At 46.1% G+C, this 140,695-nt stretch overlaps 5 protein-coding genes and 1 long non-coding RNA gene across 36 annotated transcripts; 2 read left to right on the top strand and 4 right to left on the bottom strand.

The window, feature by feature from the left end:
• Window positions 1-3,615: 3,615 nt before the first annotated feature.
• On the top strand, window positions 3,616-14,070 carry CAMK1 (calcium/calmodulin dependent protein kinase I). 4 transcript variants are annotated; one of them, XM_077116635.1, is made up of 12 exons: window positions 3,799-3,932; window positions 5,848-5,962; window positions 7,833-7,964; window positions 9,124-9,198; window positions 9,323-9,461; window positions 10,273-10,399; window positions 10,494-10,569; window positions 11,255-11,367; window positions 11,932-12,010; window positions 12,110-12,197; window positions 13,525-13,642; window positions 13,752-13,962. In XM_077116635.1, exons 1-12 carry the CDS (start codon window positions 3,872-3,874, stop codon window positions 13,832-13,834), a joined length of 1,206 nt encoding a protein of 401 aa, XP_076972750.1. In that variant the 5' UTR covers window positions 3,799-3,871; the 3' UTR covers window positions 13,835-13,962. The 4 variants fall into 4 exon arrangements, with proteins under 4 accessions (XP_076972748.1, XP_076972747.1, XP_076972750.1 ...); XM_077116633.1 differs by lacking the exon at window positions 3,799-3,932 and adding an exon at window positions 3,616-3,741 and having other exon boundaries at window positions 13,525-14,069; XM_077116632.1 differs by having other exon boundaries at window positions 3,795-3,932; window positions 13,525-14,070.
• On the bottom strand, window positions 5,692-19,201 carry OGG1 (8-oxoguanine DNA glycosylase). 10 transcript variants are annotated; one of them, XM_077116638.1, is made up of 8 exons: window positions 18,690-19,048; window positions 18,089-18,336; window positions 17,298-17,477; window positions 15,705-15,886; window positions 14,769-14,919; window positions 14,570-14,619; window positions 14,204-14,293; window positions 5,692-6,237 (listed from the first exon to the last, which is right to left on the bottom strand). In XM_077116638.1, exons 1-7 carry the CDS (start codon window positions 18,980-18,982, stop codon window positions 14,204-14,206), a joined length of 1,194 nt encoding a protein of 397 aa, XP_076972753.1. In that variant the 5' UTR covers window positions 18,983-19,048; the 3' UTR covers window positions 5,692-6,237. The 10 variants fall into 10 exon arrangements, 8 of the variants coding, with proteins under 8 accessions (XP_076972753.1, XP_076972754.1, XP_076972752.1 ...); XM_077116639.1 differs by having other exon boundaries at window positions 5,692-6,240; XM_077116637.1 differs by lacking the exon at window positions 5,692-6,237 and adding an exon at window positions 6,299-12,487.
• On the top strand, window positions 19,154-33,289 carry LOC143647034 (uncharacterized). The gene is made up of 3 exons (XR_013157792.1): window positions 19,154-20,285; window positions 23,862-24,135; window positions 25,949-33,289. It is a non-coding gene; the product is annotated as an uncharacterized LOC143647034 (long non-coding RNA).
• BRPF1 (bromodomain and PHD finger containing 1) lies at window positions 20,908-35,790 on the bottom strand. 13 transcript variants are annotated; one of them, XM_077116622.1, is made up of 14 exons: window positions 35,678-35,789; window positions 33,072-33,680; window positions 28,957-29,916; window positions 28,050-28,212; window positions 27,513-27,644; window positions 26,962-27,090; window positions 25,862-26,171; window positions 25,204-25,527; window positions 24,598-24,882; window positions 23,994-24,141; window positions 23,216-23,352; window positions 22,995-23,113; window positions 22,479-22,633; window positions 20,908-21,759 (listed from the first exon to the last, which is right to left on the bottom strand). In XM_077116622.1, the coding sequence occupies exons 2-14, from the start codon at window positions 33,668-33,670 to the stop codon at window positions 21,576-21,578; spliced, it is 3,645 nt and encodes a 1,214-aa protein (XP_076972737.1). In that variant the 5' UTR covers window positions 33,671-33,680; window positions 35,678-35,789; the 3' UTR covers window positions 20,908-21,575. The 13 variants fall into 13 exon arrangements, with proteins under 13 accessions (XP_076972737.1, XP_076972736.1, XP_076972735.1 ...); XM_077116621.1 differs by having other exon boundaries at window positions 25,204-25,524; window positions 26,944-27,090; XM_077116620.1 differs by having other exon boundaries at window positions 26,944-27,090.
• Window positions 35,791-39,237: 3,447 nt separating this feature from the next.
• Window positions 39,238-57,905, bottom strand: CPNE9 (copine family member 9). 3 transcript variants are annotated; one of them, XM_077116628.1, is made up of 20 exons: window positions 57,811-57,905; window positions 57,246-57,286; window positions 57,075-57,121; window positions 56,877-56,980; window positions 56,362-56,398; window positions 55,834-55,910; window positions 51,764-51,827; window positions 51,554-51,657; window positions 51,257-51,361; window positions 49,083-49,124; window positions 48,621-48,696; window positions 48,464-48,517; window positions 47,967-48,028; window positions 47,208-47,254; window positions 46,154-46,335; window positions 45,769-45,896; window positions 42,303-42,405; window positions 41,648-41,705; window positions 41,198-41,271; window positions 39,238-39,679 (listed from the first exon to the last, which is right to left on the bottom strand). In XM_077116628.1, the coding sequence occupies exons 1-20, from the start codon at window positions 57,876-57,878 to the stop codon at window positions 39,500-39,502; spliced, it is 1,653 nt and encodes a 550-aa protein (XP_076972743.1). In that variant the 5' UTR covers window positions 57,879-57,905; the 3' UTR covers window positions 39,238-39,499. The 3 variants fall into 3 exon arrangements, with proteins under 3 accessions (XP_076972743.1, XP_076972744.1, XP_076972745.1); XM_077116629.1 differs by lacking the exons at window positions 55,834-55,910; window positions 57,075-57,121; window positions 57,246-57,286; window positions 57,811-57,905 and having other exon boundaries at window positions 39,242-39,679; window positions 56,877-56,982; XM_077116630.1 differs by lacking the exons at window positions 55,834-55,910; window positions 56,877-56,980; window positions 57,075-57,121; window positions 57,246-57,286; window positions 57,811-57,905 and having other exon boundaries at window positions 39,242-39,679; window positions 51,554-51,688; window positions 56,362-56,378.
• Window positions 57,906-59,129: 1,224 nt separating this feature from the next.
• Window positions 59,130-106,702, bottom strand: MTMR14 (myotubularin related protein 14). Of its 5 annotated transcripts, none has more exons than XM_077116645.1 (19): window positions 106,411-106,702; window positions 104,383-104,531; window positions 97,615-97,723; window positions 93,141-93,216; window positions 92,746-92,803; window positions 91,169-91,291; window positions 90,044-90,117; window positions 85,179-85,249; window positions 84,487-84,561; window positions 79,618-79,684; window positions 77,886-77,971; window positions 77,509-77,585; window positions 77,218-77,254; window positions 73,687-73,757; window positions 72,811-72,869; window positions 72,501-72,639; window positions 71,589-71,768; window positions 63,553-63,708; window positions 59,130-59,741 (listed from the first exon to the last, which is right to left on the bottom strand). In XM_077116645.1, the coding sequence occupies exons 1-19, from the start codon at window positions 106,567-106,569 to the stop codon at window positions 59,558-59,560; spliced, it is 1,950 nt and encodes a 649-aa protein (XP_076972760.1). In that variant the 5' UTR covers window positions 106,570-106,702; the 3' UTR covers window positions 59,130-59,557. The 5 variants fall into 5 exon arrangements, with proteins under 5 accessions (XP_076972760.1, XP_076972761.1, XP_076972764.1 ...); XM_077116647.1 differs by having other exon boundaries at window positions 59,629-59,741; window positions 63,553-63,667; XM_077116646.1 differs by lacking the exon at window positions 63,553-63,708.
• Between the last annotated feature and the right edge of the window lie 33,993 nt (window positions 106,703-140,695).

A 140,695-nucleotide genomic window follows, 5' to 3' on the forward strand; every position in this document is an offset into this window, starting at 1 on the left:
AGCAACCGAAGTTAAAGAGTGTTGTTTATGCTTTGTGAATAAATCTGTCCATCTTTTCTTTTGTGATTTCTTCTATTTTCTTCAATCTTTTAAAACCACTGATTCCTCCAATGGTTCATTTTCTAGCAGGCTCATGAATCGATGGAGATGTCTGAGCTGTTTTGTCATCTTTTTAATAGCAAGGGAGAGGCGAGCGCTCTCTCTTTTTTATACATAAAACTGACTTTCTCTGACTTGCTTTCTGATTAGTACCATGTAATATGCTCTTTGGGAGGGCGGATGCAGATTATAAAGTTAGCAATAAGTACATGCATCCAAAAAGTCTAGAAGATATTAACACCGTTCTATTTATAATGGTATATTAGTTCCCTGGCTGCTAAAACAAATAGTATACAACAGGTTGGCTTAAACAACAGGAACTTTTTGGCTCGCAACTTTGAGGCTAGGAGAAATCTAACTTGAGGAGTCAGCAAGGCTATGCTCCCTGAAGACTGTGGCATTCTGGGGCCAGCCACCCTCCATCCTTGGTCCTTCGCTTTTCTGTCACATGGCAATGCACATAGCGATGTCTTCTTCTTTCTCCTCCAGGTTCCACTGACTTCCAGCTTCTCCTGTGGTTTCTCCCTGTGGCCTCCTCTTCTGTGTCCAATTTCCTTTGCTTATAAGGACTTCAGCCATATTGGACTGAGGACCACACTCAATCAGTTTGGGAACACCTTAACTAATAACATCTTGGAAGTTTCTATTTACAAATGGGTTCACACCCACAGGACTAGAAATTGGGACCTGGACATGCCTCTTGTGGGGAACATGATTCAATCCCCAACAAGTGGTTATCTCTGATCAGGGGGAGCAGGGCTAAGGTGTGATTTGAGGTGAGGATTTGTTAAATTTGCCTGTCCAGCATCCCTATTTCTATTGGGCAAGATGCCCCATCTCCTTTCCTTGTGACTCTGCTCTGGCTGCTTATCACAGTACACTTACCAAACATATTATCTCATCTCCCTGGCAACAGTTTGGGGGGCTGAGTATGTTACTCAAGCAGAGCCAATTGGAGTTCTTCCCTGAGATTGACATACAAAAGTGTATGTAGCTCTCCTTCTGCTAGATTAAGCTGGAAAGCTGGGGCTGCCTCAGGCCATGTTTCCTGCCAAGTAGAGATCACTCTGTGGAGGAAAGGAGGTCAATGCTCAAAGAGAAATGAAGACAAGGAGAGAGGAGAGAAGAAAGAGAAAGCAAATCCTGAGTACTGCATCTCCAGTTCTCATCTCCAAGAACCTGATCCATGGTGTATTTCCTTCAATCTTGTGCCAGCATCTGTGAGCCACAGACTTCTTTGGTGAAGCTGGCTTGGGTTGGAATTCTGTCACTTGACAAATGAAAGAATGTGACCAGTGGCAAGGATGGGCTTTGTGTGTTTTTAATATTTCATGTGATTATCCCGCAATGACTATATATTATTTATATAATTTTTAATAGAAACATTGAGAGAAAGAGAGAGAGAACGTGTTTGTTAAAAAAAGAAAGCATAGGTACCCTCAGACTTACTAAAAAACAAGCAAAATATAAAACAAAGTAAAAATTTGTACAAGTCCTAGGTAGGGCCAAGACCACCTTATCACCGAGGGAATATTGTCAGTGAGATAAACAGGAATTTGTGGTGAAACAATCTCCAGCTCAGCGAGTGTGCTGGGTACATGGATGGGAATAGAGTAGAGCAGAGGCTGAGCCCCAGGCCTGAGCTGTGTTTTTTTCCCCATCAGTTGGGATGCCTGAGATCCTTTGGGGAAGGGAAATTGTCTTTTAGTTCTTCCGGAAGTCAGAGATACTGAGATTTGGGGGAGGGAAATTATTCCTTGGAGTCCTGTTCCTGGACAAATCGGGCCCCTTCCCTGATCCTCAGTTTACATAAAATCTAACTCATGTTTTGTGCTCCTATATACCTGTACTTCCATATGCAGGGCATGGAATACCTGTACTTCCAAGTATCTCACATACCTTATCAATATTACCACTGTTAAAAGAAATGAAACAAAATAGAATTTTTTATGGCTAGGAGATTTCAAATGGAGTAGGGATGTGATTCTGGAGGTTACTCTTATGCAGGTCTCAGCCAGATACTATAAACTGCCACAGTATGCAAAGCCTCAAGCCCAATGTTCCTCAACCTTAAGGACATCTGGATGTAGTAAACAAACCACAAGATAAAGAAGTCAGTCAACCATCTAAACCCAAGTACAACTGGTGTACTCCAAATATCCACCAGCTACAAAAGTAATCTTAAAAAACGCAAGTCATCTTCTTCCCTTCCTTTAAAAACATTTGCCTGAAAATGCCAAGGGGGGACACTATGTGGGTTGTTACTTGAATCTGTGCTCTGGGAACCCCAATTCTATGACCCTAAATAAATACTTTCATTACTTTGCAGCTTAGTTTGCCATTTCTTGGTTGACACCATATTCCAGATAAAGAAACTGAGGCTCAGGGAGGTGAAAGGTGATTCAGGTCAGTCAGACTCCAAAGCCTTTCTAGGATCTCAGCCATCTTCCTCTCTCATCTATAAAATGGGTATAATAATTTGACCACCCTTTGCCAAAGTCCCAGTGGTAAGGGAGGGAAAAGCGAGCTGGAAATCAGTTGGCATAAGCATTATCTTCTCTCCATCTCCAGCTGGAAAATGCAAGGATTCGGGACTGGGGAATGGTAATGGGACGTCATGGAGGTGGGGTAGGGGTGGGACACAAAGGGGACCTCTTCCCGCGGTTCCTGCAAGCCTTACTTACACTCACTCCCTTCCCAACCCGAGCTGAACTTACTCCCATGGAAGGAAGGCCTGGCGCAGACAGAACTCGGTCAGGCCCCCTGGCCTCCTTCCAGCGGCCCCACGAGCAGGCTTGGACCACTCCCTCCCCAACCTGGCCTCTAGCCATCGATCCCTGGCGCTCACGCAATCACGTGGCACTTCGGTTCTCTTTCGCCTGCATTCTCCCGGATCCTGATTTAACCCCCATCCCTCTGCCCTTTGCTCCCTGCGCCTGTCCCTCTGGGCACCACATCCGCTCCGAAGGACAGGTGTCCGGGTTCGGTTTTCTCACCCGTCAAGCGATGCTTGGGCGGAGCTCCCACCCTACCACTGCCTCTACTCGCCCCTCTTCATTGTCAGCTCCTGCCCGCCTTTTCCCTATTATTTTGCTCCCCTCCCCAAGAAAGTCTCCTGGGCCCTTCCGAGGGCCTCGTTCCCTTCTGGGTACTGGAGGAAAGGGAGACAGAGCCCGGAAGAGTCTTAAGGGAGATACTAAAACTAGTCTGGAAGAGGCGACAGGGTGAAACTGGCCAGCCTCCGGCGTCATAAACAGCTTGGTTCTGCGGGGCCGTCCAACTCTGATTTTGAACCCTTCGTTTCTCTGGGCCTCAGTTGTCCCTTCTGTGAAACGGGGGCACTGCGGGAAACGAAGGGCGGGGCGCGTCCGGCGCGGGGTCTGAGTAGGGCATAGGGGTCCCTGCTCCCCTTCCCCAGCCGAGGGGCGGTGCCTAGTTTCCCAGCCGCGGTCTCCCGGCCCCAGGCTCCTCCCCCGCTGACATCAGAGCCGCGGGCGGGCGGGGGCGCGAGCGGAGGCCGAGCGCAGACCCTGCGAGAGAGCGGCCGGCGGCGCCAGGCGCACAGCGGCGGCGGACGGTGGCCGGAGCACGACGCCAGCCACCTCGGGCCTCCCAGCCAGCCCCGCGGCGGGGCAGCCGCAGGTACGGCCGACGACCCGGAGCAGTTCCGCTGGTGGCCGCTAGGCACTCAGGCGGGGCAGCGGGACCCCGGTGCAGCTGGGTGCCCTCCGTCAGGGATGCGAGGGGGTGCCCGGGGCGGACTCAACCCTGGATGGGCAGGGCCCTTCTCCTTCACCTCTGTCCCCAGGCCCAGCAGGTGCCAGGCAGCCGCGGTGGGTAGCTGGTGGGAAACAGAGGAACGTCAGGCGGAGTTCTAGCTGCGTGTGTGTGTGTGCCCCTGTACCTGGGCTTGGGCACCTGGAGGTATATATACGTGGGGGCCGTGCTGGAGTGCACTAATGTCACAGCACAGGTGTATGCATCAGACATGTGGTGGTGGTGGGGGCGTTGTGTTGGTGTGTAAACGGACCGTTATAGGTGGGGATGTCTGGGAATCTGTGTGGTTTTTGGTATAGACTTGTGTCCAGCTGCTATATGTGCTAGGGAGTAGAGTATCTGGCTCTAAGGGTAGTCATTCAGAGTTGTGTTCTGAGGATGTTTAGAGATAGGTGCATAAGGAATTGGGGTTCTGTTTGGGGTATAGGAGTTTCTAGAGTGTGGCATACAGAAGCTGGAGGGTGTAGGATGTGGGAGAAATGGGGGTGTCTGGTGTTCAGGTGTGTGCGTGTGTCCAGGTGTCTTATGGACCAGGTGTGTGTAGACATGAGAGGGTCAGGTGTTTAGGGATGTGAGAAGGTCAGGGTGGGGACACGGGTGAGGGATGTTTGGATGGACAGGCAGGTGCTCAGGTATAAGAATGCTGGGGTGGGGGCAAGGGGGAGGCTGTGTGTGTGTGTGATGTGTTCTCATGTCTGGGTGTATGTGTATGATTAGGTGACAGGCAGTTTGAGGCAGGATGCTGGGTTTGGGGGCAGGTGTTTGGGTTCAGTGGTGTGGATGGGGTTTTGTGGAGGGAGTCTGGGTGCAGGGATGTGCGTGGCATTGTAAGTGTCTTATTTTCCAGGTCTCCAGGTGGGCTTAAGACTGTCTTTAGAACCCACAATAAAGCCAATTTTCCTAGAGAAATTTCTGCCCCTGCAATAGGGGGTCAGGGCCTCCCTGGGAACAGGGTGCCACCCAAGGGATGGGATCTCACACCAGGGGTACCTTGCCCTTCATTCTCCTGCAGAGGAACAGACAGGGAAAGTGCCCTCCCTGAGAGCTCACAGCACACTGGAGTCTGCAGGCCTGGGGTAGAGTTGGGAGGCTGTGTTCTCCAAATCACTCCCAGCCAGGCTGCAAATTGGAAGGACCAGCTGAGCTTCTGTAGGCCTCTCCTGTCCTTTGTCCTCAGCAGTCTGAGCTGGGGTCCCAACTGGGTCTCATTTGGGCAACTTTGGATCCAGCCCCTACCCATTCTCCAAACTCGGTCTTCCTATTTTCCATCTGATAAATGGAGAGAAAACTTTCACACTCCTCTGCTCACTGAGACAGAGGCCTCAGCTGGTGAAGGTCCAGGCTGAATCAGGGTGAGACGGGCCTAGGAGAAGACAGGCTGAGTGGGACCATTTCTTAGGTTGCTGGGACCCAGATGGGGAGTCAAGAGGAAGAGAGGGTAGTAGGAGCTCCAGCTGTGGCTGCTGTTGCCCTGGTAACAGTGCAGAAGGAGCTATTTAAAAACGTGGCTGAGATATTGCTGGAAGCCCAGGCTGGCGGAAACCTGATTTCCGAGAGGCCAGGGTGTGGGAGAAGGGAGAGGAAGCATCCCAGCAATTCCCAGGGTGGGGCTGGGGCATCACTGGTTCTGGGAATAGGGGTCGTCCAGGGCTGAGCTCTTCCACAAGCACCTCTGGAGTCTTCTCTGTTGTCCTTCCAGAGGTCAGAGTCCCCTGGGTGTTTCCATTTGGAGAGGAAGAAACTGGGAGGTTGGCTGAATAAATGAATGAATGAGTGACTTTGTTGAGTGAAGAGTTTTGCTGCCACCAAGACTTTCCTTTAGTTATAAGGATTTACTGAATGGATGTTGTTGAATGAACAAATGACTGGGGAATGAATAAATTGCATGTTGAATGTTTGAGTGAGGCCCCCAGTAAGTTCCCAGAGAGAAGACTATCCCCATTGAGTCTCCTTCCTCATTTTCCTTCCCAGGAGCCCTGGCTGTGGCCGGGGAGCAGTGGGCCATGCCGGGGGCACTGGAAGGCCCCAGTTGGAAGCAGGCAGAGAACATTCGGGACATTTATGACTTCCGTGATGTTCTTGGCACGTGAGTGACCTCTCAAGTCTCAGGGCAGGAGAGAAGAGGGTGCTGTCCCTGAGCTGATCTGGAGGGAGGGGCTGGGGAGTTACCCAATCCTGGGTCTGGATGGCTGGGGAGGCTGGGTCCAGTGTGGTGCTTCCCTCTGGTCACTTTCACTGCTTCCTGTTTTCTATAGCCCAGGCCCTGTGGTGGTCTCATGGTGGCCCAGGCTGGCTCCAGCTTTTCACTTCTGGCTATCAGTGCAGTGGGACAGGGGATGCTCTTGCCAAAGTTCTAGGTTCCTGCTGAAGAGAAGGAAGCGAAGGAGAATGAAGGGACCAGCTTATCTGGCTTGCTGCTAAGAGCTGGGGGTCCCCAGCCTAGGCTTAGGAACTGAGGCTGGGCATGGCTCTATTCTTGGTGCTGGTAATCTAGAAATAGCTCAAATCGGGTCTCTGCCCATCAACTTGATCCAAGACATGTTGGAGAGACAGATCCAGGGAAAATAACAACAGGGTGTGTGCTGTGCTTCAGTTAAGGTCCGGACTGAGGACTTTGTAGACAACAGAGAGAGCTGCAGCTTCTGCGTGTAGGAAAACTTTCTGAAGGAGGGGGGCATTGTTGTTGGGCACTGAAGGATGGGTAGAAATGCACCTGTCTGAGAGGGAGGACGCATTCCAGGGAGAAAGACAGAGTAAGCAAAATCTTGGAGACATGAATGTGTGGAAAGAGGTAATGAGTCTGGTGGGACTTAAAATCAGAGGTTGGGGAAGGGAGGATAATGGGTCATGCATGGCCCTGAAAGGCAGGCTGTGGAGCCTGGACTTTATCCCATGGAACACAGGAAGAAATTTAGGACTTTTTGACAAATTTGCAATTCAGGACAGTCACTCTGGCCACAGCATGGAAAGTAAATTGGACAGGGATAAGACTGGAACCAGTGATTCCTATTATAGTAGGGCAGGCCATGGTGGCTCAGTGGCAGAATTCTCCCCTGCTATGCTGGAGACTCGGGTTTGATTTCCAGTGCCTGCCCACGTAAAGGGGAAAAAAAAGACTACTGTAGTCACTAGTTATTCCTGGTGATCTGAAATCTCACCATCAGAGATGCAAACAGCAACAAACAGCTGTAGAAAGAACACCCTAGTAAACCCTCCTTAAACAGTGGACTTCAGTGAAAATGGGTTTCTTTGTTCTTTTCTAAAAGCCCATTCTACAGCATTGCTTCTCAAACTTTAATGTGTATACAAAGCACCAGAGGATCTTGTTAAACTACAGAATATGATTTAGTATGTCTAGGGGATGGGGGTGCTCTGAAATTCTGCAGTTCTAAAAGGCTCCTAGGTGATGCTGATGGTTTTTCAAGGTTCTAAATCATGTTAAATAGCCAGGACTCAAATTGGCTCCAGCAGAAAAAGGAATGAATCAGTAGTGCATATAATCCAAAAACCCAGTGGTAGACTTCAGGCATGGCTGGATCCAGAGACTCACATGATGTTATTAGGAACTTGTCCTTGGCTGTTTATCAGCTCTGATGTCCTTTGTCTTGGCCTCATTCTTAAGTAGGTTCTCACAAAGTGGTAGCAAAGATAACTGCCATTAGCTCCAGGCTTATATCCTACCAGCTTAGCAGGAAAGAGTGCCTTGTTCTCAAAAATGTTGGTAACCTGGTTTGCATCATATGACCCAACTGCTGTGGCCAGGGGACAGACTACTCTTATTGGCCAGGCCTGGCTCCTGTATCCAACCTTGAAGCCTGGGAGTGGGATTGGGGGTGGGGGGCTTGGCCTACCTCCTTGGTCCAGAAGTGGTCACATAAAACCCTAGGAGATGGAGGAGAGGCTGGAGGAAAGCTAGGGTTCCAGTTCTCCACCTCGTGAATCCCCTCTCCCTGCAGGGGTGCCTTCTCTGAGGTTATCCTGGCAGAAGATAAGAGGACTCAGAAGCTGGTGGCCATCAAATGCATTGCCAAGAAGGCCCTGGAGGGGAAGGAGGGCAGCATGGAGAATGAGATTGCTGTGCTGCACAAGTACGTGGATCACAGTCTGTTCCTGCCCTGGGTTGACCCTGTTGTGAGCCTCCCACCCCTCTCCTCAAGTTGCTAATTTCTAAAATGGGGGTAATAATACCCAATTGGCATGATTGTAGGGAGTATTAGAGGTCCTTTATTTCAAGTGCCTGGCCCAATAGCTAACATGGCAGCTGTGACTGAGATATAAGTACTTATTTACAGTGGTTTAATCTGTTCAATTAGGTCTAAAGGTCAATCCTTAAACATGGCTTGAACCACATATCTCAGCTGGTATTATCTCTAGACCTATCTCATGTTCCCGCCCCCAAATTAAAGCCACTTAGTAAGTTTAAGCATGCCTGTCTGCTGACCCCGACTAAACCAGCAACCAACTGCCATAGGAAATGCTCATGCCGATGTAAAAACCTCCTGGCCCTCACTGGAAAGCTTATAATCTTTATCTCTAGTCTCCCACTTGAGCCTTCCAGCCACCCTGGGCAAAGAGGTGAGCAGGGAAGAAATGATCATTTCCATTTTCCAAGGGAGGAGATTGAGGCCCAAAGAGGGCAAGGAATTTGCCCAAGGTTGTGCCTCATCAAGATAAATCACCATCACTGACTCATTTATTGAGTGTTTACTGTATGCCAGGCATGGTGCCAAGCACCTTTACCTACATTATCTCATGGGATCTTCAACCCAACGTTTTGAGCAAAGTACTATAAAGGGTTTCAGTTTATAGGAGAGGAAACTGAGACTTAAGGAGGTTACATTCAATTTAGCAAATATTATTGAGCGCCCACTGTGCCAGGTGCTGGAGGAACAGTGGTGAGCAAGATAAAGTCCCTGGTCTAGTGGTGCTGATGTTTTGGTGGGGACGCCAACAAACTTGAAAACACGGAAAATTTAAAAAATTCACATAGTGATCAGTGCTATGAAGCAAAAAGACTTTGCTGCCAAATGGTGCATGGTAGAAGCAGGCTTTGGACCATGTTTGTCCCATGCCAGAGCCCAGTGTTTACCCCTCTGCTCTCCTGTCTTTCAATATATTATAACAAGTCACCATAAATCAGCTTTTCCTTTTGGGTTTGTTCTGCCCGGGTTTGCAGGTGGTGGGAAGTGGGGGTGGTGAGGTGGCTGAGCTGTCCTCAGCTCTGCACCACCTCATTTCTGCTTCCAGGATCAAGCACCCCAACATCGTAGCCCTGGATGACATCTATGAGAGTGGGGGCCACCTCTACCTCATCATGCAGCTGTGAGTAGCCCAGTCTCTGCCCCTTCCTCAATCCTCTCTCTCTGCTGTCCCCACCCCCTCGACTGGGGAGCTTGTTCTCTCCAACCCCACTCCTTTGACCAGACTGCCCTGTCCCCGGCTGCAGGGTATCTGGTGGGGAGCTGTTTGACCGCATTGTGGAAAAAGGCTTCTACACTGAGCGGGATGCCAGCCGCCTCATCTTCCAGGTGCTTGACGCCGTGAAGTATCTGCACGATCTGGGCATCGTACACCGAGATCTCAAGGTGGGGTATGAGGCTGTGTGGGGAGTTGGGGCACCCAGGGGTGGGGCCTCAGCACACTCACGGTGTGAACCTGGGCAATTCTTGCCCTCTCACTGAGCCTCAATCTGCAAAATGGACCTTGTAGTCTCTAAACTGCCTCCTTCCAGTTAGGACACTCAAACAGACACAAAGTGAAGTGTGCTGTTATTTTATCCAAACAGTTTGTGTCTTTTTCTGATAATGAGTTCCATTTGCTTTTTGTAAAAACTTCGATGGGACAGCAAAGCATAAAGAAGAAAGCCAGAAGTCCCTGAAATCCTACTACTCAGAGATAATGATGGGGTTCACATTTCATAGTTCATTTTATTCTGGTCCAGAAGAGTGATGAGGTCAAACAGATTTGGCTTTGAATTCTGGCCTTGCTACCTCATAACTGTGGGTTTTTGAGTAGGTTACTTTAACTCAGTTTCTGTATCTGTAAAATGGGATTATTCACACTGGCCTGGCAGGAATGTGGTAAGGATAAAATGAAAGCAAGCACCAAAATAGGGTCTGGCACAGGTACTCAAAAATTATTTAAGGCTTCAGAATATACACCTGAGGTTTATGGAAAACTCCCTCCCCTACCTCCTCAGACCTGGTCCTTTCTAGAACATTTAACCTCCTTGAGAACTTCCTTGAGTTTCTTGTGCCTCTAGCCAAGATGGCAGCTATGAAGCCACAGTGGATTTGCGGGAGCCCCTTGTATCCCAGTAAATGCTTGAGGATGCAGATGTTTTGATGGCCTCTGGCCACCTCTGACTGCCCCTTCCCCTCCCTCCTGCCCACCAAGCCTGAGAATCTACTGTACTACAGCCTGGATGAAGACTCCAAGATCATGATCTCCGACTTCGGCCTCTCCAAGATGGAGGACCCTGGCAGTGTGCTCTCCACGGCCTGTGGGACCCCGGGATACGTGGGTGCGGAGGGCCCTGGGCTGGGGCTGGGAGTGGGGCCGGAACCAGATGCTGCAGGGCAGAAGTTTGTCACCACCATGTCCTCTCCCTTTCATAGCTCCTGAGGTCTTGGCCCAGAAGCCCTACAGCAAGGCAGTGGATTGCTGGTCCATTGGGGTCATCGCCTACATCCTGTGAGTGGGGGCTTGACCACTGCTGGAAAATGGCTCCAGACTTGTCCTCTCCCTTTTTCTCTCTTCCTTCCCTCTGTCCTTTCTTCCTCCCCTCCAGATTTACATCTATTAACTACTTAGCTACTTCATTCAATAGATATTTATTGAGTACCTATGTTGCAGGAACTGAGCTAAGCAGTGGAGATTTGGTAGAGAACAAAAGAAAAGTGCCTGTCCTCAGGAAGCTGATATGTTAGTAGAGGAAACAGAGAGTAAACAATCAAATTAATCTATAATACCATATCAGGTAGAAAAAATGCTTTGAAGAAAAATAGAGCAGGGAATGGATACCACTTTAAATTGGTTCACAGAAGACCTCTCTGAGGGGATGACATTTGAATGACATCCTGAATGAAGTGAGGGAGCCAGCCATCTGAGATCTGGGGGAAGTATAGTTTAGGCAGAGGAAACAGCAAGTGCAAAGGCCCTGGGGTGAGAAAAATTGTGCCACGTTCAAAGAGCAGAAAAAGAAGGCGACTATAGCTAGTCAGGAGTGAGAAAGGCAGAGAAGGGTGGTTTCCCCTTTGTAAAAGGGGGATAGTCTTTCCTGTGGGGCCTGCCTGACCCTGGGGATTGCCTCAAAGCTCCATCCTGGAGCCAGCAGCTGCACTGAAAGTGAAATGAGAACGAGTTTCTTCCTGCCCAGGCTCTGCGGTTATCCCCCCTTCTATGACGAGAATGATGCCAAACTCTTTGAACAGATTTTGAAGGCCGAGTACGAGTTTGACTCTCCTTACTGGGACGACATCTCTGATTCTGGTATCTTGGGCTTTGCCTTCCTCCTCTGCCTTCCGGGTCTCCCTGCTGTCTTTTACCTGTCAGACTCCCCAGCCCGATTAAGAGCTGTCTTCAGGAGTGAGAGTACCGCTCCCTACCCTCTGGTGCTTCCCTCTGCCTATGTCCCAGTCTGAGAAATCTGCAGGCATTTGTTCTTTCATTATTTAAACATGTTTTTTGTTTTTTAAAATACCTATCCCTACTGACTTTTTAATGCTTAAAATGCCACCACAAAAATTTTCCCTTCTTTTATGCCCCCTATCAGGAAACAAAACTGTGCAACTGTTATCCTTTACATATAGTGTGACTACGCTGAGTAGATCCTCGTTAAAGAACTTTTTCCTACTGGAGAAAGGAGAGAGCTGGAAGGCTTGGGGGTGGGGGTGGTAGCTTAGAGAAGAGGCACAGCATGGGTGGACTGGATGGACAAGTCTGGCCTCCTGTCTTTCTTTACTGCCAGGCCAGACCCAAGGGGGTGGGTTCTGTCTTGTGGGTGCCGAGGCACTGCCACCCTGTCTCTGTCTTTACCTTGTTTTGGGGGTTTAGCCAAAGACTTCATTCGGCACTTGATGGAGAAGGATCCAGAGAAGAGGTTCACCTGTGAGCAGGCCTTGCAGCACCCATGGTAAGAGCTCCCACAAGCTGCAGGCTGGATTGGGGTCTGGGGACACCCCCACTGCCTGCCTCTGCCTCTCACAGGGACCCCCTACATACCCCATCCTAGGATTGCAGGGGATACGGCTCTAGATAAGAATATCCACCAGTCGGTGAGCGAGCAGATTAAGAAGAACTTTGCCAAGAGCAAGTGGAAGGTGAGACCACATCCCTAGTACTGGGTTCCAGCTTCCCTGGACATCCCCATCAAGGCCTCAGCTCACACATCATATAGCACCAAAATGGAGTCACAGTAACTGCTCAGCGATGCTTATTCAAGGACATCATTCATTCACTCAACAAATGCTCCCTGAAACCTACCCTATTCCAGAGAAAGTCCATGATCTCCAAGTTGAGAAGGAGAGTGGTCTTTTATTCTTAAGGAGGTATCTAATACAGCGTCACAGGTCCAGGAAGGGTCATAAAGATGGTGATGGTAAGATCTGACCTGATAATTGAACAGGAATTAGCCCAGCCAGAAGAATAAGGGCTGAGGCAGAAGAAGCTGGTATGCAAAGGGCAAGAGAGAGTCTGGTCATTTAGGGAAGTGTTGAGTGCTAAACCTAGCTGGACTGGAGGGCCTTAGCAGGATGAGGGGCAAGACCAGAGGATGAAGAGAATGGCAGGGCCAGGCTATTCAGGACCTTAACTTGCTCCCAGGGGCACTGAGAATTCCCAGGAAGATTTTAAGCAGGAATTTGCCCTTTAGAAAGGGTTCTCAGGATGCAGTGAGTGGCATGTAGGGAGGACTGGGAGACTCATCAGAAGGCAACGGCAGAGATGCAAGCAGGAGATGGTGAGGGTCAGAGCAGGAGCAATAGGGATAGAAAACAGTGGTGGTTGCAGGAGTCATTTAGGATGTCAACTCAGTAAGATGTGATGATGGAATGGATGGAGGGGAGAGATGAGATGTCAAAGCTGGACCAAGTATGTGGCTGGGAACAGGGTGGCTGTGGTACCATGACTGAGTGGAGATCCCAGGGGCAGAAACAGGTCGTGGGGGATGATTTTAGTTCTGGACATGGAGAATATGAATGGCTGTGGGACATCTAGGTGGCTATACTGAATAGAGAATGATCTATACACATGTACACATGCATACTCCTGGGTAAGTTACTTAAATTCTCTGTGCCTCAGTTTCCTTCTGTGAAACTGAAAAATCCCTAAGAGTTTTGTGAGGATTAAATGGATTATCAAAGTAGTTAGAATTGTGCCTGATACCTAATTCTATATATGTTTGCTCTTACATATAAATATGAATTATATGTAAAGTTATATACATGTACATTTATATATACAGTTCTATAAATATGTTTGTATGTGTGTGTAAATATGTAATAGGAGAACTTTGTTGAGGTTTCTGGATTTTAGGGGATCAATAAATAACACCTGAATGAAAACAGCACCACTGCAAGGAGCCCGCCACTAGCTCCTACCCCGTGCCCCACATTCCTTTTAAAGTTCCCCTCTTCTCTCTCCCCACAGCAAGCCTTCAATGCCACAGCCGTGGTGCGGCATATGAGAAAGCTGCAACTGGGCACCAGCCAGGAGGGGCATGGACAGACGGCGAGCCACGGGGAGCTGCTCGTCCCAGCAGCTGGGGGTGAGGACTGCGGCTCTGCAGGGCAGCAGGGATGGTCCACACGGAGGCTCCCAGGCCAGAATGGAGGGTCTGTCCTTTCAACTAATGCTGTCCTCTCTTCCCGTGCTAGGGCCGGCGGCTGGCTGCTGCTGTCGCGACTGCTGTGTGGAGCCAGGCTCAGACCTGCCGTCCACGTTGTCCCCCCAGCTCTAAGGCCCTGGAGCCAGCATCAGGATCCCTGGCATGGGAGGGGCTGGGAGGCAGCCTGTCCTCCCTCCCGGAACTGGGGTTACCCTGTCCTGCCCCGTCCCCAGACCCTTTCCTACCTCTCCTCCATCATATTTTCCATACAAATGTTTCTATTTTATTGTTCCTTCTTATAATAAAGGGAAGAGGATAAAACTACAGGTAGCTCTGTCTTCCCAGACAGCCCCTACCTGAACCTTGTACAAACTGACTGCTTGATTTGGGGGTGCCTGGCCACTGAGTAAACTGCAGGGAGCCCTGTTCTAATATGAGAGTTGGTGCAGAAGAGAGAAAGAAGTGGAAGATGGCAAGGAATCCTTTGTCCAGTGTCCCCACCTAGCCTTCTGGCCCTTTGGACTCCTTTCGGCGCTTTGCTGGTGGCTCCTGAGTATAATGGGACTGGCGTAGGTCAGCACTGAACAGCACCTGTGGGGAGAGTGGGCAGGAGTTTGTATGAGGAAATGACGGTGGTGTGGGAGGGTAGAGGAGTTCATGGGGAGCAGGGCTGGGGCCAACAAGAATCTCTTGGGAGGTGGGTACACAACTCCTGGGGTTTCGGGCTGGAGGAGGTTAGAAAGTCTTTCAGCATCACCTGGTATGGTGGCAGTGGTGGCGGAAGGGTCCACTGGGTCAGGGCTGGGGGAGAACTCCTACAGGGTCTGGGTTAATGGCTGGAGAATGAAGGAGCTTGGGTATACTCACCGCTTGGGCCCAGCCAGCATAAGGTCCCCACAAGGTTCGGAAAAAGTTTCCTAAACCAGATGTGATGAGGCTAAATGAATTAACTCTTGCTTCCCCACCACAGAGGACATGGGGTTTAGGCAAAGGTGACCAGGAGGGTGAGAAGTTTATACCACCTCAGCTCCACTGCCAGCCCCAGCACCCCAAGCTCTCTCCTCACCTAGTTCCTTGTTGGCCTGAGGGCTTGGACCCTTGGCCTGGGTCCTTGTGGGGTGCCAGTCATAGTCACGTTGGGCAATCTGCCACACATGGATGTCCACGGGCACGGCCTGGGGCTTGTCTAGGGCCATCAGGCAGATGCAGTCAGCCACCTTTGACAGACACAGAGTGAGCTACCGTGGTGGAATGGCAGATCCAGCCAGTATCCTGCTTCTAGCCCTAAGGCCAGCTGCTTCCTCTTCCTCTTTGAGGTAATTATTATTGTATGTTCTCAACCTCTATAAACTATCAATATTTTTTAAAATAGCTATGATGAGAGCTGCTACTGAATGAACACCTATGGAAGAGGCTATTACCAAGTCCATTTTACAGACAAGAAAACTGAGGGTCTCAAAGGCAAAGTGAATGGACCACAGCCGTACAGCTAGGTAGATGCAGAACTAAGATTTTGTTAGGCCAGTGTTCACAGCCTATTAAAAAAAATGCTTTTTTAAAAAATAAAAATTCATTGTTTAAACTACAGAGAAAAATGAAGAAGAAAATAACAAATGCCAATTTCCAAATCATCTTACTGCTAGATTTCCCTGCTGACATTAAACAAAAAGTTTTTAAAGTATATATACATTCCAAGAAATGAACAAGATGTAAAGTAGAAACACCTCCCCATTTGTCTCTCCAAAGATAACCATGATTAGGTTTCCTATGATTCCTTCCAGAACGTTCTGCATACATACAGTAGCAGACATATGTGCTGAACAGATGGTCTTTCTAAAAATGCATTCAAAGGGGAATGTCCTTTATACCCTCTCTCACTCTGCCTTTTTCTCTAAGAAAACATCAGCTTCTACCCTTCTTTCCTGATCTTCCTCGAGAAGCCAAGCCTCATCTCCTACTCAGTGTGGGCAGCAAGGGCAGTTCCCACCCCCTTAGGCCTTACCTTGGTACCCACCCCAGGCAGGGCACAGAGGGCTTTATGGGCCTCCTTATAGGGGGCCTCACGTAGTTGCTGCAGCCAGGACAGCCCACCCAGTTCTTCCAGGATGGCTCGGGCACTGGCACTCACGTATCGGGCACGGTATCCCAGACCTAGCTTCCTGAGGTGGGCCTCTACTTTGGGACCTGCAAGGGAGTGGGGAGGAGAGCAGGAGTCAGGCATCCTCATGTCATCAGGCTAGGGTGTGAGGCCTCTACCCCAACAGAAGGCCTTTTCTAAGAGCCTTCCCACCCCCACTTCCACCCCCCACCCTGGGAAACAGAAGGCACTTGTTTGTGCAAAGGAAAGGATGAAAACCTGGGGTCTGCCACTTTACAAATGTTTTCTGAGCACCTGCAGTGTGTTGGGCTCAGAGCAGGGACTGAGGAGGCCTCACTGCCCCAGAGGAGCCTCTCGGTTGAGATTCTTCCCCTTTGGAGTTTTCACATCCATGACCTAAAATAACGGCCATAATAACAGCAACTGTGTCTATGATCAAGAGCTGGGTGGCAAAGTACTTTAGGTGTTTTATCACAGTAACTTTTCTCAAGGACCCTAAGGATAGTACTGCTGTTTTTCCCATTTTACAGAGAAAAGGAGAGCTTAGAAGAGGTTAAGTAACTTGCTCCAGAAAGGACACACGGGATGGGATTTGTAAGCAGGCCTGGGATGCCAATGCCTGTGCTTTTAGCCCATTATACTACACGGCCTCACAACTGTTTGATATTCCTTCAAAACACTTCTAGATAGAAACTCTTATCGCCCATTCTACAAACAACTTGATAGACGCTTGGGAAGGTGAATGAATTCCTTGAGGTCTTATAACCACTAAGCTGGGAGCTGACTCAAGACTCAGTTTCTAGATCCCAAAACATTCTCTTTACTTGAGGCAGGGTGTCTTCTTGCCATGCAGTCCCCAAGCACTTCCCCTTGCTTGGTTCTTACATCTGTCAACTGATATACTTGCCTCTGCACAATACTTGCCTCGCAGGGCTGCTGTGAAGAACAGGTATGTTCTTGGATGCAGAACTGTTGGGTTCACTGCAGAGACAGCAGCTTGAATTTTCTGCTTATTTCTTGTGTGCCAAATACTGTGCAAGGTTCAGTATGGACATCCCTTTCATCAGCCCTCATAACAACTCTGGTAGGGAGGTGCTATTATTATCCCATTACATAGGTGAAGAAACCCAAGGTCACACAGGTGCAAGGCAAATGGCAAGGCTGGGATTCAAACCTAGGCAGTCTGTCTCTAGAGCCCCTATACTTAACACTTATACTACTGTGAACTGTATATAGATGTTGGCAGCTGTTTTTCTGGGAAGACATGGAACACACACATGGGGCAAAAAGCACAGGCTAATGAGGTGCTGACATTTCAGAGATAGATAGAGAGGATGAGGTATAATTTGGGCTGTTCAGAGCAGGCAGGGAGATTGTGTTTGATGCAGTGTTTGGAAACGCACGAAGCTTTGTGATGGGAGATGGTGACCAGGGGATAACTGAACAGAACCTGAAAGCTGTTGGGGATTTGGGGGGGCGGGGGACCCACCCACTCACCAGCTAGGGCCTGCAAGCTGGGGAAGCCATGGTAGGTGACCTCATCCAGCTGAATGAGTCGAGGTCCGAAGGCCTGGCAGAGCCGCTCTACCATGCCAGTGATGCGGGCAATGTTGTTGTTTGAGGAGCAGATGAAGGAGAAAAGGCACTCAACTGGGTCCTGTCGCAGGAGCCGCACACCTTGGGGCCAGAAAGGCAAGGGGGTAGGAGAAACACCTACTGTCAGGAGTGGCATCCTCCCACCCTCAGATCCTAGGCACCAAGGGTTCAGGGGAGCCTCAGGAGAATGAAAGACAGTATTGTTAAAGCAACACCAGGCAGATCTCTCATTCTTCATAGCATCTTGGGAGGTAGGGTTATCCTCCCATTTCACAGATGAAGAAGTCATATTGTAAGCATCATGAGGGCAGGGACTTGTGCCTGTTTTTATTCAAGGCCATATCCCCATTCACACAGCATATGTTCTGTAAGTATTCGCAGGATGGATGAGAAAACTGCCCCAGGTCACACAGCAGAATTTGGCTCTATATCCTTGTCATTCCACTATGGTGATCAGCACAATACTAACAACAGTAGTAACAGTATTATTACTATTGCTAGTAATAGTATTAATAATAGTTATTATGTGCCAGGTACTATACTAAGCATTTTACATGTATTAACTCCTTTCACCCTCATAAGACACTATGAGGTAGGTATAATTTCCATTTTATAGAAAGGGAGACCAAATTACAGAAAATTAACAACCAAAGAACAAGAATCCTAACCCTTGCCCCAAACTCTGTACTCACCTTGGAATTTTCGAGCCACCAGTTGGAAGTGGGAGTCCACGGAATCCCAATGGTGATACAGTTGAGCCAGGCTGATGTCCAGCTGGAAGTACTGGTGTAGGGCCTGCAGCTCATCTACTGTGGGCCTGCCAGTCTGGCCCTTGTCCCCTCGGTACACAGTGCAATAGAGCTCTCTCTCCGTCTGGGTCAGTGTCCATACTTGGTCTGCCAGCACGCCACTCCAGTGTGCAGGACTTTGCTCCCTCCACCTAAGTCCCCAGGTACACAGCAGCTCTTTGTACTCCATTTCCCTTCCTGCACCCTTTGGGGTCCCTCCCATCCTACATCGGCTCCGTTTACAAAACCAATTTACTCATTACAAAATAAAAGTGCTTTGTTTTACATTAGTTATGTTGCTTGATCCTCACAACAACACTGCACAGAAGGTCTATTGCCTCTACTTTATAAAGGAGGTAGCAGGCCACCTGGGCCTCAGTTTCCTCTTTGGTACCCTGAGATTTCTTCCATCACCCCCACCAGGGCATTGCACCCCAGGGAGGCAGTGCTGAGGAGCCAGGACTGAGGGTCCCAGGGCAGCGTCCTCCCAAGTGCGGTCACTCACCGGAAGGACTGTCCAGAAGCCAGAACCAGATCCAAGCGCAGTTCAGAACGTGGGCAGGGGATAGGGGCCCAGAGGGCCGGGCTGGAGGCCAGTGTACGATGCCTCATGCTACTGGGCAGAAGAAAGCAGGACATCTCCAAACAAGACCCCGCCCCCAATGGCCACGCCCACTCAGAGCTAGAGCACTTCACCGCCCAAAAATCTAGCTTGTACAAGACCACGCCCTTCAGGGCATCGCCCACCGAGACTTGGCCCCTTAATTTCAGTTTATTCAAGGCCCAGCCAAGTTTCATTTAATTTTTTCTCTGCCTGCGGGTCCTGCCCCTTGCAAGTCACCAAAGTCCCGCCTCTTCCACTCTGTCCCCACCTCCTGTCCCACGTCTCCTGCATCTCTGGCGGTGCAGGTGCCACCCCTTCTCCTCGTTTGTGCGCCACGATCCCCGGAGCTGCCGGGACTTCTGCCAGCGCGCTCAAGGGCGTCCTTCCGGTGATGGCCAACCTCACCGGAAGTGGGGCTCAAGCCCCGCCCATTTGGCCAGGGGCAACCAATCCAAGGAGGACGTACGAAGCACCAATGATTCTTCGGGTGTGGAGGTGGATAGGCGGGCTTTTCCGAGGCGCCTAAGCGGTTGGTGTGATTTGGGATAGCGGCTCGCCTTTAGCCTTTCCTCTTCAGGGATTGTCTTCATTCGGGAAGGTGGCCCTATTTCGGCGGCCCGGCGGCCTAGCGGCCTGCGAGTAGGCGGTGCGCCCTCAGCCCCGGTCCTTACTGCCGGCTCTCCTCAGAACTCTTCATTTCTTCCAGGGCCGGCCCGCCCTCAGAGAACCTTTCACGGAGTCTTCTGAGAAAAATCTCAGATTTTTGTCCTCCTTAGCCCTCTTCACCCATGAACCTCTTCACCTCGAATCGGGCCCAATCTGGGCTCTGTTCCTCCGAGCCCTGGTGAACTGTCTCCACACAGTCTGTCCCTTGAGGACTTTCCGTCCTCAGCGCTTGCGGGCCAAGTTACTTCCTTCCAAGGTCTCTTCACAGACTGTCCTTCAGAGGCCTGAGTGTCTCAGCCAAGGCCTTCAAGCTGCCACAGCTTCTCTCTTCATTCTCAAGGCATTCCTTCCACAAGACTCCCACCACTTCCCACTCCTACCAATGTGGCTGTGTAGGGGTTCCTCCGAGGCTGTGCCCAAAGGCCCAGAACAGTAGTTCATTAACTTGAGGCTTGGATTTTAAAATCCCCAAGGACAAATGTGTCGTCCTGAGGCTGCTGGCCTAGTCAAGTTGCCAGTGCCAGCCACCTGGGCCCAGAAAAGAGATATTATCTGATTTCTTACCTTCTTGAAGAACGGAAAAGGAAGGGAGACATGAACTGTATCTGGGCCTTTTTCACCTTCTAGCATAGTGACTTTTGGTTGCTGTATCTGAAGATTAGACTGCAAGATCTTTGTGTCCCACCCATAATACCTAGCATGGTGTACCAAGAGTATGCATCAACATCAAAACAAATGCAATCTGGTCTCAGTTCCACTTGTTAATAGCTGCAAGGCCTTGGGCAATTCTTCCTGAGGTTGTCTCCCCATCTCTAGACATATACCCAACAGGTATGTAGACTTAGAAGGTTTTCTTTCAATAAATATTGGTTGAATTGGTATAGGAGATGCCAAGGTTGGAAATGAAAGAAAAGCAATTCTTTGCAGTCCTGCTCTTTCTCCAGCAAAGCAGGGGAGACAGAGGAAGGTCACGGTTATAGTGAACTGTGAAGCATTTGAGCCATCCTACTGGCAAAGGAATTGAAGCATTCGAAGTCCAAGAAGGAATCGGCAATTAACTCTTCCTCCAGCACTTGGCCTCCTGGTGTTAAAGAGCCAGCTTTGCAAACAAACAGACCTGAGTTCAAATTCTAACTGCAACTTCCTAGATATGGAAACTTAGGCAAGTTACTTAATTTTGTTGTGGGGATGACTACCCTATTAATCTAGGTCATAGAGTTACTGGATTTCATGAAACAGTGTGTCTAAAGGTGCTTAGCACAGGGCCTGCCGCTCAGTAAGGCCATGGGAAATGAGAGGTAACATGTTATCTTTGCCATTGTCTCATACATGCTGCCTGCACAGCAGCCAGCAACCACTTGGGTCTAATTATTCACCATCCCCAGTAGACAGAACCTCTCTCTTAACCTCTTATCTTGGCAGAAGGCAAGGACCAAGAATTCAAAAGAGACCATTTATTTTCTAAGAATCAATATATTTTTTTCCTTCGAAATAAATACAAACCAGTTCGAAAGGTAGGGGGATCTATGGGAAGGGGAAGGAGAATAGGGACAAGCCCCAGTCTTTTTTTTTAGTACCAAATGACTCTGGCGCGACCCGGAAACGCAGTTACAAATGAGAATAATTTAAATTCTCCATTAATTACAGTATTTACAACAGCAGGGGAGGGGGTCACCTAGTGCCCCTCTTCCAGGCTGGACGACATCAATCCCACTGCTAGGCTGGGCAGATGCTTGCTCACCTCACCACCTGCAGGGGCCTCAGGCCTCTAGGCAGTTATAGATTCTCCTGGCATGAGCAGGCAGAGGTGGTGGGATGGCCTGTTTTATGCAGTGTCCTAACCTTCATCCACCACCATGCCCTACAATGCCGTGAGGTCTCTGGGGCTCTTTCTGGCCTATGGGACCACCCCTCTCCTTGCCCAAAGCTGCCATGGGCCCATGGAGTGTTCTGTACAGTCCAGCTGCACTCAGGGCGGGAGGGACCTCCCCCACCCAGCTTCCCCTGAGACTGGCCCCAAGACCAGGAATGAGTCAGTGCAGAGGCCGGTGCCACTGCAGGACAGTGAGCAGAGGGGAGAGAGGTCAAAGGGCACTGTAGCTTGGGCTGTGCTGGACAGCATCAGTCACTGTCGCTGGTCTCGCTGCTTTGCTCACCCTGCACCTTGCTGCGATGCTGCAGAGCCCTATGGTAGGCAATTTGTACTGATTTGCGGATGTTGGACTTGCGGCCCTCCAGCATCTTCTCCTTGTCTAGGTCCTGGTTCACACCCAGAGGCACCAGCTTAGTCCTGGGTAGCCACTGCCTGTAGGACAAGGTAATGATCTAATAAATGATCTCAGGGACAGCAGTAAGTAATATCTTCCTCATTCCTTCATTCAATAACACCCTCTGAGCACCCACTCTGGGTCAGGCTCCTTGGTGGGCACTGGGGTTACAAAGATCAATAGGCATAGTCCCTAACCCAAGGAACCGCTCAGTTTAGTAATGAAAAGAGTCGAATCAACAGTCATTCTAGGAACTAACCACAGGGTATTTATGCACAAAAAGAAGTAGCCTTAACTTAACCTGAAATAACTATACTGCCCCACACAGGCAGATTTCACAGACACTGAATTATCCTCAGATAATTAACAAAAAGACTACATATGTAAAATGACAGAACACGGACACAGAGCCTGAATGTTTATGCCTCCTTTATCCCCATCTTGTTACCATGGAGGCAGAGGTGAGAAAACTAAGTCTAGAAGCCATTTGAGTTTGGGTGGGGAACCACCCCTGTATTTGTTACAGTTATTGATGGCCCTTGGGTTTCTAGGTACAGCTGTTTGTCAGCTGCTGCCCACTGACTCTCTGACTCATGGTCAACACAACCCTTTTGCTCAAAGATCTAAGTCCCTCTCCCAATGGTCTGTGATAGCTGGGTCTATCTGCTGCTTTGAGTTTCCTGGCAGCCTGCCCCCATACCACACAGGGTTGCATCTGTGGCTGTGAGTCACAGCAAATGCTCCCCTCCTCCCTTACCAGGTTCTCTTGTTGTCAAAAAAAAGGACGAGGTAGAGATGCTCTCGGGCTTCCTGGGTCATCTGCTCCCCAAGTTTCAGCACCTCCAGTGGGGGCACAGGGATGGGAACTCCATGGTGGAACATACCCTCCCGGGGCATCTTTGGATCAATGATCTGAGGGTGTAATAAGAGCCTGGTTTGGTTCAGTCCACTTCTCAAAGCCTGCCTGACACAAGAGTTTGGAGACTACCTCTGAAGTGGGAATAGAAAAAGGTTATCAGGCTGCTAAGACTGCAGTGCTTCTTCCCATACTTCCTTGACTTTTTCTGAGACTGACATTATTTCAGAGCTCAAGGAAAAAGGGAAAGAGGAGATAGAGAAACTGACTGGGGGCCTCTAAGTGGGACTCAAGCTCTATCTGTCCCTAGCCTATCTGCCAAGGAACCAACCCTGTTCTTTAAGTCAGCAGAGGGTGGGAAAAGTATGCATTAAAGTGTTAGAAGGCAGGGGCATGAAAGGAGAAGTGGAAACCTACCAGAGCCGGGTATGATGGATACCCTCGGCATTTGGCCCATACGAGGTCCAGAGCGTCCAGAGGGGAGTCCTCATCCTCTGACAGCCAGCCAGTTCCCCGACCCAGACTCTTCCTCACCACTTCACAGGAATGGGAGAGAGGGGGTGGATCAGCAGCTGGGGGGCTGGCAAGGCCCTGATGCTGGGTCCCAGGCATCCCTGGCCTTGGGTGAGAATACTTACTGCTGTGGCCCACGCCGCGGCCAGTGCCCACGGAGTAGGCCTCGTTCTCAGTGCCTGAAGTATCCTCACTGCTGTCCTCAGGGAATGTGCCCCGAGAGAAGGAAGGTTTGCCTCGGCCTTGTTTTGAGGGGGTCGTGCTGTGGGCAAGACATCACAAGCTCAGTTCAAGTGAGGGGGGGTGAAGAATGGCATGGTGGTTGTCTTCTCTTTAACCCCCTGGGTCCTAGACATTTTGAAAGCAGGACTACATAAGAAGTTTCAAACTCAAATGGCCTCAGGGACCAGCTGGTGTTATGACTGATGGAAGTGGGCTGGGGGTAATGGTGGTAGAGACAAGTGTATTCCCTATCTACAGTAGCAGCTACTACTCAATTCCAACGTGTTATCATGGTGCCACTTGGCAACACTGGCTGGATATGCCGTATTTTCTGATTTTTAAAGAGAATACAGAAACTGGGAATTTTTCTTGACATTTCTAGGTTCATTTTTTCACAAACACCATGCTAGCCAAGCAAAACATGACTGCAGGCCAAATCCAGACCACAGACTAGTTTACACCCTCTGTCCTAAATTTGTTGGCTTAACCCCGGATGGCTCCCTCAGTTCCACTATGGTGACATCCTGATATTTCCCTTTTATTTTGCAGAGAACCTTGGGTTTGAGCAATCTTAATCTAGGGTGATATGGCTACTACCAATTTCCAATAACGAAACCCAGAAAGGCCTGTGAATCCTGGTAAGACATCCTAAAGGATGGCCTTGATCTGGAAGGCTGGTACCTGGTCCGATCTGAGGCAGCGCTGCTGCTGCTACTGCTGCTGGACTCAGAGTCTGAGCTGCTCCGGGGAAGGCTGCAGTCATTACGATATACTAAGAAACTCTTCTTCACGGGCTGGTTTCCACTGCTGAAGCCATTGGCTGGTAAGTCTTGGTTTGGGGGAAGAGGAGGAAGAAAGGAAAAAGCCAGGAATATGTAGATCAGAGAGGGTATGGGAGTAGTAGGGACTTAGGACTTGAGCTTCCCTTCTGTGCTGGAAAATTCCTCCCACCTTGGCTAGGGGGGCTAGATCTGGGCAGTGTCCATTAGAGTTGGCCACAGCCCTGCCCCACCCCTCACACGTCCCTTGGCAGTTACTGGCCTCAGGACACAAATGGCTTAAAGGGAAGGAGATGCTCAAGGAGGGTGAGAAGAGAAAAAGTGAAATGATACAAAGGAGGAGGTCCAGGATGGGAATTTGGGCCATTGTCTTTGGGCCTCAGGGTGGAATTAAAGGATCCTAAGGGCCCTTCTGGTTCTGACATTTTATGGGATGGCTGGGAGTTACTGGGAAGAACAGCAGCTTTGCTCACTCTCTTGGGGGGCTGGGTGATGGTGAGGCTCACCCAATGGGGGATCTTCTGTGGACTTATCACTGTCGCTGTCTGAGCTCGAACTGGGTCGGGGGCTCCTACCCCGCTTGCGCTGACGCAGGGAGCCCATGATGGGGAGCTGGGGGGGCCCCACAGGACTGCCTCCGTGGCTGGGGGTCATCTGGCTCTCCCGGTTTTTTGGGGGCCGGCCCGGCCTCTTGGGCGGTCCAGCTGTCTTCGGGTTCTTTTTGGAGAACAGAACTGAGGTTCTCCTGCCCACCTCATGTGCGGGGGTTGAGGACATGTTGGGACCCAGGCCTGGAGCAGAGAAAGAGAGAAGAAGAGTTGGTGAGGGGCCTGATGTGGGAAAGGTGCATGTCTAAGGTCATGCCCTGGGTGTATAGGACCATGACTCCAGCTAGAATAGGGTAGATGATCTCAGGGACATGGAATTAGAAACAGCGTTCTCTTAAAGATATAGCAGAGGGGCAGCTAAGAGGCCCCTGACTGGGGGGTGTGGGAGACAGTGCAACTAGCTGTGCAGGAGGGACCTCTGCCTGGGGGATGGCAGCGGCTGAGTGTGTGCTGCAGAGCCAGAGTCTGCCTTCTGTGGGGTCCAGCTGGCTGAGGGGTTCAGACCTTTGCTTGTCTCCTGGCTGCTGCTCTCCTCTGCGGCACTGTCTGTCTGCCCATCCTTGTCACAGGTGGCTGGGTGGGGTGTCAGACTGCTCCGGCTTGAGGTGCCATATCGCTCAGGTCCATCCCGGCCAGTCTCTCGCTGGTGGGCAAGCTTCCGCCGCAGTGCCGTCATCTCTTTCTTGATCATCTTTGCGCGCCGTGAGCGGCCAACGCTCTGCTTGCTGGCATTCACCTCATTCAGTCGCTCCAGCAGCAGTTTCAGCTGCTCTTCCACTGGTAGGTGCTTCTGGTTCTCTAGCAGGCAAATCCTCTCTTCTTCTGCTGCTAGGGAGGAGGGTTAGGAAGGAAAAGTTCAGACTGAGGGCAGCCCTCTGAGCCCCTCAAACTTGGGCAGGCAGCAAGAAACCAATAAATAGCCTTCCCACCTCAGCTTCTCACCAGGAATAGCTATAAAATGGTAGGACCAATATGTAGAATGGTGGGCACTGCTATTCATCCACCCATCTGGCTTCTTGTGGAGTATTCTTTGGGCTAGTTTACCACTGCTCAGTCAGCCTAGCTGCCTCCTACCTACACTGCCTGCTCCCGGGAGAGGACTTCTAGAAAGCTATCCATCCCTGGCATTGGCCTCTATGTATGTGTGTGACTTATCACCCACCATCATCGGCGTGGTGTGGGGCCTCGTCTCCCGTCAGACTGTGGGGAATATGCATGCCCGTCTCAAAGTCAATGCCCATTTTTTCAGCCTGACGCCGGGCCTGGCGGAGCACAGCACCACCCTGCTCACGGAGTCGCACTGCTGCCCGGTAGAAGATGGTGTCCTTGGCGTTGTACTTGAGGCAGTTGCTGACGATAAGGTTGAAGTCCTCCTCGAAATCATCAAAGTTCAGGTAGCGGTAAGCCTCCAAGTTTTGCTTCATGGTGAAAAAGTCCATGGGTTTTTTGATGTGATCTAGGTAGTCAGGAACCTGGGAGAGCAGGGCAGGTGTGGCTAAATGGAAATATGACCCTTGCTCCCTCTGAACCCCTGATGCTAACAATCCCCTCACCCCCAAAATGCCTCCAGCAATCTCCCCCACCACAGGCAGGCACATAGCATAGGGGAAAGGAGAGCTGGATTTTAGTTCTGACTTTACCAGTCACAAGCTGTGTGACCTTGGCAAGTCTCTTAAACAATCTGGACCTTCTTTTCTTCTCCTGGAAAATGGTGATAAAAATACCAGATCTACCTCCTAGAACCACATGAGGCTTCAGTAAGAAGATGGCTAGGAGAATCCTCTGAAAATAACACCACCTTGCATTCCAATATCTCTTTTTACTTATCATTAAGACTTAAACAGAGGCTACTGCTTTAGGCCTCTCATTTTATACCTTTTAGAGAGAAGAGTCTGCCAGTCAGGACCTAGGGCTTCAGAGCTGGTTCTTTAGGTGCTGAGCCTTCTAAAATCTCCGTTCTAGGGTTCAGCACCCCAAAAGGATCTTCCTGCCCTGGGATTATTCATTTGGCAGACTCAGTCCCTGCCTCTGGGGAAGGAGTGCAGATTGCCTCCCATTCTGGGCCCTTGGGGTGTAACAGGGATAAGACAGAGTCCAGGTGATGCGTGTGGCTCCAGTTCATCCTGCCCCAGATCCACCAACCCCTCTTCACGGTCCCCTTCTAGTCCCTGGCCCAGACCTGCAGCAGGGGTCCAAGTGGGAGAGGTACAGAAAGAAGGTGGAGTGAGGGGAAGGGATTCTTACTTCGTCCAATTCGGTTACCTCAGACAGAGGGACCGGCTCGCTGAAGATATTGCCTGTGTCCTTCTCTTGGAGCTGCTCTAAGGTTTTGCGAAGGAGGATGAGGAAAGGAGTCAGCTGCATCTCCATGGCGATCTGCTGGACCTTGATCTGACACACACAAAGGCCCTATCAGCCAGGCTCAGGCCAGTTTCCTCGCAGAGGGGTCTAAGGTAGTAGTCCCAAAGCTAGCCTGGGTCCTCACCTTCTTTCCCTAGTCCCACAGCTGGATGGATTCACTCAGGTCTACCAACTCTTCAAGGCTCCATCCTATGAAATTTTCCCCACCTACTCTGGCCTTCACCTTCTGCTTCCTGGAACTTCTGCCACAGCTACCTGTATCACCTAATCTAGGGTTCAATTCATACTCCCCTTCCCCTGTGACATTTTGCTTCCGGTAGGTCTCAGAGTACACAAGAGTATCAGTGTGACTCCAGCATCAGCTCTGTTGCTTCCTGACCATGGGACTCATGCTTTTCCTTTTCTTGGGTGTCTTCTCCGCTGTTAAATAGGGCTGGGCCGGGAGTACTTACTGTCTCCCTTTTGAGCTTCTCCCGCTTGCGGATCAGTTCCACCAGCAGCCGAGCTCGCTCTAGGTCATGCCGGAGCCGCTGCCAGGACTTGAGTTGTTCTTTGAGCGCCCAGTTCTTATCCTCAGAATCCCTCTGTAGAGGCAAAAGGGACAACAGGGGATGTTGAAGGAGCAAGAGGAAAAGGAGAGAGCTGAGGAGAACTTGGGTCTTCAGGCTGAGTTGAAGGAGGGAGCATGGTGACTTACTGGCAGACATGCCAGCTAAAGTGGGAACCGCTCAATCTGCATGTCCCAAGGGCCTGGGACAAAGCATATTCTTAGTAAATGTTTACTGAGTGAATGAATGAATATATGGGAGCAACACCCTTCCTTCAAGCTCATAGCCTGTAAAGATTTCATCCTAAACTTGGTTTGAGAGCAGTTTAAAGGAGGAAACAGCTTAAGACCTCTGATAATTAAAGCCACACTTGCAAATCTCTCCCTGTCCTCTTCCCTCTGTCACCAGTCTCCAGAACCCACAGGGAATTTGACATAGTACCCCAACTTGGTCACAGTTCCTTTGCGACTGCAGATGTGTCTGCAGGCGACGCAGCAGCGGAACACCATTCCGAGACTGCCTCTTCAGTGTCCAGTAGCTGTGCAGCCTCTGCATGAACTGGCTCTTCCTCTGGATAGTCAGGCGGTTAGTGATTTTGCTGAGCCTGGGAGGCAGGGAAACAAAGAGAAAAAAACCCTGTTGGGCCCTGCTTCTCTTAAGCAGAACTGGAGTCTCTGGTCAGTAAGAATTCCTGAATGTGGCTGAATGGGGAATAAATCTCTTGTCCAAAAAGCCTGGGCTTAAGGCAAAGAGGAGCAAAGGGAATCATCCATGGTACCTCAGCAAGTGGGAAGCCAAGCTTCCAGCACTAAAGCAGCATCCTTACCCAACCCTGTAAACCAGAGAATCAGGGAACTCTGCCCCTAAGATTGTGTTTGACACTGCAGCCCAGAGAAATTTCTGGCCCTGGGGTACCTTATTCAGACTGATCCCTTAAAGATTTCAAGATCGAGTACAATTATACAGCAGTAAACCAAAGTACATCAATTAAACAGCACAAGAGGGGGTTAAAAATAACTGGTGATCACAGCCCAAATGAGTGGTAGTAACTGCTTCTCTTCTTTTTCATTCCATCTCTCCTTATGCAGCTAGTGGCTACTCCATCCTCTTTCTTCCTTACTTAACAAATTCAACCAACAAAATGAAGGGCAGTTTAAAACACCTGTTAGGTCTGCCAGATTAAGATAACCTGTTAAGAGACAACACCAGAATTCTGCTGTTTTTACTTCTGTGCAGTTCCTAACAGTAAGAAGGTAATCCAGCCCTGCCACTCCATTCTGGGGCCCATCTGTTCCTCCCCAGGAGGATGCTTCTTCCTTCACATACCTGTCCACCTGCACCCACATACCTGTGTGGCGGGATGCAGGGCACGGACACCACAGGTGCTGCTGCCCGCTTCTCTGCCAGGATCTTCCGTGCCTTCTTCATCTTGATCCGGGACTTGGCCTTGGCCTTCTTGACCTTTTCTGAGCTCCAGCCCTTACCCTCCTCCTCCTCCTCGTCCTCGTCCTCCTCACCTTCACTGTGGGACAGGGCAGGCAGACGGCGTGCTGAACCTGGGGGGGTGTGGATGTCGCAGTAGGCTGTCTTGCGGACGCTAAAGGATGTGCCATTGGCACCTGTCTCCCTCACGGGCTCCATCTTCATGTAAAGGCCGGCTTGCTGGGCACATGTCACATGGAAGGCTGTGTAGCAGTTGGCCTTGTGGCACTGAATGCAGGCCCCTGAGCCCCGCTGTTTGCAAATGTAGCAGGTGAGCTTCCAGCGAGCTGGTGGGATATGCTCAATGCTGTCAATAGGCTCGAGGAAGACCGTGTTGGCAAAGCAGACCTCAGGGATCCACAGGGCACACACCACATGGGCCCAGCGCCCGTCATCTGTTTGTTTGAAGGCACCACCCTTGTTGGGGCACAGGGCACAGTCCACGGCGCGGGAGGGTGACTGCAGGCAGCGGCGGCACAGCCACTGGCCCTCGGGGATATAGGGGACACCGTAGCACTCCTGGTGTACAGCCAGGTTGCACATGTCACAGAAGAGGATGACATTGCTGTTCTGGCACTCACCGTCGTTGCAAATACAGCATACAGCATCCTCATCCACTAGTGCATTGGGGTCACCTTTATTATGGCTTTCAAAGTATGACTCCTTCTCCAGCCGGTCCATTAAGTACTCAAAGATCTCTTGTGGGATGGGGCTCACACCCTCCGTCTTCCGCCGCTCATTCATGATGTCTAGCCAGATATAGTCTTCCTCATCCATGTCATACTCAACCTCCTCATCCAGCTCCTCTGCTGACTTCTCGATGTACCTACAGGGCAGACACACAGCTCAGCATCTTATGGCCAAGATTTCCTTCCCTCAGAGACAGTTAGTTACATTTGCTGAGCACTTACTGAGCCAGGTCTATGACTTTACATGTTGTCTCATTCCATCCTTAACCCCAAGTAGGTACTACAGGTACCTGTGAACTATACACTATAGGTACTATAATCATTCCCATCTTGCAGAAAAGTAAACCTAAGGCCTGGAAAAGTTAATTTGCTTGTCCCAGCTCTGTGATGACAAAGTAAAAGAGCTGAGATGTGAACCCAGGCCAGCCAACTGCAGAGCCCATTTCCTAGTTGCCAGATGACACCATTTCACTTGGGGTGCAGCGGCTCAGCCAGACTCCTGAAGAGGGCAGCTAGGACTCACTGGGTGATCTGGGCAATAGTACAAAGAGTCAGAGCAAAGAAGGTCCTAGAGTGTCACTTGTAAATTATATACAAATTTAGGACCAGCTGGCAGGGCTGTGCGCCTTTCAGTCAGAGCACCAGCTCAGGGCTCCCTCAAACTCTAGGTACTTATTTGCTGTATTTGTTCTCTGGTTAGCCTTGGGAGATAACAGTCATTATAGCTAAGATTTACTGAGCCTTTACTAGGAACCAGACACCATGCTGAGTTTTTACACTTAATTCTCACCATAGCCATAGGGTCAGTGTTCTTATTGTCCCCATTTACAGATCAAGAAACTAAACTTTTGAGAGATTAATTAACTGCCCAACACAATCAGATCAAACAACCAGGAGCTGGGACTCAAACTCCAGCCCCAGAGCTCTTACCTCTGAGCACCCTCAGTGGACAGCAGACCCAGAGCTGAGGACCACTCCAGGTGCCTATGATATGGAGCAGCTCCCCATGCCCTGGCCATGCTGAATGGCCTGGATGCTGGTGCTATGAAGCTAAAGGATCCATTGGAAAGAACAGGGCTTCAGCTCCTAAAAACCTGGATTTAAATCCTGGCCCTGCTACTGTGTGACTGTCAGGACATCACTTCTCTTTTCTAAAGCTCAGTTTTAGTGATGACAGAATGAGGATTTTTAATTCCATTTAATCCTGACAGCGTCTTTGAGTAGGTTTTGGAAATGACTTTTATCCTCATGATGCTACTTTGAACTTATTTCACACAGCTACTGTGAGCATTAAAAGAGTTAATTCAAGTAAAATGCTTAGAACAGTACCTGGCATGGAGCAAATACTCAATAAATGTTAGCTTCATTATTAGTTTTTTTATATCCCTCATCCACCTTGCTTTGGATTGTAGCTATTTATGTGTCTAACTCCTCCAATTCTGGATGGAGGTAAGAACCACGTCTGATTCACCACATAGTGGTGTGTGATTCACCATACACTCTCAGGGTGAAAAGGAGAAGACAGACTAAAACATTGCGTCTATGAGAAGCCACTTCTTAGCCCTTTACCTAAGGTTGCTGCAGTATCTTCATCTTTGAATGAGGGATGTGAACCACCCAGCCCTTTCCAGGCCTTGGCAGCAGCTCTCTTGAGCATCAGTTTTCAACTTTTTCTCTGCCACGACAAATGTGACATTATGTGATAGTGCATAACTCACTCCCACAGGGCACCCAGATTACAGCTGTGGCACAGATAAGGTAGGCTGCATATCACATACAATTCCTGGCATACCAGCTGTCACTCCATCCCCATTCTCCCCACCCCCCAAGATGGATATCAGAATGCAGGTAAGAAAAAGTGATGTTATTAGAAAGATGACCTCAAATCTCTGATTTATATAAAAAGTAAGTCATTTCCAAAACTTGGGTAGTTCTGCTAACAGTAGTAACAAATGACACACAATACACCTCCCCAAATGACTGCAACACAACAGCTGAGAACTGCTGCCCTGGAGAAAAGGTCTCGATCCCCAGGAGGCAGAGTGATTTAAGTGGAAGGAGGAAGAAAAGGAGCTGAATGAGTTGGGCTGGGCTACCTGTCAGAGAGGAGAGAGCTGAAGAGCTGTTAGGAGTGAGGGGTGGCTCAGGGAGGAGTCTGGGGATGGGGAATGGAGGGTTGGCATGGCAGTCAGTGCTAACAGAAAGAGATGGTGGACAGCCAGAAGTGGAGCTGGACTGAACAGATGAAAGATCAGAAGAGAAGAAGAGAGAAATCAGTGATAAATCAAACAGAGAACAAAGTGATATACTGGGCCATATCACTTGGATTCCCACAGATTTGATTTTCAAAAACCATGATTTAACATAATATCACGTTGGTTGCACTTTTGGTAAAATCTGCCTTCCATATAACCTTTATGACTAATCCTTGTCAGAGATCAGGCCTTCTTAGTTAACAAGGATTGCTACTTAACTCTCTCATCACAATACTCTCTTTGCCTAAGTTTCAGAGCTAAGTTTCACACTTAGTTTTTGTACCATCCTTCAGCTAGGGTTTCTGGATGTAGCTTCATCAGTCTGCCTTCATCTATTACCTCAGGCTAAAGACATTTAGTCTTATTCTACCTACGCCTTTATTAGGAGCCACTGTAACTAATTTTGGGAAGGAAGAAGGGTACAAAGAAACGAATGAAATTTTAAAAAGGGCCATTGGAGAAGTACAAAACTAAAGAGAAGGAAATAAACATAAGCATACTGAAGCATGGATGACAACAGCAGAATAATGTGAAAACTCCCCCTGCAAATTTACAAACCTTATGAAATCAGTGCACCTAGCTTTTTATCAAGATAAAAAGGGGTTATTAGATGGAATTACTAGAAAACCAGAAGTTGGATGAGTTGCCCAAGGTCACACAGTGAGTGAACTGATAGGTTCAGGGTTCAGGGACAGGATCATTGGTACAGTGAAAATCTTGCAGCTCAGATGTCAATCCTAGTTCAGCTATCTACTGGCATGTCACTTGTGACAAACCTAGTCTCCTTTCTGGACTGTGGCTTCCTCATCTGTGAAATGAGGACATTTATTGTGAGAATAAAATGAGGGTATGATATAAAGCACGTGGCAGTGTACAGTAAGTGCCACTATCATTAGCAGGAGCACATTTTCTTTCCCTGTCCTAACAGGACTAGTGTGCCTCCTCTGTCCTTTCTCCCTGCCACTCTCCTACCTGCCTCCTGCGATCTGAGCCCTGTTCAATCCATTTGCCATAGTTAGGGGGTGAAGTGGCCTTACCGGTAATAGGAAGTCGGCCGGGGCGGGGCATCAGGGGTATCCTGCTCCAGCTCCCGGTATACCACCTCTGGCAGCTTAGGAGTGGTGCTCGCTGAAGCATTATGGTGGTGGTGATGATTGGAGTCCTTGCGCTTCTCCTTGTTCTTATGCTTGCCTGACTTAGGAGTAGCAGCCGGTGTCTCAGTGTTTTCCTTATTGCTGCCATTCTCGGGGGCCTCCTCAGGAGCTTCTTCATCCTCCGACACCACATCTAGGTTGTCAAAGATACTAATGCGGTGGACGCGGCCGTGCAGGTCCACCTCCACCATGCGCTGGGCCTGTGCGTAGCTCATCACCTCACGGCCCGGGGACTGTGATACCTCCGAGGGGCTGGGTGACTGCTTGTTGGCTGGGCGTGACTGGCGCCCCTTCTTCTTGTGCTTGCGAAGCGGAGTCTGCTGAGGGGGTGGTGGGTTGTCATGGTCGTAGTGGTAAAGGTGATACTCAATACCACTATAGCTCTTGTAGACCTTGCGGCACGTCTCCACAGGACACTCATATGGTGGCTTAGTCGCCCGCAAGTTGTGGCAGAAAGTCTTCACGTCAAAGTCTACCCCCATGCTGTCACATCTAGAAAGCAGAGATCAGTCAGCGTAGGCCTGGGATGGGATTCCTGACTGTGTGCATCAGAAACTGCACTCCCTCCAAGCCTCGCTTTCCCCAGGGGTCACAATGTCCCGGTCAGCCCACCTCTACAGCATCTTTAAATGCCACCTCCTACACCATGGCTCTGATCTGGGACCTCATCTCTTCTTGCCTAGTCATCCTGGCCTACATCTCAATTCCTCTAGCCTTCACATGATACAACCAGAGTGATCTTTCTACCATATAGCAAAGATCATGTCAGTCTCTTAATGAAATGTCTCCAGATGTTCCCCATTCCTCCAGAATAATGTTCAAATTCCCTAGGATGGCTTTTAAGGTCCTTCTGTCATTGTCTGGTCCTAGTTCTCCTTTCCAGACTCTTCTTTTCACCAGGTACAAGTGGGCTACTGTCTACCCTGAGCAACTTGCCATTCCTTTCATTTCTGCAAGATGATCTCGATTTGGAAGGGCCCTCCATCCTTTCTGATTGGTGAGCTCCTACTCGTTCTCCAAAACCCAGCCAAAATGTCACTTCTGTAATGACCTCTTTCACTTTCCCATGGGGAGCTGTGTTTCCACAGCATTTCCACATACATCTACCATGGTTTTACCACACTGGAAGTTCTTTGTTTTCTCCCACTAGACTGGCAGCTTGTATAGTGTAGACACCAGGGCCTATCCACCTCTATTTCCAGTACCTGGCATATACTGAACACTCAGTTTTGGTGAAGGATTGAATAACCTGTTGAACGAGAGTATCATAAGATATGAAGCTGAGAGAGATGGGATGAAGGCTGGTGTTAGTCCATACAGAAGCTTTCATGGGTGGCTATCGACTTGGTCATGGACTCGGTCATGGACTCTAGCAGAAATCACAGGATTCAGAATGAATCATTTCATTTCTGAGGCCTTTAGGGGGAACCTATGTCCTTGCCTTGGGACTAGGTTGGGGGAGCCAAGTAAAAACTGAGGTCATTTAGTCAGCGACAGTAATGGCATGTGTTACATCTGAGCTCTTAATTTACCCATTTATGTAACATTCACTGAGTGCTTACAAAGTGCCAGGCCAGAAGGGTACAAACATGAACATGACAACCAGGCACACTCAGCTCCATGCTGACCCTAAGGCCCCCCCCCCACCTCCTGTTCCTGCTTGAGTGCAGACAGCAGATGGTACCAGCCCCCATGAAGACCAGCTTAGTCAGAGACTGCCCCAATTTCTCTCTGCCTAGTTGAGTTCAATAATTCAGCGAGGGGCTTGACATCCTCCCAGGCAAAGCCTGACGAACACTGACCTCTTGGCATCTCTCCTGCGGCTTACCCCGGGGCAAGTGGACTGCTCCAGCCCCTCCTGTCAACAAACCCTGACTTCCACCTCGAGTCAGCTTCACAATTCAATTCCAGCTCCCTTCCACTTCCTACCTGCAGCTGTGTCTTTAAACGCAAACCAACTGAAGGGACAAAACAAGTTCTCCTTTTTCGATGCTGGGTCCCCGGTGAGTGGTGCGCTTTGCCGCCCTGGCTTCCAAAGTAGCACAGCACCCCAGGCAGAGGTCCCATTGGGACCCGGCGGCAGAGGCACAGGGGAGGGAGATGACTTGAAAGCCCGGGGGGATGTCCCGTAGCCCAGGAGTGGTGCAGCTGCATCTACCCCTGAACTCGGGGGGCCGGAGGAAGTGGGGGGGCGGGGGCCGGAGGTACCAAGCCGGGCCCCGGCTGTGCCCGCAGCCCTCTCCCGGATGCGGTGGCGTTTCCCCTTCGCCGAAGTGTAACAAGTTAAACGAGGCTCCCCTCTGGCCATCGGCCCAGGCCGCCGCGAAGGATACAATGTTGCCACAGAATGCCGGCTGGGAGCAAAAGCACTGTCAGTTTTCCCGCTGCAGTGGCCCGAGGGGCTCCCGGGCCAGGCGACTCAGTGCGCGCTCCGCGAAAGTAGCTTACCCATTCCCCGCCGGTTATTCCTGTCCCCGGCCCGCACTCACCGGCCACCTCGAGTCCGGGCTCATCGCCGAGGGCGCCCGCCGGGGCTCCGACCCCTCTTGGGGAGGCCGGCGGGGAAAGACGGGCCGGGTAGGGGGAGCCCCAATTTCGGGGACCGCAGACCTCACCACCGCGGCCCCACGCCGTCCGGCGCTCTGGCCCCGGCTCCCCGGGATTCCCGCGCTGACCCGGCACTGCAGCTCCCGGTCCCGCCGGCGCCCGGGTGTCTCCACTCCGTCGGCCGCGGCTGGCCGCCGCCCGTTTCGTGGGCCCTTAGGCTGCCTGGCCTCGGGACCCAATGCCGCTGGAACAATGGAGGCTCCGGGAGGCAGCGAGGGGTCGGCAGCGGCACAGACGGTGGCGGCAAAGGCAGTGGCAGCGGCGGCAGCAGCGGCGGCGGCGGCGACGGCGTCTGCGCAGGGTAAACGCGGCGTCGCGGCCGTTCCGAGCTGCACTTTCGCTGTGGACCCTCGCCCGCCCTTTGAGGCTCCGGAAGCCATTTCTCCGGGACTCGGAAGGCCTTCTGGATACCCCAAAGAGCCTCTCTGGGACCTTCATCTTTGAGTTGAGTTTCTGGAGACTGAAATCGCGGTAATCGGGCCTGGGGGCGCCAGGCCGTTTGTGGCGAATCTGCGGCCACGGACGGTGAGCGCGGGGCTGGGCGTGAGGAGCCCGCCCTTCTCCCCTCCCCCTCCTCCTTCCTTTTTCTCCTCCTCCTTCCTCCCTCCCTCCTCCCGCTGGCGCCGAGGCTGCGGTAGGGACCTGGCGTAGGTCTCCAAGGAAGGGAACGAGGCGGGGCCGGAAGCACGGGGCGGGGCTGGGGCAGGGCCTGGAACAAGAGGGACGCGGGCTGGAGCCTTAAGGGGGCCGGGTGTTATGGGTAGGGGGGGCGGGGCGGGGCTGGAAGAGAATAGACCATTCTATAGGGCGGGGTTTACGAGGAGTGGGCGGGCTTTTTGTAAAGCCAGGTCCCGTAAGGAGGAAAGTGGGAGCAGAGCTGGGGTAAAGGGTGGGACTAAATGGAGGGTTGGGCCTCTGGAAAATAAAGGGGTGGGGCCTTGATTGGGCTTAAAGGGCGGGCCTGGGCTGGGGATAAAGGAGGGAAGTGGGAAGAGCGGTGCGAAGCCGAAGAGGGGGCGGGGCTTTGGCAAGGTGGAGGGGCGGGGCTGGAGGAAAGGATGGGACCTGATTGGGGTAACAGGGCGTGGCTGCAGGAAAAGGGGAGAGGCTTGGGAAAGAAAGGCTTTGGGCTGGAGGGAAGGTGTGGGTCTGAAGAAGGGGGCGGGTTTGGGGCGGAGTATAGAGCGGGTGGGGTGTGAAAGGTTTATTGGTGGGACTCAGGTTCTGAGAGCCCTGTGGTTTGGCGGGGAAATGCAGCTTGGCCACGGGTTGTTAGTTAAAAGATGGTGTCAAAACAGAACTGGTTTGAATGTGACTGGGTCCCTTCCTAGCTATGTGAACTTGGACAATAAAGAACTCAAGTTCCTAGTTTGTAAAATTGAGCTCGAAAACTCTTGTCAGTTTTTAAAAAAATATATATTAGTTGAGGGTACAGTAACACAGTTCCCAACCAGAAAAGCATTACAGATGACAGCAGTGATGCTCAGAAGAATTTGATGAGTTATTATTGCCCAAATGCACATAGACCCACAAAAAAGCATTTTGTGAAAAAATTCAGAGTTCATAAACCTTAAAGCCCACCCACATACCTCAGATTAAGATCCATGGTGCTAACAAAAACAAAGAAATAAATTTTAAAAAAAGAAAAGTAAATTAAGAATTAAAAAAGGATCCATGCTGCTGGTCAAGGTTACACAAGTAAATAGAATGCCACACTCATTGTTCTAGTTTTCTAATATAGACTCAGTTAGGAGGGTGGGGGCAATGAAGCCGTCCTAGAAGAGGTGGTACTCAAATTGAATTATGAAGGATGAGCTAGGTTAGCTACATGGAGCTACTCTAATGCAAACCACCATTTGCACATCTTGTTACATTTGCAAAGCTCAGAGGAGTGAGGCTCCTGTGGGTGCTTTCTGGGAACTATGGTAGGTCTATCTGGCTGGAGGGAAACTGGAGTTGGCTGTGTGGTGGGGAGGTGGCAGAGCTAAGAAACTATAAGGATCTCTGCCCCACTTTTGTCCTTGTTTTTGGGCTGGGATACATGTTTATGATTTGGGGGCTGGGTCCTCATTGCTGCCAGACTCACCCAGGCAGAGGGGGCATCATTCCAGGCATGAGCCTCAGCCGAATGGCTCTGTGGGACCTGATTTCCCTCATCTGAGCCCAAGTCTGAGGGTGGGGATTGGGCAGAGCCCTCTGAGGGTGCTGCACCCGGAGCTGTGCAGGAACAAGTTGGAGAGCAGGTTGGGGTAGCACCAAGGCAAACCCGCTGGCAGTCAGTCTAGTCTGCTGCACCCTCACCTGCTCCAGCCTTGCTGTTTTGGTGGGCACCTGACTCCAGTTTCCCATCAGGCCAAGGTCATAACACTGGTCAACTTCTTTGGACGCAATTAGACTTTCCCAAAAGAGCAGGAATTTAGGAGATGAAAGACCTGGGTTCAAATCACACCTCTGCCATTTAGGAACTGTATGAACCTAAGGTGAATTACTTCACTATTCAGAATCTTAACTGTGAAACAGAGTTGATGGTGATGATGATGATGGTAACAATAATATCTTCCTTAACAGGATTTCTTAGAGAATTACATTAAGTGGTTATAATAACTGTATGTGACATGTTTGGTTGCTACACATTGTCTTATTTTGATGCATAGAATTCATGTATTGTCAATTTTTGAGGGCTTTGGAGGAATTGGGTGCCAGGAAGAATTCATTTTTCCCTATTGTTACACAATGCTTTTTACTGAGCTGCTCCAGTTTTGTCATCAAAGAGGAACATGAAAGCGTCTTCCAGGGGTCTAGGGCAAAGCCCAAAATGGAAGCTTCTGTTTTATTTTAAATTTAATGCAAACCTTACGGTTGACATGCTATAATGTGTTGTTTTTCACAGACAATGTCTTCCCCAAAACATCCTAATAAAATTGACACTCAAAGATGTTTGCTGGTTAATATCCTGAGCTCTGAAGTAAAAATGATATGTTCTCTTTAAGTGATTTAACCTCTCTGCACCTCAGTTTTTTCGGGTGCAAAATGGGGTTAATATATGTACCTACCTCACAGGACTATTGTAAGGATTAAATGAGATGATGCTTGCAAATTGTCAAGCACAGTGTCTAATAATATTCAGTGAGTGCTCAAAGAAAATATTAGCTGTTTTTATGTATTATCCTCATTCAAAAAACTAAGAATAAATGAAACAGGGGAGAGTTTTACAGAGTAATCTTAACACTGTCCCCTCTCATGGTCAAGAATCCCTTTGAAAATCTAATGAACACTATGAGCCTGTCTCCTCAGAAACACACACACACACACACACACACACACACACTTTCATGTATCATTTCTGCAAGTGCTTGAAGAATGTATGAGAAATTATTGGATGAATATATGTTACATGGGGATAAATCTTAGCTTAAGCCATCTTTGCTTCCTTCCTCTCTTGGTGCAGCCCCAGGCCCTGGGTCCCCTAGTCGTCTTCCCCAAAACCCATGAGACAGAGATGGAGTAAAGATCAGCTTTATTATTAGCATGAAGTCAGGGAGGTGGTGATAGTGCAAGCCCTTCTGTGGGCAAGGGGGCAGACAACTTGGCCAGCCAATCCTGCAAGGTGGCTCCAGGGCTCCAGGTGCCTCTGACTTTGAGCAGAAGCAGTGAGTGAGCAGGAGGGCAGACTGCCAGGCAATGGATATGTGGGCTTCTCAAGGCTACTTTGGAGCTGTGGTTGGGCTGGGGTTGGCAGGGGGTGGAGTCCGAGGCTGGATGTCTCTGGTGCGCATGTAGGAGAGCAGCTGCTCTGGAATCTCTGCCAGTACGTCTTTGGCCAGCCGGGCCATGCTCAGCACCTGGTTCCCCGATCGGTCAACATAGTCTCGGAATGGGACGAACTGGACAGGCGGAGACAGTTAGTGTGGGAGGTAGTCAGGAGAGAGAGAGTCAAGGTGGGAACAGCAAGGAGGCTCCTTCCTTGATCCTCAGTTTCTATTTCCAAATACTACTACGCTATCTCTCTCCCTCTATCTTGACAGTTTTCTATATTTGCTGTCCTCTCTCTCTTTTTTTTTAACCTTCTTTTCACCCTCCACCCACTCCAATATGGCCTCACACACTTCAGTGAAACTGTTCTTGCTAATGTCAATGGCAGCCCCATGTTGCCAAATCAATCCAATGGGCAAAAACTTTCAGTCCTCTTCTTGCTTAACTTCTCTTTAGTATTCTGTTACACTTGACCATAATGCTCCTCGAAAGATCATATTCTTGACACCACAATCTTCTGGTTTTTCTCCTACCTTTCTGGATTCTTCTCCCCCAACCTGCCCATCATTCCTGGGTGATTTCAAACACTTCCATAACTTTTAAGAACTGCTCCCTCATGATTCCCAAATTCATGTATGCATCCTTGGCCTCTCCTTTAAGTCCAGAACAACATATTCAATTGTCCATATATCTCTTTTCAGCTCTCTCACATACTACAAACCCAGTGTAATCAGTGCTGAATTCTAGCCCTTTCCTTCTCCAGCTCTCCTCTTCCCAGTAAATGGGGCCATCACTCACCCAGTGCTCAACTAGAAAATGAGTATTCTTGACATGTCCCTTACTCCCCTACCACCATCTAATCAAACTGTCAACTTTTGTAAAATTTTCTTCTTTTTTTTAACCTGCCATTTCTTTCCACTCCTCTGCCTTTGCCCTAGTCCAGATCCCTGCTTTTTCACCTCTCCTACTTCAAACGCTTTCTCACTAATTGGTCTACCTGTCTCCTCTCTTGTCCTGCTAGAATCTATCTGTTAGACAGCAGACAGAGATCCTCTTAAAATGCCAGCCTAACCATCTCACTCCCCTATGTAAAATCCTTCGAGAGCTTTTCAGTGCTTTTAAAACAAAACCCCAAATCTTCCCCATGTTCTGCAAGGCCTTGGCTCCCACTCCTCTTCACTCACTGTAATCTTGTTACCCTGGCCTCTTGCCTTTTCCTTGATTGGGCCAATTCTTCTGTGCCTCAGGGCTTTCTCACATGCTGTTCCTCTGCCTGCAGTGCTTTTTGCCTTCCTACTCATCCTTTAGGTCTCAGTCTGCCCTGACTACCCAGTCTAAGTTAGCTCCCCTGCTATAGGCTCTCATTGTGGCATTTGCTATTCTTCTAGAGCGTTATTCCAATCTCATATTTATCTGTGCAAGTATTTGCTGCCCTACTGGTGGGATCGATGACTTTAGGGACCTCCTTTGCCAAGGATGGCTGCAGTAAAATGTTTCTCAGACGTAATTTGTTTATCACATGCAAGGATAGAAGAGTGAGGGGAAAAAAGGTAAGGGATTGAGAAGGCAGTAAGAGAGTGGCTCCTAACTTTCCTCTCCTGCCCACTCTGCCTCTCAGATCCATGACCTCCTTTCCTTGTCAGGTGTACCTGAACGATGTCCCGCTCCGCGTAACGACCCCTAGAGGACACGCGCACGTCATCACCGTCCAGCTCTTCCATTGCTGCAGATAGGACACCTTTCAGTTGATCAGCCTCTCCCACCCCAACCCATGCCACCTCTCTCCCTCATAGCTACCCTTTGGAGTCATTATGAGAATGCCAAATGTTTGCATAAAAATCCTACATATTGTTATGGTGTTATTATTATTATGCCTTCCTACATATATCATTATTCCAGAAACCCCTGGCAGATAGCGGTGGGTGGTGGAGGAAGTATTGATATCATCAGACTTGATTATGATAAGGAAATTGAGGTTCAGATAACCCACAGGACATCTACCCTATCTTTTCAATGAAGCAGGCCTGGGTACCCAGACCATCTCCTGTTAATCACAGTTCTTGGCTCCACTTGTTGACACATCCCCCTGTCCTACTCACCCTCAAACATGGCTGGTCCCACGCCAACAATGATGATTGACATGGGGAGTGAGGAGGCCTGTGGGGAGAGAAGGTGAATAGTTGGGGTGAGCAGCCACAACAAGGAAGGTAGCTGCTGGAAGATAATTCTCCATGGGTCTCTCACATTTCTGCTTATTTTGCAAAGGGAAACACTGATTTCCTTTGTTCCAGACTGTCCTTTCAAGGTTGTTTGTGTGGCAAACAACCTTGAAGATATAGTGCCTTCCTTTAAAGCGAAGGGATGAGTTGTTTACTGTTCAGTATAATAAAAAAGTCCTCCTTGGGAACAAAGGGCAGGCGCACTTACTGCCCATTATAAATGCTTCAGGTTCCCTAAACTTAGGGCTCCTCTCCATAAAGCAACCACTGCATGTGCAGGTGTCATCTGGCTCTTGTCACATCATCTTGTGGGAATTGGCACTTAGAGAATTGGAGAAAATGCAGATTCTCTGGCTGTCATTACTTTGGTGAATGACAAAGCCCTTTGTCTCTGATCCAGGAGTCTCATGTCTTCTGCCAACATCTTTGAAACTGTGGTTCTAACTTGTTAGCATGCAAATAGGATAAAATCTCAGACCTTCCACAATTCTTGACAACGACCTCCTCCCTGTCAAACCCTCCTCCTCAGACTCACACTGACTATGGCCTCCTTGGTCTGTGTCATGTCAGAGATGACCCCATCGGTGATGATGAGCAGGACATAGTACTGAGAACCATCAGAGATCTTGGCCGCGGCCCTGGGTGAGAGACCAAGATTGGAATCTAGCTGAAAATTCAGAAAGGCCAAACCCCCCTACCCGCAGCGTCCACGACCAGCACGTGAGCAGTATTAAGGGCCGGGCTTCTGAAGCCTATGCTTCTTCACCAGGCCTGACTGCCTGCCCTTGCCTGCCAGCCCTCCAGCAATATTTTTTGGGCACTTACTATATAGCAGGTACTGTATTAGGCACTGGAGAATCACAATGAGAAAAAAAGATCCATCTGAGCAAACATTAATCCCAGCATCACACAAATAAGTGTAAAATTATGGTTGTGAATAGTGCTGTGATGTGGAAGGATGCAGTGCTATGACAGAGACCTAATCCAGGAGGTCAGCGAAGCCTTCTTTAAGGACGTGATGTTTGAGATGAAGGAGAGGGAACTAAGTGAAGGGGGGATCATCCCAGGCAGAGCGAACAGCATGTATAAAGACCCTGTGATGAGACTGAAATAAGCCCACTCTATCTGGAGCCTAGAAAGTAAGGGAAGCAGAGCAAACCATGAGGCTTATAGATGGTCACACCATTAAAATGCTTTGAGGTTAGGGCTTTGATGAAAGCCTAACCTAAGATCTGAAAAATGAGTAGGAGTTAGCCAGGTGATGAGGGGAGGGAGGGGGAGTGTTGGGAAGGGAAAAGTATTGCAGAGAGAGGAAATGGCATGTGCAAACCAAGAGAGAGTATGTTCTAGGAATTGCATTTAGAACTATAGGAGAGACATGAGGCTGGAATCATGGGCAAGGGCTGCTATGAGGGGATTTGTGAGCTGGCGGTGATGGGGAGAGGGCATGGGAGGTACACCTTTGGCTCCTGGGCAGAAAGTAGTAGGAGGAGACAGGTGACTGACTGGGGAGGGCCAGTCTGTACTCCATTTGGCTGTTGGGTTGAAACAACAAAGAGTCCTTTGTGATCATCAAAATCATGACTATTCACCTGACATATGTGATCCAATTTAATCCTCACCAAAATTCTATGAGGTAGGTACATTTTTTATTCCAATTCTTTAAGTGAGAAAACTAAGGTCCAAAGAAGTCAAATAGCATCCCCAAGTGATGGTGAAGCTGTGACTCAAGTCCAAGCCTGATCAACTAAGCTTATGGCTGGAGCTCTTGTTCCTCTCACTCTCCATCCCCAGGCTGCTCTCTGGATCCTCTTCCATTTGTACACTAAAGATTAGTGAACTAATGTTCAGTTGTTCATGTCCTTTCTCCTTCATGCCTCTGTGCTTTTCACATGCTGTGCCTTCTACCAGATATACTCTTCCCCTCTTTCTTTGGTAAAGTCCAGAGAAAAGTCCTACTCAAGACCAGTTGAGCAGGGCCCTCTATGGGGTGTCTGCCTTGGGTCTCTAAGGCTAAGTTATACCTTTATCCCTCTTCTCCCTTAGCCCCTTAGGATACTACCCACCAAGATGGGCTGTGTGCTTATCCAGATGGGTTCTCATACCACTCAGGGTACCAGCATGTGTGCCAAGAGGAACCCACAGGATAAACCTGGAGCATTATATGATCTGGTAGACAAAGCTAGATGGCTGTAAATATACTTAAAACATTTTTTTTAATGAAAGGAAACATGAATACAATATGAAAAGAATGTAAAATATGCATGAATTTTTAAAATAAAATGCAGAGACTTCAGGACATTTTCAGGCTTTGCTTTGGGCTGTGCCCCCAGATTCACCTGGGGGAATACAGTCACTTGACTTTGCCATATTCGCTGGGCAAGTGTGGGAAGCTCTAGCCTACAGAAGGTAATGATTTATTTATATTTCTGCCTCCTGCACCAAGTTGGGAGCTCCCTAGGGCAGGGACTAGATCTGATTCATCTGTGAGTCTCCAGTGCCCCAGCAGAGAACTGAGCATACAGCAGATGTCCTTTGAATAGTAATAATGATAATAATAGTAACAGTGATAGCTAACATCCATAGCACTTATGATGTGCCAGGCACTGATTAAGTGCTTGATGTGTATTAGTTAGTTAATCCTCACAACAACCCTATGATATATACATTATTATTTCTCCATTTTAAAAATGAGGAAAAGGAGACACAGAAAGGTTAATAATCTTCTTACCCAAAGTCACAAGTTACACAGCGAGTTGATGGTAAAACCAGAGTATCAGCTTAGCTCGTCTGGAACCAGAGCCCACTCTCATGCTGTACTGCCCATTCCCTGAATGCTTACTGACTGAATGCATAAAGCAGTGTACCTGCCCAATAGTATTTAAGGTCTGTGTAATAACAACAAAAAACTCAGGCACCAACAATAAGTGAAGAAAAAAAGCAGTGGTGAAATGTTACATGTAATTTGACTAAAATTATGGATGCATAAGAAAAAGACTGCCAGGAACTACAAATATCTACACTCCCACAAGCAGTATTCTGGTGATTTCTTATTTCATTTCTCTATTCAGGAAATTTTCTACAGTGGGTGTTATAATTTTATAATTAGAGTGACTATCATCCTGATTATGAATTGAAAAATAAACAAATCTTTATTAGGGAAAAGGAAGCTATGGACACATAAATTTCCCTGTAATCCCTCAAATTTTATTTTCCTTTTTTGTCTCATCTTTTTTACTTTCAAGCATTCTGAGCTACTTTCTTAGCTGGGTGTCTTCTATTCAGAAAATAGTGGGATTTGCTTATTTTTTGACACATTCAGAGAATCTTTTTCTTTTAAAAGGTGAGCTTATCCCATTTAGACATTTATGTCTATTCATACATATTTGGTTTTAGTTCTGTCATTTTTATATCATGTTTTATTTTTAATACCTTTTCAAATATCATTTGATATATGATCTGGATTTTCTTTGCTTTGAATATTTTTCTTCTGAATATCTGGAAAGTTACTCTTCTATTTTGTAATCTACCACTTAATGAGCACTTACTATGAGCCAGACAGTGTGCTAATAACTCTTACATCATTACCTAATTTTAACTAATAATCCCATAAAGCAGGTGCTATTTTTGTTCATTATTATGCCCATTTTATGGAGGCTTAGAGAATCTAAGTTGCTTAAGATTGCCTGGCTGGTAGTGGTGGAGCCAAGATAACACCCAGGTCTGTGCTAAAGACTATGCTTTAGGCTTTTCTCTCTTTCACGCAAACCGGAGGCCTGGGCTCTCATTCCCAGGGAGTGGGGTTGGTGCAGTCTGTTAACACCCTCTCTGCTCCAGAATGAGGCATTATATGACCTCTTTGTAGCAGAGCCTGTCCAACACTGAACCTTTCATTTCCTGTCCAAAGCCAAAGTTCATCCAAGAATGGTCCTGAGTACCCTTGGGGAGTCAGCCCACTGTCTGGGTCCTCTCATTCTCCCATTCCCACCCAGCTCCCTTACCTGGCCACCTGGTTGATGACAGGAGCAAAATAGGTGGGCCCATAGAGCTGCACTGTGCGCAGGCTCTGAAAGTAGCTCTCCAGCACGCCCTCGATGCCGGCACAGTTGGGGTCCTCGTCATTGTTGTTCTGTCAGGGAAGATGCCCTGCCAGGCCAGGCCCATGCAGGCTACACCCACAAGTGCTCGGATCCCAGCTCACTCCTTTCATTTTCTACTTCCCCCGTTTCCTGCTCCCCTCCAAACTCCAGCCCTGCTCCCCACCCTGCTCATCAACCCTCTCATAGCTTCCAGCTCCTTGCAATTCCTTGACCCTTATAAGAAATTCGTCAATTTAGGAGTGTCAGATGCCAGGGCATGGAATGTAGACTCTGGCCCATCCCATACCAGGGGGAACTGGTGGGAGATCCGTCCCTCTGGGGGCAGCTTGGCCCCAAAGCCGTAGGCTGGGAAGAGCTTGTCACTGTCATAGTCCTGGATGATTTCTCCCACTGCCTTCAGGGCCATGGCATATGCGCTGAGCTGGTAGGGACTCATGTAGTGGAGAGAGGTGGGCTGCAGGGGATTCCCTGTAGGAACACAGGAGCCCAAGCCCCATGGGTCACCTGGCTCATCCATCTATTCATCTACCTATCATTGGATGTATGTATCCACCTATCCTTTCAGGCACCCTCTACCTATCTACTCCATTATTTCACCTACTCATCCATCTGTTCATTTATCCACATATCCACCCACCCATCCATTTATCTATCTATTTCATTTATCCACCTGCCCACACATCCACCCACCCATCTACCTAGCCACATATATACATATTTCAGTCTACTTATCTCTCTCTACCATCCACTTCTCCAGTCTTTTATCTGGCTATTCATTCACCTGTCCATCCGTCCATCCATCCATCCACTTGCTCACCTACTATTTTTATTCTTTTCATTCATCCATCCCTATCCATTCCATTCATTCACTTGCCTAGCATTCCTCATTTGGATCCATCCACCTATCCATTCATCCATTCCCTTATCTACTTACCCTTTATTTCACCAACTTAAAGATCTGTTCATTTGTCTACCCACCAAATCGATGAATCTACTTGTTCAACCTGTCTGGTACTCACTTACCCACCCATCCACCCATCCTGATTGTTCATCAGTCTACCCATCCACTATCCATTTACTCTTCTACCTATTGAACCATCTGTCCTTCAACATTTTTTTATCCATCTACCTGTCTATTTTCCTGTACTCCCTGCCCAATCCTATCCCCCTGTGATCCCCACCCAACACCCCTACCCAGCATCAGCATGGATGGACTCTTCCTCAAGCCTAGGCTTCCCAGATAGGTGAACTCTTTTTCCCAGGCAGGGATCTAGGCCAATCCCTACTGACTTCCTTGTAATTCTTCATTCCCCCACCCTTTTCCCCCATCCATGCCTCACCATTGGAAGCTGTGAAGTCAATAGCTACTGTGAAGTTCAGCTGTGTCCTGTTAGGGAAGTAAGTGAGTTGAGAAGTGAGGGACTGATAGTAATTAAACCAATATTTCTTAGGTATCAGTGTATACTAAGCATCTGAGGATATTGTTAAAATGCAGATTCTGATCCAGAAGATGGAGCCTAAATTTCTGCATTTCTAACAAATTCCCAAGTGGTGTTGATGTTGCATGAGCCACACCTTGGTTAGCAGAGTATTAAATGCCTATGGTGGGCCCAGTGTATTAGATGTAATTTAATTTAACCGTTATTATAGCCCTAAAGTACCAATTAATATCTCCACCTTATGGAGGAGGAAACTGAGATTCAGAGAAGTACTGGTCCAAGTCTTTCTGTCTCCACTGAACCAAGCAGGATGTCCCCTATTGTCTGGCTTGGTTTTTCCCACTCTTTTGGCCTCTCCTTTTTGCCTGGCCATAGCTTTTGTCTGGACCCCAGTCAGGTTGCTGGGGCTACTATTGAAGACTACAGATCTTGCATCTTACAGAAGGAGCTGGAAGCTAGAACTGTAAGGCAGCCCATGAAAAGAACTAAGAGGGTCAATACTTCGTAGTTTACAGAGCACTTTATGGTTTGTCAAGTGTTGTAGAGTTTGCTTCCGTGTTCTCATTGGATCCTCACCATTCATAAATAAGAAAACTGAGGCTCAGAACTGGGAGTAACTCATTGCTGGGCTTCCATCCCAGAGCCTGGCCTCTGACTCACCCACCCTTGATGTAATCGACAAAAGTGAATTCAGAGTCCACAGAGAAGGAGAGCAATGTCACCTGTGGGACAGGAGAGGCAGCTCCGGCATTTTGAAAGGAAAAATTGGGGTCGTAGAAGGGAGAGTGGCAAGGCAGAGCTTTGGAGAGAGGCACATGATTTCACCCACCCACCATGTCCCACATCTTGCAATTTCTGAAAGGTAGAAAAGGGGGCCCTGGAAGAAACACTTTTGGATTTCCAGAAGCATATTATATTGGGGAATACAATTTAGGGTTTTTTTTTTTTTTATTCTGTAAGTATAAAGGTTGCAAAGTTTTCATCAGGTGATAAGATAGAACCAAAGAGAAACCTAAATGGTGCCACCTTGTGCCCAGCACTACCATATTCAAGGTCTGTGCCTACTGCTTTCTCCCACTCTCAATATTTGTCCTGTTATGTTGGTGGGATGGAAAGGGAAGGTTCCTGTGAGAGCAGGAGCTCCAGGGAGCACTTACAGTTCCCGAGTTGACATATTTCTTCTTCTTACATTTCTTCCGAGGGTTAAGCACCTAAGGAAGGAAGTTAACTTGTGGTGGAAACAGAAAAGGAGCATCACACTGTGCACACTGGGATGGACGGTCTGGGCAACCTGGGCAGGGCTGGAGCTCTCACCTCATACACTGTGAACTGGTTCTGGGCCTTGCTTAGCTCCCGGTAGCTGGTGGTGAACTCACCGATGAAGTCGTGGCTGCAGTGAGGACAGGGGTGGGTGAGCAGCAGCTGCTCCTGGCTTGGAACCAGACCCGAACCCAGTAGTTATTTCTCTCATCCCTTCCCTGTACCTACTCTGTTGTAGGGCATTGAGGCTGAGGCCAGAGAGGTGGGGAGGGGAGGGGGAGGGATGGAAGAAGGAAAAGAAAAGAGGGTAGTATATCCATATACCAGTATACCAGAGAGACCAATAAGGGGATCAGATATGCCCAAGGTCCTGGCATCTGGAAAATGGGAGTAGTTATCATCACCTTTTCTGGCTCCTGAGGTTGCTTGGGGTTTCCAATGAATGTACTATGGATTTTTTTATAGAAACTGTTTGGGTTAAGTACAAGAGAAGGGGTTATGTGAGGGCAGTTCTACCTTCCATCCCGGTCCCAATCATATACATCAATCTTCACAGTTCTGAAATGCAGGAAATATACATAAGCTGAGTGTGTGTATAATAAATCCCAAAGACACCCCACCCACGTAGTCACACACAAGTCATCTCCCCATCCACCCATCTGTCCTTCATTCAACCTATTCATTTCCCAACCTACCTCCCATATGTCCATCCATCTATCCATTCATTCATAAGTCCATGGACATACCCAATCATCTACTACCACTATCACTATCACCACTACTATTGCTATTACAGCCACTACTGCTTTTGCTGCTTATTGAGTCTTGTCTGAACTCTAGGTATTGTTTTCAGCACTTTACACATACTGTCTCATTTAATAACCACCCTATAAATTAAGTACTACTATTGATTCTTATTTTTGGATAAGGAAACTGAGGTACAAAGAGGTAATTTGGCTAAGGTTCCATAGCTAGTAAGTTATTGAGGTGAGATTTAAACTCAGATAGCCTGGCTCCAAAGTCCCTCTTAACTGCTGTACATAAATCATACCATATGTCCATCCATCTATGTGTCTGTCCATTCAACTATCTATTCATCTGTTTATCCATTTACTCATATTCTTGCCAAACTAATAGGTAATTATCTATTAATCAGTCTCTTTATCTACCCATCAAACTATACATCCAGCCATTCACTGACTTACTGATGCATGCAGGCATCCATCTGTTTGTCTGTGTTGCAACCAACACCCAACCATCTGACATCTGTTCATCTTATGACCCATTCATCTACCTAAGCATCTGTGCCAGTTTGAAAGGATTATGCACCCTAGAAAAGCCATGTTTTAATCCTGATCCATCTTTTGGAGGCAGCTGTCTCTTTTAATCACTACTCAGTACCGTAGGAAACTTGATTAGATTATCTCCAAGGAGATGTGATGTGCCCAATTGTGGGTATTAACCTTTGATTAGAGGGAGATGTGACTCCACCCTTTCCAGGTGTGTCTTGATTAGTTTACTGGAATCCGTGAAAAAAGGAAACATTTTGGAGAAAGCTTGAGAGCCATGAGACCCACAAGACCCCACGCAGCCAGAGACCTTTGGAGATGAAGAAGGAAAACGCCCCTAGGGGAGTTTCATGAAACAAGAAGCCTGGAGAGAAAGCTGGCAGACGTTGCCATGTTTGCCATGCGCCTTTCCAGTTGAGAGAGAAACCCTGAACTTCACTGACCTTAATTGAATGAAGGAAACCTCTTGTTGGTGCCTTAATATGGACATATTTATAGATTTGCTTTAATTAGGACATTTTCACGGCCTTAGAACTGTAAACTTGCAATTTATTAAATTCCTCCTTTTAAAAGCCGCTCCGTCTCTATTATATCACATTCCAGCAGCTAACAAACTAGAACACCATCCATCCACTCATCTATTTGTGTGCCTTTCGTCTTTCCACCCACTCTATCCACTCATCTACATACTGCCCATTTATTGGCTCATATGGTCAACCTATCCATCTACTTTATACTCACCCATCACCTCATTCATCTACTAATCCATCCATCTACCATCCATTCATCTATCTGTCCAACAGTCCACCTGTTACTCCACCTATCCATTAATCTGCTTTTCCATACATCCATCTGCCCCTCCAGCCATACACCGGACTTTCATTTATCAGTCCACATACTCATTCATCCACCCATCCATCAACTCATCCATTTACTCATTCGTCCATTCATAATCAGTCCATCCACTAATCCACCCATCAGTTCACTTATCCACTCATCTGCTATCCATTCATCCATCTGTCTGTCCTTCCATCTATGCAACCAACATTCATCCATCATCCATCTCCCCCTCTACTCACCCACCAATCCTCTTAAATACCCATCCACATACCCATCCATCTATTCTCAAGTATCCATCAAATTGACCATCCATCCATCTATCCGCACATGTATCTGACCATATATTTGTTCATTTGCCCATCCATCTATCCATCCAATCATATATACATCCACATATCTATCTACCTGCCCCCTTATTCACCCAGCTTCATGTCTAGAACTCTCTCTCATTGAATAGGATCCCCCAACACTGTTTTGACACTGCTGCCATAATTCTGGGACCCAGGAACCCCATTCTCATGCCCTTGTCCCCTTACCCCCCCAACTTCTTCTGGAACAGACCTGTCGTAGTCTCCATTGCACAGTGCCCGCACAGGGATGCTGAAGGGCTGCCACACAGGATTCAGTGTGTTTTTCACAACCTCTGTCTTGTGACAGATGGTGAACCTGGAGGAGAGCAGGAGGATTGGGACCTGCCCTGGAGCAGGACTGAGGCCAGATACAGGACCTGCCACTTTTCAAGACTCTTAGGATTCCCATACTTGTTAAGCACATATTTTGTGCCTCTTTGAGTGAATTCTGGACTCAGGTTTTGGTAAAATCCAAAGTGCCCCCTACTCAGTCTCAGAGCCAACTCACGTGCCATCCTCATTGCTCCTGTAGAACACAAGGAAAGGGTCTGATTTCCCAAAGAAGTCCTTCTTATCCAGCTTGTTGGCACACAGCTGCATGGTGGCAATGTCCTGGGGATGGGTGAGGTTGGGCTCTTGGGACCTGAATTGGACATCGCCTTCAGTGAGTCCACTAAAGTAAGTTCTGGGAGAGAGGGAGCCTCCTGGGTCTACTCACCCGACAGTTGCTGAGCTCCTCTGCAGTCAGCAAGATAGCCCCACACTTCTTGCCTGGTATACCCCTGGAAGCAGAAACAGCCTGTTGGTAAGAGCAGGAAGTGTAGACAACAAGGTTTGAGTGATCAGTCTGGAGCTGGGTGGGCCAGGCTTTCCCTGGGCATTCAATTAATTATTTACTGATGGTCGCTTGAGTGTGCCCTCATTTGTCTTGAGTGGCTCCTCACGGGCATGGGACTGCAGACTGGGAGGAAGGGGTTAGACATGCTGAGGTGGACATCTCCTAGTGGCAGCGATGGAATGTCCTGGGATTTAGAGTCAGTGGACATAGATTTGATGATTTCTAAGCTGTGTGGGCCTGGGGAAGGTACTTGTGATGGTTAGATTCTGGTGTCAATTTGGCCAGGTGATGGTACCCAGTTGTCTGGTCAGGAAAGCACTGGCCTCATCATTACTGCAAGGATATTTTGTGGCTGGTTGATAAACCATAAGGCTGTTTTATTAAATCATCAAGTCAGTTGATTGCAGCTGTAGCTGATTACATCTGTGATTAACTCAGGGCATGTCTCCTACAAGCGAGATAATCAGTCAGCTGGATTTGATCTTATCAGTTGAAGAATTTTATGGGAGAAGAGAGAATTTTCACTGCTTCAGCCAGCAGAAGTCTCCTGAGGAGTTCGTCGAGGCCCTTCATCAGAATTGCCAGCCTCGCAACTAGCCTTATGGATATGGGACTCTTGCACAATTGTGCGAGACACTTTTATAAATCTTACCTTTACAGATATCTCCTGTTGGTTCTGTTTCTCTAGAAACCCCTGACTAATACTGTTTTCTTCTCCATAAAATGTGAATCATGCCTGCCATTCAGGGCTGTAAGGGTGTCTAAATGAAGGTATGGAAGGAAAATAAATTTTTAAGTTTTATAGATTTGAAGGTGGTTATGTTCCTTAAAGCAGGCTCTGGCATCTACGTGTGCCAGGTGCTGTACTAGACTCACAGGACACAGGTACGAATTGGCCAAAGACTCTGCCTTCAGGAACTTCCAGGGGAAGGTCAGATGTCAAAGCCACTAGGCAAGTGGAGTGTGATATTGCAATACTGAATAAGGGAGAGGAATTCCAATTCAGACCAGGGACAAAAGGGCTGGTTTGTTAGGTTGGAGCTGCCATGCCTTTGGAAGACTGAAAAGAGTGAGATAAAAAGGGCAAAGGAAGTCTTATCCTCTCGACCCTAGAGGGGACACTTCTTCCTAGAAGGGTGAATTACAAGGACCGCCACCTCCAGTTTGCCTTGGGTCTCCAAGCAGTCAGGGACCTGTTGATAGGGTCTTGGACTCTGATTCCTAAAGGGATCTAAAGCCTAGCAGAGAGAAAGCTTAGGCCAAGAGAGTCCTGGGTTCAAGTACTAACTCAAACTTACTATATGACCTTGCATATCTTTTTTTTTTTCATCTTTAAATTGTATGTCAGACTATTTCTTAGGCTCCTTCAATCTCTGACTCTCTGTATTTTAAAAAGACAGCATAGGATGAGAATGGAGACTGTTCACCTGTCCATCTGGGAGGACTCCCAAGTCATTGATCCTTTCACAGTCCTTGGCCTCCTTGATGTTCCCTCACCTACTTATGCAGTCTGAATTCCAGTCAGTGACTATAATAATCACTCCCTTTCATCCTGCCTCTTTTGCCTTGCCGTTTTCTCCCTTGGACATTCTTATATGGCAAAACCACAGCCCTAGTTAAATCCAGTTCTCTGTCTGATCCATACCACACCCATGCGGTTTAACATGGCCAGACAGGAAAACAATCATACCAACAGATCTCATTTTAAATGCATACCCAGATCTCAAGAGGGTCCTTAATGCTGCCTGGTAAGTGTACTATACATTCCTAGTGTATTCCCTCTCCAGCTTTGCTAAATGATGAATTCAGTCCTCGACATCTCATCCCCATGCCTCAGCACTTCCTCCTCCATCCGCACTTTCAGCAGACAACCTTGTTTCCTACTTCACTGAGAAAATTGAAGCAACCAGAAAAGAATGTCCACAGACCCAGCACCATACTTACCCTCTCCCTGGCATCTTCACCCACACACTCTGCTTTCCATCCCACTACAATGAGCCATCTCTGTGCCTATGCATCCCTCCACTTGTGTGTGACATTCCATACTCTCTTGACTGCTCAAGCAATTTCTCCCTCTTTTTCTTATGCCAAATATTTCAGTTTGTACTGGGTCATTCCCATCAGCATACAAACATGGTATACATTTTCTCATATTCAATAATTATAGACCTGTATTTGACCTCTTTTCCCTTTGTAGTCACCACTCCATTTTTCTTCTCCCTTTTGTAGCACAACTGTTTGGAAGATTCCCTGACTCCAATTCCTGTCCTCCTCTTTTCTTCTAAACCTCTCAGACCCTCAACTTCACCTCTGCTTCAAAACTGTGCTTGTCAGAGTCACCAATGATGTCCATCTTGCTAAGTCCCATGGCCAATCCTCATTCCTCACCTTGCTTGACTTGCAGCAGCATTTGACATGGTTGGGCACCCTCTCCTCTGTGATACACTTTCTTTACTTTGCTTCTAGGACACTACCATCTTCTCTTGGTCCTCCTTTTACTTCATCAATTGCTCTTTTTAGTCTCCTCAACTTTTTCCTCTGGGACCCTCAGTCTTTGGTCTTCTCTCTCCTCCCTTGGTGATCTCATCCAGTCTCATGAACTTAAGGAATATTTAAGACTCTGTTCTTATTGCCCTTTTTGACATCTTCCCATGCATATTTTATAAGACATGTGAAGTTCAATGTGTCAGAATTGAACTCCTTATAGCATCCTGCCCCAACCTACTCCTCTTCTGTTTTTTTTTTTTTTTTTTTTTTTTTTTACCATCTCAATAGATGGCAACTCCATTCTTCTAATTGTTCAGGCCAAAGACCTTGAAACCAGCCTTGATTCTTTTCTTCCTCTCACATCCATATTCAATATGTCAGGAAATCTGTTTGCTCTACCTTCACTTCTGCACAGAATCTGACCATTTCGCTCCTCCTTCACTGCTACCCCCTGGCCCAAGTCACCATCCTCCATCACGTGGATGGCTCATGGTCTGGTTGGCACCTTGCTTCTATGCTTATCTACCAGTTCTCAATCTGGCAGCCAACAAAATCTTTTGAAAGGATGTCAGGTCATGTCACTCTTCTATTCAGAATCTTCCTATGGCCCCACCTCACAGTAAAAGTACAGTCCTTTCAGTGGCCTACAAAGCTCTACCTGACCTGGGCTCCTGTGAACTCTCCAACTTCACCTCCTCCTGTTCTTCTTGTTCACTCTGCTCCAACCATACTGGCCTCTGTGCTGTTCTTTGAACACACCAGGTTTTTGTACTATTTCCTCTGCCAGGAACATTCTTCTGCTAGCTGTCTGCTAGGCTTACTTCCACTCCTCCTTCAGGCTGTTGCTCAGAAGTTACCTCCCATGAGGTCTACTTGACCACCCTATTGAATATTGCACCTGCTACCCACCCAGCATTCCAGACTTGGTATGCTGCTCTACTTTGCATTTCTCCCATACAATTTGACCATCTTCTAATATGTTACGCTTTTCTTCCCCTACTACAGTATTAGATCCCCAAGGGCAGGGAAATTTGTTCAGCATTGCAACCCAAGCCTCTTGAACAGTGGCCGAAGCACAGTATGTTCCCAGTGGAATGGATGAACATCTGGTGCCTACCACAGGGAATGGTATACAAAACATGCTAATCAATATTTAGTGACTGGATGGGATGGAGAGTCCCGAATATTTAATTTAGCCAGGGAAAGCTTCTGGGAGGAGAGGGGCTTCAAGTGGACCTTAAAAGTTGAATCAGACTTAGAGAGTGAGAAGAGAGAGGATATGTCAGGCCTGAGACAGACTCCTGCAAAGTCCTGGAGATTGGATTATTCATCAGGTGATGGGCGCAGCCAAGGCCTCTGTTCAGAGGGAATCCCAACCTCCATCTCTCCCTCCCTCGAGGCGGAGGGAGAATTTGGTAGGCGCGCGTCCCTCCCCACGCACCCTTCCTTCCTATTTGACTCACGTAAGGGTTCGCTCTACGCGGCTGCCCTGGCCTCCGATCACCTCTCCCAAGGCCAGGAACGCTTGTCCCAGGAAATCCTGTGCGGGGACACGGAGTCAGCAAGGTGGGAGGGACTGGGAGGGCAGGGTCACAAGGCCACCCCAGTGATGCTGCACACGGCCAGGCCGGTTCCGAGGCGGCGGGATGGGGGGAGGGAACAGGGTCCAGGCAAGTTCCACCGCTTAGTCCCACCATCTGTCCAAGGCCAGCTCTCTAGGTACCATCCTAACCCCACCCCCGCCGAGCTCCGCCCAGCCTCACCTTCTGTAGGTCCCAGCGGCGGCGGAGAAAGGGAGAGGAGCAGTGAATAAGGGGTGCAAACGGGAAATCTCTGCAGGGGTAGGCATAGAGGGTCTGGAAGGTGGGGTCGGGGCCTGAGGAAGGTGGGGTCGGAATTAAAGGATTGGAAGGATTTTCTAAGGAGAATCGTTTAATACATCTGAGCTCCTGCTATGTGCCCGGCCAGCTCGCAAGGGGACGCTCGCTCACCGGTTTGGAGATGTTGGTTTTGGAGTCGACGTTGTACCTGGAAGAGAGCGGAACCTTCTGGGTGTAGGTCGGGGCGCTGGTTGGGTTGAGTGGGAGGCTGGCTCGAACAAGTGTCGGGCTCCGAGTCTCCGTTAAAATTGTGGGTGGAAGAAGGGGCGAACTTGGACCCAAGTTTCAGCCTGGATCTCTTTTGGGATGGGGATCGATACCGTAGACGTTCAGGCCTGGGGTGAGGCCGATTTAGGGGCGGGGCTATATCGGGGGCGGAGCGTAGACTGGGGCGGAGCTAAACTAGGAAGCGTTGTTGAGAACCCGAGCAGGCCTGGGGAGTGAACTGGGTAGGGTCTGTTCTGGGGGCGGGGCTAATACTAGTCGTGGAGCGGTTCACCCGGAGGCCGAGTTGAGCCTGGGGGTGGCGCCAGGCCAGGAGGCGAGGCAGGGGCGGGCCAAGCCAGGATTCCGGGCGGATCCAGGTCGCGGGGCGGGCTAAGCCAGAATTCTGGGCGGGACCTCACACATCGAAGCGCAGGTTTTGCTTTTCTTCAAAGAAATAGTCGAGAACGAATTTGCGAACGAAGTCTGGGTTCAGCGTGTTGTCGATCACCTCCGTCCGTCCGAACTGGGCGGGGAGGCAGAGGGTCAACGCGGGGCCTGCAAGAGGCAGGTGATTCCCCGCGAGCGGCTGTGGCCTGGGAGGGGGCTCTAGGACTCACCTCCCGCCACTCCTGGCTGGCCCGGCTCTGCGTGTAAAGCACCACCACTACGGGAGGGGGCGGGCGTCAGGTTGTCCTGCACCATTTAATCGTCCCTCCCCCCCCCGCCCCCTGCCCCTTAGTCGCGCCCGGACCCTAAGTTCCCCCTCCCGGCCCTGGCGCGCCGCCTACTGGGATCGGACTTGGAGAAGGTGTCGAGGTCCAGCAGGTTCCTAAAGAAAGCGACAGACGGGTAGAGGGTGGATCATCCCGGGGCCCCCCTCCTGGACCCTTCCCCGAGTATGGCACCGGGGGCGGCTTAGGACACAAGTCGCATCTCCCTCCTCTGTTACTACTCCCCGCTGGGGTCCGTGCTGTCAGAGCACTGGAAAGCACCGGAAATACCAGCCCAGGACCGGTGCCTATGCGGACCCGACGCATTCTCGCTCACACTGTCTCCAAGGACCCAGGAAAGAAGGGTCGCCCAAGAACTTTGTTTTTCTAATGCCCAGCTCCTACTGGATCCCTGCAACCCACCCCTTGAGCCCGTAGGTTTAGCCCTCTTTTGGGCGGTAAAGGCTTATCTAAGAAGACCCATTCCTTTGACTGCCCCAGCGCCTCCCCTGAGCCCTTAGCCGCGATTTCACGCCCGGGATGCCTCCCCCGCTGGGACTAGCTCCGGTCCGTGCCGAGCCCCGGAGCGGCTGGGGCTGGAGCTGGGGCAGTGCCTAAGCCCTCCCTGGTGCGGCCCGCTCACCGGCAGGACACGGTAATTTCAATCTTGGTGGCCGGGACACTGCGCTCGGAAGCTCCGCCGAGAGACATGGCTGGTCCGGAGGCTGCGAGATTGGAGCCGCCAGGGCTAGGAGCGGCGGGGCTGGCCCATGTGCCGCGGCGGCTGCGGCGGTGGCGGCGGCTGCACTCCCTCTAGCCCTGCGTGCGCTCTTGCCGCTCGCGCCCTGAGTGTGGCCGGCGGCGGCGGTGGCGCGGCTCCAGATGGCATCACAGCCCCGCCCGGCCCTGCGGGCGGCCCCCACCCCACTGGAACAGCCAGGAGCCGGCCGGGAACCTTACCAAGAACCCCATCCCAAGCCACATCTTGAGAGAGTCCTCCCCGCGCATCTCTCCTAGGTGCTGAAACCCAAGCACTTCCCCCTGCTGTCCGTGGTACTGAAGCTTTGGGGGTGTCAGGTGGGCATTGGGGTCATCTTACCGAGTCACTCCCTCAACTATCTGTTGCCGCCTTCCCCTTCCAGATCTGCCTAGGTCTGTCAATAGGAAGAGTTACAACATGTCTTCTTAGCTTTGTGACCTTGGATAAGTTACTAAACCTCTCTGTGGCTCAGTCTCCTCTTTGGTGGAAGGGTCATACAACACTATAGCAGTTACTCAAGTTACTCAAAATTTTATTGAGATAATCCATGGAGAGGGCTCAGCGACCGGGTAGAGTACACAGAATTTCTTTCATCATTCATACTTTTGTGACCTCTTTTGGGTTGAGTAAGGGCTCTGTAAATGGTGGCTGTTACAACAAATCCAGCACCGTGTAAAGTCCTTTGTTCATGTCTTTAAGTCCTCACAACTTCATGGTTTTAGAAGCACAGATATATTCTGTGATGATGCCGTCTACCCCAGGTCACCCTGTGGGTAAGGATGGTGATAGTGTTGCACTGAGAGCCCCACCCCTCCCACCCCTCCAGGTCAACAGCTGCCTCAAAAGCCCCATAAGGCAATTCTCCCACCATCAGCAGGGGTCCTTAAGGTGTGGGCTGTAAGTCTGCTGTCCAAGGACTATGTTGCCTGCAGAACATGCTAAAAATAATCCCCCCCCCACCTGCCCAAAGGAAGATCCTATCAACCTGAAGGCTAGATTTTAGGCAGCCCTGGGAATCTACACAAACAGGCACTCCACGTGACTGGGGCTGGCTCAGGCCAGAGGAGCACTGCTCCCTCCTTAGCCTTCGGAGTACAGGTCCCCTAGTCACCAAGAATCTCTGGTTCTCCCCGATTTACCCCATCTTCCAGCCTGAGGGGTGAAACGGAGAACCTCCCAAGTAACTCTATAAAGTCAGTAACTGTTCAAAAAGATTTTTATTTTGTTTTGCGATCTGTGTCAAACTGCCTCATTTTCACTGTAGGTGACACCTCTTTTCCAGGAAAGAACGAGGTGTGTGGGTATGAGGGATGTCTTGTGTGAAATCATGGCCTCAACAATGACTGAAGGAAACCCCACACAGTTCTGAGTGGCTGGGGAATCCTAGCAAAGGCTGGGGTGGGCGGGAGGCAGTGACAAGAGGGGAAGGTGGTCACCAGTCAGGAAGCTGGGTGGTGGGGGCTCCTGTTCTTGGTCCTGCGCTGGCTTTGGGGCTGCCACCATGTGGATGATGGCAGAAGAGGATGAGGAGATCCACACCCTCACCCCGAAGCCTCCCTTGGCCAGGCATGGCTTTGATTCCACTCAGGGCTCAGCTGGAGGAGAGCAGGAACTGTCACAGCCAGCTGTTTCACAAGGTGCTGCTGCTGGTGCCCCGGAGCCCAACGCCACGGGCAAACTGCTCCAGCAAGCCCCCAATGGCCCCTGAGGGGCTGGGGGCTGCTGCATGAAGTCCCACCGTGCTGCTGTAGGCGGCCAAGAAGGCTGAGCGCACCTCCTGAAGCCGAGTCTCCCGCTCACTCAAGGCAGCAAGCCTGTTGGGGGGTGGAGAGGGGAAGAGACTGAATATACTACCCTGAGACAGGACCTAGCCTCTGCATCCTCAGACTGCAGGAGTCCTCCCTCCACACTGTCTCTCCTCCACCAGGTTAGGAGCAGCCCTGCAGCCTTCTTTCCCTGTTACCCTTTAGACCATTTCTTTCAGTTCTCAGGCTGCTGTTCCCACCTAGAAGCAGCAAATTTTACTGGGCACCGACCTGACTTTCCATTTGGAAAAGAGTTCTGTTGAATGGGGTTCTGCCCCAGTAGCTGTCTGCTTTCATTCCTCAGTGAGAATAAGCTGAGGTACAAGTTAACATGCCTACCAGTGAGGAGATACCCTTAGGATCAGGAATCAGGTACTGCCCGATTAAAGGCCTCACCTTTTTAAGGTCAGGACCCTTCCTACCCTGGCTTCCTAGCTCTCAGCAGTGCCCTAGAAGAATCTGCAGGTCAGAGGCCCCCAGAGGAATCCCTGAGGCTCTAGATATACATCAGTCACCGTGCTTTCCAAGGAAGCAGCTGGGAGAGGTCCGGCTTTCCCACTGGATTCCTGTCGTGATTCTTTTATCTCCTTTTTCTTCCCTGGCCTCTACCGGCACTGATCACAGATGGAGGTAGGAAACCCCTCTTCTCTCCCTGGCCTGAGCTCCAAGTCAAATGGAGGAACAAGTACATGCAAACCCAGGCATATCTTCAAGATTCTTTATCAGAAAAGACCCAAGCGACTAGAGCCATACCCAACTTCTAGACTCCAATATGTGCAATCTCTGGCTGGGACAGATAAAGAAGGTCAGATGCGCACACAGTGTTCCCTCTGTCTCCTGGAAGGTCCTCTCCAGGGAACACAGAACTCCCAAGATGAGTCCTTGTGTTCTCGTCCACCTCAAGCACTAAGTGTCCCTGACCATCACCTTCATTCTAATTTCTTCCCAGGAACTAATCCAGGGGAACTTGTCAGGAGGCAGCAGCTATGGATGTGGCCTCTTTCTAAGCCATCTTGACAGGTGACCTCACTGCCCTCCCTCCCTACGTGGGACGTGACTCCCAGGGGTGTAAATCTCCCCGGCAATGTGGGACCTGACTCCCAGGGATGAGCTGGGACCCAGCATCATAGAAATGAGAAAGCCTTCTTGACCAGAGGGGAGAAGAGAAAAATGAGACAAAATAAGGTCTGAGTGGCTGAGAGATTTCTGACAGTTGAGAGGTATCCTGGATGTTTTTCTTATGCATTGTATAGATATCCCTTTTTAGTTTATGATGTATTGGAGTAGCTAGAGGGAAGTACCTGAAACAGTTGAACTGTATTCCAGTAGCCGTGATTCTTGAAGAAGACTGTATAACTATACAGTATTTACAATGTGACTGTGTGATTATGAAAACCTTGTATCTGATGCTCCTTTTATCCAGGGTACGGAGAGATGAGTAAAAAAACATATATATATATGGATATATATTTTATCCATATATATGGATAAAAAAATAAAAAATAGGGAGGATAAGGGATAAAATAAATTGGGTAGATAGAAATACTAGTGGTCAGTGAGAGGGAGGGGAAAGGGGTATGGGATGTATGAGTTTTTTCTTTTTTTTTTTTGGAGTGATGCAAATGTTCTAAAAATGATCATGGTAAAGAATACACGACTATGTGATGATCCTGTGAGCCACTGATTGTACAATATGGTTGGACTTTGTGTGGATCTTTCTCAATAAAAATACTATTTAGAATGTTATGTAATCCCACCCTCCCTGCTCCAAAAGAGGCAACAGCAATGTACCAAATTCCCAAGGCAAACCTGACATGCATGCCAGGACCTGCAGGAGCATATGGATGTCTGAGGATAAACGACAGTCCTGGGATGAGTATGGGAAGAACAGACCTGGCCTCAGTGTTGAGGCCAGACAGAACTCTGGGGGAAAGACTGGCAGGCTTGAGAGCGAGGGGTTAGGAGGGGGCATGACAGGTTCTAGGGTGAAGGAAAGCCAACTGCTCTGGCAGCAGCTCTGAGAGAAGAGAGCTGACCCTGGACCCCCCCTCCCACCATGAACGACCCTGCAGCCCCTCCTGGTGCTGGGAGGAGATGCATGCTCCTAGATCTCTTGACTCCCTAATCAGGTTTCACAGACTATCTCAGCATCTCCTGACAGCACACAGGGGAGAAACAGAGATTAGCAGTTAACACCCACAGGGGACCACTCAGAGGCACACACATGTGCATCCTTTTCGGCCTCCATTTACTAAGTGAAAGAGAGGCAGAGACCACCCCTACATACAGACAAGAAAACTGGGGCCTAGAGAGAATATGTGATCCACCTGAGGACCACAGCCAGGCAACAGACGGCAGTAACTAGACCCACCATGAATGTCATTCCCTTCCGTGACATAAGCAAACAGGCCACGGAAATCAAGGCTGACACTCCAATGCCCATGTGGGGCACGAAGGAGCTGGGCTATGGACCAGGTTCCTCTGATAGCACAGTCCGAGCACTAAGCCCATATCCTCTGTGACCTCACCAGAACACGATTCCCCACCCCTCAACCCTGGATCACACAGGATCTAGTTCTCCTTTAGGAGCCACCCAAAAGCCTTAGGATGGCCTGGGAGTTACAGCTGCTCACAGCCTAAACCGTAGGCTCCAGGCTGGTGGTCTGGGATGGGGTTACCTGGCATCAGCTACCAAAACAGGCAAGTGGTATCGAGGAGAGGCAGAAAAGTTTGTGCTCCCTCCAGAGAATGGGTCTTAGGCCAGTTTCACTCAACTAAGGAGTCCCTACAGGAAAGTGCAAGTTTTTTCTTCTTAACCCTTCAAAAATCTAAGCTAGAGATCTTGTTTGTGTGGCCTGTGAAGCCTTCAATTACTCTCCAGCTGCGGGGCCAGGCTTATCAGCTCCATCCTGGAACTCCAAGGTCCAGTCCCTGCTTGCCCCCCAGCAGGGCTCCAGGGGCTCTTTTCCTTTCCAACCCTTCCTAAGGCCAGCAGCCTCCAACCGGGCAGCGTTGGCGGGTGTGGGCTGGATTCTGGGGGTAGGGGTGAATCCCAGCATTCAAGGTTCATGCACTCCATGGTGTGGAGGTGAAGGAAGGCTGGATGAAGAGCTCTGAAGCAACCACATCTGAGGAGCAGGTTCTGCTCCCCAGGCCCCGGAGGCTCTCCCCTGCCTGACCTGGGAAGCAGGCAGGAGGTGGGTGGTTTTCACAGAGGGGGCCAATCAGGCTGCTGTGCTGTTAATAGCCAGAGGCCCAGTTCTGGAGCCTTGATGGGAAAGAACTTTATGGGTTTGGTATCTGGTGTTCCCATCCGATTCTTTTTCCTGCCCATGGGCACAGCAGCAGATGTGAGGGGGAAGGGGACAGTAAGGATTCCTGGTCCTGTTCGGGAGGACCACAGTTCTTGGGCTAGCCCAGCTCCTTTCTGACTCTGTTCACCATCCTCCTGCCTTTTCACTACCCCCACTGTTCTGCTTTCAAAGGATTCTCATGTCAGGCAAAGCCTTGAACAGAAATAGAATTTTCTATAGTTACAGTCCAGCCAGCTTTCCCTTAGGGACGCCCCCAGATACCCATGGATGGGTTTTACAGGCTGGGGAGAGTGAACACACCCTCTCCAGTACACTTCCTGAGCAGCCCGTGAGGCCTCCCTTGTACCTCAGGGCTCTAGGGGCAGTGAGAAGCCAGTGAGGAACCCGGAGGCCAGGCCAGCTTCCTGGGACCAGCCTCTACGTCATTTCTAATCAGCACCCTTGATGGCTCACCAGCTTTCAACATGGGCAGGGGAGCATCCTGCCTCTTCAAGCAAGACACTTACAGACAACTGTTAGGGAGCTCATCCGGGAAGCTGAAAGGGAGAGAGGAGTCTGTGTGCAGGACAGCCCGTTCCTGAATACTGCCACAGCCTGAAACCATCTGCCAGCTGCCAAAGTCTGTGGAGAGAGAGGATCCGGGCAGGGGATGGTCCACTGATCTGGGGCAGAGAGGAGAGAGAGGGGAGATGGTGCAGTCAATCATATGCCTGACAGGGGAGGGCCTGGAGGGGACAGGGGAGACACTAGTGGCCCTAGGCCAAGGTCACAAGATTTTACTGGTAGAGCATCTATAAAGTCAACCACTTTCTCCAAAACTGCAAAAAAATAAAGCTGGAGAGGTAGTGACAGAGAGAAGAGCAGACTGTAAGGCAGGCTAAGCTGTGAGGACAGCATTTCATGTAGAGACTTACGGCAGCAAGAGAGAAAGAGCAAGGCATGGAGGCAAAAGGTAAGCCACCAACCAAACCCTGTGACACGGTATGTCTGCCCTGGTGGCTGACACTGCAAGTGGGATATCAATGGTATCAAAAGGAAGGGCACCAAGGCTGGATGCCCTGGGTGCCAGGGTCTCCGGGCACTCCTGGTATGCAGATTTGCAGAGTGGACAATGTAGCACTTAGGGGCCACTGTGGTCCTATTGGAGAGGTGGGAGAAGCATCTTGGAGACTGTGGATGGTGGTGATCTAGGCTGAAGAGTGAGGTGCTGGAGGCCCAGAGACACCCCCCCCCCCCTTCCTTGCAGCTGCCTGTCCAGAAGCCATAGTTTGTATTCACAGGCATCAACCCAGCACACTCATTATGCCCAGAGGGAAGAGACAACTCAAAAGGCAACCTGACAGCTTTATCAGGCCTTTTTTGGTAGAGGATTGGGGGTAGGGAGAGGAGGAAAAGGATCCTGTTGGGAATCTGCTTCCTGCCATGGCCAAGCCCTCCTCCCCTGTCTTCTCCGTCTCTGAGCAGCAGCCCAGTGGTGCGGGGAGGAGGGGATGATGCAAGGCTCTTCTACTGGCTACCTCAAGTCCCTGTCCTCAGAGGCACACCATCTTTGATGCTGACCTTTTATCCTTTGGTTCAACAACGGCAGAAAGTGCTTTCATAGGGGCACGAAAACAGGGCAGAAGCATGAATAGTGGAGGGGGTGGGGGACAGAGAAAAACACTCACTAATCTTAGCTCGCCAAGCTGCGGGGTCAAGGACACCTCTTCTGAGGCAACAGTCTAATGGGCCACGGGCCAATGTTATCCTCACAGCTGCCACCTGAGTGCGACGCTGGCAGACACTGCACGCGTCATCTCTGGCAATCCTGGACCATCTCATCTTCGAGATGAGGAAACTCAACCCAGATAGGTTAAAAGACTTGCCCAAGGTCCCACAACTAATAATTTTCAAATCTGACTGGCCCCAGTGCTGAAGATTCGTCCTGAAACAAAACCAACTCACCTCAAGACCCTGGAAGACAGACAGCTTTCTATGTTTAAGCTGCCATGAATTGGAAATCTGCGACAGGCCGGCCACAGTCAACATTTCTGCTACACTCTAGAAGGCGGACAACTACCGCATCTGGGAGAACAGGACATTCTTTATCGCCTGGTAGAAGCCTCAGGACCAATAAAGCAGGACTTCCTTGTTTCTAGACAGAGAGGCTCAGTAGGGCTAAGGCGGTATATCAGTCAAAGAGACAGCTTTCCCAGAAGCGAGTGCACCATATGCCACACATTGGGAGCCTGCCCTGACTCCTTCCAGGTCACAATGGAACTTCAGTCAGCTCAGTCCCTCTCTGAGGTAGAGCCTGGCTCTACAGATCTTGTCTACTATTCAAACTTTAGGGCAGTTTCTTTTCTAATTTTAGCAGTTTGTGGAAACAGAAGGGATGCTGACCCAAGAAGGCAGGGCAGGCTGAGGAGCTCCTGGGACCTTGAACACAGGGCAGTTTCTTATGTCCAGCTCTATGTCCCCAGGCCTATCAAAAAATCACACTGCCAAGGGGAAAACAACAAATCGAAGGTGGTTATAGACAGGTGCCCTCAAGGATTCCTGGTCCCCTAGGCTAGTCAGTTTCTTTGACTTCCCCCAGTATCTCAGCAGGCAGCACAAAAGCAGCAGGTACTCGATCCCAGGGGAAAGACATTCGTTTTCCAGTGACTGGCCATCTTTTGTAGACCCCTGAGTTTTTCAAGACTGAGCACAAGGGCTCCAGACAAATCCTCCTACTTGAGACTTTTGTCAAAGAAAGGGTTGCAAAGCACAGCTCCATTCAGGTCCTGGGTTTGGGAGCAGAGGCTGTTACAAATGCCAGTCTGGATTAGGTGGCTCAAGAGAGACCTACCTAAAGGTAAAGGAAACAGACACCTGAGGGTAGGACCTGTAGCTGCAGTTCACTTAGAAGGAAGAAATCCTCACATGCCTTCTAGAGTACACAGGCCACGGACTCAGCCAGCTTCAAAAGATCTCAGACTCTTCTTCCCTGTGCTCACTCACTAAAGTGCAAACAAGAACAGCAAAAGAGAGATCTCAGTTCCTCCTACCAGTCCTCAAACTGGAGAACCGGCCTGGTCTCAGACCAGACTGTAGAGCTGACTGCTTTCAGAGACGATGATCTCTCTAAACCTCTGGGATTTCACAGGGCTCAGACATTTGCCCAGGAGGGTAGCTACTCAGCAAAAATCCACATCCTTCGATGGACACAGTCCAGGACCCTCTTCACAGCCCTGAGAGAGCAGACACTCTAACCATCAACCCTACCTTCCTGCCGGATGCCCTGTCACAGGCCAACTCTATGAGCAATTGTCTTTTAGATAGTTCTTCCTAGAAAAGGGTTCAAGAATAGTGATGTAAGCAGAGCCGGCCCAAGCAACACACCTGGGGTGAGGCACTGGCCTGGTCTTCTGCGCACCCTGGCACAGCCCACAGGCTGTCAGATACACGACTGCTAGGGATGGGTCCTTATTCACAGCTGGCTGACTGAGGACTGATTAGTGGGAAGGAAGCATATTTACTCTATGCTAGGTACTTCGTTCCATATCTCACTTAAACCCAAACCTATGGAGGCCATCACTGATTCCACTTTAAAGATGGAATGAAGGGCAGGCCATGGTGGCTCAGCAGGCAGAGTTTCCGCCTGCCATGCCAGAGATCCGGGTTCAATTCCTGATGCCTGCCCATGTGAAAAAAAAAGAAAAGATGGAATGGAAAAATGAGCTCAGGAAAAAGGAAGTGATTTTTTCAAGCCACACAATTAACAGTGGCAAAGTTGGAATTCAGATCCAGGTCTGACAAAAGTGCTAGTCTTTTGCTAGCCCTGAAACAGTGTGTTTTCCTTCCTGATAAGGGGTGCTAGGGAACCTCAGGGACTGGTTCAGGGATAGGCACATAACCAACTGGAGTAAGTTCAGAACTTCAAATCTATGGCTGGAAAACAGGACCCCATGTGACCCCTGGATATGAGGAAGGAAGCAGGCTCTCCTAGGAACTGCTAAAACCTATTTTACCACCAATAGGGAAACTGAGTGGAAGACAAAGCTGACATATCAAAGGAGGCAAGGAGAAAGAACCACAGAGAAATGCAGACAGAACCCTCATCAAGTCTGAAGTTCACCTTTTACCAGATTTTTCCATATGAGCCAACAGGTTACCTTTATTGTTAAACCAGTTTGAGATGGGTTTTCTATGTATCTGAATCAACAAAACGTGACATAGAAGCTTGAAAGCATATTCAACTAAGAAGGACCCTAGAATTGCTAGTCTAAGCCTCTGATTATACAGATGAGAAAATGGAAGCCCAAAGACATCAAGTGAGTCGTGTGAAGTTACACAGGAAATACTCAGCTTTGAGGGGGACCCGGGATGTCAGGTAATCACAACTACACCCCTCCCACTTCCCCACCCCCTCCTCCGCAACCCCAAGGCCTCCTTTTGTGACAAAAGATGATGGCCCCACAGCCTCTGCCCAGACAAATGCTGCCAGAAACTAGGCCTCAGGACCTGAACTCAAAGAGCAACTGATTTCAGATCCTCGGACAGGATTGCTTACCACATTTGAAAAAGAAACCCCACTCTTGCCCAGCCTGGTTTTTAAACAACTCAGAGGGATGGGGGATGGTCACAAAAAGCCAGGACCTGTGGGGTTCCTGCAGTAGCCTAAGAAGTCTACTGGGACCTCAAGGCTTCACTTCTGGGTCTTGAGTTGGAAGTGCCCTCAGACTTCTCACTACTCATTCCTGGTCTGGAGCTGTGACCTAAGTGAGAACACATCAAACACGGGATAAGAACCCATGTGTTGCAGAAAACAGTTTGGTTTCTCTGAAGGGTAAAGGCTACTCGTTAAAGACAGCCTGGAATGAAGTTCATTGCTTATAAGGAGAAGGTAGCAGGTGGTGGCAGCTGGGGGTGGGATCAGCTAACGGAGCAGAAGCGGGTTCCTATGTTGCCACTTAGCTACTCCACCAGGCTGCTGGGCATCCCTCTGTCAAGCTCATCCGCTCTTCAGGAAGCCTGGCTTCATGCTGGGCTCAGTGATAGCCCCACATCCTCCTCAGGCATGCATAATGCTGTGCTCAAAACTTCCCTACCCCTCATGGGTGTCTGACTCCAAAGCAGAGATCAAGGCCACACAGAGCAGGGGAGGCACATAGCTCAGAGTATTGGTCCTGCTCCCTCCCAGCTTCCTGGGCCCTCAGGCTCAGGTACCTCAACCTCAGTAACCATGGGACAGAAATGCAGCCCTATCAGAAGCTGCTGCAGTACAAGCTAATAATGCAAAAAAGCCACCAGTCTTCCCAGCAGGGGCTCGGGCTGGATAAGAATCACCAAATGTTCTTCTAAACCTGGCCAAAAGCTTCATTGGTTCCTTTCACAGGCAAGTGCTCCTTTAAAAGACACACACAATGGTAGCCAATAATTATATGAAAAGATGCTCAGTATCATTAGCCATCAGGGAAATGCAAATCTAAACTACAATGAGATGTCATTTCACACCCAACAGAATAGCTACATGGAAGAGGTTGGTGAGGATGTGGAGAAATAAGAAGAACACTTGTGCATTTCTAGTGAGAAGGCAGAAGGGTGCAGCTGCTGTGGAAGACAGTTTGGTGCTTCCTCAGAAAGTCAAGTAGAGAATCACCATATGTCTGGGCAACCCCACTTCTAGGCACATACTCCACACAGATACCTGCAAACCATTGTTCACAGCAGCAGTATTCACAACTGCCAAAAGGTAGAAAGAACCCAAGTGTCCATCAACACATGAATGGCTAAACAAAATGTGGTAAAGATGCACAATGGAGTATTATTCAGCCATAAAAAAATCCTGATGCAAGCTACAGAATAGATGAACCTTGAAAATATCATGCTAAGTGAAGTAAGTCAGGCATAAAAGGGCAAATATTATGATCTCATATGAAATAAGCAGAATATGCAGATTCATAAAGCCAGAAACTATAATACAGGTTACCAGGAGCTGGGTGGGGGCAGGGAATAGTTCATGTTCATCTGGTACAGAGTTTCTACCTCAGGTGATGGAAAGGTTCTTGGAATGGATGATTGCGATGGTGGAATCACTGTGAACGTAATTAACACCACTCAATCATATACTTAAAAAGGGATAAAAGGGATAAAAGGGAAAGTTTTAGATTGTAAGTTACCAAATACATACACACATACACACACAAAAAACAGAGTACTGCAGAACACAGAGTAAACCACAGTGTAAACACTGGGCTAAAGTTAATGGCATAATCATAATGTTTCACCAATTGTAACTAAAGTACTAACACTAATGCAAAATGTTAATAGGGTTTGTGTGAAAGGCAGGTTATACAGAAACTCTACTTTCTGCATTTTTTTTCTGTAAACTATAGCTGCTCTAATTAAAAAAAGGAAAAGATGCATATGGAAATGGGAAATATAAAACCCAAACATTCACATTTTGAGGAATATATCAGCTGTCACAAATAGCTTTACTAAAGAATTTCTTTTTCACAGTTCCCCCTACTGCATTTTAAAGCCGATTGGCTATTGTTACCTAAGAGATACAGGAAAGCTAATGATAGGATCCCTCAGGCACTTTAAGATTAAAGAGACCAAATTAATTTTAATGTTGATGGAAATATAATTAGAATGCTCCAAATCTGAATAATCTAGTCTTTCAATACCTATGGCAAATTGGCATCCAATCCAGAAGGACCGTATTGTGTGGCCAACCCAGGCAGGCTCTAAGGGGGGCACTCCCAGAATAGACCGTGAGAAGGATCAAACACATCCCAGCAGCCCACCTGAAGCCTCTCAAAGGCCTTGTGCTCTCTTTACTTTGGTGCAGCTCTCTGATTTCTGCAGGCCTTAGCACACAGAGATGGGAGGGAGGACATCCCCAACCCTACTCAGCCCCCCAGAGGGAGGATTCTTGGTGGCCAGCCAGGACTGGCCTGAAGAGTGGGCCACCGGTCCAATTAGAGAAAGTCAGGTGAGACTGAGAGAGGGGATACGGGAGGCCTCTCTTCTCCCCACCCTCCCAAACCATCACCAGATCAGACCACAGAATTCTTTGGCAGGAAGAAGAAAGGGATGATGAAAAGCTGGGGTGTGGGAAAGGGTGGTAGGTGCTGCCTCAGCTGGGAGGTCCCAGCAGTTTGGGCAGTTAAGACAGGGGCAGGACCCGGAAATGAGAGGATTCTTGGTTTCCTCCCCAGCTGCCACGCCCAGTTCGCCGGCAGAAAAGGAGACAGGGAGGATGAGCAGGTGCTCCAGCCCAGAAAAGCGAGGGGCATGCAGGGCCACAGCAGCTTCAGCTCCATGTAGATGGTGTGAAGGAGCATAGGCCACTGGGGCTTGTCTGCCAGGCACCACCCCTCTGGCTCAGCCCTGTCCAAACCTCCTGGGGGGGGGCAGAGGGCTCACAGTCTCCACAAAACCAACTCACTACAGCCTTGAGTGTTCTGAATGAAAGGCACGAGAACACACAGAGCCACCAATGGACAGGGCAACCCACAGTTCCTATCTTCCTTGTAGCTTATTTGCTCTGCCCAAGTGGGGAGGGTCCTTTTTTGCATCTTCCTCCATTGTCTGCTTGTGTGACAGCATACTACAGAGAAAAACCAAAGAGGACAATGTGGCAGGAGAGTTCCAGAAGTTTAAGAAAGTCTTTCCTCAGGGAAGAAACTGAGTTCCAAAGTCACATGGCCATTATGTGGCAGAGCTGGGCTCAAATCTGGGATGGACTCCAGAGCTCATGCTCTTTCTGCTCAATGTCTCTCCCCTGGGGCTTGACTCAAGGCTGTTACAGCCCACATTCCATGTTCAATACAGAGTTAGACAACAAACTTAGAAAGCAGGAAGAAGAATCCACAGGATTCTTTCCCTTGTGGCACAAAGCAGAAATAGTAGTATGGAGTCAGCTAGAAGATGTGTTCCCCAGGTGCTGCCCCATCCCTCAACCCTAGCCTCTGGTTCAGTGCTCAGCTTTTAATCAAATCCAGGGAAAATCCTTCCTGCAACACAGCCCCACCTCGCCTCTGGCACACCCAACCTGCCTGAGCAGCTTCCTTTCCGAGTGTGGAGGCTCCCCCGGTGTGCCCCAGTCACACACATCTCGCCAGCTCCCTAGTAGTTAATTTCTGTCCTCACTGCCATTATCAACCCAGACACGGAAAGTGGGAGTCAGAAGGGACTCAGACCATCTAGATCCATCCTCTTCTGTCAGAATGTGAGGTCTACAGCGGACTGGGACACGCACAAGGAGACAGGCAGACAAACGACCTGCCCATCACATCATACCAAAAAATGATGCCCAAGTGTCAGGGCTCCAGGAAACAAATATCTTAAACTACTCTACAAACTAACCTTGCTTTGTGCAGAAACACTAGCCCATCCTCCAAATACCATCCTGTAAACAAGCTTGTCGACCTCCTCTGGCCTCCTGGGCACCATCAAGGAACCCCAGCCCAAGACACCACAGAGGCAGCTCAAGCATGGGAACCACCCCCTCCAGCCTTGTGAGAAGGGAGGATTGGCTGCCTCCACCAGCAGGGGCTTTGGAGCTCCTCACCTGGGTTTGGGGACCTCTAAAGGACTGCTACCCATCCTGAAAAAGTTGTCAGAATGGTTTGAGGAGGAGGAGCTGGAAGACTTGGCTTCCCCCAGCCCCTGGTGGCAAGGCAGGCGGTCCTCCAAAGGCTGTGGCCGGTTCCAGAGCACACTCTGTGGAGAGGATGAGTGACTCTTCCTCCTGTGGTAGAAGGAGTAGGGCTGTCAGGCCGAGGAACCATCTAGGCAAGGCCTCTGCCCGCCCCTGAGGATTCTCAGGGCCCAGCCTCTGTCCTGGGAGAAAACGCCAAATGGAACTGGGCGTAAGCTTGGCACTGCCTGCTCCCCCAGGCTTGGGGTCACAGACAACAAGGACGGGGTATTCGCTGTGGGGTGTGACAGCCGAACAACACTGGTGCGCTGGCTTGAGTCCATGTCAAAAAAGGGACTCTTAGCTAACCACTCAGGAACTCCTCCAACCTCCAAATGTTATACAAAATCCTGAGCCGTCTGTCCAAGGAGAATGCGCCTAGCTTTCATCAGCTTCTCAAAGGTGATTCTCAAACAAGTTTCCAACTCCCAATCGTCATTCTACCCTCCTCTTTGGTTTTCTCCTGTCTTTTCTCTAAAATGGCCTCCCACCTCCCAGGGAAATGAGACAAGGGGTTACCTAGAGAGTTCCCCTGCCCTACCCTGCCTGTCCTGCCTTCATACCGCAAGGGGCACTGGCCCTTTATGCTCCTGGTCCAGTAGCATCCTTCTCCAACAAGGTGGCTGGCCTCTGAGGCCCAGGACAGATGGTAGGGGCACGAGCTGTGCTGTCTGGTCTACTACAGGAGGCCCCCTTTGTTGCTGGAACCCCTGCCTGGCTCCCTGGAGCTGGTGGCTCTCGACCACAGCTGTGAGCAAGTTTGGTTCCAGTCAGGCCCCTCACCAAGTTGCCTGTGTTGGTGCTCCTGCTGGGACCAGCTCCACGGCCTCATAGGTGAAGCTCCCAGCCGCTCCTGGGGAGCTCTCCATGACCAGGGAGAAGTCACTGCCAAGGCTGGTGGTGCTGCCGCGGTCCCTCCGTCCTGAAAGAGGCCAGTGCCATCCATCAGCACATTATCTTCACCCACTCCTGGTTCCCCACCGCTTCCACACCATACAGCTGGAAAGAGGAACTTCTAGAATCAACAGTTCCTGCATGGTCTATACTCAAAGATGTGCAGAGGAAAGGAAGCCTGCTGGGATCCAGGACTCACTCAGCATGCATATATCTTCCAGTGTGAAGCCCGCATCCCGGGCTGGCAAACTCTTCCTCCTGTAGAGACACCCACAGAGCAGTAAACTACAGATCTGGCTGGTGTCTCCCTATAGTTGACCCCCTCGGCCCCCTCCCAAGAAAGAAGCTCCAAGCTGCTGACAGCACATGAAAAGACTGCAACAAAATGCCAGGCCCACTTCTGGGGTCCACCCTGCCTGATGACGATTATCATGTAGGTACACATTTCTGAGGCTACAAGGTAAGCTCCCCACCATCTGCTTAGCCCCTGACAGTTCAAGTCTGGCCCAGAAACTAAGAACTTGGGTCAGGAAGACAAGGGGACTCAGAAAGGACATCAACTCCTGGAGGTGTCCTAAGGTAATGGTCAGCCAAGACTCTTACATTTCCCTAAGTGGAAGCAGATTTCTGTTCCACTGTGGAGGGCCATGGGAGTAGGGGAAAGGGTACTGGTAGGCATGTCTGCCGCAGCAGTCCAGGGAGGGCGGCAATCAGCTGCCTGTATGGGGCAAGGAATCTTGGGAAGTGGCAGAGAATCTGATGAGTTGGAGGTCTTCCCATCCTTGGGCTGGATTTTCCCTGCAGTGACACACCCCAATCTCAGAGTCACCTGAGACCACTCCTCCATCTCCCAGCCTGTCACTGTGGCTCCAGGCTGTCCTCAATACTCTGCCTCACCTGTAGTGACCTCACCAGGGCCATTACCCTATCATGGACTCAGGGAGAAGGCTGTCACCTGCCAACTGGGCAGTGAATTAGGGCAAAGCAGGTAGAAGGTGGCCAGGTCCTGTCTGCTACTGCAACAACCCTCCCAGGGCACTGTAGCACCAAAAGGAGAGCAGCAGGGCTCTCTTACCTCTGTATCTTCAGAGCAGAGAACTCCTCGGAGGTGATATGCTTCAAAAAATTGAAGCAGAAGAAGAAAATCTGAAAGAGAATAAACCGAAGCCCACAATGAACAGATGGCCTTCTCCCGGGAGAAGGATCACAGGCACAAATCCCAGAAGAGGACAACAGGCCAGTGTGGTCACTCGCCCTGCAGGACGGCAGCTCTACCCCCAGGCTGAAAACTCTGGTCTATAAATGATGTGGGTCATGGAGTGGGCTCAGCAGGACCTGGAAGATGCAGCCAACTGGGGCGAGGAAGGATGGGATGGCATTTCCTTCCTGAGGATACAAGAGGTTAAATCACCAGTACTACAAACTAACTGCAAATTCTACATATATGTTTCCCTGCTGTTGAAAAGGATAAAGGGAACAATAGCTTATTTTCCCAACCCTTCTAAGAACCCCAGAGAGAGGCTGACAGGGAAAGACAGCTATAAGGGAGAGACAACTGGGGGCTGGGGTGGGCAGGGAGATTAACGGACACAGCAGGAACACAATAGAAGGGGAGGGATCAAATGTCCAGAAATTGTGGACAAGGACTGGGAGGAGGGGCAAAACTGTCACGCCCAGGGCCCATAGCGCGCCAGAGCTGAGGGTGGGTCTGAAGACTGAAGCAGGTACAAGCAGAAGAAAGTTCCTGAGCTCTAGGGGCACTCCCACCTGTGGGGGCAAGTTGTTCTCCCGGCCAGCCTGCCCCCAAGCCCATGGCTCTCCAGCTTCGAGCTGGACCTCACTTCTTCAAGTGATTCCTCACTTCCACAAGACCTCACTTCTTCAAGTGATTCTGACATGGGTGGTCCAGATACCCCTCACTCAGAAATACCCACCTAGTACGCCCCAGGGCCCCAAAAGACCTTCTTTTAAAAAAAAAAAGAGTAAATAAAAGGGTGCGCAGGTACATATGAAAATGTGGTGTGACATAAACTTACACAGATGTCCTCACTGTAGACTTTAGTCTTTCGTGTGCTAACGTGCTCTGCAAACCTCAAAGGTGGAAGGGACAGAGCAAGCACTGTTTCTCTACTATGGCACCTAGTTTTCTGTTAATTTTTTAAAAGCAGTATCTGAGAGTCTGAGAAAAGAGAAAGACCCCATACCCTGAATACTAATCCTCCCAACTAAGGAGACCTTCTTGCTTAGGCTAACAGATGTCAAGGGCTAAACTCAGCTCGAGCTCAGCTGAGCTCCACACCCCTGCAGGTGGATTCCGGCCGGCTCTGGGGGAGGAAGCTTTTGTGGAGGGCAGGGCATCCTGGAGCACTAGCAGCCCTCCAAGGGAGAGCCCACAAAGGGGCTTTAGGCACTGCCTGCAATGCCAAAGGAGCCACCTCTGACAGTCCATGGAGGCCTCTGAGGAGCAGGCTTCTGAGCTCTGCAGCGCTGGCAGATGTGATAAGTGCCCCAGAGAAGAGATTGAAAAGGGTAAGGAGCCGCTGAGAAGCAGGAATAAGAGGAGGCAGCGCTAGATAAGACGCCCAGGGGAAAAGCAATCTCAGAAGAGCTGGATGAAAATGAGGCTGGAGGAAAATAAGGGGGTGGTGGGTAGAAGAGAAGCACTGCTATGGAAAGCCTCCTCGCTGGGTACTTGAATGCATTCTTTTTTTTTTTTTTTTTTTAATTTTTATTGAGAAATCTTAACACACATACACAATCCAATCTTGTTATACAATCAATGGCTCAGAATACCATCACATAGTTGTGCATTCATCACCAAAATTGTTTTTAGAACATTTGCATCATTCCAGAAAAAGAAATAAAAAGAAAAATAGAAAGAACTCATACATCCCTTACCCTTCCCTATCATTGACCACAAGTATTTCAATCTACCCAATTTTTTTACCCCTTTTACCCCCCATTATTTATTTAATTTTCATCCTTTTTTTTAAAGCTTTCTCTTTAACTATTTTTATTTTTAGTGTAAAAAATAACACACACATATAAATATCTTTTTCCTTTTTTAACTCATCTGTCCATACCCTGGATAAAAGGAGTATCAGAAACAAAGTTTTCACAATCACATTATAAAAGCTATATAGTTATACTGTTGTCTTCAAGAAACAAGGCTACTGGAACACAGTTCAAAAGTTTCAGGTACTTCCCTCTAGCCACTCCAACACACCATAAACTTAAAAGGGATCGCTATATAATGTGTAAGAATAACCTCCAGGATAACCTAGCAACTGTGTCTGAAATATCTCAGCCACTGAAACTTTATTTTGTCTCCTTTCTTTATTCTCCCTTTTGGTGAAGAAGGCTTTCTCAATCCCCTGATGGCAAGGTCCTGGTGAATTCTAGGAGTTCTACTCCACATTGCCAGGGAGATTTACACTCCTGGGAGTCATGCGCCACATGCGGGGGGAGGGCAGTGAGTTCACCTGCCAAGCTGGCTTACAGAAGAGAGGCCATATCTGAGCAACAAAAGAGGCTCTCTAGGGGTGATTCTTAGGCATAATTACCAGTGGGCTTAGCTTCTCCTTTGTGGGAATAAACTTCACAGGGCCAAGTCCCATGATTGAGGGCTCAGCCTATTGAAGTGGTTGCTCACTGCTTGTGAGAATATCAGGAATTTCCCAGGTGGGGAAGTTTAATATTTCTTCCTATCCCCAAGTCCCCCAAAGGGACTTTGCAAAAACTTTTTTATTCTCTGCCCAAATCACTCCAGGATATACCAGGGCATCACACTAATCTGTACAAACCAATAAGATCTCATGCCCTATTCAAAATTCCATGTAATTATAGTGCTCAAATAAACTGACCATACAAGTTAAATTAGATAATGTGCTATCCAAAATTGAATGCATTCTTTTACTGAGCCAGCACAAGGAATCAGAGGTTTGGCAAGAAGTAGGACTAGGAAAACTCAAACCCAGGGTTGACTCCATGGCTGTGAGGGGGAAAACAGGCTGGAAAACAAGTTCATTCAAGTAAAAGGGATGAGGCATGAAGAGCAGCGAGGAACAGGAAGATGATACTGACCACATCTGAAGAGCAAGGAGGAAGAGAGTCCAAAGGTGGGAGACCCTGGAGCTGACCAGCAGTGTTGGGTCAGGCCCACAGTCACAGAGGAGTGTGGCCGCACACTGCTTGCATGAAGAACTCGAAGGTTTTAAAGTTTTATAATGGGGGAAGAGAGGTGGAAGACATGTGCTACAGAGGTAAGGACAGGGGATACAGAAAAAGGACCTGTAAATTGGTTCAAGTTTAGTGCAGAAAACAAGGCCACCCTTAAGAAGGATGGCAGTCAAAGGAAAAGGCAAGAACTGATATACAGAGGCCCCAGGCAGCTGTGCAACTCCCCACATAGGCGTATGGACAAGTATCCTTCCCATATGGTAGAGGGAAGGGCGGAGGCTCCAGGTTCCCTGAGCTTTTCCCACCATGACATCCAGGAAGGCAAGGGAACCAGCATGGACAAAGCATGTTTGTCCTTCCTGACAGCAGTGGAGTCTGAGGCTCATGGAACCCTGAGCCGTGTTCACACACCACGGGCAGCACTTACCTCCTCTCCTTTGCTGAGCCGATCTACCAACATGTGTCTGAAAAAAGGGAGAAGTTGGAATGAGGAGCACCGAGACAAGAGGATCAAAACGAACACTTGAGCCCTGGGGGTGGGGGTGAGGGGTGGGTGGGTATCAGCTTCTCCAGCCCTGCTAAGGAGGTAGGCTGGTCCTCACCTCTGAAGCCAGGTCATGTAGCCACCATGCCACTCACATAGAAACCCACTCCCCAGGCTTCAGCTCTCTTCCCCTGCACCCCCCACCTCAAAACCTGACCTGCCTCTCAAGCTTACCCAAAAAGGAACCAGTCGTAAGCCACAGTCAGGTAGAGGATCTCGGCAGGTTGCAGGGCCATGTGCACCAGCCCATCCTGCAGTGGAACAGGAAAGATGAGATCAGAAGGCTCCTTTCTGCAATAGCACAAACAAGGATAGCCCCCTGCCTCCTCCCCTCCTCAGCCACGAGCCAGTGACAACCCAGGGCCCTGGGAGAAACAGGAGTGGTGACAAACCACCTCAGGGATAGGTTTAAACCAAACATCTACTCTGAGCTTTTGGGATCCATGGCTCCAAGTCTTCTCTACTTTCTGGAGGCAACCTAACACTCCCAGGGCTAGATCTCGGCAGGGGCCCCTGAATGCTGACCCATGCCCCAGCCCATGCATACTCACAGCCCACAAGGAAAGGCGCAGGAGCGAGATGAAGAGGGGAGTCCGATCCCAGCCTGAGATACAGTGGACCAGCAGTCCGCTGTCGTCTGCTCGGGAGCCACAGAATGGGAGGCCCAGGAGAGAACCAGAGTGGACTGATAAGAAGGCGCGTTTCACCACCCGGCCCTGCATGAGGGGGCTAGCCTAGCACCCGAGTCTCTCTCTCTTCCCCAAGATCCTTCTCCAACCCAGTACAGAAAGGGGTGAAAGGTGGGCATCTGTCCTGTCTATAGCATCCCCTCTTTTTTCTTCTGGGGAAGGAGTCCAGCCTGGACTAGCCACTCTGTCCAAACTATTTAGGCAGGGCTGACCTGCATTTCCCAGCCCAGTGTTTCCCCAGGGGACACTACAGATATTTGGGATTTTTCAATTCTTCACTAAACAGGGTATTTAGTGTCCCCAGCCCCCACCAATCAAATACTAGCAGTCCTCCCACAGTTCCAGCAACATCCAACTCAAGACACATATTTCCAAAAGCCCCCTTAAGGAGCAGTACAGGTAGAGAATGACTGGCTTGCTCCAAGGGTAGGCACTGACTTGTCTTTGCAATCATGGCCACAGTGACTGGTTCAAGGATGGACACTTCCCACACCGGGCCCATGAGCACGAGCTCTGGTACTTGTATTGGGATAGGGGTCCTTTCTTTCTTCTCAGGAAACTCCATTGGTAGGAAATAAGCATGGAATGGCTGCCAGCCATGAAGCCAACAAAAACTAGTGGGCCTGACAAACAGGGAAAGGTTCTTTATGATCTTCTCTAAGTACTTCAATGGCTCCATTACATTTGTCCAAGCAAATGCAACTCCAAATATGTTCTGATTGACAGCAATGAGTTGGAGCCAGCCTGCCCTGGGACAAAGAATGGGACACAGGCTCAATCCAACAGGAAGAGCAAACTGCTCTGGGTGTCCTCCAGAGAACAGGCTCTCTTACGGCTTTGGTCTGTGCCTGCTGAGGGAAGCCAGGGCTGGTTCTCTTGATCTCAAGCCTCATCTTTCTGAGTTAAAGATCCATCCTGGCACCCACACAATGCTCAAGGTTCAGAGGTCATACGATTTAGTACAGAAACACCCTGTGGGTAATTTAGATGATAACAAGTTCTTAATTTGCATCATATGGTTTTGAGGAAAGGGAAGAAAGCTGCCAATGGTTAAATTCACCCACCTGCACAATTTAAAAAAAATATATTTTTATTAAGAAATCTTCACACACATATATTCCATACACGGTGTACAATCATTGGCTTGTAGTATCATCACATATCTGTGTATTCATCACCATGATAATTTTTTAGAACATTTGTATCACTCCAGAAAAAATTTAAAAAAACCCACCTCATACATTACCATACCCAATACCCTCCCTTTCACTGACCACTAGTTTTCCATCTACTCAATTTATTTTACCCCTCGTCCTCCCTATTATTTATTTATCCATAGTTTTTCACTCATCTGTCCATACCCTGGATAAAAGCATCAGACACAAAGTTTTCACAATCACACAGACACATTGTAAAAGTTGTATCTTTATATAATCGTCTTCAAGAATCCAGCTGTAGGATTCTAAGGTGTCCCCAGATCCCTCTTCTACAGAGTGACAGGTGTGTGGGTCCAACTAGCAGGTAACTGGAGTGTTACAAAATGGAACCTCCCAGAAGGCAGAATGGCTGAGAGCTCAGGAAGAGACAGACTCACCGTCACTGTTAACTATGGACAGCAGCAGTTTCAGGTAGTTTTGTGTTTGTTGCACCAGGTCCCAACTCTGTTAGAGAAGATAAATGAAATAAACTGGCTCAGCTTGGGGACTTAAAAGTATTTTAAAAACAAAATGCTAAAATTTATTCTGGACAGAAGTTTGCATAGTAAGAAAACGCAGATGACAGGAGACCTTTGCACAGGAGACCTTTGCTTTCCTGCTCCGACAGCCCCTTTAGACCTCTCCCAATGCCCTGAGCCCCACAGATCCCTTCTCAGTGTGTTGTCACCCATGTGCAGGTTTGGGGTGGGGGGAGGGGAGGGAAAGGATGCAAAGGTCCGGGCAACCCATACCCCACTCCCTGCTCTAGCAGCCATCCAGCAACTGCACATTCATGTTTTCTAACCCCAGGTCTTCCAGTGTAGTTGTCAAAGGAGTTGATGAAGTAGAGAAAGAGCCTCAAGCTGGGGGCTAATAGCTCAAGCTGCATGAAAAAGCCATCCCTTCCACTGTCATCACACCGCAGAAACTAACATCAACTTTCTTATCAAACACATATTTGCTTCTCACTGCTCTTCACTGCATACCCTCTTCTGATGAAATAATAAATGCAGTTGGTTTAGTAAAAAAGTCTTTTAGACATGAGGCCCATGAGCTGGGAGATGGAAAATAAGCAAAAGCTGACAGAAGTTGGAAGTCCCTGTCTTAGCCCCCATAAAAGGCCCAGACAAGACTGAGAGGTAGCTCACCCAGACCTTGGAACTATGCAGAGGGGCTTAATTCAGTTCTATAGCAACCTTCTCCCTGGTGGGGGCAGTTGCTCCAAACAACTGCTGCTTGGGGTTCTGGGCTGCATAGAGAGGGCTGTAAATGCCAGTGAGAGAGCACTTGGGGGCGGGGGGAGTTGGTGGGGCAGACAAACATGGCACCTGTAATTGGAATGGTTTTCCCAGGAATTTAAAACAAGCTCATAACCTGACCCTCCCACGGGCCCTGGAGAGTTCCGACCCACTTTCCTTGGCTCCAGAGACAGCTGCTGCAGCACTGTGCTAATAAAGTTGTTACCCAGAGCAGCACGAGGGGTTTCTCAACTCATCTGGCTTCATGTACCCACTGCCAAAAGATTTCCCGAGCAGTGGCCTCACAGAGTGAGGATAAGTAGGAGAGCAGATGCCAGGCAGAACAAAGGAGGCGGGGGGAGGGGGGAAGGTTGGAGGGGGGAGACTGCAGCAGCAGCAGCAGCAAGGAGAGAACAGGAAGTGACCAAGGCCTGGCGAGCTTCACAGGTCTAATGGCCAGAGTGACTATGTAAGGGTGACACTGACGACCAAAGAGAGGCAGACAGTTCATTCTGTTCCCAGGACCGGGAAAAGAATTGCAGCCCTGGTGGGGGTGGGGGTGGGGGTGGGTTAGGAGAGGGTTGCTGGGCCGATGGAGCCCAATATCACACAGCTCAGTTGAGCTGGGGGGCAGAGCTGGGGGGACCTCTGGCCCTGTCAGACTCAGAAATTCATGTTCTCAGTCACTGTTTTGCTCTGCAGGGATTTCTACAATTCCAGAGTCAGACACACAAGTCAGGGGTGACTACTGACCTGGAAAAGACCTAGGAGGCCACTGAACTCCACACTTGTTTCTGTCCTTCTTGTTCTTGGACCTCTGATGGTAGCCCCAGGGGGAAGAACAGAGCACCATGCCTTTTGTACATGTCTAAGACTGGAAGACTCCAATTCATCCTTCAGAGGTTTGCCCGAGTCACACTCAAGCCACTGGTCAAGACCTCTATCACCCACCTGAGGCTCATGTTTTGGCTTCTTCAAGACTGAACCTTTGGGTCAGAGGCTGTTCTCGCATCTTGAGCGCTTGGTCTCAGGACTAACCAGTAGGCACAACTTGAACATTCCCTGAGGGTGTGGTCTCAGGTCAGCTAGAGGAGCAGCAGCCCATGGAAGGCTTGTGGGCATAGCAAAGAATGTGTGTGCCTCTGAAAAGTGTGATACAGTCTGTGGAGAGCAGCATAATTCCCCCCCATTATGCCATACGGTTCCTCCCCACTCAGTTAGCAGGATTCAGTCCATAGTTCCTAAAGGCCTGGCACTGGGAACCTGAGGGCAAGCACAGCAATCCCAGTCCTCAGGGGAAAACAGTGAACCTATGCAGGTATGCTGACTGCAAAGGAGTAAGTAACTGGAGAAGATGCCCTGGCCTGTATGAAATATCAGGGATGCATCTTGGAGGAGGCAACATGAAAGAGTATGAGTAAAAAAGCTGAGGGAAAGGAGAGTTTCTGGCAGAAAAAACAGGACTTACAAGAAGGACAGCACATCTTCAGCGATGATGGGGGGACAGGAGGGAAAGGTAGTCACAAGAACAGGCAAAGCCGATGGCACAGAGCTAGGTAAACCACATTAGGTCTCTGAACTGTATCCTGAGGAACACAGGTTTCAAGGCACGGAGTGACAATGACAACCCTGCCCTCTCCTTGAAGCACAGACTACTGGCCAAGTACCACCTCAAGTGCTTTACGTTTGCTATTCCCAGTTACTCCTCAAAGGGGCTGTGGTCAGAGCAAGAAGTGATACAATGACAGTGGCCTGGACTAGCTATAGGCAGAACAGATAGAGGCAAGAGGATTTCAGTTCCAGAAAGAGCTTTTAGAGAACTAATGAAAGGTAGAGAAATTATAGAAATGTCTAATTAGCTTCCATTAAAATTAAGAGAAATTGAGGGCGGTGCAATGGTGGCTCAGTGGCAGAATTCTCGCCTGCCATGCCAGAGACCTGGGTTTGATTTCTGGAGCTGCCATACAAAAAAGGAAGAGAAAAAATGAAAATGAAGAGAAACTGAGAGACTGTATGGGACGTAGTAATGGATGTAGGGGAGAAAAGAACTTAGGTTTTCGGGCTGAGCAGTTGGGCGATGGTGGCTGGGGGCACTGTGGGTTTCAGCCAGTCCCATTTTGGACACTTTGAGCTTGAGGTAACCACAGGAAGGGAACCTTAGAAAGGCCACACAGACGTGGGGTACAGAGAGGCCTGGGCGATGGTGGGGAAGAAGAGCCCCCATGACCCTGACAATAGGACAAGAAGACAGGAGGTCCAGCGAGATGCACTGGCTGAATCTACACCTGCCTGCACTCCCTGACCTGGCCCTCCTTCTTTGTGCCTGGAATCTTACTAGTATTCACTCCTCTGAGTTAGCCAACAAGCCTACTTCCTAACTTTCATCTTTCAAATCTGTCTGGTATTTTAGAGAAAGTTTTCACATAGATGTTTGAGCCTTACCACAATTTTGAAACAACTGTCATGAACTTCACTTTACAGAGGCAGTGAGGCTCTTTGCTCAAGGCCAAGCAAGCCTGGGTGTTATCTGGGGCCTCTGCCACACAAGCAGGACCCTTACGCACACACCACAGGGCCTCCTTCCAAAGATGTAAACATCCTTGGCAGAATCAATATACTGAATCCCTGCAACTGCAAAATGATTTGGTGAGGAATCTATGAGATCCAGATTGCGCCTGCTTGAGGAGAGAGCATGAGGCCAGAAGGGTTTAGAAGAAACCTGAGTTCTCCGCATGCAATGAATTAAGAAGTAAGCCTGTAGGATTTCTTTGGACATTTAGTCTGCCCAGGCAAAGCCTGGAACCTAAGACCAGGGGACAGGGCTGCCCTCAAATCTGTTTCTTCTCCAGGCTACAACCACCAATCCCTGACCTGGTCTCTTCCATAAACTTGTCGGGGTTTCTAGGGGAACCGCTGCACAGGGAAGACCTAACATCACCATAACTCATTCATTCAAAGTTACTGAGAATCTACTTTGTGACCAGGTGCTAGATATACAGAGAAAATGGGGAAAACATGATCCCTGCTATCAGGAGAGGAAGGTAAAAGAGGCTATGGGTACAGTCACCCAGCATGGACTGGACCAGACCTCCCTGAGAAAGGGAGGCCTTGGGGACAGATGGGAATGACTGACATCTGGGGCCAGAGAAAAAGAAGGGAGAAATGGGATGTTTTTTAGCTATTCACTGACTCAGTCTTTCAAGCTCAGCACTGTACCAGTCTGTGCTGGGGATGAACCCAACATGGGTCCCTATCCTTCTGGAGCTCAGAGCCTGCTGGGGATGGGGAAGCAGCTGTCAACGAGTGATCACAGTTCAGTGGTAAACTCAACATGCCCAGGGTGGAGATGGGGGACTCAGGGGAAGGTAGGGAGTTGTAGCCCGCCCACACACCAGGGAAGTTTTCCTGGAGCCAAGTCAGCCAGAGGAGAGGTGAGTAAGTGGAGACAACTGAGGATGTGGGGAAGGTGGAGCAAAAACAAAGCTACTCTGTCCTGGCTGAAGCAGGTGGTGCAGGAGCCTTTGAGACTATCTGGGCTCAACAAGGTAGAAAGATGGACATCCAGTCAGACTGCAGGCCCTTCTATGGTAGACGATCAGAGGAGAAAAACACAATGGAAGTCATTTTAAGGTTTCTTTAGTCAAATGAGGTCAAGCAGCTCTGTGCTTCCTCTGGCAGTACACAGTTAAAAAAAAGCAAGAAAAATTTAAAAAGTCCCTAAAGCCTAGATCTGGAGAAGCACACTCCATGAGGTTCTCTGGAAACAGAACCCCCTGGTGGATGCAAATCTTTGAATGAGGCACGTTCAGAAAGCTTTGATTATCTGGGACAAGAGCAAATCTGGAGGGGCAGAGTTAGACAGCTAAGCTGCTCCTCCCTTTCCTGGGATGTGAGAGGGCAGGAGTCAGAGGGGGCTGAAGGCAGATGCTGGGCAGTCGTACATCCACATGAGGGACCCAGGATCCCCACCCCCATCCCACCCCCACTGTCCCCAACCTTGCCCTGCTCATGTTGAGTCAGACTCCTCACCTGATACTGGCTCCAGTCAATGTTCAGGGAACAAGTCAGGGAGTCGGGGATGCTCAGTGGGGCATCAACATAGTCCTGGGGACAGAGAGACACCCGTGAGGCACTGGATGGCCACCAGAACTGTGGTGAGAAGACAGGTCGTGACCCTGATGCTGTGGCTCAGGTGGCTGTGAGAGCCCCAGGTAGGAAGCCCCCCACAGCTTTTGCCTTCTTCAGGCCAGACACTTTTACTAGCCTGGGAGTGACGGCTTCAACAACAAAGTGGACAGCTCATTGCTGCCGAATGGAGTTCCCTCAGACATCTGAGTGTTTGCTGCTGAAACAGACATGATCAGCTTGTATTAAGCCTCTAGCAGATTTCCTGGAACCTGCTCCTACCAATTGGGCAAGAAATAGGATACTCCTCCCAATCTGCACACAGACAGCTACGGAAAGAGGAATGACTTTTTCCAGCTTACCTCTGAACAACTCCTTTAAAGAAAGGAGGAGATTAATCAGGGGGAAGGAAAGTACATATGGTAAGGATTTAAACGTGTATATAACAGGGAAGAGGGAGAAAAATGAGTTGTTCAGGAATGAGAAGAGAAAGGAAAAAGGTGGTAGTTTTCCCTCAAAGGATTCCTAGCTGTTCCCCTTGGTCTCCTTTTACAAACAAACCTAAGACCCACATTAACAAATGTTATTGCTCATACCTGCTTCCAGTTGAAAATGAGTCCTTCTGCCATGTAATCCCGATCCTTATATTCCTTGAAAAATTCACAGCCTGGAAAAGAAGAACAGGTTATAACACTTCCTGTATTGTATGAGCCCAGTCTCTTGAGAAGCCTGGGGCTAAGCCAGGGTCCTGAGGGCTGGTGGGCCTCACATGAGGCCAACACTGACAGGGGTAGGGATTAGACTGCGTGGGTGAAAGCCAGGGAGGATCCTCCACCGCACTCTGGGTTCTAGTCACAGCCCTGCTCGGTGAGGCACTGCCCCCTTTACACCTCTCTGCATCTCTTGCTACCTGTCCCCACTGGTTAGTGGCCTCCTCCCCTTGTTTCAGGTCCCTTGTTGTACAGGTCCCTGCAGTGTCAAAAGCCTATAAACAAAACCATGGCTCCCAATTTGAGCCCCAGCACCATGTTTCTGACAACCCCTCAATTTATAGGGGACCTATAATTCTCCCCCACCTCTAAAACAAGGAGGTAGGATGGGGGGTAATAACCTCACAGGCTTCTAGTGAGCACCCAAAGTTCAAACATACTGGAAAGGACCATGGACAGTACCTGAAATGTAAAAGGTACTCTGGAGATACTCCCATCTCCAAAAATCCTGGCAAAAAGGTGCTTTTCTGTGCCTCTTACTACAAAAATCCCAAGAAACTCCCCCAGGGTAAGCCCAGAGGAATACAGTGAGGAACAGCAGTGAGGACAGAGCATTGGTAACATTCTCAGCTTCAAATCTCAGCTTTTCACTTAGCTCTGTGACTATAAAGAGGTTGTTTAACTTCTCTAAGGCTTGATTTCCTCATATGTAAAATGGAACCTTATGGACGAGCTGAATTAATACATATAAAGCAATTAGCACAGCCCTGAGACCAGCAGCCTGGACGGTGGCATCCTGCTTCTGCCACTGCGCTGCTGTGACAAGAGCCTGGCAACAGGCTCCTTTGAGCCATCCTGTGGCTCAAAGGCATCCACATTTCTTCACCACCGGGGTCACCTGACTGTGGTCAGAAAGTGAGTTTTGCCCCAGGACCAGGGTTTTCACTTGCTGACTCTGGCTGCACCAAAGCATGATGCGTGCCCCTTGGCCGAAGAGGGTGCCTCAAGCTAGGTATTTTGAAAGCAGCTTCTTGTAGTTATTCTCAGTTCCTCTGCCAGGGCTAATGCAAACTTCAGAGGTCACATGGTTTTGACCAGACATCCAAGTCTGCTGATATCCCTGAAGGCAACAAGAGCTGTCTGAATTATATCAGAGGCCGCAGGCCAAAAAAATTCATGTAAAACTCTCCAGCAATTCTTGGGCCCAGTTCTTATCTAAGGTCAGCTCCTTTAGAGAGGAGGGTCTGCAGAGCAGGACCTAGGGAACTTCTTGGGCTGAAGATCCACTCCATATAATTTCCAAACTCAGTTCTGATTACACACACTTTGGCACTCTAATCCTCCCAGGTCCCTGAAGTCAGGGAATAATACTTGGCTATAACACTTCAGACTATTCTTGTCTCACTGGGAAAAATAAGAAGTATCAGACAGGCCCCGAGCTCATAAGCCCAGGATAAAAGAGCTCGAGTGCTCTGTTCCTCAAATTCTAGCTTCTCAAATCAACAAAACACCCCAGGCTCTCAGCTGAGCTCAGACCAGCCTTTAATGCAGAAGCAGTTTTCTGTGAGAAACTGACAGAATTAAGAAAGACTCAGTACCTGTTCTTGAACAGGCCTCCCAACCCACGAGTCTTCTCGAAAGCGGGGTGAGAGCAGCAACTCACTGAAGGAGGAAACAAATTAGACTTGTTCTGCAGTTTACAGCCCAGTCTATTTTGGTGCCCAGAAGGAAGTGCTCATGGAACACTTCTCATTTTCAAGGGCCAGTTTAAGCTCCAGTTAGTTTGATATAATGGACACCACTGAAGTTCCTGCCTGAGCTTCAAAGGCATTACAAGGCTCAGCTGAAAACCCTTAAATGGCATCAAACTGAATATCATGATTTGGTTCGGATAATGGTAATTTTCTTCTTATTACCTAACTAATACACGTATGTTAAGGGAAAAACCCTCAAGAACCTAAGTCTATCTAGTCAAATGCTCTCCTACCCACTTCTGAGGGTACAATGGCACCCCACCCTGCCCAGGTGTTCTATGTGGGCTCACCCCTGAAGCCACCCCACATCCAATACAGAGCTGTCAAACATAATGCATAAAATATTGGGGAACAGGGAAAAAAATTCAAACAGATTTTCTCATCTTAACATTTTGGCAAATTTCTTTCCTTATTTTTGTGAGTACTTTCCCCTTACATTAGTTGAGACTACTGTTGACGTATTTTTGTAGTCTGTTTATCATCTTCAGCATTTCCCAAGTCAAAAAGTTTAAGCATTTTTCTAAGACTATGAAATATTTCATTCTACCCATGCCATCATCACCTAATCTTTATGCTGATTAATGAAAAAATTTCCCATGCTTTGCAATTATAAACATAGTGAATACTGGTCACCATAAACCAACTTGATTATCGCCTAATGACATTACCAGAAGAACCGGGTCAAAAGGTGTTAAAAGGGTGGGCCACAGTGGCTCAGCAGGCAGAGTGCTTGCCTGCCATGCCAGAGGACCCGGGTTCGATTCCCGGTGCCTGCCCATGATTAAAAAAATAAATAAATAAAAAGGTGTTAACATTTTGGGGTTCTTGCAATAAATTGCCAAACTACAGCTGAAAGGGCTTTCTGCTAATATTCTGGAGCAGTGGTATTCAAACTTCAAGCAAAACTATTTTTCTAAACCAAGTCCTGTTTGGAACTTAAATGATAAAGAGTGTGCTGTCTAGTTCCTCGGACAACGTAAACAATCACTGTTTGGCAAAGAGAACCTCATGGTCTGCAGAAACCGCCAACTATCTCCTGAGAGTGAGGAGCACAGTCTGCAAATGAACTTTAAAGCTACCTGATGGTGCCTGTGTGGACACCCCACAGAGGATCCTGTCACAATGTGGCCCGGACCCTGTCAAGCCTACCGGAGTTACATTTTTGCATCATCATTATAATCTGCACAGGCCCAAAGTTGCTTCTGGAGAAGGGGGTGGTTCTTTGAGCCTTTCTCATCCACTCATCCTCAGGCCCCAATTCCTTAAGCCTATTATTTGCCAGGCACCTATTTTGGATGGGGCTGGCACTTTACTCTGAAATAAGCACCATCATGCTCATTTTATGAAGGGTGACACCAATATTTAGTGGGTTAAAGGACTTGTTCAAGAACACACTGTGCTAGAGCTGGGACTCATGCCCAGCCCCATATGGCAGCAAAGATTAGCAGGCAGAGGAGAGTGAAGAGTGACTCAGGTGGAGGCCATAGAAAGCTGGAGGTCCCTGTAAGGGAGCCAGGTTATCCAGATTGTAGTTTAAATACCACCAGCTCAGCTTATGAGGATACCCTCTTTTGAAGCTCTAGATGTACTTGCAGTTTTAACAAGTTAGAGGCCTCCTGGCTACACAGCAACCTGCTGTTGCCAAACTTGCCTACTCTGGCTACTGGCTTTCTCCTCCAAGATGAGGAGACAAGGTCTAAAACAGGACTAAAGGCAGAAGTTGGTGGGGAGAAACAGGAGAGAGGTTTCAAGGAGAAAAGAATGTACTCTTTAGTCTGTTGACAAAGTCTTGCATTGCTGTTAATGCTCCTTGCTTTCCTTGCTGTAAAGGCAGTGTGGTAGTTAGATTCAGTTGTCAACTTGGCCTGGAGAAGGCACCTAGTTCTGTTGCTGTGGACATGAGCCAATGGTACATGAACCTCAATGTTCATGTTGCTGATTACACCTGCAGTCGGCTAGGAGGCATGCCTGCTGCAATGAATGATATTTGACTTAACTGGCTTGTGCTTAAATGAGAGAGCGCAATGCTGCACAGCCCAAGCAGCTCAGCATACCTCATCTCAGCACTAGCAGCTCAGCCCAGGCCTTTGGCGATGCAGAAAGAAATCACCCCGGGGAAAGTTGTTGGAACCCAGAGGCCTGGAGCAAAGGTCAGCAGAAATCACCCTGTGCCTTCCCACATAAGAAAGAACCTCAGATGAAACTTAGCTGCCTTTCCTCTGAAGAACTAACAAAATAAATCCCCTTTTATTAAAAAGCCAATTCATCTCTGGTGTGTTGCATTCCGGCAGCTAGCAAACTAGAACAGGCAGGTACTGCCATGGAGACACTTTAGTACCCAGTGCAGAGAAGACTGTTCTGACCTCGATCACACACACCTGTGTGGTGGAGACGGGCAGCTCTGTGGATACTCAAGTGCTCTGCAACAAGACGAGGCCACTGTACAGTGACGAGAGACGGCACTTACATGTTCTTCCACCATGGAACAGCCTTGCCTGGGGCAAATTCCAAGAGCTCAGTCATGGCAAGGGGAATACACAGAGGTTCAAGCCCACAAAGGCAAGAGCACCGTGGCTAGGTGCGGGCACAGAATGCTAACGAAGCATTTTACACTTCCATAGGACTTTATGTGCACAGAATACTTGGGGAACCACAATCTCATCTTTACAGCAAAATCCTGAGCTAACCCTCTCTAAGTTCCAACTGACACCTGAGAAAACTGGAGGCACAGAGAGGTGAAATGAATAGCAATGACAAGTCCAGGTCTCACTCTCAGGACCCCTCGAGAGGGAAAGCCCCTTCTAGTATACCGTCCTAAGTCAGGAGTGGGAACCTGTGCTGGAGGATAAACTGTCCTACACTGACTGACCAGCTGCCTGCTGGAAAGTTTTTGGGGTGCCTCTGTACCTAAGTGTGCAAGGCCCACTGATGGCCTCCTAGGGTCCTCCAGTCCCAGGAAGCCTGGCACGTGACTACAGCCTGCAAAGAGCTTCCTACCTGGATATGGGATGGAGAGGAGAGTGAAGTCGGCATAGCGCTGGGCTTTGTCCACTTTTTCGGAGGAGGTTACACTATAAGACAGGGACACAACGTGTTATGGCATCACAACACACACTCAATGAGTATTACAGTAACTTAAAATGAACCTCCTGCTGAGAACTGTTTTTCAGACTTAACAGTGATTCCCTTTAGTGGCACTTACTTTGAACATTAAGAAATTTAACTTTTCTGTTCTCTAGCTCACTTGTCAAGTGAGGGAAGTCAATCTCTAATAGTGAAGCAGACTTTAGCCAAGACCTAAAGTTGCAGGACAACCTTCCATTTAAGCCTCACAAATAAATGCAGTACATTAGGACCTAAAAGCATTAGGGCCCAGGATGGCAGAGAATCCCTCTCTCTTTCCTATCATCTTCTACCAATATTATCTGAGAGCAGCTTTCTAAACTTGGTGAACAAACAGATCTGCAAAGTAAAAAATATTTAGGATTATTCTGACAGATGAGGGGAGGAAGGAGGATAAGGGAATATTCTAATACCTACAAATAGCTTAGTTGTAACTTTTGTCTCAGTAGGCCTTGTTTTCTAACACAAACTCTTAGGATAACTAAAAGACAATACTATTAAATATATATTTTGGTAAATGCACCTATAACTTATCACACTAACGCAGGTCTTATTTTTAAAATTTTTGCCTTATATGAAGATTTGGTCCACCTATCTGGATAGTTTTTTATATAACAGCAATCACTAAATCAAAAACTTAGGTACAAAAAAAGTGGTTTCTCCCCCCCCACACACACACTTTTAAAGAGATTCTAATCTCTCTGAGATGGTTTAGAAGTTGGAGCCAGAAAACACTGTGGTTGAAGATCTATAGCTCCTTTGGTTACTTCATGCGCAACTTTGAGCAGGCAACAACCTCCCTCTGCTTCAGTTCCCCATCCCGTCCAAGGGGCTCGTAGCCCCCTTGCAGGGCTGTTTGAAGATAGGATGAGAGGATGTAGATAAACACTGGCATGGTGGCTGACGCGTGCTCAGGACCTAGGATTTCTATCACCCTGTGTCTACGTATCTGTGGACACATCACTTCCATCCATTTCTTGGTGGGTGTCCTATACTCACTTCATGCCAAACTTCACCTTCTTGTTTTCCACCATCAGGTCACAGATGTATTTCACTGACAGGTACCGAAGCAGCTTGATGTCATGGCCTCTGACCTTATCAAAGAGGTGCGTATCAGCACTTCTGAAATAAAGAGCCGGAGGAAGAAGTTACATAGGCAGATTCACTCAGAGAAGTCCACAGGATGTTCCCAGGAGTGTAGATGTCATTGGCAAGAGCTTTTCCAGAAGCTGCAGGGAAGGCTAAGACAGGCCAACTGGTTTCAGGGAGGATGCGGACAAGGTGACTTTCTAAGAGATTATCCAGCTCTCTAGGATGTATTTCAAAGGGGAATAATTTGCAGTGGGGAGACGGGAAAGGGTTTGACATTATGTCAGGAGACTCGAGATAATCTCAGAGTTCTAAAGAGCAGCAAGCTGGTGGCTGATAAAGTCTTTTTGCTTCCATTAGCAGTTTATCTCCTTCCACCCTGCACCCGTCCCCCCTACTTATGACCACTCTCAGCCATTTAACTTGTTCATAATGTAACAGATTGGAATTCTTGTTGGGAGATGGACTTTCAGAGAAATTTTATCAACGAATTGTGAAATACTAGCAAGTCCATTACCTCTACATAGCAGGCCTTATGAAGCAGGAGTTCTGATGCCCAGACTGCCTTTTGATCAGCCATGCAGACATAGGCAAAAGCAGAAAGCATAAACAGTCACTTTTTTTTTTTTAAATGTCCACTATTGATGTCCCCAGCAGTATCCTTTCCCAGAGTAGTGTGTGCTGAAGAAGCCAAACATTCTTGAGGTCAGCCAGACCCACTGCTCTCCGAGCTAACAGGCAGGACCCTGGCCCAGTCCCTCTCACACCCACGGAAGCATGCTTTGGGGCAGCGGATTTCATTAAGGTACTCCTATGCATACTCAAGACGCTTTGCACTAGGTTCAAGACTTTCCACTTTGTACAAACCACATGAAGGAGCTTTTCCAAAATACCTTCTAGTGTTATTTTTAGAAAACATTTAGAAAGAGGATAGGGAGAGTGTGAAACAGTTCATTACTTCCCCTCCCAGGGGCTCAAAGTATTTCTTTGTATCAAACTCTTACTTATGGCATCAATCATGCAGTTTTGAAGCTTCTGGTCTCTACATGTGTTTTCTAGGCCAGACCACATGCCTGGCAGTGGAGCCAGAATCTGTGCCCTGTGTAGTAGCTGGTGGGGAGCAGTGTGCACCCTGGCTGCACAGTGAAATTCAGTAGAGCTTTAGAACAACCACACATGTCTGAGTCCTGTCTCAGCCCTTATGTACCAGGAACCCCAGGAGTGGAACCTCCTGGGGGCCTGCTACATAGCCAAGATGGATTCAGACTGCCATGGGCATTCAACAAAGTCAGCCGTGACATGAAACTACCAGATGTACTCTGACAACCCTATTTCTGGGGCATGGATATGGTAGACAGGAGAAAAGGACCAGTCCACTCACCTAGGACTAGCAGTGAATACATTGTCAGTATGAAAATGGCTACCATTGGTCAGACAACCTAACCCCAACCCACCCAACCCATGGACCCCCAGTGACCCAGACTGACCTAAGAGCACAATCTTCCTCCGTGATGTCCTCTGCTGCCCAGGCATCATCTGCACCCCCTGTCAGAGAGACCTGTGTATTACAACCCTGAGGCTGGTGGCACAGGGCTCTGCCCTTGCCCCGGACCAGCCTTCTCCCCACTGTGCCACAGGTGGGCTGGGCTGAGGTGGCTCCACCTCGAGGGACCACCCTCACACCTCTCACCACCATATGCCCAGCAGCCTCCTCACCCCACGCATCTCCTCACACAGATCCCATCTGTCTCCCGGTCTCTGATGAAAGGGGCAACTTCTGGGCCCTACCAGCTCTCTCTTACCCTCCACCTATGCCTTGGATACGTGTTCCCTATATCTGGGTTTCTGTTCTTAGTCATAGAGAAGGCTGAGGAACTCTCACCTGAGAAGATGTAGTTGTAGCCAGTGCGTCCATACAGCTCCCCCCATCCAGCCAGTGTGGCCGACCTGCAAATGTGCTGGGAGAGAAACAGCATTTTCAGTGTCCGAGGGTTTTCGAAAGCACACACAGTTGAAGAGACAGCTAGGACTCCCAGTTATTCCAGGCCAGGTGGGCCCAGGAGCACACCCCAAAGTTCGTGAGGATCAAGGACGCAGCAGTCAGTCTAAAGTGCTCCTAGCCTCTATCAAGGGGAGGGAGTGCTTCTCCCAAATGAGACACAGAGGAGGGTCATTAGCAGCAGTGGATAAGGCCTAGCAGTTAGTTGCGTGTGTAAAGAAAATGCCACGCCCATCTTGCCACTGAATTTACACAAGCCCATGAGGTGGCTATGGCAGGAGGTATACAGATACCATTTCACAGATGAAGAAAATCAGTAATTGGGAGGTTAAGCAAGGTCACATAAGGAGTTTAGCTCCAGACCTACCCACCTCCAAAGCCTGGATGAGCAACAGGTGGTGAGCAATCTTTACAGCAGGAAGGTCAATAAAAGGAAAGGTGTTTGGGGGTGTTGGGGTAGAGGTGGGCAGGCTTTTTTTTTTTTTTTTTTTTTAATTTAGTCTTCTCTCTTCCCTATCAAAGCTATGTACTAGCTGTAACTGTGTTTACTCTTTTATTATTTTCCTCATCACTGAAAGGATCACTTTGAGGGCTAAAAATCCAGCAACTAGCTAGCTGGCATGGACTTTAATATCTAACCATAAGGCTGCACCCTGAAATAAATTGTGTTTGATGGGATCCAGTAAGGTTGGGCAATTGGGAGGAGTTATCTGGCAATGGGAAAGCAAACTAGCAACAGTACTGGACTAAGTAAGGGCTGAGGTGGCAGTGAGGATGGGTAGGGCGAATATAGGCCCCTGAGGAGCTCACTAAAGAGTGGGGAAGGAGTAAGGAGCAGGAGTGGGGGTGGGGTGAAGTTCATTTTTGAATGGGTCACACAGCCCAGTAATATAAACTGGGTCCCCAGAAGATAACAAAATCTTGCCTGAAGGCTTTGCTTTCTCTATGTATAAGAAAAGGAATGGGAAGACAACAGTTCTGCTGCTATAGGTTCCCTCGAAGAAAAGGGGTATGGGTGGAACCACTAGACTATCTCTGACTTTCTCTGAGGTAGCAGCAGCTTGGGAGTGGGAAAGAGAGCGCAACAGAAAAGTGATCTGCGTATACCCCTGGGCAGGGGGTGCTTTTTCAGCTCCAGTGTAAAGAACTGGTTTACGGGAAGACTGTCCTGGTTTGTGGAAGATTAGGTTTACGTACAAAGACCACGACTGGGATTCCTGATGGGCTAAGCGGGAAGCGCTATGATGAGGGCTGCTTCACTTTTTCTGGGCCTAAGAGCACTTTGAAAATCTGATGAAAACTAAACTGTCTCCAGAAAATAAACGTACATACCATAATTTACCTTGGACTTTTTCTTAGATGCCGTCAAGTGTGTCCATGGGCCCACTCCCAACCTCTGAAGAGCCCCTTCCTGCCCATGTGGTTAGGAGCAGTGAAGGAGAGGGCTTTAACAGGAAAGTGTCACAGCCCAGGCTGAGGACCCCAAAGACTTCATGAGAAGGGACAGGTCTGATTTCGGCATCCAGCTAGGTTTGACTTTCATGGGTATCATGCTCACCTACTCCCATTCATCTAAACTCCTGGTACCCAAATATCACTCCCCTTTGCGTTCTTTTTTTTTTTTTTTCTGTTAAATCTTTTTAGAGCACACAGGTGCTGCTGAGCTTTGAGACAGTTTACTGAATTCTTTTCAAGGTCTGGAAATTTTTTTCTGCTCCCAGGGCTTCTCTCACATCTCTTCTCTCTGTCTTTGTCTTTTTGGTAACTAAGGCAGCCTGGACCCAGCAGGACTTGTCCAGAGTCAGAGAACAAGAAGAAAAGTGAGGCTGCCTGTGCCCCAAGTGGGACTTCAGAGCCCTGATGAAGGTCCCGAGCCTGTCTGGTGAAGGGCTGGTCACAAAACTGATTCAAATACCCCACACTGGCTCCTTAGTCTCCTGGCTCTGATTCGTAACCCACTCATTTCAGCACTTTAGGCTTTAGATTAGTTCTAAATATTATCTATTTATCGAAGTAGGAACAGTCTCTAATTCTACATGCAGAATATTGTTCTGCAGGATTTGCTAATACAGTAACCAACCTCAGCATGCAGAATAAAAGCAGGAATTTCTTCCTAAGGGAAGAAACAAAGAGAAAGACCAATTGCCCCAATCTGAATTGTCTAAAAGCCCAAATACAAGTGTTGGGGGAGAAATGGTATTGTTGAACATCGTACCTTTCAATGCCTAAGTTGAATTTTGAAGGAACAAGGAAGACATTCATAAACATTCCTTAACCTCCCTCCTTCCCCCAACCTGCAGAGGTCAGGGCCTCCCAGGAGGGTTGGTAATAAACACAGCCACTATCACATGAAATGCCAAGTGCCCGCCATATACCATAACACCTCCGGGGGAGATGGCCCCACTCTGCGGCCTTTCTCAACCACTCTCTCTCAATTGCTCCTTCACATCTGCCATTCCCACTGAGCTCCACAAGGACAGGGATGCCTACAGTATGTATCCTTCTGTATCCCTACAGTCTAGTTCATGGCCCAGCAGTGCTTTATCCAAGACAGGGTGAGCATGCACTAGGTGCCAGGAGTATAGCAATGAGACAAGGCCACTGCTCTCAAAGGATCACAGCAGAGAAGGACAGACATTTAAATACACAATTAGAATAAAAGGTATCCAAACAGATATTAAGTAAACTAACACCGAATTGGGAAAAAGAGAGGTATAAATGGTATCTCACTGCTTAGACGAGTAGTGCAAAGGAAGAAGAAAACCAGATTGACAGCAAAGCCCTCATGAACATTTAAATGCCAGAGACTTCTCAGATTATCCTCACTGCAGCAATTTAGTACCCTCTGAATTTAGTTGGCCTAGAGCTCTTTTCTCAGTCCTACCTAGCTATAGAAGTGCTAGCAATCTGCCATATAGCTCCCTTACCAGACTAAGCCCCAAGAACTTGGAGATGTTTAGCGTGGCATTTTCTAAGTGTATTCAGGAAAGTTCGTTATTTGTGGTCTACAGACAATTGAGTGAAAAACACCAGATTTGACAAAGTTATATAGGTCTCTCTGATACAGGACTTCTCAGAGCCTTTACTATGTCAATACACACATGTCAAGGTACTTTATCAATTTGGAGACTGGAGGTTAGACCAAATCTAGTATGCAATATTTCTCATTCTAGTTTGACAGGGAATGTGTAACAAGCAAATCTTTACAGTATACACTCTGGGAAAGCTGGCTTGAGTATTTCCTATGCAACTTCTGGTGACGAGCAATGTGCTCTAGAGAGCAGTGGTCTAAACTGGGGTTGCCAAAACTTTCAGGAACGTGAGAACATTACAAAGGGTACATGGGAACAAAGAGCTCTAAAACGATCAATGTCAGGGACCTAACTTGCACACGTACTCTTTCCTAAGATCCAAGTGCAGAGTCTTCTTTCCTACCTCCTCTTTCCCATTGCCCTTCTTCCACTTTATAAATGAAAGGCACAAATAGGGTCTAAAATAATGCTCAGAGCTGCCCTTGCACAACCCTGCTCTGGATCCTCAACATGATCCCTGAGTGACTACAGCTGCAGTCTGCAAACCACTGTAACCACAGGTCCATGACTGGTTCCCAGCACATGAGAGACACTGGACTGACTCAAGGAATAAATGAACTACATCTTAGCTCACCTCCCGTCCTCTAGCCTTTCTCTATTTTAGTCCACCGCTGGACTAACCTTCCCTAGAATACTAACTTAGTCCATACTCCCTTGGTCAGAAATCACGGTCGCTCTCCAGTCAAATGCAACACCTCAATTGGCTTTCAGCTTCCTTCATTCAATCCCCTCTGCTTCAACTTGTACCGCCCATTCCAGCCAGTCAGGTCTCTGGCCATTTCCCACTTCTGCCTTTTACAACACTGTATTTCTTGAGGCCTACAACAGCACCTGGCATATAATAAGAAAGCACTCAAAACATACTTGGTGAATTATAGGATTGAAAGAATGTGCAATCAGCAATGTATGTACTCAATTTAATCCATACCACTCTGATATAGGCATGATGATTATTCTCAATTATAGAGGAAGGAAAACGGAGGCCTTGAGAGACTTAGTAAGTTGCTCAAGGTCATGCAACCAGGAAGTTAACAGAGCCAGAATCTGACCTCAGCAGCCTGGCTCCAGAACACATGGTGGGTACTCTGGTTTCAACTTCCCTTTCCCATCTAGACTCATCTTAAGGCAGTCTCAGAATTGGCTTGTTAGTCTGGTCTGCTTCCCACAGCAACATACACCAGTAGCCACCCAACATTTAGCTGCCAAATGTGGAGAATAAAAAGACTCTACACCTCAGGGAGTGTGAGGATTTGGTGTAGCCTTACCTTGCCCCTGAACAGGATTACTGGGCAGACAAATCGTCCTCTGCACCTGGCCATCTTGCTGCGGTTGATGAGCTCTTGCAATTTGCTCACTTGCACAGTGCTCTCAAACCTAATGCACAGAGAAAAGAGTCTGGTCATGCTGCCTCTTGGTGGGCACGGTGTGTGTTTTGATACGTACCCTCCCATAATGTGATTTGTGTGAGTGATCTATCATTTAATAGATCATTGCTATATTACATTTTTCAGGAAAAGAAAATGCTATATTTTAGGTATAAATTTAAGCCATCCTAATTTCAGAATCTTTATTATGAAAAAATATAACAACCTAACTGAAGACATGATGAAGATAGAAATATATATAGCAAATGGAATGTTAATTATGACTACGGTGTACAGTTTTTAACTCCTAGGTAAGACAAGTGTTATTCTGGGGATCCCCTGGAAGTTGCAAGGCCATTTTTGTAATCTATTCAAGGGGGAAAATGAGCTGAAGCCTCTCATTCCTCATGGCTCTATGCCCTCCGATATCACATCAATACTCTTAACCATCTTTAACAGGCCAAGTAGCCAACAGGGAAGGGAATGTTGGAATAAAGGAAACTATCTGCAGCATTGAGAAGCTTAGCAGTTAATGCACCAGGTTTGGTAAGGGAACTCCTAGAACACGGAGCTAATGAGCTCCCACAAGTCACATCCATATCAAATCATACTTCCCCCAAATAAGGATTTAATCTCCCAGGATTCACCCACCAATCTGGGAACAAAGCTCCACTTCAGACAGTCAGACTTTGGTACCAAAGAAAGTAGAGGCAAGGAAAGCTAAAGAGTAAAAAGCAACCCCAGCTACTTAGAGTAACCTAGCAGAAAGGAGGGAAGACATGTTCTCTCCTTAAAAGTGTTGAGATTTCAAGCCAAATCCCAGCTGGGGTTTAATTCCTTCCATACTCTAATCCTCCAAGAGAGCTGTATGTTATTGCACATCTCCACATGTACAAATGCACCCAAATACTGTTTCAGAATGAGTAAGTAAGCAAGTCCCACACACCTGAGCTACCTTCTGAAGTGTATCTGAATGCTACTGGGGTTAATAAAAATTCAAAGTCTTTCAAATGCACTGCTGAATTCTTAGTAGACTTTACAGGTAGATATATTCTCAAGCCACAAATACTAAAAATGCAATTATCATAAGGTGGGTCTCTGAAATTAAAGTTAAAAATGGGGGTCTTACAACCAAAGCTATAGGCTGAGCCCTGAGTCTTGGGGTTTCTTCTTTTGAAACTTAACCCCACAAAGTAGGTCAAGCCTACTTAAAATTAGGCCTAAGAGTCACCCCCAGGAGAACCTCTTTTGTAGCTCAGATGTGGCCTCTCTCTCCAGCCAACACAACAAGCAAACTCACCTCCCTCCCCCATCTACATGGGACATGACTCCCAGGGGTGTGGACCTTCCTGGCAACGTGGGACAGAAATCCCAGAATGAGCTGAGATTCAGCATCAAGGGATTGAGAAAACCCCTAGAATGAGCTGAGACTCAGCATCAGGGGATTGAGAAAACCTTCTCGACCAAAAGCGGGAAGAGTGAAATGAGACAAAATAAAGTGTCAATGGCTGAGAGATTCCAAAGAGAGTCGAGAGGTTATCCTGGAGGTTATTCTTATGTGTTAAATAGATATCACCCTGTTAGTCAAGATGTAGTGGAGAGACTGGAGGGAATTGCCAGAAAATGTACAGTGGTGTTCCAGTAGCCATGCTTCTTGAAGATGATTGAATAATGATATAGCTTTCACAATGTGACTATGTGATTGTGAAAACCTTGTGTCTGATGCTCCTTTTATCTACCTTGTCAACAGACGAGTAGAACATATGGAATAAAAATAAATAATAGGGGGAACAAATGTTAAAATAAATTTAGATTGAAATGCTGGTGATCGATGAGGGGGAGGGGTGGGGGTATGGTATGTATAATCTCTTTTTTTTTCTGTTTTCGTTTTGTGTCTTTTTCTGTTGTCTTTTTATTTCTTTTTCTGAATTGATGCAAATGTTCTAAGAAATGATCATGATGAATATGCAACTATGTGATGATATTGTGAATTACTGATTATATATGTAGAACAGAATGATCATATGTTGAGTGTTTTTGTTCGTTTGTTGTTAATTTTTTTTTAATTTAATAAATAAAATAAAATTAAAAAAAGATGTAGTGGAGAGGGTGGAGGGAACTGCCTGAAAATGCAGAGCTGTGTTCCAGTAGTCATGTTTCTTGAAGACGATTGTATAATGATATAGCTTTCACAATGTGACTGTGTGATTGTGAAAACCTTGTATCTGATGCTCCTTTTACCTAGCTTATCAACAGATGAGTAAAACATATGGAATAAAGATGAATAATAGGGGGAACAAATGTTAAAACAAATTTAGATTGAAATGCTGGTGATCGATGAGGGGGAGGGGTGGGGGGTATGGTATGTATGAATTTTTTTCTGTTTTCTTATTTCTTTTTCTGAACAGATACAAATGTTCCAAGAAATGATCATGATGATGAATATGCAACTGTGTGATGATATTGTGAATTACTGATTATATATGTAGAACGGAATGATCAAAAGTTAGGAATGTTTGCGTTTGTTTAGTGTTTCTTGGTATTTTAAAAAAAATTGGAAAAAAAATGGGGGTCTTAAAATATAAACCAGTATTAATAGTTTGATGATTTTGGAAAGAGAAGGAAGAAGTAGAAGAGAACTTACACTTGTTATATATTTCTATTAGGTCAATTTTCAGATGAAATTTTTGTGACTAATTTTGCTTTTCCTTCTTGAAGGAAGAACAGCAGACTTGAACAGATGGGGGTGCACAGGCCCACCAATCAGCTACTGAAACATCCATGACTCCCAGGGACCAGCATTCCACCACCCTTCCGTCATTCATCTTCTCTAGGAAAGAGTCACCCCAGTACAAAACCATTACCTAATTAAAGGAGACACCATGAGGTTATAAAATAGAGAACAAATCTCTTATCACAGTAGTCTTCCTTTCCAGAAGGCTAGGGGTTCTTCCTCAACACCTACTATTAGCCCCAGGCTATTTTCACAGGTTCACATCTACACCAACTGTTGTAGCTTACCCTTACTTAGCAACTCCTACCAGTTCCTTCTGAGCTCTAAATGCCTTGAAGCTACCTTTGATTCTCCCAGGTTAAGTCCTTCCATTCAGCAAACAAGAACCACAAAATCAAAGTTCACAACACTACCTCTTTCCTCTAAGGGGTTCCTGGCTGTCTATGTGTACAGAGAAGACTTTTCTTGTTAGGCAAGTGGTTTGTTGTACTGGTTCTCCACCCAAAAAGTGACTGCTTCTGTTCTCTTACTGTTTTTATTTTTCTTATCTCCCATCCTTAAGGTCTTTTTATTGAAGCATTAAGCATTGAGCTGTGTCTGGCACATGATACTCATATTTGAATGAATACAGACTTTTTCTTTTGGGTGCAACGTTCAGGAATCGAACTTGGGTATCCCACATGAAGGCGAGCATTCTATCATTGAACCACCCATGCACCCCTAATACAGACTTCTGTTTGTAATTTATGTACCAAAATTTCTGACAAAATTTTAGCAGGTAGTGAGATTATTTTAATTTTTATTTAACTGAATTACTTGGTTGTATTTTCTTTCTCATGAGTATCATTTAGAGACAATTAAGACTGTTTCCAAATAAAGAAGAAAATGGTGTAGTCACGTAACTTCCAATGGGAAGCTTTCCCAGACCTCTGTCACAATCCCCAAACTAGGTAAGTTATTCCCACCACATGCCCCTAAACTTCTTAAAATAAATGTTACCATTGTTATTATTTACTAGATACCAGGCACAGCGCAGGGCTTATATTTACGTGATCTCAGTGTTCACGTGCACCATGTTACAGAGGAAAAATGTGAGGCTTGGAGAGACACTAGATCACTGGGCCAAAGTCTCAAAGCAAATAAGGTCTTGGCTACCATTCTTTATTACCTCAACTATATGTCTAATTTCAGCCCTCTTCAGACTTTGTTATTGCGTATTAATTGTCTGTGTAGGTACTAAAATCAAAATCAGGGGCTTCACTGACCTGGCTTCCACTTGTGGACTGAACACCCACCCTGGCTATTCACGTATCCCTGGCCAGGCTTCTATTTCCAGATGGGCCCAACAGGGTTAACAGGACCAAACCACTTACTGAATCCAGTTCTATCTTTTCAAATTCAATGTAATTAGTGTCATATTACATTGTAATATGACAAAACCAGATAAGTAAAGAAGGGAAAAAACCTCTACTCCTCAGCACTAAAACATAACTCCTCCCCTTAACAAATAGGCATTGCTCACTCAATATCACTTCAAGGGCTTCTAAAGAGGAAAAGGTAAAAAGAGACAGATAACCTCTCTGGAAGGTGAGTCCCTGCTAAACTAGATGGGGGAGAGTGGGTGATGAAAGGAACTTAAGAAAAGAAATAGGTTTAGAATGAAGAAGACCTGGCTTTTAACTCTTGCTCGTTCACTACTTCTGTGATCTTGGGCAAAGGCAAGCTACTTCTCTGACCCTCAACTTCCTTGTTTGTAAAATGAGGATGATATCAATTTCTTCACTGGGTGCTGCAGGACTTAAGTGTGCTAGTGTATGTGAACCTCTAATGTCAAACAAAAATAGGCTCGTGAACACTTTCCTTTAAGGACTACAGCAAATCAGCACTGAACTTGTTTCCTCTGGGAAAAGCTTCTGTGAGGCGACCAAGACAAAGATCCTTAACATACTGCTACATAAAGTATAGTTTGCCTTCACCTGGAAGCTTGTTAGAAAATGCAGAATTTCTAGGCCCAACCAGAGCTTCTGAATTTTAATAAGATACCCAGGCAATTCATTCAGAAGCTCAAGTTTGAGAAGTGCCACCTTGACTACAGCTGATGTTAATATCAGAATGCCCCTAGGGTGCAGAGGTACACCCACCGGACAGCACTGAAGAATGGTGGAAAGGTGGGGAAGGGAAAGAAAAAAGAGCTCCTGCACAAAAACATTAGCCTAAGGACTTCTGGAATGTAAGTTTACCTACCTCAGAAAGGAGTCAGGAAGAGATAACAACCATAAATAACTGACTTAGTAACCATGAATAACTGAGCTATAACAAAGCCCAATTCTTTAGGATTGAAGATAATGGGAGTTCTTAGATTATAAACTGAGGATGTGATGATTTCTGTGATCAATATATAAGAATCCTTAATATATTAATTTTCTCAGTGAAGCCCACAACAACTCTGTGAGATGGGCACTCTTGAAGGTATCCCTATTTGAAAGATGAAGAAACTAAGGCTTAGCTCTTAAAATCCTCTGACCTTGCTGTTCCTCTGATTGAAAGCCTTCACTGCCTCCCTGTGGTTGTTCTCAGGCTTTAGCGCATGTAAGACTCATCTAGTCAATTAGGGAGCTCTCTGAAAATGTAGATTCTGGAAGTTGAGTCAAAGGGCCACCCAAGGGATACCAATTACAATAAAACCACTCTTAAAACCCACACACAATCCACAAGTACATAATCTATGGGCTGATCATCACCCTATACAAGTTGGTTCCTAAGGAAATTTCAGGAAGACTCCTCCTCATTCTTTCAAGTCCAGCTCTAAACGCATCCCTACTATGAGGTCTTTCCAAATACCTACAAACATGCAGAATTAACCACTCTTCCCAGTTGCCTACAGCTGTGTTTCTCAAACCTTAATGTACACAGGACTTACCCAGGCCCCTCATTATGCTGTGATTCTGATTCAGTAACTATGGAACCTGAGTCTGCATTTCTACCAAATTCTAGGGGGCTCTAACGGTCACGCTTTCAGTGGCAGGGCCTCCTGTACTTTTCAGCATGCCTCTATTGTAGCACTTATCACGTTAAGCTACAAGGTCAGGTTTTCAATAATACTGCTGACAATAGCTGCTGGAATTCCCTTTAAGTTAGAAGCAAGCAGGACCAATTAGGCAAACAAAATCTGAGATAAATGTAAGACATTACCTGGAATGTCACTACTTGTGATTATCTGTCACTGGTCAAACAACTGTTACCATTTATTGGCTACGTTTGGGACAAATCCTGTGGTGAGGTGTTTTCTTTCTATTCTGGAATTAACTGTTATCCCACATAAAGCACTCAGACCACATAAAACTCTCAATAAATGGGTGCTCTTATTCCTAACTCTTAAAATAACCACATAAGGCTTGTATTAGTTCCATTTATCATTAAGGACTGCAATAGCCACTTTTCTAAGAACACACGTGGTAAAGAATGAGCACTGAGAAAATGAAAAAACCAAAAGGTGAAATAGCCTCAGATTAGTAACCCAGCCAAAGTGTACCAGTCAGGATGTTAATTCAAGCAGTCTGACTCCAGACCCAAGGCTCTTAAGCACTACATATAGGTAAAGTACTTTTAAGAATGTCTTGACACAGCAAATTCTCCACTCCCACACCCCCCAGAAAAGGACACTGAGGTTCAGGGAGGTGAACTGTGAAGTCAGTTGTCTTGGTCAGGAGCTCTGGAGTTGAGCAAAGATAGAAACTCAGAGTTGCGCCTCCAAAGCCTTCATTCTATGTCATGCTACCTTGTCAATTTAATTCATTAACCCTGAAATAAGGGCAACAGCTAGAAAGTGAGCATGACACCGCCCAGTTCGTGCCCAGCAGAGCTGGATTCCCTGGCCCTGAGATGAGCCGTAAGGGCCTCTCTAGACATGCACACTATGGTCACATGATGCTCACGTGTCTTTCTCCTTCTCAGAACTCTCATACTCCAGGAACACGATGTGCCGGGGGTAGTGGCCGCAGATCTCGCCATTCACGTTTTGGATCACACTGTAACAGTAATCTCGACCAAACAGCTCCAGACATCTCTTCTCAATGCGCTCAATCTGCACAAAGGAGAAGACTTGAGAATGAAGATGATTCTAGGGTTCTGAGTGTGAGAATCAGGTAGTCCATGACCTGAAGGTGTCACTGGGAACGGTAAATGCCTTTACGATTGTTATTAATACTGGGAAGAGATATGCTGCTGTATAACAGACCCTAAACACGCAATGCATTTAACCCATAGATGGTACGCTTTTGGGGGGGGGGGGGCTCTGAACCCTCAACTGCAAGTGAAATCAGGTGTGTTAACCATTTGAGGACGAGGACTATAGCTTTCAATAGATTCTCAAAGGGGCCCACAATCCATAAAATACTAAGAAGTCTTGCTCTAGGTTACTTTAACTCACACTAATCCATTATCTTCCCTTGACTCCAGAGTTTACCACATTGTAAAGCTACAGAACAGTACCGAGAAGATCTAATCAGTGTAAGGAGTACAAAGTGCAGGCAAAGCTGTCTCCTTCCACATCATTTTCTTATGAAACCAAAGAACAGCTCTCCCTAAAATTGCTCACAGTTCAGGGAAAGTCCACCAAAATAAGGCAAAAGGCTTGAAGCGTTTGCAAGAGATCAAGAACCCTGAGTCTGTGTTCAGACAGGCATTCAGGCTAGCTGCAACAAAATTCAGGTGTAACTTAAGATAACCCTAAACTTCATGGGTCCATAAGACAGAAGAGTGGCCCAAATAAACAACTAACCTTTGACAGCCATTCAAAAGAGACATTCTTTAAAGAACTCTCAGATGAAAAAGAGCAGTGGGAAAAAAAAGTCACAGTGGCTTAAGAAAGGGATTCTCAAATTTTTAAGAACACAAGAATCATTAAGAAGACTATTTAAAAAATGAGTTCCTGGTTTCCCAGAAATGAGGACTCAGTAGGACTGGGGTAAGGCCAAAGTATCTTTATTTTAACAAGTACTCCAATCAATTCTGAAACAGGTGGCCCTTAGACTACACTGAAAAATACTTGGTAGTTTGGCGAGTACGGAAGCCCCATCCTCACCAAAGTTTTCCCTGGGTTACTTTAAATACTAGCAGATATTACTGCAGCATGTCCCAGCTAGAGCCACACCAAAGTTGGGTGGTGCAGTATGGAACAGAATCTCACTGGAAAACCTGATGCTAACCCTTTAAAAACGATGCAGGGAAGGAGAGATGGAAGGGTCAGCAAGATTCCCATCTTACTAACAGGCAGTGCTTAGGCTGAGGATTATCTGAACTGACTGGAAGCCACCTTTCTAAGTGTGGTGATAAAAAGACCAAGGGGAATCCCAAGGGGGTGGGGGGTGGGGAAGAGAGCGGAACTGAGAGTTGCTTTTGATAAAGAAACAGACAGGAAGCGTGCACGGTCTTCCTGATGTATATAGAGAAGAAAGGGATAGACTTAAACCATCCTAGGACCATGTAAGGAGCTAACATCCGCAGCTCATCTTTTAGCTCCATCCTGCCTGACCATCACTGCCCCTTCATTCCATCTGACCCTGAGGAATCCTCTATTTTTATTTAGAATGAAAGCTTTTGCCCCAACACTCATCCTTAAGGCATCTGACGGAAGGGAACAATCTTTCTTAGCTCTACTTCTCTAACATTTGTCCCTGGACTCTCAGCTCTGATACTTGATAACCAAATCCCTTGTCTGTAACCTGAAGGACCTTCTTCTTCCTTGGCTCACTCTAACCCTGGTTCCTCCTTTTTTTTGATTTTCAAACACAATCCTTGTTTTCTTGGTTCAGAACCTGGGAACTCTCCTCCTCAGCCAGGGATAGGGTGGGGAATGGGTGGATCCCATTCTTGCCCACCTCGGACTACTGACTTCAGCTTTCCCCCGTTAACTCCCGAAACCAGTGACCTCCTCCTCCTGTTCATTCTGCCTCCTGGCTCACCTTAGTGCCGCCCGACCCGCTACTATCCTTGGCCCGGTACTGAGTCCGGGAAAACTCTTCCAGCAGCTCTCCGAATCCGGGCTCCTGCGGCGAAGAGCTGCCGCAAGAAGCCGAGGACCCCGCCGAAGCGGCAGCGGCGGCGGCCCGAGCACCAGCCATGACCAGCCCCGCGTCCCCTTCAGCACCCCACGTTCCCCTCAGCGCGCCTCGCCCGGGCCCATGGCACCAAGAGGCACCGACTCAGAACCCCAAGCCTCTAGAACAGCCTCAGCTGCCGCCGCCTTCTTCAATTTCCGGCCCCGCCCCACCCTACCGGATGTTTACTCCTGTCTTGGCCAATCAGCACCCGCGATTCGCGCCCTGCCCCACGACAACCGGCCCACCCCGACGCGGAGCGATCCAAGTGGTCTCTGGCAAGGGGCAGCCGCCACTCACAGACACCTGGTGCTCCGCCCCACGGGGTTTCCCCTGGGGAAGCCGGAGCAAACCATTGGGGCTGCCGAGTGGGGTGGGGCTGGAGAACTTGGAGAAAAAAAAAACAGAGGAAGAATGGAATAAACCATTACAGTGGGGAGAAGGGGAACGAGGGGAAGGAAACCCTTGGAAAGCAGCAAATTAGTGTTGGCAACCGTAGTAAAAATACTAACAAATAAAGATACGACATTTCATAAAGAACTTTTCTTCCAGTGCTTCATTAGCTCACAATGTCCCTGTGATTATAGTGCTAGTATTATCAACCCCGTTTTACAGAGGAAGAAACCGAGAATGGTAAGTTAGGGGTCAGCTTGAAATTCTACGATTTAAAAATCCTGTATTTAAAATTTTTTTTCTGAACCTTCACGAAAATTTTTATTTCGAACCTTCACGAAAATAGAGATAAGAGTACAATGAATGCTCACGTACCTATTAATCTGTTTCAACAATACGCAACACGTGCCAATCTTGTTTAATCAATCCGTGCCAGCCAGCGGAGTTATTTTAAAGCAAATTGGATATGCCATAATATTATTTCACTAAAGTACACTTGCATATTTGTCTCTAAGAAATTAAGACTTAAATATGGATGTGCTTGTGTGTATCCCAGTCAACCACACCCCCGGCAACCCCTAATTAATTTCCTTTATGTCACTTGAGTTTCATTCAAGTGAAATCATACAGAATGTTCTCTTTTGTGTCTGACTTCCTTTAGCATAGCTAATTTTGGCTTTAATTTGCATTTTCCTGATGACTAATGCTGCTGATTACCTTTACATACATTTATCGACAATTTGGATATACTCTTTGGGGAGTTCTTGCTAAAAGTCTTTTGCCCACTTATCTATTGGGCTGTCTGTATTTTTCTTATTGATTTGTAGAAGTCCTTTGGATATTCTGGATATGAGAACTCATAGGTGTGTATATATATATATATATATATATATATATATATATATACACACACCTTCTCCCACTCTGGTGCTTGCCTTTTCACTTTCCTAATGTGCCTTTTGAACGATAGAAATACCTAATTTTATTGTAATTTATCCAGTTTCTTCCTTTAGGGTCAAGTTTGATAAATCTTGGCTGTGGGGAGGATATGGTTAAAGCATTTGTAAGCTTGCTCTGTGTTTGCATGTCCTCAAGCAATGGAAAACCACTGTGCTTGTCTGCCTTTTTGTCACATGAAAGCTGAAAACAGCTTAAGATGTTTGTCTACTTTGTTGTGTCATTTGCATGTTTGTCTGCTTTGCTTATCTGTGGCATTTGCTTATCTAGAAATATCCTCAGTATCCTCCATCCTCTGACTCATGTGAAAATTCCTGCTTTGTTCTTAAAATTAAAGATACCTCCTCAAGGCAAACAGGAACCTCCCCTGGTGTTCAATGGATAGCATAACTTCAAATGGCCCCTTTACCTAGTAGAAAATAAACTGTAGAAAATAAACTGGAGGCTCTGGCTCCCTTGGGACAGAGATTTCCTTGCTTTCTGACTTTGTTGTTAAAAGCTTTTTCTTCTCATGCTGATTCTTTGTGGGAGAAAGAATAACTGCCATAGGTGTTGTTGCCCACACTTGGCCTTCCTCAAGGACCTGAAAATATTTTCTTCTACTTTTTTTCTAGAATTTTTTTGTGTCATTCCATTTATATTTAGTTCTATGATCCATCTGGAATTGATTTTTTTTCTTATTACACAAGGTGTTCCCCCCCCCAATTTATTTTTGTGTATAGAAATAAAGGGTAATTTATTTCTATATGTATGTCATATTGACACAATGCCATTTATTGAAAAAGTCCTCCTTTTCCTGTTCACTGTGGTGTCACCTTTGTTGTAAAGCAACTGTTTATATATGTGTGGCTATAAATGTCATTTCACAAGTAGCTTGGTCCAATCAAAATCCAAACAAGGGTTTGGATTTTCTACACATTGCATTTGATTGGTATGTCTAAGTCCTTTTTATCTGATAACTGTCCTCCGCTTCCTCTCTCCTCTTTCTTTCTTTCTCTTTTTTTAACCATTTATTTGTTGAAGAACCTGGATAATTTTCTTGTAGAATTGTCTATATTTTGGTTTTGACTTTTGCATCCCATGGTGTCATTTTACTTGTTTCTCCCCTATGATCCTATAAATAATAAATTTGATCTAGGCCCCTGTTCTGATTTAGGTTTGAGATTTTTTCAGTACTGCTTCACAGGTGGTGCTCTGTATCACCTTCAGTGTGCATCACATTTTATGTTAAAATTGATCAGAGGGTTCCAGTATTGTCGGCCTGATCCATGCATTTAAAAATTCCCCATCAAAGAAATAAAACTCTCACTGTTTGCAGATGATATGACACTTCATCTGCAAGGTAATTGTCAAAAACCCCGAAAAATACACAACAAAGCTACTAGAGCTAATAAATAAGTACAACAAAGTGGCAGGTTACAAGATTAACACCCAAAAATCAGTAGTGTTTCTGTACACTAGTAATGAGCAATATGAGGAGGAAATCAAGAAAATATTCCATTTACAATTGCAACCAAAAGAATAAAATATTTAGGAATAAATTTAACTAAGAATACAAAACACCTATATAAAGAAAACTATAAGTAATTGCTAAGAGAAATCATGGAAGACCTAAATAAATGGAAGGGCATACCATGTTTATGAATTGGAAGACTAAATATAGTTAAGATGTCAGCTACCTAAATTGATCTATAGATTCAATGCAATACCAATTAAAATCGTCAAAACTTACTTTGCAGAAATAGAAAAACAAATAACCAAATTTATTTCGAAGGGAGGGTACCCCAAACAGTTAAAAATATCTTGAGAAAGAAAAATGAAGTAGGAAGCTTCACACTACCTGACTTTAAAGCATATAATGAAGCTACAGTGGTCAAAACAGCATGGAACTGGCATAAAGATACTGACAAATGGAATCAAATAGAGTGTTCAGATATAGACCCTGTCATCTATGGACAATTGATCTTTGATAAGGCAGTCAAGCCAACTCACCTAGGACAGAACAGTCTGTTCAATAAATGGTGCTTGGAGAACTGGATATCCATATACAAGAGAATGAAAGAGGATCCATATCTCACATCTTATACAAAAATTAACTCAAAATGGACCAAAGACCTAAATATTAGAGCTAAGACCATAAAACTTTTAGAACAAAATGTAGGGAAAAATCTTATAAAACTTATAATAGGAGGTGGTTTCCTAAATCTTACACCCAAAGCACCAACACTGAAGGAAGAAATAGATAAATGGGAACTCCTCAAAATTAAATACTTTTGTGCATCAAAGAACTTTGTCTAGAAAGCAAAAAAGGTAACCTACACAATGGGGGGGGACAATATTTGGAAACCACATATCCAATAAGGGTTTAGTATCCAGAATACATAAAGAGATTCTTGAACTCAACAACAAAAAGACAAACAACCCAGTTACAAAATGGGCAGAAGACATGAGCAGACAGTTTTCAGAAGAGGAAATACAAATGGCTGAAAGGCACATGAAAAGATGCTCAACTTCACCGGCTATTAGGGAAATACAAATCAAAACCAAGATGAGATATCATCTCACACCCACTAGAATGGCCATTAAAAAAAAAAAAAAATAGAAAATGACAAGTGCTGGAGAGGATGTGGAGAAAGAGACTCACTTATCCACTGTTGGTGGGAATGTAAAATAGTACAACCGTTGTGGAAGGCAGTTTGGCGGTTCCTCAGGAAGCTAAAAGTATAGAATTGTCATATGATCCAGCAATCCCATTGCTAGGTATCTATTCAGAGGACGTGAGGGCAAGGACACAAATGGACATTTGCACACGAATGTTTATAGCAGCGTTATTCACAATTGCCAAGAGATGGAAACAGCTCAAATGTCTATCAATGGATGAGTGACTAAACAAGCTGTGGTGTATACATACGATGAGTATTACGCAGCTGTAAAACGGAATAAAGCCATGAAGCATGAAACAACATAGAGGGATCTTGACATTATGCTGAGTGAGATTAGCCAGAAACAAAAGGACAAATACTGTATGGTCTCACCGATATGAACTAACAGTAAGGAGTGAACTTGGAGAATTGAAGTTAAGAACACAGATTATCAGGAGATAGAAATAGAGTAGAGATTGGGTAATTGGAGCTGAAGAATACACACTGTGCAACAGGGCTGATTGTAAAAATTCAGAAATGGATAGAACAGTACCACTTGCTTGTAGCACAATAATATAAATATACCGAATGAAATTGAATGTGAGTATGATAGAGGGAGAAGGGCTGGGGGCACATATGAAACCAGAAGGAAAGATAGAGGATAAAGGCTGACATTGTATAATTTAGGAATGTCTAGAGTATACAATGATGGTGATTAAATATACAAATTTAAAAATGTTTTTGCATGAGGGAGAACAAATGAATGTCAGCATTGCAGGGTGTTGAAAATAGACAGTACATGGGAAAAAGTACAATCAATGTAAGCTAGGGTCTATAGACAACAGTAACATTGTAAGATGCTTCCACTGAAGGTAACAAAGCCATTATGCCAAAACTAAATGTGAACAGGCAGGGAAATTGGGAAAGGGGTATGGATTCTGTGTGGAAGAGAAGGAAATGTCGTCAGATAGAGCATGGTGGTGAAGGCATGTCTATATACTTAGGCTGGATTGTATGTGTAAAGAAAACTATCTGAAAATGAACAGAGAGAAACATACGCTAGAGAAAATTGTAGAGAAAGAAATGTACCTATTCACAGTCGGTAGGGAAATGAGAGATGCAGCCCCTTGGAGGGCAGTGTGGTGGTTCCACAGGAGGCTAGGGGTGGGTTGCCATATGATCCTGAAACCCTATTGCTCAGTATATACCTGGAGAAGCTGAATGTGGGGACTCGAATGGACCTCTGCACACTGGTGTCTCTGGTGGCAATGTTCGTGATTCACAATGCATGAAGGTGGCCTAAGGATACAACGACTGAGGAATGAAAAGTGGAACTATGGTGTATACATACGATGGACTACTGAATGACCCCAAGAAGGAATGAAGTGGTGAGGCATGCAACTACATGAATGAAACTTAAGAGCTGTATGTTGAATGAAATGTCAGTAACAAAAAGAAAAAAATTATTACCATGCCTCAATCATATGGACTAACTATAATATAAAAATTTGGTGAACTAAAGTTGAGAGCATGGGATATCAGATTGGAGTATATTGTAAAGGGTCCTAGATTGTTAGTTCTTACAGCAGTCACATATATTCAGGAGATGTAACTGTTAATTCTAGATTCTCAGATAATGAGCTGTTTGTAGATAACATAGTTTTTCCTAGAAACTTTGGGTATTTATGTGACACCTGAGACTCAGAGTTGGAGCTCTGAAGCTGTGAAAGTCAGCAGTACCCCATACAGAAACTGTTTAAAAAGTTGAAAGAGTGATCAGACATCAAATAGAGATATGAATGAAGCTGATCTGGATTGGACTAAGGAATATCAGAAGACTGGGTAATGGATGATATTGTCCATATCTTAAAACTTCAACTTCTCTGTGAGACTAAACGGAGAGATGTTTATTTGGTGCAAAATTTATATTTTGAACAGTGCATTACCTAGTTTAAATTGTATGGTCAGTTATTTGAACACCTTAAGTATATGGAATCTTGAATAGAACATGAGATTTGTAGGTTTGTCCTGGTTAGTGTGATGCCCTGAAAAATCCCAGAGTGATTTTGTCAGTGAATTTGCAAAAGAAGTATTTGCAAAGTCCCCTTGAGGGAATGGGGACAAAGAGGGAAATATTCAACTTCCCCATTTGGAGAATTTCTGATACTCTTACAAGCAGTAGGGACAGCCAAATCAATAGGCTGCTGATATGAAGCTTATCCCTGCAAAGGATAGACTAAGCCTACTTAAAATTATGCCTAAGAGTCACCCCCAGAGAACCTCTTTTGTTGCTTAGATGTGGGCTCTCTCTATCTAAGCTGACACGGCAAGTGAACTCACTGCCCTCCCCCCACCCCCTATGTGAGACATGACTCCCATGGGTGTAAATCTCCCTGGCAACATGGGACAGAAATCCCAGGATGAGACAAGACCCAGCATCAAGAGATTGAGAAAACATTCTCAACCAAAAGGGAAAGAGAGAAATGAGGCAAAGTGTCAGTGGCTGAGAGATTTCAAAGTCGAGAGGTTATCCTGGAGGTTATTCTTACATGTAATATAGATATCCCCTTTTTAATTTAAGGTGTATTGGAGTGGCTAGCAGAAAGTACCTGAAACTGTAGAGCTGTGTCCCAATAGCCTAGTTTCTTGAAGATGATTGTATGATGATATAGCTTTTACAGTGTGAATGTGTGACTGTGAAAGCCTTCTGTCTGATGCTCTTTTTATCTAGGGTATGGACAAATGAGTAAAGCATATGGATAAAAAATAAACAAATAATAAGGGGAACAAAGGTTAAAATAAATTGAGTAGATTGAAAGAAAACAAACAAAAAATTCCCCATCAGCTTTCCACTTTTTTTTTTTAGCATCCATTGATGACTATTGCTTAGATCCATTATTACATTAGAGATTGTAAAATTGTGGCATTCTAACTCAATCATTCCCTCTATATTTACTGGCTGGAATTTTCCTTTAAAGAAGAACTCCTTGTAAACTATTACCCTGAAATATACTTTGCACAGAAAAAGGCTGTGCTGAAAGCTTGATTCTTTCCCTTTATTTACTAGTTTTCACATGACCAATAAAGTGTTTTTTCTTTTAATATCAGAATGAAATCATAGATTTTTAACATATTTTCTGATTTTGATCCATTGTAGTCATAATTCTTTATGAAATGTCATCTGTCTGAGATTTGCTTCAAAATGATACAGAAGGTAGGGATATGAGTTGGGGAGATATAGATCAACTAGTATTTGTCCATCATACTATTTTGTTTACTTTTACATATATTAAAATGTTCTGGAATAAGTGATGATGGTTGCTTTGTGAATCTACTAAAGGCAGCTGAATTGTACACTTTAAAAGGGTGGATCTTATGGTAGGTAAATTGTATAGCAATTTAAATGTTTTAAACATTTGCTCCATCAGTGTGGCTCCCTTTGTCCTCACCTCTGCAGTCTCTGACAGCTTTCTACGGCAAGATGCTCCAAGTTCATCTTTTTCATTTCCTCTTCCAGATCTGAGTCAATGAGGCCTGGTTCCTTTTAATGGGAAGTAGTATGTGAAGAAGGGAGGTTGGTGCTCGAAGTGCCTATTGCTACTGGGTTGGCCCTTGTTTCTAAAAGATCCCACCCAACAATATTGAATCAAGATTAAAGAACATGGCTTTTTCTGGGGTACACAACAGTTTCAAACTGGTACACTGACATTTAGGGATCATTACCTATGCCCGACTGGAGAGTGCTAGCTCTTTAAATATTTAGTAGATGACTGTGCTGGTTTGAAATAGTCATGTATCCCAGAAAAGCTATGTCCTTCTAATCCAATTTGTGGATGCAGACCTATTGGGTGGGACCTTTTGATTAGGCTGTTTCCATGGAGATGTGACACTGCCCATTCAAGGTAGGTCTTAATTAGTTTACTGGAGCCCTTAAAAGAGCTCAGGGAGAGAGAACCCTCAGAGCTCATACAGAGAGTAAAGACATGAAACCAAGACACAGATGTTTGGAGATGCTCAGTATGAGAAGAAACCCAGAGTTGGTCTGGGAAAAGCTAAGTGAGGAACCAGAGAGGCTTACAAAGAAAGCTACTGGAAACAGGAGCTGAGAGAACCATTTGAAACCAGAAGCCAGGGGAGAAGGACAGCGGACTTCATCTTGTGCCTTCCCAGGTGACAGAGAACTCCCAGACACCATCGGCCTTTCTTCAGAGTCAAGTTCTCTCTTGCTGGCTGCCTTAATTTGGACATTTTCATGGTCTTAGAACTGTAATTTAATAAATTTATTTATTAATTTAATAAATCCCCTTTGATGAAGCCAATCCATTTCTGGTATATTGCATTATGGCTGCTTTATCAATCCCAAACAACCACCGAGTATAGTGAAAAAGAGCAATGAAACTAAGATTATTGGGTTTTCTAGATATAAGACTCTGCTAAACACACCATAATCATTTGAATCCTAATTGCTTTAGCCCAGATTGGGACCTGCAGCTAAGCTACCCAAAGGACTGTGCTTTCTCCTGACAGGAGCTCAGAGTTCAGCTCACTTTTTCAATGACGCACTCCTCTCTTGACTTCTCATCCCTCCACCCACTCCTACATGCTCATTCTATGTTTCAGCCCCACTCCCCATTTTCCTCAGTTCTTTTTCTCATCACAAAAGTCCTGTAAGTTCAGATGGGTCCTTGGTCCAGATAAGTCCTGAAACCTAGCCCAGCCTCTCCAGGACATCAGCTAGTTCCATCTCCCTGCTCCATGTTAGTGACAGACCTTTTCAATATAAAAAATTTAGAATGGCCATAGCCCAAACAACCCTAAAGACAGGGAAGGAAAGATCAAAGGTGATGGTGGAGTTATACAGAGAAGATAGGATTTGACAAATGAATATGATTGCTGAATCATTAAACTGATATCTCTTTTAGTCTCCAGTATCTTAGAGCAGCTAGAACTAAAAACCTAAAATTGTGCAATTGTAACCCATGTCAAACTCTGAAATCTGTTCTACAACTAATTGTGGTGCTGTGCTTTGAAATTTATTGTTTTTTTGTATATATGTTATTTTTCACAAAAAAGAAGAAAAAAGTTGATTGTGATGATAAAAAAAATATTTATTCCTTCTAGCCTCCTATATTCTGGAGCAGCTAGACGGAAAAATCTGAAATGATGGTACTCTGGGATCTGTCCTGTATCTACTTGTTGAAGAGTGCTTTGAAAACTATTGCTTTTTTATTTCTTTGCTTGGTTTATATGTTATACTATACAATAAAAAAAAGTTAAAAACAACAACAACAAAACCTGGAAGTTGATTAGGCCACGAACTTCCCTTCACAACATTTAGGGCAGTGGTGGTCACGTTCTGTAGGAGCAACTATTAAGGGAAAAGAAAGTGCTTTATGAGGATCAACAAAACAAAGCCTGAGTTTATTTATTTGCCAGGCAAGGACACACCACTAGTGAAGAAATCCACGGAGTGCCCCCTGAGGGGCAAACTCAGGAATCTTGATGTGCTAGAAAGAGGGGCATCTTTGTGGTTATGCTAATGAAAGATTGGTCTTGCACCCTAGATAGAGTGGAATAAGTTCATAAATCGTAAGCAATTGGTTAAGGTGAGCCCATTGCTCATTAGAAAGGGGTCTTTGGTTAGGTCTGGTGAGGGTCTAGCTTTTAGCACTCCTAGTCCTAAATCAGACCAATATCTCATACTGATTATGACAATGGGTCACCTGAAGAGTGGTTTTATTTTATTTTTTTCAACTTTTTTATTGCATAGCTTAACATATACAAAGCAAAGAAAGAAAAAAAGCAATTGTTTTCAAAGCACTGTTCAACAATTAGTTGCAGGACAGATCCCAGGGTTTGTCATGGGCTATGATATCCTCTCAGATTTTTCCTTCTAGCTGCTCCAGAATTTAGGAGTCTAGAAGGAATACTTTTTTTTCATCATCACAATTGACCTTTTTTTCTTTTTTGTGATAAATGACACAAACAAAAAATCAATAAATTTCAAAGCACAGCACAACAATTAGTTGTAGAACAGATTTCAGAGTTTGATGTGGGTTACAACTCTACAATTTTAGGTTTTTACTTCTAGCTTCTCTAAGATACTGAAGACTAAAAGAGATATGAATTTAATGATTCAGTAACCATATTTGTTTGTTAAACCCTAACTTCTCTGTATAACTCACCATCATCTTTGATCTTTCTATCCCACTCTTTAGGGGTATTTGGGCTATGGACATTCTAACTTTTTCATGTTGGAAGGGGCTGTCAATAATATGGGGTAGGGAGATGAAACTAGCTGATGTTTTGGAGAGGCTGGGCCCTCTAGGTTTCAGGATTTATCTGGTCCAAGGACCCATCTAGAGGTTGTAGGTTTCTAGAAAGTTACCCTAATGCATGGAAGCTTTGTAGAACTTATATAGTGCTCTAGGTGTTTGAGGAGTGTTTTAAAATGCAGATTTTGATTTTGAAGGTCTGGGGTAGGCCATGAGCATTTCTTACAAACTCTAAGGTGCTGTCCTTGCTCCTGGTACAAGGATCACTTTTTGAGCTTCTCGTTTGCTTAGAACCACCTGATATAAAACACTGGATCCCATTTAGAGACTTTCTTGGCAAGTGTTGGTGTAAGTGCAAAGTTCTTGTTTTGTAACATGAATAGCAAACTCTGTAAATTCCCCTGTTTCAGTTTGCTAAAGCTGCCACAATGCAATATACCAGAAATGAGTTGCCATTTACAATGGGGTTTTATTAGCTTACACATTTACAGTTCTAAGGCCATGAAAGTGTCCAAATTAAGGCATCAATAGGACAATACATTCTCTGAAGAAAGGCTGCCAGCATCGGATCCACCTCTGTCACATGGGAAGGCACATGGCCGGAGTCTGCTGTTTCGTGTCTCCTGGGTTTCGTTGCTTCTAGCTTCTGGATTCAATGTCTCAGCTTCTGTGGGTGTGTCCTTATCTCTCAACTTCTCTGGAGCTACTCCGAGATCTCTCGGCTTTTTCTGTCTTTCATCCTCTCATAAAGAACTCCAGTAAGTGGATTAAGACCCACCTCGAATGGGGTAGGTCACATCTCAATTGAAACAATCTAATCAAAATATTCCACCCAACATGACATCCAGGGGTAAACATCTCCCTAGCAGCATGGGAGATGACAACCAGGGATGAGCCTGGCCCTGGCATAGTGGGATCAGCAATGCTATCCTGACCAAAAGGAGGAAAAGTAATGTAACAAATAAGGTGTCAGTGGTTGAGAGAGTTCAAATGGAGTCAAGAGGCTGTTCTGGAGGTTCCTCTTATACAAGCTTCAGTTAGAAACTGCTACCTATCATAACTTGCAACCCCCAACCAAAACCATTCCAGCCAATCCTAAAGAACACCTAGAGCATTATATAAGATTCCACAAAGCTTCCATACACTAGGTTAACTATCCAGAAACCTACAACCTCCAGATAGGTCCCTGGACTAGATAAGTCCTGAAATGCAGAGGGGCCAGCCTCTCCAGAACATCAACTAGATCCATCCCCTTATTCCATATTACTGACAGCCCCTTCCAATGTGAAAAAGTTAGAATGAACACAGCCCAAATATCCCTAAAGAGTGAAAGATCAAAGGTGATACTGGAGTTATACAGAGATGATAGTGTTTAACAAATGAATATGATTGCTAAATCATTATATTGATATTTCTTTTAGTTTTCTGTATCTTAGAGCAGCTACAAGTAAAAACCTAAAATCATGGAATTGTAACCCATACCAAACTGTGAAATCTGTTCTACAACTAGTTGTTGCAATGTGCTTTGAAATTTATTGCTTTTTTGCATATAGGTTATTTTTCACACAAAAAAAGTTGATTGTGATGATAAAAAAAAATCCTTCTAGCCGCCAGTATTCTGGAGCAGCTAGAAGGCAAAACCTGAGATGATTGGACTTGTAGCCCATGACAAATTCTGGGATCTGTTCTGCAATTACTTGTTGAAGAGTGCTTTGAAAATTATTGCCTTTTTCTTTCTTTGCTTTGTATATGTTATATTATACAGTAAAAAAAAAAAGTCCCACCCCAAATAGGTCTGTGCCCTCAAGAAAGGATTAAAAGAACATGGCCTTTCCTAGGGTACATGATAGCTTCCAACTACCACACCTCTCTTCCATTACACAGAAGAAATTAAACCTCTTTCAATTCAGGACCTTCCTATTTCCCTTTACTTAGGGTTGTGTCTGAGCCCCAGGGGGGTTATGCCAGGGAAACAAAGCATGTGGGGGTGGGATGGGGAGATAGCGACCCATTGTGGTATCTGCCAAGCCATCCTCATTCATTCTGGCCTCAGTCTCTGGTCCACATTGCCCATGCTGGGCCCTCCCTCTCATGATCTCCAGGCCTCCCCAGATTGGCTGGATCTGTGACTCACACCCCACAGGTGGCAACCCCCCCCCACCACACACACACACACGTCAAAAGACCCACTTGTAGAGATTGGGGTGCATTCCACTTCTCTTTGGGCATCTTCTTCTGTAGCAGACTCGTTAACCTGTCCTCTGGCCAACCTGAGCAGAGAAAAACAGGAAACAAGGGGAGAGTGCAGGGCAGAGAGGACGGCAGCAATGGGGCAGCTTGCACTGCCAGCCTGCATGGTTTGCATAGTAAGGGAACAGGGGTTCCTGGTGGGTGATGTGGACAATGCAGAAGGGAACTTGGCTGAGTCATCTTCTGAGTCATCTGCCCTAAAGGCTTCCCTGCCAGTTGAGAGGATTCTAGCAGCAAGAGGCTATGGGTGGGGTCCATCAAGGATCAGAGCTGAGGGGAAGGTCAGAAGAGGTCCCTTTGGATTTCATCTTCCACCGAAGGGAGCTGTGTGTATGAGTGAGTGAGTGAGTGTGAGTGTGTGTATGTGTGAGCCCCTACAGGACCTCCAAAAGAACCCACACAGGGCCCCCAGGAGAACCAGAATTTGGTTCATGAAGAAGGCTTTAACTGCCAAGAAAGGATTTCTACTGCCCTTTAGCCCTTGCCTTTAATCCCCCCTTCCCATCCCAATCCTGGGGAAATTAAAAGCAGAAAGAACAGGAGGTAGAACGACTATCTGGGTGGTATAGTTGGGAGAGGAGGATATAAGCCCTAAATTAGATATGACATGGAAAATTCAAGCTGGTTTAGACTGCGCTGGACTTGTATGATATTTTTAAGCAATTAAGTTTTCCCCAACCTTTTATTCGGAAAAATTTCAAACATGGAAAAGTTGAAATAATGGACAACAAACTTTAGCATACTCTCAACCTAGATACAATTGTTGTTAACATTTTGCTGCGTTTGGTTTATATCTACCGCTATCTATAACCCCCCACCCAACCACTTGAAAGTAAGTTGCAGCTATGACACTTCACCCTCAAATACTTCAGCATACATCTTTTGCGCTGGTTTGAAAGGATTTGTATCCCCTAAAAAAGCAATGTTTTAATCCTAAACAATCTTGTGAGAGGAATGGTTTCTTCTAATCCCTATTCAGTAATATAGGTTGTAAATTTTAGTTAGATTATCTCCATGGAGATGTGACTCACTCAAGAGTGGTTGTTAAACTGAATTAGACAGAGATGTGTCTCCATCCATTTCAGTTGGGTCTTGATTACTTTACTGGAATTCTACAAAAGAGGAAACATTTTTGGAGAAAGTTTGAGATTCTGAGAGAGCTGAGAACACCACAGCACCACGAAGCAGAGTCTACCAGCCAGTGACTTTTGGAGATGAAAGAGGAAAATGCCCCCCAGGGAGTTGAAGAGAAAGCTAGCAGATGATGCTGTGTTTGCCATGTGCCCTTCTGCTGAGAGAGAAACCCTGAATGTGTTGGCCATGTACCTTCCCAGCTGAGAGAGAAACCCTGAACTTCATTGGCCTTCTTGGATCAAGATATCTTTCCCTGGATACCTTAGATTGGACATTTCTATAGACTTGCTTTAATTGGGACATTTCCATGGCCTAAAAACTGTTAACTTGCAACTTACTAAATTCTCCTTTTTTAAAAGCCATTCCGTTTCTGGTATATTGCATTCTGGCTGCTGGCAAACTAGAACTCCTAAGAATAAAGACATTCTCCCACACAACTGCAATACCAATATCACACTGATTGAAAAAGAACAATAACTCCGTAGTCCAATATCATGGACTGGGCATGTTAACACCTGAAAGAGACTGAAGAGTTGTGGAATCGGCCCCAGATACATCGAGTGACAGGAATGACAAATTTGACAGGGAATGTGTGAAAGTAGTGGTTGCTAAAATAAATAAATAAGTAAGTATTACCAACTCAGATAATTTTATAAAAATGAAAACAACTGAGAAACATTTATTTTTCTTTGATATTTCACTATGGGACAAGTCCTTTGCATGCTTGATGTCCAAGGAATCCTCTCAACTTTTGGAGATAAATATTATTATATTAAATTTCCAGTTGATGAAATGGAAAGTCAGAAAATGTGAATCTTTTGTCCAAAGTCACAAAGCTAGAAAGTGGAGTGTAGATCTCAGCTCTGTTGTCCTCTAAACCATCATCTCACAAGGTTTGCTCTTCCTTTGGAGCAATCTTGTTATTCACCAGTTCACCTAATTACTCTGTCCATTCAGCCATTATTTCTCTGAGCCTTTTGACCTCAACCTTATTTACTGTAGACCACTGCTGTCTCCATGCTTCTAGGAATCATTCCAGAAGAACATTAGGAGAGGCTTAAGGCGTCACTGCTTGGATATTGCATCTTAGGTTATAAGACAGTGACCCTTATCAATATTCTATCCCCTATATACTTTAGTGCCCTCAAGATCCATTTCCAGAGAGCATGGGTTATGAGGTTGGGGCCATTGTAAGCTCTTACAGCAGTCACATATTCAGGAGTTGTAACTGTTAATTCTAAATTCTGAGATACTGAGCTGTTTGTATTTAACTTGGCGTTCCCAGAAACTTGGGATATTTATGTAACATCTGAGACTCAGAGTTAGAGCTATGAAGCTATGAAAGTCATCAGTAGCTGTTTAAAAAGTTGTAAAAGGGATCAGACTTCAACTAGAGATATGAGTGAAGCTGATCTGGATAGGACTGGGGTAGGTCAGAATATAGGGTAAAGGATGATATCGTCCATACTTAAAAACTTCAACTTCTGTGTGAGACCAAAGGAAGAGATGTTTATTTGGTACAAAATTTATATTTTAGGTAGTGCATTATCTAATTTAACTTGTATGGTCAGTTTAATTGAACATCATAAGTACATGGAATCTTGAATAGGGTGCGAGATCTTGTTGGTTTGTCCAGATTAATGTGATGCCCGATATATCCCAGCGTAATCTGGGCAGTGAATAAAGAAGTATTTGCAAAGTCCCCTTATACATACCATATTCCTTACCCCTCCCTCTCGTTGACCACTAGTATTTCCATCTACCCAATTTTATTACCCTTTGTCCCCCCTATTATTTATTTATTTTTATCCATATTTTTTTTACTCATCTGTCCACACCTTGGATAAAAGGATCATTTGACACAAGGTTTTCACAATCACACAGTCACATTGTAAAAGTTATACCTTTATGCAATCGTCTTCAAGAGTCAAGGCTACTGGAACACAGCTCTACAGTTTCAGGTACTTTCCTCTAGAGACTCCAATATACCATAAACTAAAAGAGGATATCTATATAATGCATAAGAATAACCTCCAAGATAACTTCTCAACTCTGTTTGGAATCTCTCAACCGCTGAAATTTTATTTTGTCTCATTTCTCTCTTCCCCTTTCTGGTCAAGAAGGCTTTTCATTTCCTTGATGCCAGGTCCCGGAAAATACTGGGATTTCTGTTTGACATTGCCAGGGAGATTTACAACCCTGGGAGTCATGTCCAACATAGGAGGGAGGGCAGTGAATTCACCTGACGAGTTAGTAGCCTAGATTCTTTTTTTTTTTTTAAACTTTTTAGTGTATAGTACATAACATATATACAAAGAAAAGAAATAGAAAAGCAGTAGTTTCAAAGCACTCTTCAACAAGTTGTTATAGGACAGATCTCAGAGTTTGTCATGGGCTACCATACCATCCTTTCATATTTTTCCTTCTAGCTGCTCCAGAGTATAGGAGGCTAGAAAGCTAAAATATTTTTTTTATCACCACAATCAACTTTTTTTCTTTTTTCTTTTTTTTACAAAAAAGCAAGAATTTTCAAAGCACAGCACCACAATTAGTTGTAGAACATATTTCAGACTTTGACATGGGTTAAAATTCCACAATTTTAGGTTTTTACTTCTAGCTGCTCTAAGATACTGGAGACTAAAGGAGATATCAATTTAATGATTCAACAATCATATTCATTTGTTAAATCCTATCTTCTCTGTATAAACTCTACCATCACCTTCAATCTTTCCATACCTCTCTTTAGGGTTGGTTGGGCTGTGGCAATTCTAAATTTTTGATTTTGGAAGGGTCTGTCACTAATATGGGGTAGGGAGATGGAACGATCTGATGTTCTGGAGAGGCTGGGCCCTTTAGGTTTCAGGTCTTATCTGGTCCAGGGACACATCTGGAGGTTGTAGGTTTCTGGAAAGTTACTCTAGTGCATGGAACCCTTGTGGAACCTTATATATTTCTCTAGGTGTTCTTTAGGATTGGTTGGAATGGTCCTGGTTGAGGTTTGGCAGGTTATGGCAGGCAGCAATGCATAACTGAAGCTTGCATAAGAGCAACCTCCAGAGTAGCCTCCTGACTCTATTTGAACTCTCTCTGCCACTGACACACCATTAGTTACACTTCTTTTCCCCCTTTTGGTCAGGATGTAATTGTTGATCCCCCTGTGCCAGGGCCAGATTCATCCCCGGGAGTCATCTCTCACATCACCAGGGAGACTTTCATTCCTTGATGTCATGTCCATGCAGTGCAATGACTTCACTTGCAAAATTGGGCTTAGAGAGTGTGAGGCCTCATCTGAGCCACAACAGAGGTCTTCCAGAACTGACTCTTAAGCATACCTATAGGTAGGCTAAGCTTCTCCACTACCTACATAAGCTTCACAAGAGTAAGCCTCAAGATCCAGGGCATGGCCTATTGATTTGGGTGTCCCTAAAGTTTGACACCGTATCAAGGGATTTCCTGATGGTAAAGTTTAATACCTCCATATGTTTTTCTCCCAAACCTCAAGGGACTTTGCCAATACTTTTTGATTATCTGCTTAATATACTCTAGGATGTATTAGGCTATACAGGATTAAAGGACCTCTTTCTTATTCTGGGCTCCCTGTGTTTCAGTTGTTCAAATGAGCTATACAGATAGGTTGAGTTAGATTATGCACTACACAAAATGTTGGTTCCAGACCAAATAAACCTTTCTTCCTTTGGTCTTAAAGAGTATGTGTGGTTCTAATAAATAGACATTGTCTTTCTTACCCCTGTGTTCTGAATTACTGTAACCCCAACCAGACTGACTTCATTCTTATCTCTAAATACCAGGTTATATATATATATAACAGCCTCTTGAATCCAGAAATACTAATTACCATTCCAGACTAAATGTGTCTGCTATAAAACTTACAATCTAGGCCCCTGTTTTCTTATAAGCATTTTCTAAAGGAGACCATACCATTGTTGTTCTTTTGTTTTTGGCTTATTTTGCCTCACCACATGTCCCTCACATTCATTTACATCGTTGCTTGCCTCACAACTTCGTTCCTTTTTTGTAGCAGCACAATATTCGTTCATAAGTATAAGACGTCGTTCACCAATCTACTTCTCAGTCCATGCATCCTTCAGCCACCTGCATTCGTCGAGCATCATGTAGAAGGCCCAAAGTCCACAGTCCATCAACACTCTCAATTTTAGTTAATTTCATGTTTCCTAAGAGAAAGAAAACCAATAAACACACCCTCACCAAACAGGAAATCTAAACCTCCTTTTGACTTTTGTCCCTCCCCCCATTACTTACCCCTGCTGTTGCTGTGGTAGTGCTGATGGTTTCCTTTTTTTTTTTTTTTTTTTTAAAGGAAAGACAGAGAGAAGGAAGGAAGGATAGAAGGAAGGAAGGAAGGAAGAAAGGGAAACATTTTTAAACATTTTCTTGTTTTTTATTGTATTCTGTTTCTCCGTTTTTGTTACATGGGCTGGGGCCGGGAATCGAACCGAGGTCCTCCGGCATAGCAGGCAAGCACTTTGCCCGCTGAGCCACCGCGGCCCGCCCTGATGGTTTCCTTTTAAACATAGCACATAGCATGTAATAGTGTTTTCCCCCTGTGCCCTGGACTTAAACACTCTTTGTACACAAATCATACTTTGAAGTAGTTTTTGCAAGAGCTAATTTATATTTCTAGTGTTAATCCGTGGGACATGTAGGTTTATACAAACTCTTTCATTCTTGTTCATCTTCAATATGGTAATATTACTTACAGACCTACTAGAGAACTGCCTTCACTTCTCTCTATTCCCTTACATTAGAGTTCAACCTCATTAGCTAACTGTTCACCCATCTTTAGCTTCTACGTATTTCTAAATCCACTATATTCTGAATTATAAGCCTCTGATTTTACCTTTTCCATGGTCATAAAAGTGGAATCATACAGTATCTATCTTTTTGTGTCTGGCTTATTTCATTCAGCATTATGTCTTCAAGGCTCATCCATCTTGTCATGCGCTTCAGGACGTCATTTTGTCTTACTGCTGCATAATATTCCACTGTATGTATATACCATGTTTTGTTAATCCACTCATTCGTTGATGGGCATTTGGTTTGTTTCCATCTTTTGGCGATTGTGAATAATGCTGTTATGAACATTGGGGTGCAAATGTCTGTTTGTGTCATTGCTTTAAACTCTTCTGGGTATATACCAAGTAGTGCTATTGCTGGGTCATAGAGTAACTTGATATTTAGTTTCCTAAGGAACCACCAAACAGTCTTCCATAGTGGCTGCACCATTATACATTCCCACCAGCAGTGCATAAGTGTCCCAATTTCTCCACATCCTTTCCAATATTTATAGTTTCCTGATTGTTTAATAGCAGCCATTCTTATAGTTGTGAGGTGGTATCTCATTGTAGTCTTGATCTGAATTTTCCTTATAACCAATGAAAATGAGCATCTTTTCATGTGCTTTTGAGCCATCTGTATTTGCTTTTCAGAAAAATGCTTATCCATATATTTAGCCCATTTTATAATTGGATTGTTTGTTCTTTTGTTGTTGAGTTGTATAATTTCTTTGTGTATATAGGATATCAAACCTTTGTCTGATGTGTAATTTCCAAATATTTTCTCCTATTGAGTTGGCTGCCTCTCACTTTTTGGACTAAGTCTTTTGAGGTGCAGAAGCATTTGATTTTGAGGAGTTCCCACTTATCTATTTTTTTCTTTTGTTGCTTGTGCTTTGGGTGTAAAATTTAGGAAACTACCCCCTGTTACTAGGTCTTGAAGATGTTTGCCAATATTTTCTTCTACAAAGCTTTATGGTGCTAGTTCTTATATTTAGGTGTTTGATCCACTTTGATTTAATTTTTGTATACGGTGTAAGATAGGGGTCCTCTTTCATTCTTTTGGCTATTGATATCCTGTTCTCCCATGGCCACTTATTGAAAAGACTAATTTGTCGCAGTTCAGAGAATTTGGGGGCTTTGTCAAAAATCAGTTGACTATAGATCTGGTGGTCTATTTCTGCACTCTTGATTCTATTTCATTGGTCAATGTTTCTATCTTTCTGCCATTACCATGCTGTTTTGACCACTGTGGCTTTGTAATAGGTTTAAAGTCAGAGAGTGTTAACCCCCCAATTCGTTCTTCTTTTTCAGGATGCTTTTAGCTATTTAGATTCCCCTTTCCCTTCCAGATGAATTTGATAATTAGCTTTCCAAGTTTTGGAATTTTGATTGGTACTGTGTTGAATATGTAGATCAGTTTGGATAGAATTGACATCTTAACTATATTTAGCCTTTTTATCCATGAGCAGAGAATGTCTTTCCACCTATTTAGATCATCTTTTAGGAACATTATGTAGTTTTCTGTGTACAAGTCCTTTACGTCCCTAGTTAAGTTCATTCCTAAGCTATTTCTTATGGAATTTTTTCCTTAACTGACTCCTCTGTTCAGTTATTGCTGTGTATGGAAACATTACTGATTTTTGCACATTAATTTTATATCCCGCCACCTTGCTGAATTTGTTTATTAGCTCAAATAACTTTGTTGTAGATTTTTCAGGATCTTCCAAGTGTAGTATCATGTCATCTGAAAATAATGAAGGTTTTAGTTCTTCCTTTCCAATTTGGATTCCTTTTATTTCTTTGTCCTGCTTGATTGCTCTAGCTGGAACTTGTATACAGTGTTTGAATAATAGTGATGACAGTGGGCATCCTTGTCTTGTTCTGATCATAGGGGAAAAGCTTTCATTCCCTCTCCATTGAGTACAATGCTGGCTATCAGATTTTCACATTTTCCCTTTATTATAATGAGGTAATTACTTTTGATTCCTATCTTTTGGAGTGTTTTTATCAGAAAAGGATGCTGAATTTTGTTGACTGCCTTTTCTGCATCAATTGGGAGGATCATGGATTTTTCCCTTTTGATTTGTTAATGTGCTGTAGTACACTAATTGATTTTCTTGTGTTGAACCATCCTTGAATTCCTGGTATAAATCCCACTTGGTCATGGTGCATAATTCTTTTAATATGTTGTTGGATTCGATTTGCCAATATTTTGTTGAGAATTTTTGTGTCTCTGTTCATTAGGGAGATTGGCCTGTAGTTTTCCTTCCTTATAGCATCTTTACCCAGTTTTGGTATTAAAATGGCATTAGCTTCATAAAATGAGTTAGGTAGTGTTCGTTTTTCCTCAGTTTTTTGGAAAAGTTTACACAGGATTGGTTTTAGTTCTTTTTGGAATGTTTGACAAAATTCCCCTGTGAAGCCATCTGGCCCTGGGCTTGTCTTTGTAGGAAGATTTTTGATGAATTTATTTACCTGTGATTGGTTTGTTGAGATCTTCTATTTCTTCCTGAGTCAGTGTAGTTTGTGTGTTTCCAGGAATTTGTCCATTTCATCTAAATTGTCTAATTTGTTGGCATATAGTTGTGCATAGTATCCTCTTATGATTTCTTCAGGGTCTGTGGTAACGCACCCCTTCTCATTTCTGAATTTGTTTATTTACATCTTCTCTCTTTTTTTCTTTGTCAGTCATACATTTTATTTATTTTCTCAAAGAACCATCTTTTGGTTTTATTGATTCTTTCTATTGTTCTTTTGCTCTCCAATTCATTTAACTCTGCTTTAATCTTTGTAATTTTCCTCTTCTATTTGTTTTGGGGTTAGTTTGCTGTTCTTTCTCAAGTTCCTCCAGGTAAGCATTTAAGTCCTCAATTTTTGTTCTTTTTTTTTTTTTAATATAGCCTTGATTCTTGAAGACAATTGTATAAGGATATAGCTTTTACAATATAACTGTGTGATTGTGAAAACCTTGTATCTGATGCTCCTTTTATCCAGGGTATTGACAGATGAATAATGAAAAAAACATTTTTTTGGATAATAAATAAATAATAAGGTTACTTCCTGGAAGATGGCTGAATAGAGTAGCTCAGGATTAACCCTGCTCCATGGAAAAGTTAGAGAAGGGACAGGAGGGTGATTGAGGCAGAGATTTGGGAGTGCAGCTGACCTAGGCAAGCCTTCTGAACCACGTGGGGCAACCCTGGTTGCAGAGGGTGAGGAACTGAGAGGTAGAAAGCTGGAGCCTGGTGTGGCGCCACAGAGCATCAGAGCCCTCGGGAGTGCATGGATGGGAGCCAGGGACTAGGAAGTAAGCCAGGCCACGTTCCTTGGGTGCACTATACTTACCAGTGCAGGTCTATGACCGGTGACTCACCTTATACCTTACGCACCCGAACCCTGTCACCCACTCCCACTCTCCATTCTGCAGGTACCCCCACTGCACCAGCTCCCAGTGCACATAGCTGCCACCCACCCCCACCACAAGTGCAGACCAACCCACCTCTCCTGCACCCCTCTCAAGCACTACGTCCCCCTCCCTATTCCCTGTAAGCTGTTGACAGCGCATAAGGCTGCAGGCACTAACCTCCATACCTAGGCTATCCCTGCCACCCTGCCCCCACCCATAGTGTCGCACAGCCTCACTCTGCCCCGCCTGAGCTCAGTGCATCCATTTACGGCACTCCCAGGCCCACAAATGCACAAAGGCCCCCAATCACATCATTCAGCTCTAGCTACCACACTTTACAGCAGTCCTAGAACCGTGCATGCACATGGCCCTCAGCCACACTTCCCAGCTCTGAGAAAGTGCTGACCTGTGCAGCTGGGTCACATCTGCCCTCAATCCACGAAGGCATAATGTCGACCTGTTGCCACAGCTCTACATGTGCGTACAAAGGCCCCTGTGCCTTAGACCAGTGCACACCAGGATTATGCCCCCAGACCAGTGCAAGCATACAGCTACATCCTCCCTGGCCACTGGGCACCCACATTCACAAGTATCAGCATAACATCCCCAATCTGCGGCTATGCCTGCCCTGAAACAAATCAACTCACTGAGTGCCCCACCCCGTGCCCTGCTCCCTGCTGTATGACCATCCCACAAACACAAGGCCTTAGACTACTGAAAGAAATCAATTCCCAAAGTAAGCCAATCAAGGTATTTACATGCAACAAAGACAGCAGAAGATCACTAAGCATATCACAATGCAGACAGATAAAGCCCTGCCTAATGACCAAATTAGAACACCTGAGGAGACACAGATGTTGGAACAACTAATCAAAGATGTTCATTCAACTCTACTTAATAAAAATAAGTGGGATAGAAAATGACATAAAGGAGATCAAGAAGACAGTAGAAGAGAATAAAGAGAAATTTGAAAGAATAAATAGAAAAATAGTGGGTATCATGGAGATTAAAGACTGTGCTGACAAAATAAAAAACATACTAGAGGCACACAACACCAGATTTGAAGAGAAAGAAGAAAGAATAAGTGACATAGAGAACAGGTAATTGACTTCAAAGACTCAAAACCGCAAATGGCAAAAAAGATGGAAAAAATTGAATTGGATCTCAGGGAAATGACAGACAAAACAAAACACACAAATATAAGAATCAGTGGTGTCCCAGAAGGAGAAAGAAAGGAGTAAAGGGCTATGTATTAGTTAGGGTTCTCTGGAGAAACAGAATCAACAGGGAACACTCACAAATATAAAAGTGTCTCATATGACACTTTTATAAGTTTTATATTTATATAAAATCCGATGGAGGGTCTGGATGAACTCCACAGGAGAGGCTCATCAACTGAAACAGGAAGTGCCTGTCTCTTCTGAAACCTCCTTAAAAGGCTTCCTGTGATTAGATTAAGCATCACTCATTGCAGAAGACACTTCCCTTTGGCTGATTACAAATGGAATCAGCTGTGGATGCAGCTGACGTGATCATGATCTAATTCTATGAAATGTCCTCATTGCAACAGACAGGCCAGCACTTGCTCAACCAGACAAACAGTTACCACCACCTGACCAAGTTGACACATGAACCTGACCATGACAGGCTGGAAGAGTAGTTGAGGATGTAATGGTGGAAAACTTCCCAACTCTCATAGAGGATATAAATATACAAGTCAAAGAAGGGCAACAAACTTCAAACAATAAATCCAAATAGGTCTTACCCAAGGCACATACTAATCAGAATGTTTTTTTTGAAGAGAAGCAGAAAATCCTGAAAGAAAGAAAAACAACCTACCACATACAAGGGAAACCAAATAAAACTGAGTTCAGAATACTCAACTAGCACCCTGGAGGCAAGAATGTAATGGTATGATATATTCAAGATCCTGAAAGAGGAAAAAATTCCAGCCAAGAACTCTGTACCCAGCCAAACTGTTCTTCAAAATTGAGGGAGAGGTCAAGGAGAGCCAAGATGGCAGCTTAGCAAGGTGTGGGATTTAGTTTGTCCTCCAGAACAGCTAATAAATAGCCAGGGACAGTACTGAACAACTTCTGGGGCCACGTCAGTGACTGGACACACAGCATACCCAAGTCTGGATCAGCTGGACTGGCTGCAGTCCCACCCAGAACCGTGAGTTCCCCAAGCTGCAGCGCCCAGCACCCTCCCCAAAGCTGCTTCCCAGAAGGGAAAAGAAAGGGACTTTACTAGTAGCAGGGGCTGAGCACAACCAAATGCCAATTGTGGAATTAATTAACAAATTCTGATTACTAAAAACAGGCCATCAGCTCAGCTGAACCTGGAGTAAAAGCGGAGCTCACTGGTTTTTGCCCCAGCACAGAGGGGAAAGGGCTGACAGAAAAAGAAAAAAAAAAAAACACCAGCTTTTTTTTGGATCTGAAAAGGTCTGGGCCCTTCAGGAAAGGAGGGGGCACATAGGACCTGGAGATACACAGAGCAATGTACCAACTTAAGCTCTTGATTGCCAAACCTGAGGAATGGAGTCCTGCTCTGAAAAGGATTTTTCTTTTTCTATTTCGTGGCTGTGTTTCTATGGATTGATTACTTTTTGGATACTGCAGAGCTGCAAGGCTTCTCAGGCTCTACTGCCCCAGGCATAGGCAAAAACAGGCTTGTCTGAGAGCTTGTCTGGAGGCTGTGCCTTTCCCAGGGAAGGGGTGGGACCGAGCTCAGGTGGAATCCCTCCCTCAAGGAATTCAGATCCCAGGGTCTGGAAAAGGGAATAGATTAAAGCCAGCCTACAACCTCTCCTCTGTCTCCATCATGTCCCCAGCAGGGAGAGTCTGCTAAAGTTAAAGGTATGGCATCATCTTACAATGGTGGAACCTGCAGGCAGACAAGCATTACATACTGGGCAGGATAGGAAAAAACACAGAGTCCAGAGACTTCATAGGAAAGCCTTTTAATCTGCTGGGTCTCACCTTCGGGGAAAACTGATGCAGTTGACTCTTTCCTCCATAGATGAAACCAGTTTGGTCTGGGAAAATCTGACTGGGGTCTATAATACCTAAGTAGACCCTCCTAAGGGGTGGGGAAAGGCACAATACATGCAGGGCAAGAAACAAAAAAACAAGAACTGAAAAATCTGTCTGAAAAGAATAGATAGACAACAAAGTCATCCAGCAAGAAAGTCCTAGGTAAAAAAATGTGAAAACAATCTCGAGAATAAACTAATTAAGGTAATTAAATGCCTAGACACCAGCAAAAAATAATGAATCATGCTAGGAAAATTGAAGAAATGGCCCAGTCAAAGAAACAAACCAACAATTCAAATGAGATACAGGAGTTGAAACAATTAATTCAGAATATACGAACAGACATGGAAAACCTCATCAATAATCAAATCAATGAATTGAGGGAGGATATAAAGAAGGAAATGAATGAACAAAAAGAAGAAATTGAAAGTCTGAAAAAACAAATCAAAGAACTTATAGTAATGAAAGGCAGAGTAGGAGAGATGAAAAAAACAATGGAAACCTACAATGTCAGATATCAAGAGGCAGAGGATAGGATTAGTGAACTGGAGGATGAAACATCTGAAATCCAACAAGCAAAAGAAAATATAGGGAAAAGAATGGAAAAATATGAGCAGGGACTCAGGGAATTGAATGACAACAGGGAGCACACAAATATATGTGTAGTGGGTGTCCCCAAAGGAGAGGAGAAGAGAAAAGGAGGAGAAAAACTAATGCAGGAAATTATCACTGAAAATTTCCCAACTCTTATGAAACACTTAAAATTACAGATCTGAGAAGTGCAGTGTACCCCAAAGAGAATAGATCCAAATAGACGTACTCCAAGACAGTTACTAATCAGAATGTCAGATGTCAAAGAGAAAGAGAGAATCTTGAAACCAGCAAGAGAAAAACAATCCATCACATACAAGGGAAGCCCAATAAGATTATGTGTAGATTTCTCAGCAGAAACTATGGTAGGCAAGAAGACAGTGGGATGATATATTTAAGATATTAAACGAGAAAAACTGCCAACCAAGAATTCTATATCCAGCAAAACTGCCCTTCAAAAATGAGGGGGAAATTAAAACATTGAAGACAAAAATTCACTGAGAGAATTTGTAACCAAGAGACCAGCTTTGCAAGAAATACTAAAGGGAACACTAGAGACAGATACAAAAAGACAGGAGAGAGAGAGGTGTGGAGAAGAGTATAGAAATGAAGATTACCAGTAAAGGTAAAAAGAAGGAAAATTAGATATGACATATAAAATCCAAAAGGCAAAATGGTAGAAGAAAGTACTGCCGATACAGTAATAACACTAAATGTTAATGGATTAAACTCCCCAATCAAAAGACATAGACTGGCAGAATGGATTAAAAAACAGGACCCATCTACATGCTGCCTACAGGAAACACATCTTAGACCCAAGGATAAACATAGGTTGAAAGTGAAAGGTTGGAAAAAGATATTCCATGCAAATAACAATCAGAAAAGAGCAGGAGTAGCTATACTAATATCCAACAAACTAGACTTCAAATGTAAACCAGTTAAAAGAGACAAAGAAGGACACTATATTAATAAAAGGAACAATTCAACAAGAAGACATAGCAATCATACATAATTATGCACTGAGCCAGAATGCTCCAAAATACATGAGGCAAACACTGAAAAGAGAAATAGACACAGCTACCACAATAGTTGGAGACTTCAATTCCCCACTCTCATCAATGGACAGAACATCTAGACAGAGTATCAATAAAGAAACAGAGAATTTGAATGATACAATAAATGAGCTAGGCTTAGCAGACATATATAGAACATTACATATATAGAACATAAAGGTGTATATAGAGCAGGATACACCTTTTTCTCCAGTGCTCATGGATCATTCTCAAAGATAGACCATATGCTGGGTCAACAAAGAAAGTCTCAATAAATTTAAAAAGATTGAAATCATACAAAATACTTCCTCAGATCATAAAGGAATGAAGCTGGAGATCAATAATGGACAGAGTGCCAGAAAATTCACAAATATATGGAGGCTCAACAACACACTCTTAAACAACCAGTGGGTCAAGGAAGAAATTACAAGAGAAATCAGTAAATATCTCGAGGCAAATGAAAATGAAAACACAACATATCAAAACTTATGGGATGCGACTTCCAGGCCAAGATGGCGGCTTAACAATGTGTGCATTTTAGTTCATCCTCCAGAACAACTACTAAATAACAAGACACAGTTATTAATAACCAGAACAGCTCCTGGGGCCATGTCAGTGAATGGACACACAGCATACCCCAGTCTGGACCAGCTGGACCTGCTGCAAGCCTCCCCAGAACCGTGAGTTCCCCAAGCCGCCATGGCCACCCCTCCCCCACAAGTTGCTTCCCAGAGGGGAAAGGAAAGGAACTTTACCAGCAGCAGGGGCTGAGCCCAACCAAATGCCAATCGCAGAATTAATTAACAAATTCTGACTACTAAAAATAAGCCCCTAGCTCAGGTGGACCTGGTCAAAGCGGAGGTCACTCATTTTTGCTCTGGCGCCAAGGTAGCAGGGCTGAGGGAAAAAGAAAAAAAAAATGAAGGAAACAGAGGTTTTTGTGGCTGTGTTTCTACAAAGGCTTGACTGCCTTTGGATACAGCAGCAGGGCTCCTCAGGCTGCAACTGCCCCAGGCATAGGCAGAAACAAACTCGTTTGAGGGCTTGTCTGGAGCCTGTGCCTTCCCCAAGGGAGGGGTGAAGCCCAACTCAGGTGGAATCAGTCTCTCAAGGAATTCAGACAACAGGGCTTGGTAATTTGAAGCCATTAAAACCAGCCTACACTCTCTCCTCTGTCTCCACCACACCCCCAGCCAAAGTTAAAGGTACCACATCATCTTATGCTGGTGGGACCTGCAGGCAGACAAGCACTACATACTGGGCAGGATAAGAAAAACAGAGTCCAGAGACTTCACAGAAAAGTCTTTCAACCTGCTGGGTCTCACCCTCATGGGAAACTGATGCAGATGACTCTTTCCTCCAGATAGGAGGCCAGTTTTTTTTTTTTTTTTTTTTCATATTTCAGGTGCAGCTTCATTCAGTGTTCCAACCTAGTTACATTACACTTAGGTATTATTGTGCTGTCCATTTTTGAGTTTTTGTATCTAGTCCTGTTGCACAGTCTGTATCCCTTCAGCTCCCATTATCTTACCCTGTTTCTAACTCCTGCTGGTCTCTGTTACCAATGATATATTCCAAGCTGATTCTTGAATGTCGGTTCACATCAGTGGGACCTTACAGTATTTGTCCTTTAGTTTTGGGCTAGACTCACTCAGCATAATGTTCTCTAGGTCCATCCATGTTATTACATGCTTCATAAGTTTAGTCTGTCTTAAAGCTGCATAATATTCCATCGTAGGTATACGCCACAGTTTGTTTAGCCACTCGTCTGTTGATGAACATTTTGGCTGTTTCCATCTCTTTGCAATTGTAGATAATGCTGCTATAAACACTGGTGTGCAAATGTCCGTCTGTGTCTTTGCCCTTAAGTCCCTTGAGTAGATACCTAGCAGTGGTATTGCTGGGTCGTAATCCATTCTGCCATTCTATGTCTTTTGATTGGGGAATTCAGTCCATTAACTTTTAGTATTATTACTGTTTGGATAATATTTTCCTCTACCATTTTGGCTTTTGTATTATATATATCATATCTGATTTTCCTTCTTTCTACACTTTACTCCATACCTCTCTCTTCTGTCTTTTCGTATCTGACTCTAGTGCTCCCTTTAGTATTTCTTGCAGAGCTGGTCTCTTGGTCACAAATTCTCTCAGTGACTTTTTGTCTATAAATGTTTTAATTTCTCCTTCATTTTTGAAGGACAATTTTGCTGGATATAGGAGTCTTGGTTGGCAGTTTTTCTCTTTTAGTAATTTAAATATATCATCCCACTGTCTTCTAGCTTCCATGGTTTCTGCTGAGAAATCTACACATAGTCTTATTGGGTTTCCCTTGTATGTGACAGATTGTTTTTCTCTTGCTGCTTTCAAGATCCTCTCTTTCTCTTTGACCTCTGACATTCTAACTAGTAAGTGTCTTGGAGAACGCCTATTTGGGTCTATTCTCTTTGGGGTGCGCTGCACTTCTTGGATCTGCAAATTTAGGTCTTTCATAAGAGTTGGGAAATTTTCAGTGATAATTTCTTCCATTAGTTTTTCTCCTCCTTTTCCCTTCTCTTCTCCTTCTGGGACACCCACAACACGTATATTTGTGCGCTTCATATTGTCATTCAGTTCCCTGATCCCCTGCTCAAGTTTTTCCATTCTTTTCCCTATAGTTTCTGTTTCTTTTTGGAATTCAGATGTTCCATCCTCCAGTTCACTAATTGTAGCTTCTGTCTCTTTAGATCTACCATTGTAGGTATCCATTGTTTTTTCCATTTTTTCTTCTTTGTCCTTCACTCCCATAAGTTCTGTGATTTGTTTTTTCAGACTTTCTATTTCTTGTTTTTGTTCAGCCCATGTCTTCTTCATGTCCTCCCTCAATTTATTGATTTGGTTTTTGAAGAGTTTTTCCATTTCTGTTCGTATATTCAGCATTAGTTGTCTCAGCTCCTGTATCTCATTTGAACTATTGGTTTGTTCCTTTGACTGGGCCATATCTTCAATTTTCCGAGCGTCATCCATTATTTTCTGCTGGTGTCTGGGCATTTGATCAGATTTCCCTGGGTGTGGGACCCAGCTGGTTGAAAGCTTTTTCTGTGAAATCTCTGGGCTCTGTTTTTCTTTTCCTGCCCAGTAGGTGGCGCTCGTGGCGCTCGTCTGTCTGCACGGCAGTCGGCCCGGGAAACCGCGCGTGGAGGCGGGGTCGCTGGCCGCCGCGGCTTGGGAGAGTGCCGGTCCTAATTGCCCAGCTGGCCCGAAACGCCAAGCGTGATGGGAGAGCCCCACGATCCAACGTTCCCAGTCAGACCGGGGAGCCACGTGCGTGGAGGGGACCCCAGTCGCCAGCTGCCCCGGCCGGGAAAACGCGCGCCCCTCGGGTATCTCACCGCAGCAGATTCTCCCTGCCCGTTCAGCTGTTCCAGAATGGGGTACGCTGTCTTTTTGGTCTCTGTCGTGACTCCGGGAGCTGTTTCGTATTGTTTCTGTTTCTTTAGTTGCTTTTCTGGAGGAGGAACTAAGACCCGCGCGTCTTACTAAGCCGCCATCTTCTCCGGAAGTCAGGAGGCCAGTTTTGTCTGGGAAAATCCGGCTGTGGTCTATAATACCTAAGTAGACCCTCATAAGTGTGGGGGAGAAAAGGCACCATACAAGCAGGGCAAGAATAAAGAACTGAAATATTCTCCTCTGTTAAAAAACTTAACCTAGAGGTCCAGATAAAGCTGAATTGACTGTCAAAGAACAGATAGACAACAAATTCATACAGCAAGAAAACCCTAGGTAAAAGAAATGAAAACAATCTCCAGAATAAACTAATTAAGGTGATTAAATGCCTAGACACCAGCAAAAAATAACAAATCACCCTAGGAAAATTGAAGATATGGCAGAGTGAAAGGAACAAACCAACAATTCAAATGAGATACAGGAGCTGCAGCATTTAATTCAGAATATAAGAACAGACATGGAAAACCTCAATAAAAACAAAATCAATGAATTGAGGGAGAATATAAAGAAGGCAAGGAATGAACAAAAAGAAGAAATCGAAAGTCTGAAAAAACAAATCACAGAACCTATGGGAATGAAAGGCACAGTAGAAGAGATAAAAAAAAACAATGGAAACCTACAATGGTAGACTTCAAGACACAGAACATAGGATTTCTGAACTGGAGGATGGAACATCTGAAATCTGGCAAGAAAATGAAAATATAGGGGAAAAAATGAAAAAATATGAGCAGGGATTCAGGGAACTGAAAGACAATATGAAGCGCATGAATATATGTGTTGTGGGTGTCCCAGAAGGAGAAGAGAAAGGAAAAGGAGGAGAAAAACTAATGGAGGAAATTATCACTGAAAATTTCCCAACTCTTATGAAAGACTTAAAATTATGAATCCAAGAAGTGCAGTGTACCCCAAAGAGAATAGATCCAAATAGACATACTCCAAGACATTATCTAATCAAAATGTCAGAGGTCAAAGAGAAAGAGAGAATCTTGAAAGCAGAAAGAGAAAAGCAATCCATCAAGTACAAAGGAAGCCCAATAAGACTGTGCATAGATTTCTCAGCAGAAACGAAGGAGGCAAGAAGACAGTGGGATGATATATTTAAGATATTAAACGAGAAAAACTGCCAACCAAGAATTCTATACCCAGCAAAATTGTCCTTCAAAAATATGGGAGAAATTAAAACGTTTTCAGACAAAAAGTCACTAAGAGAATTTGTGACCAAGAGACTAGCTCTGCAAGAAATACTAAAGGGAGCACTAGAGACCGATACGAAAAGACAGAAAAGAGAGGTGGGAAGGAGAGTGTATAAAGGAAGACTATGAGTAAAGGTAAAAAGAAGGAAAATTAGATATTACATATAAAATCTAGAAGGCAAAATAGTAGAAGAAAGTACTACCCATGCAGTAATAACACTAAATGTTAATGGATTAAGCTCCCCAATCAAAAGACATAGGCTGGCAGAATGGAGTCAAAAACAAGATCCATCTATATGCTGTCTCTATTCAAAGGACATGAGGGCAAGGACACAAATGCATATTTGCACACCAATGTTTATAGCAGCATTATTTACAATTACCAAGAGATGGAAACAGCCAAAATGTCCATCAATGGATGGGTGGCTAAGCAAACTGTGGCATATACATATGATGGAATATTATGCAGCTGTAAGAAAGAATAAAGTTATGAAGTATGTAACAACATGGATGGACCTTAAGGACATTATGCTGAGTGTGATTAGCCAAAAACAACAGGACAAATACTGTATGGTCTCACTGATATGAACTAACATTAGTGGATAAACTTGGAATATTTCGTTGGTAACAGAGACCATCAGGAAATAGAAATAGGGTAAGATATTGGGTAACTGGAGCTGAAGGGATACAGATTGTGCAACAGGACTGATTGTAAAAACTCAGAAATGGACAGCACAACACTATCTAACTGTAATACAACGATGTTAAAACACCGAATGAAGCTGAATGTGAGAATGATAGAGGGAGGAGGGCTGGGGGCATAAATGAAATCACAAAGAAAGATATACGATAAAGATTGAGATGGTATAATCTAGGAATGCCTAGAGTGTATAATGATAATGACTAAATGTACAAATTTTAAAATGTTTTTGCATGAGGAAGAACAAAGGAATGTCATTACTGCAGGATGCTGAAAATAGATGGTAATTAATATTTTAAAATTTCAACTTATGTGTGAGACTAAATAAAAAAATGTTTATTTGGTACAAAATTTATATTTTGACTAGTGCATCTCCTAATATAACTTATGTAGATAGTGGTTGAACAACATAAGCACATGGGACCTTGGATAGGACATTAGATTTTATTGGTTTGTCCAGAATGATGCCCTGATGCATCCTAGAGTTGTTTGAGTAGTGAGTGGAAAAGTATTTTCAAAGACCCCTTCAGGGAATGGTGAGAATGGGGGGAAATTCAACCTCCCCAAGTTGAAATATTGATATTCTCACAAGCAGTGCAGACAACCAAAGCTATAGGCTGAGCCCCCAGTCTTGGGGTTTGTTCACATGAAACTTAACCCCACAAAGGATAGGTCAAGCCTACTTAAAATTAGGTCCAAGAGTCACCCCCAAGAGAGCCTCTTTTGTTGCTCAGATGTGGCCTCTCTCTCCAGCCAACACAACAAGCAAACTCACCACCCTCCCTCTGTCTACGTGAGACATGACTCCCAGGGGTGTGGACCTTCCTGGCAACATGGGACAGAAATCCTAGAATGAGCTGAGACCCAGCATCAAGGGATTGAGAAAAACTCTAGAATGAACTGAAATCCAGCATCAAGGTATTGAGAAAACCTTCTTGACCAAAAGGGGGAAGAGTGAAATGAGACAAAGTGTCAATGGCTGAGAGATTTGAAACAGAGTTGAGAGGTTATCCTGGAGGTTATTCTTACGCATTAAGTAGATATCACCTTGTTATCCAAGATGTAATGGAGAGGCTGGAGGGAACTGCCTGAAAATGTAGAGCTGTGTTCCAGTAGCCATGTTTCTTGAAGATGATTGTATAATGATATAGCTTTCACAATGTGACTGTGTGATTGTGAAAACCTTGTGTCTGATGCTCCTTTAACCTATCTTATCAACAGATGACTAAAACATATGGAATAAAGATGAATAATGGGGGAAAAATGTTAAAATAAATTCAGTTTGAAATGCTAGTGATCAATGAAATGGAGAGGTAAGGGGTATGGCATATAAAAGTTTTTTGTCTTTTTCTGTTTTTGTGTCATGTTCTGTCTCTTTTTATTTCTTTTTCTGAAATGATGCAAATGTTCCAAGAAATTATCATGATGATGAATATGCAACTATGTGATGATATTATGAATTACTGATTATATATTTAGAATGGAATAAGCATATATTAAGGATGTTTGCATTTCTTTCTTGAATTTTTTTAATTAATAAAAAATTATTTTAAAAAAACTTATGGGATGCAGCAAAGGCAGTGCTAAGAGGGAAATTAATTGACCTAAATGCCTATATCAAAAAAGAAAGAGCAAAACTCAAGGAATTAACTGTCCATTTGGAAGAAGTAGAAAGAACAGCAAACTAACCCCAAGCAAGCAAAAGGAAAGAAATAATGAAGATTAGAGCAGAAATAAATGAAATTTGAGAACATGAAAACAATTGAGAAAATCAACAAAACCAGAAGGTGGTTCTATGAGAAAATCAATACGAGTGATGGACCATTGGAGAGGTTGACAAAGAGAAGAAGAGAGAGGATACAAATAAATATAATCATAAATGGAAGAGGAGACATAACACTGACCCCACAGAAATAAAGGAAGTAATGAGAGGATACTAAGAACAACTTTATGCTAATAAATACAACAATGTAAATGAAATGGACAACTTTCTAGAAAGGCATGAACAACAAACATTGACTTGAGAAGAAATAGATGACCTCAACAAACCAATTACAAGTAAAGAAATTGAATCAGTCATTAAGAAGCTCCCCAAAAAGAAAAGTCCAGGATCAGATGGGCTTCACATGTGAATTCTACCAAACATTCCAGAAAGAATTAGTACCAATCCTGCTCAAACTCTTCAAAAAGTTGAAGTGGACGGAAAGCTATCTAACTCA

Source organism: Tamandua tetradactyla, chromosome 9 (assembly GCF_023851605.1).
Source record: "Tamandua tetradactyla isolate mTamTet1 chromosome 9, mTamTet1.pri, whole genome shotgun sequence".
Taxonomy (NCBI): Eukaryota; Metazoa; Chordata; class Mammalia; order Pilosa; family Myrmecophagidae; genus Tamandua; species Tamandua tetradactyla.

Bases quoted from the DNA above. Each gene is read 5' to 3' on its own strand.
- CAMK1 (XM_077116632.1), top strand. From the start codon at position 3,872: ATGGGCAGGGCCCTTCTCCTTCACCTCTGTCCCCAGGCCCAGCAGGTG. The intron at 5,963-7,832 runs GTGAGTGACCTC...CTCTCCCTGCAG, and splicing joins TTCCGTGATGTTCTTGGCAC to GGGTGCCTTCTCTGAGGTTA. The intron at 12,198-13,524 runs GTGAGACCACAT...CTCTCCCCACAG, and splicing joins TTGCCAAGAGCAAGTGGAAG to CAAGCCTTCAATGCCACAGC.
- BRPF1 (XM_077116615.1), bottom strand. From the start codon at position 33,670: ATGGGGGTAGACTTTGACGTGAAGACTTTCTGCCACAACTTGCGGGCG. The intron at 27,091-27,512 runs GTAAGTACTCCC...TGTGTGTGTCAG, and splicing joins AGAAGCTCAAAAGGGAGACA to ATCAAGGTCCAGCAGATCGC. The intron at 24,883-25,203 runs GTCTGAACCCCT...TCTCTGCTCCAG, and splicing joins CAGCCAGGAGACAAGCAAAG to GCCTGGGTCCCAACATGTCC.
- MTMR14 (XM_077116645.1), bottom strand. From the start codon at position 106,569: ATGGCTGGTGCTCGGGCCGCCGCCGCTGCCGCTTCGGCGGGGTCCTCG. The intron at 79,685-84,486 runs GTGAGGAGTCTG...CTTCTCTAACAG, and splicing joins TTGACTGGAGCCAGTATCAG to AGTTGGGACCTGGTGCAACA. The intron at 59,742-63,552 runs GTAAGTGTCTTG...ACCCCCCAACAG, and splicing joins GAGCTCCCTAACAGTTGTCT to GCTTGCTGCCTTGAGTGAGC.
- CPNE9 (XM_077116628.1), bottom strand. From the start codon at position 57,878: ATGTCTCTCGGCGGAGCTTCCGAGCGCAGTGTCCCGGCCACCAAGATT. The intron at 48,518-48,620 runs GTGAGAGCTCCA...TTCCTTCCTTAG, and splicing joins ACCAGTTCACAGTGTATGAG to GTGCTTAACCCTCGGAAGAA. The intron at 47,255-47,966 runs GTGAGTCAGAGG...CTTCCCTAACAG, and splicing joins GTCGATTACATCAAGGGTGG to GACACAGCTGAACTTCACAG.
- OGG1 (XM_077116644.1), bottom strand. From the start codon at position 18,982: ATGAAACTTGGCTGGGCCTTGAATAAACTGAAATTAAGGGGCCAAGTC. The intron at 17,478-18,088 runs GTGAGTACAGAG...TCTGGCCCCAAG, and splicing joins GGTGGCTCGAAAATTCCAAG to GTGTGCGGCTCCTGCGACAG. The intron at 14,920-15,704 runs GTAAGGCCTAAG...TGTCTGTCAAAG, and splicing joins TGCCTGGGGTGGGTACCAAG to GTGGCTGACTGCATCTGCCT.